Source organism: Onychostoma macrolepis, chromosome 03, assembly GCF_012432095.1.
Source record: "Onychostoma macrolepis isolate SWU-2019 chromosome 03, ASM1243209v1, whole genome shotgun sequence".
Lineage (NCBI taxonomy): Eukaryota > Metazoa > Chordata > Actinopteri > Cypriniformes > Cyprinidae > Onychostoma > Onychostoma macrolepis.
In genome coordinates this window covers 1-101,902 of record NC_081157.1, presented here as the reverse complement: position 1 = coordinate 101,902, position 101,902 = coordinate 1, and the positions used below count along the sequence as shown (strand labels likewise).

At 37.4% G+C, this 101,902-nt stretch overlaps 6 protein-coding genes, 4 long non-coding RNA genes and 2 pseudogenes across 13 annotated transcripts; 8 read left to right on the top strand and 4 right to left on the bottom strand.

Annotated features, from left to right (window-relative positions):
* Positions 1–2,897: 2,897 nt before the first annotated feature.
* On the bottom strand, positions 2,898–4,617 carry LOC131536931 (SCAN domain-containing protein 3-like). Its single transcript, XM_058770130.1, has 2 exons — positions 4,256–4,617; positions 2,898–4,137 (listed from the first exon to the last, which is right to left on the bottom strand). Exons 1-2 carry the CDS (start codon positions 4,615–4,617, stop codon positions 2,898–2,900), a joined length of 1,602 nt encoding a protein of 533 aa, XP_058626113.1.
* A 2,418-nt stretch (positions 4,618–7,035) lies between these two features.
* LOC131537007 (uncharacterized) lies at positions 7,036–13,342 on the top strand. 2 transcript variants are annotated; one of them, XM_058770214.1, is made up of 9 exons: positions 7,036–7,283; positions 7,458–7,778; positions 7,866–8,189; positions 8,468–8,500; positions 11,709–11,771; positions 11,923–11,951; positions 12,029–12,091; positions 12,229–12,284; positions 12,477–13,342. In XM_058770214.1, exons 1-8 carry the CDS (start codon positions 7,223–7,225, stop codon positions 12,271–12,273), a joined length of 939 nt encoding a protein of 312 aa, XP_058626197.1. In that variant the 5' UTR covers positions 7,036–7,222; the 3' UTR covers positions 12,274–12,284; positions 12,477–13,342. The 2 variants fall into 2 exon arrangements, with proteins under 2 accessions (XP_058626197.1, XP_058626196.1); XM_058770213.1 differs by lacking the exon at positions 12,229–12,284.
* LOC131536927 (uncharacterized) lies at positions 13,335–15,418 on the top strand. The gene is made up of 4 exons (XM_058770120.1): positions 13,335–13,350; positions 14,271–14,591; positions 14,679–15,002; positions 15,281–15,418. The coding sequence occupies exons 1-4, from the start codon at positions 13,335–13,337 to the stop codon at positions 15,319–15,321; spliced, it is 702 nt and encodes a 233-aa protein (XP_058626103.1). The 3' UTR covers positions 15,322–15,418.
* A 3,149-nt stretch (positions 15,419–18,567) lies between these two features.
* Positions 18,568–21,539, bottom strand: LOC131537432 (uncharacterized). The gene is made up of 5 exons (XR_009270276.1): positions 21,484–21,539; positions 21,130–21,234; positions 20,785–20,857; positions 19,998–20,091; positions 18,568–18,899 (listed from the first exon to the last, which is right to left on the bottom strand). It is a non-coding gene; the product is annotated as an uncharacterized LOC131537432 (long non-coding RNA).
* A 7,033-nt stretch (positions 21,540–28,572) lies between these two features.
* Positions 28,573–30,964, bottom strand: LOC131537470 (uncharacterized). The gene is made up of 4 exons (XR_009270287.1): positions 30,451–30,964; positions 30,096–30,200; positions 29,750–29,822; positions 28,573–29,061 (listed from the first exon to the last, which is right to left on the bottom strand). It is a non-coding gene; the product is annotated as an uncharacterized LOC131537470 (long non-coding RNA).
* A 2,067-nt stretch (positions 30,965–33,031) lies between these two features.
* LOC131536922 (uncharacterized) lies at positions 33,032–39,031 on the top strand (annotated as a pseudogene).
* Positions 39,032–39,112: 81 nt separating this feature from the next.
* Positions 39,113–40,102, top strand: LOC131537066 (uncharacterized). The gene is made up of 4 exons (XR_009270161.1): positions 39,113–39,142; positions 39,220–39,282; positions 39,420–39,475; positions 39,668–40,102. It is a non-coding gene; the product is annotated as an uncharacterized LOC131537066 (long non-coding RNA).
* An 847-nt stretch (positions 40,103–40,949) lies between these two features.
* On the top strand, positions 40,950–46,895 carry LOC131536919 (uncharacterized). Its single transcript, XM_058770114.1, has 8 exons — positions 40,950–40,962; positions 41,460–41,777; positions 41,865–42,206; positions 42,467–42,493; positions 45,714–45,776; positions 45,928–45,956; positions 46,034–46,096; positions 46,482–46,895. The coding sequence occupies exons 1-8, from the start codon at positions 40,950–40,952 to the stop codon at positions 46,527–46,529; spliced, it is 903 nt and encodes a 300-aa protein (XP_058626097.1). The 3' UTR covers positions 46,530–46,895.
* Positions 46,896–47,743: 848 nt separating this feature from the next.
* LOC131536918 (uncharacterized) lies at positions 47,744–53,700 on the top strand (annotated as a pseudogene).
* A 12,093-nt stretch (positions 53,701–65,793) lies between these two features.
* LOC131537803 (guanylate-binding protein 4-like) lies at positions 65,794–81,992 on the top strand. 3 transcript variants are annotated; one of them, XM_058771455.1, is made up of 11 exons: positions 65,794–66,209; positions 69,984–70,181; positions 70,724–70,903; positions 70,974–71,101; positions 71,361–71,470; positions 71,714–71,901; positions 72,161–72,403; positions 74,973–75,253; positions 76,919–77,131; positions 79,611–79,713; positions 80,002–81,992. In XM_058771455.1, exons 2-11 carry the CDS (start codon positions 70,112–70,114, stop codon positions 80,448–80,450), a joined length of 1,965 nt encoding a protein of 654 aa, XP_058627438.1. In that variant the 5' UTR covers positions 65,794–66,209; positions 69,984–70,111; the 3' UTR covers positions 80,451–81,992. The 3 variants fall into 3 exon arrangements, with proteins under 3 accessions (XP_058627438.1, XP_058627437.1, XP_058627439.1); XM_058771454.1 differs by lacking the exon at positions 65,794–66,209 and having other exon boundaries at positions 68,146–70,181; XM_058771456.1 differs by lacking the exon at positions 65,794–66,209 and having other exon boundaries at positions 68,147–70,181; positions 70,698–70,903.
* LOC131537805 (uncharacterized) lies at positions 75,218–76,885 on the bottom strand. Its single transcript, XR_009270391.1, has 4 exons — positions 76,246–76,885; positions 75,730–75,818; positions 75,501–75,604; positions 75,218–75,356 (listed from the first exon to the last, which is right to left on the bottom strand). It is a non-coding gene; the product is annotated as an uncharacterized LOC131537805 (long non-coding RNA).
* A 228-nt stretch (positions 81,993–82,220) lies between the features above and the next one.
* LOC131538035 (tripartite motif-containing protein 16-like) lies at positions 82,221–88,551 on the top strand. Its single transcript, XM_058771827.1, has 6 exons — positions 82,221–82,846; positions 85,797–85,892; positions 85,973–86,206; positions 87,100–87,259; positions 87,400–87,447; positions 87,673–88,551. The coding sequence occupies exons 1-6, from the start codon at positions 82,274–82,276 to the stop codon at positions 88,191–88,193; spliced, it is 1,632 nt and encodes a 543-aa protein (XP_058627810.1). The 5' UTR covers positions 82,221–82,273; the 3' UTR covers positions 88,194–88,551.
* Positions 88,552–101,902: the final 13,351 nt, after the last annotated feature.

The following is a 101,902-nucleotide window of genomic DNA, read 5'->3' as shown; positions in this document are numbered from 1 at the left end:
CTTCAAGATATTGTTGATAAAATTACACTTACCTTGCTAAGGATATCACATATGGAATTCATGACCTGAATATTTCAAGGGCAAATGTGAGATTAAAAAATAATAATAAATAAATAAAATTAAATGCTCTATTTTTTTAGTCACACAGAAATGTTGTGAATCATTTATCAACTTTCCTTTTTTAAATTTTCTTTTAACTATGTACAAACCTGGCAAGCAAATACATATTGTAAAAAATATTTGTGAAAACATGCAGAACTTTAAAGGCTAAATTCTAGAAGCAGGCCATGGTGGCTTGTTTTGGTGGTAAGATAGGTAGACAGGAAATAAGTGTAAGAATTTACATGGCTCACTATAAGGATAATAATTGACCTCGTCAGAAACCTGGTTGTCCCTCATTAAAGTGTTCAAACTGTTCACTTGAATGTCATATGGCCCCACACTTCCTAATGTGAATGTTGGGCTCTTGTTTTGGAGACACCTTAATGCCTGATCTACGTAGATGAATAATAATTCATAAATGACACATTTTGCAACCACATTGGTTTTCATTATATGAGAATATGAGGTCATCATATTCATACGTAACAATAAATCAGTGATGACTTGAGGTCATCATATTCATACGTAACAATAAATCAGTGATGACTTGAGGTCATCATATTCATACGTAACAATAAATAAGTGATGACTTGAGGTCATCATATTCATACGTAACAATAAATCAGTGATGACTTGAGGTCATCATATTCATACGTAACAATAAATCAGTGATGACTTGAGGTCATCATATTCATACGTAACAGAATAAATCAGTGATGACTTGAGGTCATCATATTCATACGTAACAATAAATCAGTGATGACTTGAGGTCATCATATTCATATGTAACAATAAATCAGTGATGACGAGGTCATCATATTCATACGTAACAATAAATCAGTGATGACTTGAGGTCATCATATTCATACGTAACAATAAATCAGTGATGACTTGAGGTCATCATATTCATATATAACAATAAATCAGTGATGACGAGGTCATCATATTCATACGTAACAATAAATCAGTGATGACTTGAGGTCATCATATTCATACGTAACAATAAATCAGTGATGACGAGGTCATCATATTCATATGTAACAATAAATCAGTGATGACGAGGTCATCATATTCATCGTAACAATAAATCAGTGATGACGAGGTCATCATATTCATATATAACAATAAATCAGTGATGACTTGAGGTCATCATATTCATACGTAACAATAAATCAGTGATGACGAGGTCATCATATTCATACGTAACAATAAATCAGTGATGACTTGAGGTCATCATATTCATACGTAACAATAAATCAGTGATGACTTGAGGTCATCATATTCATACGTAATAATAAATCAGTGATGACGAGGTCATCATATTCATATATAACAATAAATCAGTGATGACGAGGTCATCATATTCATATGTAACAATAAATCAGTGATGACGAGGTCATCATATTCATACGTAACAATAAATCAGTGATGACGAGGTCATCATATTCATACGTAACAATAAATCAGTGATGACTTGAGGTCATCATATTCATACGTAACAATAAATCAGTGATGACGAGGTCATCGTATTCATACGTAACAATAAATCAGTGATGACTTGAGGTCATCATATTCATACGTAACAATAAATCAGTGATGACTTGAGGTCATCATATTCATATGTAACAATAAATCAGTGATGACGAGGTCATCATATTCATACGTAACAATAAATCAGTGATGACTTGAGGTCATCATATTCATACGTAACAATAAATCAGTGATGACTTGAGGTCATCATATTCATACGTAACAATAAATCAGTGATGACTTGAGGTCATCATATTCATATGTAATAGAATAAATAATCTGATTCAATCGCTTCTACCTGGATCTCGCAGCGAATCACAGTAGCGTCTGTCTGTTGGTGGACCGAGCTGAATGGTCCGTGCGGCCCGCAAACTAGCGGTGTTTTGTTCCGTTGCGTTTGTTTGTCTTCGAATGTAACTGGACGCGACACAACAGATATTGGCAGTGGCACAGTATATGCTAACGACAGAAATATTACAAAAATTTGCGTGGCAACAGCGCGAGCGATAATAAACCGGAAGCTTGCAAAAGGCCACTATTTAATCGCAGCCCTTTAATAGTTAATTAGATTGTTTTAACTGGAGCCAGAAAGTTAACAGTCCATCAGCCAGGCTGATAACTTGCCAATGCAAACTAATGTTAAAATTGTCTTAAAACAATTAATCATTAATATACTGCTGTACATTGATAGGAGAAATAGAAAAAGCCATTGTCTTACCTTTTTACTTGCGCTCTTCACTGGTCACTTCACAGGTGCACTGTTTTTTTTTTTTTTTTTTTATTTGCCAGAGGGGCGTTACTGTTTTTTTGGCGGACTCTGCAGGGGGGCACACAGTGATGACGTCATATACTTTGATTGGCTGAGGCAGTTGCTGTCCCAAGGTCATCATAAAAAATATTGGTCTCAGGACAACTAGGACTTGGCAAAATCAGGATGTGCTCTTGCCTAGGCCTACCTAGGCTACATATCTGACCTATCTGATCACAAAGTGCATAAAACAAAATAGTGCACAGTAGTAGATAAGCAATAACATTAAGTTTCCTTTTGAAACAAAATAAACATCTTGCTCACATTTGACCCAAAGTGCATAAAATAAAAAGTGCACAGTATTCACGGCTATAACTAACACATGAATACAAGGTGGACTACTGCACATATTGCACATACTGAGGGAACATATTTTAAATCACCACATTTATAATTAGGCATGCCTTTGTTACACATCCAACATTATATTGATGTAGGCTACAGTTACCCAGCTGATTTAGTGGGAGAAGTGGCATTTTTTGTTTTGAACAAGAGCAGTGACTTTAGGCTCGTAAGTTGTCAATGCAATCCGAAGGCATTGGTGGAGAGTACAGTCAGTCAGGGAGCAACGATAGTTGCTCTTTATGGAGTTCATGTGTGAAAAACTTGACTCACATGTGTATGTTGATCCAAACATACTGAGCATGACGATCGCTACTTTCTTAATGTTAGGGAACTGATGTACGTTGACATCAGTCCAAAACATTGTAGGCCCGTTAGTGCAAAGCTCCTGTGCCATGGTTACAGATGACTGCATGTCAACAAGTTCGAGTGTGAATTTCCCCTCGTCAATGGAAGGAACCACTTGCTTTGCTCTGGCAGATAAGTCCCCTTCTAATGCAACAGTGAACGGGTCTCTGACAAAAAGGGCCACCTCTGAGGGCAGAACAAGTCCATCCAATCGACCAGCACAGTTCATTTTCAGCCTCGCAATGAAATCTGTCATCACATCCGTGATTTGTGCGGGGGATGAGATGAATTTGCGGAGTGTCGGAAAATGCAGCATTCGGCCTGTGCTCAAATCAGTTGCGAAAAGGTCCAGTTTAACTGGGAATGCGCGCATCTGTTCCACAAGGTCGATGACAGTTTTGTCTCTGCCTTGTAGTGCCAAATTGAGATCATTCAGGTGTTTGAATATGTCGCTCAGAAAGCTGGCATCGGCCATGAAGTTGTCGTCCAGTATGCGACTCAAGTGCGTTTCTGCCTTTTTATGCTTGCTGCTGCGGAGGAAAGTTATGATCTCCTCTCTGAGACCACAGAAACGCACCAGTGCTTTGCCTTTGGACAGCCACCTCACGTCATTATGCAAAAGCAGGTCGTGGTGCTCAGCAGACATTTCTGACAGCAGCATGCGGAACAAGCGGTGTTGGAGGCTTGATGTAGAGCGAATAAAATTAATTGTAGCCATCACGTTGTCCATTGTCGTTTTGAGCGCTCCGCTTAGTTTTGCGCACAACACCGCCTGATGCACAATGCAGTGTAAGGAGATCAACTGAGGTGCAACAGCGGACCAACGTGCTGCCAAACCATTCACTTTCCCTGTCATGGATGGAGCCCCATCCGTCACAAGCATGCACACACGCGTCATATCCAGACCATTGTCTTTAAAAAAAGCAGAAATTTTCCCAAAGACTATATCGCCCGTTGTGTGTCCTTCTAACGGCAGTAGGCAGAGCAGCTCCTCTCTGAAGCATATGCTGTCAAAAAAAATGGACATATATGCACAACTGAGCAGTATCAGTTTTGTCTGTGGACTCATCTACTGCTATAGACATAGTATCAGCTTTCACCAGGTCTCCTAACAGCGTTTCATACACAGCTGCAGCAAGAATTTCAACCCTACGAATGTTGGAAGTATCTGACAGGGGTACGTTTTTTATAGCAGATGCCACGCTCGTTTTAATTTTATCGTCATTTATCACCTCATCCACGACGGCCAGCATACAGTCCTTCACGGTTTCAGAGTCTGTGAATGGCCTTTTCTTTTTTGCCAATATCCAGGAAACACGAAGGGATGCTGCGGTAGCTCTCTCTTGGGCTGTGAATGACCGCACCATGGTAGTACTGCTCCGGTTGTAGGATGCAATCAAACTCTGCACTTTTGCTGCCCTCTCTTGAGATCCCTCTGGAAAATTGGTGTGGAAAGTCTGGTGTTTCTCAACGTGGTGCCTCCGCATATTGTAATCCTTAAGTACTGCAACGCACTCATTACAAATTAAACACATCGGTTTGGCGTTTGGATGTGGCGGTAAAATAAACAAGTATTTGTCAGTCCAGGCAGGGTTAAACTGACGGTTTTCATTGGCAATTTTACGTTTCAGTGTTGAGAAAGACATATTGATAGTAATCTAGGCTACCAGCACGCTCTGCATTGTTTGCGTGTTGCTAGGCTACGTGGTCTGTACTACTGTATGAATTTATGTAGGGATGTGCGTTTTTGGCGGGACCACGGGCTGGGCCATTTGGAGGTTGCTTCCGGGCCGCATGTGGCCCGCGGGCCGCCAATTGAATAGCCCTGCCATACACGCTCGCAGAAGCTGGTAAAAATAAGAACATACCGCTTCATGCCATGGTCTGTCTGAATACTGGATTCTGATTGGCTGGCAGGTGTTGATTAAATTCGTTTAACTGCAGGTAGTTCCAGGTCAGTTTAATCGCTTTCTATATTAATGCGCTTCCTATAAACATTGGTAACCATAGTAACATAGAATTACAGACGAAAATAACCGTCATTTTTATCGTTCCGGTCAAATATTGCAGCACAAATATTATTAACATCTTTAATATGTGAATGCTGGTAAATGACCATGGCATAAATGGGATAATCAACGGCTAGCTGTGCATTAAACGATCTGAATGCACTCCGCTGCGCGTCGGGTGGATCACCTCCACGTCCTGCATTCAGATCGTTTAATGCACAGCTAGCCGTTGATTATCCCTTACATATTTTCTAATTAATTTCATAATTCCCCCAAAACAATTTGAATTCTGCCATCACTCACCCTTAAGATACTCCAAACCATCTAAGACATTCGTTCATCTTCGAAAGAAAAGTGGAGATATTTTAATGAAATCTGAGATATGTATGTCCCTCCGATGAAAAGATTCATCAAAGATGTTCACGTTTCAAAAAGTTCATCGCAAAAAAACATCGCCAAAGTAATCCATATGAATTGCGTGGTTTCCTCCAAGCGCCCTAAAGAGACACCATTGCTCTATATAATATAATACTGTTTAAATTTAGACTTATATTCACATTCAAGGGACATTTGCACGCACATCATATCTGATTTACGAAGCTCTCTGCTGCGAGCTCATTATCATACGAACCAATCAGAGCCGTTCAATGGCTCTGGAACCAATCAGGGTTTAGTTTGTGTTGTTTGAATTTAAACATAAATTGTTGTTGTTTTTTTTCCGTTTTTTTTTTCTCAAATATGATGTTGAAATCCTTGTGGGAATTTCAGAAATGTATATTAGAAAATAAAGGCGTCAAGCTTGAATAAATTTATAAACAGCTAGCTTATTACAATTAATGTATCATGTAATGAACAACAGCCTAATCAACCAAAGTAGCATAACCCATATTAAACAACATATTTTAAATACTGCAATGGTTAATAATATTTGACAAAGGTTTGTACATTGTAAATGTTAAAAATGTTTTTCAAAATATTGTACTTTTCCAAATATTAAAATTATAAATAGGCTATTTAAAATATAACCATGTGTAGGCCTACTGCAATATAAAGTACATTAAAAACCTACTAAAAGTGTAATCATTTTGTTATGTTCTTACACAAAGTACACATAAAATATACTTTAAGTAAGGGTAACATAGCCTGTTTTCTGTAAATACACTAAAACATCACTAAAAGTATGCTTGTGTTTAGTATATTCCTTAAAAGTGTAACTAAGAATATATTTATTACCAACGTATTTCTACTATACTTTTTAGAAATATAATAATAGTGTGCTTGTGTTTAGCATATTCCTTAAAAGTGTAATTAAGCATATATTTATTACCAAAGTATTTCTAGTATACTTTTTATAAACACATTAAAAGTATGCTTCTGTTTAGCATATTCCTTAAAAGTGTAATTAAGCATATATTTAATACAAAAGTACTTCTAGTATACTTTTTAGAAATATATTAAAATGCAATTCAGTATATTTTTAATGCACTTCAAATAAGCATGTTGGGAATACAAATGTATTATAAACATACTACTTGAATTTCAAGTATATTTTTAATACATTTAATACTACGTCTTTTTCACCTGGGACACAACTGTGGATATCGGGACGGCCAAAAGTTTGCTGTCAATATATGAAAGCACTGCAGAGATGAACTCATTTTGGCATCAAGCCATCAAATTTGTTAGTGTGTTAGAAAGTTTTGAAAAAGTCTAAACAATGATTCAGGAGGAAAGAGTTGAAAAATGGCAGACAGCAAGTTTAATAATTTGGTATTATTGTTCTTGGTATGACTCAAGTCAGTCAGTCATTGACAGTGGAAACCTTTTTCAGTAATAAACCAGTTTTATCACTAATAATTTACAGTCTGTAAGAAATATAGAAGAAACTGAGTTCAACACAACACCGGTAGCATTCAGCGCTCGGCTCTGGAGGAAGTCTAACCTGTTGACCGCAGCTTAAAATGGTTCAAACACTCAGTTGGTCAGAGGATCAGAGGAAGTGAACAAACACAGGAAGAGCTGATCGTATCTAAAGAAAGAGCTGTGTGCAGATGATGAAGAGGAAGACTGACAGAAAGAGAAGATGGCTGATGAGTGTGATCTGTGTCTGCTGGGACTGATCTTTCTCTCTTCACTTCTCTCAGGTAAAGAAATCTGTCTTCTCTCTACAAGACATTCAGTTTAATTAGTCTGAGAAAGAGTTCACTTCAACATGATCAATTTATTCTTGTTTCATACCGGATTATTCCAGAATGCACTAAAGCTAGACGATGATTAATATATAACATAATGATCACTCAGATGTTCTTGTGCTTCAGGTTCCAGTGAAGTGGATGATGCTCATGTGTTCATCAGTTCTGGTCAAAATGTCCGTCTGTCCTGTAATAATGCTCTTCATGACTGCACCTCGACTACATGGAACTATAACAGATTCAGTCATTCAGCAACAGTTGAACTGATTGGTTTAGGGATAAAGAAGAAAGACACAGAGAGACATGAGAGACTGAGTCTGGGGTCTGACTGCTCTCTGAACATCAACAACATCACAGAAGAGGATTATGGATCTTACACCTGCAGACAATATGTGAATAAACAACAACAAGGAACTGATGCTCGTGTGTTTCTGCATGTTCTTCATGGTAAGTTTATGAACGTGGTCAAGTTGTTCATTTAAACTCTGATGATGATTGAAGAGTGTGTGATGTGTGTGTTATTTTGTGTTTCAGTCTCTTCATCTTCATCATCCTCACAGACTGAGATCAGCGCAGGCCGCTCTGTGACTCTCTTCTGTCAGCTGTATTCATATTCAGATGCTGGAGTCTCTTGTGATGGTTCAGGTCGTTCTGAGGGAATTGAGCTGTTCTGGGTGAATCAGGCTGGTGTTAAACTGGAGATATCAGACTCCAGATATCAGATATCAGCATCAGATCACTGTAACATCACTCTGACTACAACACTCCTGAATGAAGATCACAACAGAGAGTGGAGATGCAGTGTTACTCACAGAGATCGAGTCCAGAGCTCAGTCACATATACTGTCAAGAGTTCAGGTGAGGAAACAATCTCATCAGACCGTTGTAGACCCTCATAATGTCAGTAACACTATAAGAACTATTAATATCATTGAAGCAGAACAAACCGAGGAACAAAAGCTTTTTTCAGTCTGACAGAAGAGAAAGTCAAAGCACTGCTGCAAACCAGTGAAGTTTAACGGTCCAAAAAGTGAACTGTGTCCAAAACCTTTGTATTTATTTTGATGATCAACGTTTAAATATGATTGTGATAATCTACAGTTTGATGCATCTGAACTAACATTCATCCTTTACAGCTCAAGCTGATTCAACGACAGCAGTGATTACAGGTACATGATGCTTCTTTTAAGCCATAATTACACAGAAAATTTGAATTTTGCCATAAAACGTTATTGGAACACAACGTGTCCAATAAAATGTTAATGAAATATGACTTGTTCCCTTTGTTGGCTGGCTAATTAAAATGACACCCAGTGTGTTGATATCTGGTACAGATTTATTTTTATTATTAAATCCAGTACAATCATTTCTTGTTTTGGTTATAAATATGCATTGCATCCCATGTTAGAATGAAAGCACACAACATTCAGATCTAAAGCATAATGCTTTGAATTTCAACGGCGTAAAGAGTAATAAACAACTACATATGTACATTTTCTAAAGAAAATGGGAGAGTTTCTTAAAGTGGCAAAACTCTGCATTAGGCCATTGCTGGGAGAATGCATGTGATTGCAAGAAACTCAACCTTTAAATCAGTGCGATGTTGTCGGGCTGAGATATTGTTTCTTTGCATCGTTATTCAGAATGCTCTAAATGTAGCAAGTTTCTATGATAAAATGTCACAAAGTTCTGTCCAATGCTAATCTTATCACCCGATTGCTTAAAGACATAGTACACCTCTCCTTCGAGCCAATGCTGCTGGATGAGCTAGGCGGCAAAATTCGTATGGAATTTTTAATAAGTACATATGTCCATTTTCTGAAGAAACTCGACACTAGGCACTCACTCTAAGCCTAGTCGTGTTACCGTCATGTTAACTAATGGTGTTAGCACGATGCTAGCAACATGGTTGACATGTAGTCAGTGGTGGATGAAGTACACAAATCAAGTACTTGAGTAAAAAGTACAGATACGTGTAATAAAACATTACTCCTGTAAATGTGAAAGTACAAAAGTACTCGATTTTTTTTTTTTAATGTACTTAAGTAAAAAGTAAGTTTAGCAATTTTATATAGGCTACTTAATTTTATATTTGCATATATTTTTATATAATCCTACTGCTTAAAATACCTGGGATTTTCCCAAATGAACCACTTTATGGAGTCAAGATATATTTGTGTTGTTGATATCGTTGATGAGAGTGATGTAGTAATGTTCACTGTGAAGCTTACACTGCGATGTACCTGAGAGGAAACTCATTTTCACCAGCAAGAAAAAAAGTCTTGTAAAGCTTGTTGTTTTGCAGAACGTCAAAGTTAAATATGAGAATAAGGCCTGAAGTTAGGAAGAACATTTTAAGGAAAATGTAATTATTTTCATAATGGGGCTTCATAAGTCTAGTTTGAATAAAAATAAATGACTTTATATATAAAATTTACCTCAAGCTTGTGAGCTAGACAGCTAGCATCAGCCAACAATATTGACTTATTTTCAGTGTGGTTATGAATAAAAGTGTTATTTTAATGTTTTTGACCTAAAACATAGTTGATGTGTGATCACCCTTTACAGCAGATTTAGTTCACAAACAACTGACAGTTTTGACCTAAATATGATTTTCAGTTACAATAATTAATCCTAAAATTCGACATTAGTAACTTACTTTTCGCAGCATCACTCGCGCGCTCACAAGATGTGAGTTCAGTTCATGGATCATTTGAATCAGTGAGTTGTCGACTCGAGAACAGCTGCAATCGGATCTTTCCAATTCGTGAATGAATCGTTAGTTGCGATTTGCGAACCGATTCAACAGGTTCATTGAAAAGAATCAGTTTGTTCATGAATCAGACACTGCTTCTGCGTCTTGGAGCATGTGATATATTTTAAGGAGTAAGTAACGATATGTTTTACGAAATGTAGTGAAGTAAAAGTACGATCTTATGCTTTGCAATGTAGTAAAGTAAAATTTACTCAAAATAAAACTACTCCAGTAAATCGCGAAAAGTGCCTGCTGAACTTACAATTAAATCACATATTTCAAATCAGCAGCAAAATCTGAAATGAACTGCCCCATCGATGTTGTTCCTTATGCTTAAATAGCGTTAAAAAGGCTGATTTTTCAGGCTAGACCAGCCAATGCGCATGTGCAGTCATAAGTGTGAGTCTCAGGTTTTTGCCAGTTGAGCGAACATCTTACGCCCGATCACTTAAAGTCACAGCACGCTACTCCTCAATAAGCTACATGATTTGACGCCTTTCATGATGAGTGTACGATAAATGGTGCGGGGCAAGTTATGTGCCAAAGTTTTGTCCGAGTATAACAATAATCTAATTCACTCATTTTATCCAGTGTCTGATCTTTGATTATATGGGTGATGTGTTATTAATTTCAGTCCTGTGATTCTACAGCATGAGATCCAGGAGTGTTGTGACAATGTGTTATTATGAAGGATTTTAAAACTTGTTGTGCATAAAGCATTTTGTTACTGGATCATTCAGACACACACAGACATCAATAATCATCTCAACAATAGTGGCAATCAACACAAAGCCCAATCCCGTTTCTACCCCTTAGCCCTTCCCCTTTCCCCTCCATTTCGTGCGTTCACGTGAAGGGGTAGGGGTGTCTCGATTCTCTTTTCATTGGAGGGTAGGGCCAGATAGCCCTGGTTTTCTGGACCACACTTCAAATGAAGGGGTATGAGAATTATCTCAGCATAAACCGGCAACATGGCTGCCCGAGCGAACAAAAAGACACGTAAATGTAAGCATTATTGACATTAATAAAGATTTTAATGAAAAGTAATCATTTGTTTTATGTTACATTCTATCGTGTGTTCATATTTACGGTCATGTTATTCAAAGAAATGTTTGCAAAAAAATTGTTAAAGTTTGCTAACGTTAAACCATTACTGACTGCACGATAGTGTCCCCAATAATTAGAAATCCCTAAACTTTTTTCTCAAATATGGCCAATTAGAGATGCACGTCTGTGTGTGAGTGAGTTTACTTCAAAACAGCGATTTTATCCTCTTGTTGCTCGAAAACATAATGTAGCGAGTATTTAAACTATGCTATTAATAAAAGTCGTGGGGCAGCATTGACAAGTTTCTTTGTTCCTGGATGTGTGAGCTGTGCGATCTCCGATCTCCTTACTGTTTTCTTTATTTGCTTTTATTATTGGCTGTAGTTTTTGTTGTGACTTTATAAAAGCCACTCGAGAGACAGAGGGTGCTAAAGAGAGTCAGAGGTAAAGGCATAATGATATGAAATCACATTCCCCATCTGTCGACATTGCTTGATGGCTTTTGGCTTTGACTTTGACTATAATAGTGATCGATTGGCCCGTCCCGTCCCTCACTATGACTGTCTCTTCTTTAGTGACTTCTGTTGTGGCTGCTTTCCTTGCTGCTGTTCTCTGCCTGATCTGCAGAAAAAGAGCTGGTGAGTTTTCACATTTCAGATCTCACTGTAATGATTAGCAAACCAGCACATCATGTTCAGATTGCATGAATCATAGAAACCTGGACGCCATTAGCATTGTTAAGGTTCAGTGTGTTTCATCATTAATACTCATATGATGCACTTCTTTCAGATAATAAAAGAGGGACTGCTGAAACAGCGGTGAGTTCAGTCATGCCAGTGATTTCTCAGCTCAATAAAGTGTCATTCATGCAGTTTTGACTCTTTGTTGTCTGAAGGTCAAAGATGAGAATGAAGATGACGGGACGTATGAAACAATCGACGTGTCCATTCCTGCTGCTGTGAGTCGACTAATCATTCAACATTCAGTTCGCTGTCTGTTTTATAACGTGATTTACTGAAAGCTGTCGTAGTACTGTACATATTATAGTGCCAGATATGTCTGTTTTGTGTATTAAACATTTGCACTGATGTTTAGGAGCAGACAGATGATATGATTTATTCTGAAGTCTCCTTCCACTAAAATCACTCAATGTGAGTAAATAGCAGCTCATTCCTGTGTTCTTCATCACTGACTGCTGTTCACTCCTATTCTGAGAAAATCACAGCAGCTTCTCTCATCTGTATGCTGCTGAAATTAAGTTTGACTCTCAGATAAATGATAATTAATAATTATAATCGCTGCAGTTCAAACACTGATGGACAGAGTCTGTGTTGTTCTTTCAGGATCATAATGATACAGTGACTTACACTGCCATCAGAGGAACAGAATAGAAGAAGAACAGATTAAAGCGTCCTCACAAGCCCCTTCCTGGAGTTTGTTTATCCACTGGATTTCTGTCTGAAGACCTTTAATCTTCATTCACAATGCTGAACGCATGCTGCACATGCTGAAACGATCATCTGGCGGCGGTTTCTTCTAGAAAAAGATGTCAGTCTGAGAATTATGTCAGTGTTTGATCAAATCACATCAAAATTTGACTTTGCAGTGTGTTACAAACTTTAATGTCAGACAGAACTGAATTTGATCTCGTTATCTGAAAAGTTTCAGAATTAGAATTACGTTTTAAATGAATACTTGTATGAACATATTAAGGTAGAAAAATTCATTCTGTGTTTTTCTGAATGTGTTTTCTTCATCTATTTGCACACACTGTTTTGAACAACAGCATTCAAACAAAAACCATTTAATTGCAAAAAAGTTCGTTATTTTACATAAAAAGTGAATAATTGTCTTTAATTGATGAAATATTACAGTTTGTCTAAAGTATCTGATTTCATGTTTGTGTTGACACGAGCTCTTCTGTTCTTGAACAATTATAACAATTAATTGGATTTTACATGGTTCAAGTAAAATATGAGGATTATTAATGTGTTTTTAAAAGCAAAACACCAGCTATATAGGAGATGAACTGAATGACGTTCTTTAATCTAGAATTTATATATTTTTTAAAATAAAAATAAAGGCACTGTGCATTTACATTGCAAATCAAGTGTTGTAGAGCAGATCTGATGCTTCAGTCATTGATGGTGCTATGATGATATTTTTAGCAAGATATTTCTAGTGAAATATACTGCGTCACCATGGTAAACATGCCCCGTCTCAACTTTTTGAGACCTGTAGCAGGCATCAAATTTGAAATGAGCTCATTTAGTGGATAAAATTTGTAAAAATTTCTCTGTTTAAACATTTATGTTATCTATGTTCTATTGTGAATAAAATATTGGCTCATGTGATTTGAAATTATTTTAGTTTTCATTTTATTCAAAAATAAAAACGTCCCAACATTTCCGAATTTGGGTTGTAAAATCAGTTTGAATAAGGAAAGCGATAACTTTGCCATAGTATCCTTTTAAATGTTAAAGTGGCCACAGTCATTGCATGCTTTGCTTGTGCTGCACTTTATTTGTACCATTTTGTTTTATTAGTTTATTTATTAGAATTTGAAAGATAAAAAATATTGTTTGATAAGTGAGATCTCTGATTTTAGTCCTTGAAAACCAACAAAATGTGCTTGGAAAGTCCTTGAATTTCATTTTGCAGTATCTGTACGAGAAGACTCGAGACTCTCCTCTTGAGTTTAACTTTCTGGCATTTTTTTCAAGAAACTTTGTCGATTTGCTGTGGACTCTCTGATCTCCAGAAGCAGACAAAGGCCTCCAGCTCATTTCTAATGAACTCATCAAGAACCTCCGTCTTCTACCGCATCCGGACTCTTGTCGCAGCAACAATGCCAATGCATCAAATCAAATTAAAGTTTATTTATAGAGCACTTTTTTTTAAACAACAATTGTTTAACAAAGTGCTGTACAAGCATAATCAAAATAAAACAATCTTACACATAACAAAAATAACAGACATTAAAGGCACACTATGTAATTTTTAATTAGTCTGAGAAAGAGTTCACTTCAACATGATCAATTTATTCTTGTTTCATACCGGATTATTCCAGAATGCACTAAAGCTAGACGATGATTAATATATAACATAATGATCACTCAGATGTTCTTGTGCTTCAGGTTCCAGTGAAGTGGATGTGACTCATGTGTTCATCAGTTCTGGTCAAAATGTCCGTCTGTCCTGTAATAATGCTCTTCCTGACTGCAAATCAACTACATGGATCTATAACAGATTCAGTCAGTCAGCAGCAGTTGAACTGATTGGTTTAGGGATAAAGAAGAAAGACACAGAGAGACATGAGAGACTGAGTCTGGGGTCTGACTGCTCTCTGAACATCAACAACATCACAGAAGAGGATTATGGATCTTACACCTGCAGACAATATGTGAATAAACAACAACAAGGAACTGATGCTCATGTGTATCTGCATGTTCTTCATGGTAAGTTTATGAACGTGGTCAAGTTGTTCATTTAAACTCTGATGATGATTGAAGAGTGTGTGATGTGTGTGTTATTTTGTGTTTCAGTCTCTTCATCTTCATCATCCTCACAGACTGAGATCAGTGCAGGCCGCTCTGTGACTCTCTTCTGTCAGCTGTATTCATATTCAGATGCTGGAGTCTCTTGTGATGGTTCAGGTCGTTCTGAGGGAATTGAGCTGTTCTGGGTGAATCAGGCTGGTGTTAAACTGGAGATATCAGACTCCAGATATCAGATATCAGCATCAGATCACTGTAACATCACTCTGACTACAACACTCCTGAATGAAGATCACAACAGAGAGTGGAGATGCAGTGTTACTCACAGAGATCGAGTCCAGAGCTCAGTCACATATACTGTCAAGAGTTCAGGTGAGGAAACAATCTCATCAGACCGTTGTAGACCCTCATAATGTCAGTAACACTATAAGAACTATTAATATCATTGAAGCAGAACAAACCGAGGAACAAAAGCTTTTTTCAGTCTGACAGAAGAGAAAGTCAAAGCACTGCTGCAAACCAGTGAAGTTTAACGGTCCAAAAAGTGAACTGTGTCCAAAACCTTTGTATTTATTTTGATGATCAACGTTTAAATATGATTGTGATAATCTACAGTTTGATGCATCTGAACTAACATTCATCCTTTACAGCTCAAGCTGATTCAACGACAGCAGTGATTACAGGTACATGATGCTTCTTTTAAGCCATAATTACACAGAAAATTTGAATTTTGCCATAAAAAAAAAAAAACGTTATTGGAACACAACGTGTCCAATAAAATGTTAATGAAATATGACTTGTTCCCTTTGTTGGCTGGCTAATTAAAATGACACCCAGTGTGTTGATATCTGGTACAGATTTATTTTTATTATTAAATCCAGTACAATCATTTCTTGTTTTGGTTATAAATATGCATTGCATCCCATGTTAGAATGAAAGCACACAACATTCAGATCTAAAGCATAATGCTTTGAATTTCAACGGCGTAAAGAGTAATAAACAACTACATATGTACATTTTCTAAAGAAAATGGGAGAGTTTCTTAAAGTGGCAAAACTCTGCATTAGGCCATTGCTGGGAGAATGCATGTGATTGCAAGAAACTCAACCTTTAAATCAGTGCGATGTTGTCGGGCTGAGATATTGTTTCTTTGCATCGTTATTCAGAATGCTCTAAATGTAGCAAGTTTCTATGATAAAATGTCACAAAGTTCTGTCCAATGCTAATCTTATCACCCGATTGCTTAAAGACATAGTACACCTCTCCTTGAGCCAATGCTGCTGGATGAGCTAGGCGGCAAAATTGTATGGAATTTTTAATAAGTACATATGTCCATTTTCTGAAGAAACTCGACACTAGGCACTCACTCTAAGCCTAGTCGTGTTACCGTCATGTTAACTAATGGTGTTAGCACGATGCTAGCAACATGGTTGACATGTAGTCAGTGGTGGATGAAGTACACAAATCAAGTACTTGAGTAAAAAGTACAGATACGTGTAATAAAACATTACTCCTGTAAATGTGAAAGTACAAAAGTACTCGATTTTTTTTTTTATGTACTTAAGTAAAAGTAAGTTTAGCAATTTTATATAGGCTACTTAATTTTATATTTGCATATATTTTTATAATCCTACTGCTTAAAATACCTGGGATTTTCCCAAATGAACCACTTTATGGAGTCAAGATATATTTGTGTTGTTGATATCGTTGATGAGAGTGATGTAGTAATGTTCACTGTGAAGCTTACACTGCGATGTACCTGAGAGGAAACTCATTTTCACCAGCAAGAAAAAAAAAGTCTTGTAAAGCTTGTTGTTTTGCAGAACGTCAAAGTTAAATATGAGAATAAGGCCTGAAGTTAGGAAGAACATTTTAAGGAAAATGTAATTATTTTCATAATGGGGCTTCATAAGTCTAGTTTGAATAAAAATAAATGACTTTATATCTAAAATTTACCTCAAGCTTGTGAGCTAGACAGCTAGCATCAGCCAACAATATTGACTTATTTTCAGTATGGTTATGAATAAAAGTGTTATTTTAATGTTTTTTGACCTAAAACATAGTTGATGTGTGATCACCCTTTACAGCAGATTTAGTTCACAAACAACTGACAGTTTTGACCTAAATATGATTTTCAGTTACAATAATTAATCCTAAAATTCGACATTAGTAACTTACTTTTCGCAGCATCACTCGCGCGCTCACAAGATGTGAGTTCAGTTCATGGATCATTTGAATCAGTGAGTTGTCGACTCGAGAACAGCTGCAATCGGATCTTTCCAATTCGTGAATGAATCGTTTGTTGCGATTTGCGAACCGATTCAACAGGTTCATTGAAAAGAATCAGTTTGTTCATGAATCAGACACTGCTTCTGCGTCTTGGAGCATGCGATATATTTTAAGGAGTAAGTAACGATATGTTTTACGAAATGTAGTGAAGTAAAAAGTACGATCTTATGCTTTGCAATGTAGTAAAGTAAAATTTACTCAAAATAAAACTACTCCAGTAAATCGCGAAAAGTGCCTGCTGAACTTACAATTAAATCACATATTTCAAATCAGCAGCAAAATCTGAAATGAACTGCCCCATCGATGTTGTTCCTTATGCTTAAATAGCGTTAAAAAGGCAGATTTTTCAGGCTAGACCAGCCAATGCGCATGTGCAGTCATAAGTGTGAGTCTCAGGTTTTTTTGCCAGTTGAGCGAACATCTTACGCCCGATCACTTAAAGTCACCCCAGCTAACAAATTTATGTTCTGAGAACGTTTTTGTAACGTTCTGTTTTGGTTGTGGGAACGTTATTTGGAATGTTCCAAAAATGTGGAAATGTCCAGTTTGTTTAACGTTGCTAGAACGTTATTTGATGGTTAGCATAACGTTCCTACAACGTTCTTGCAACCTAAATTTCACAAAAATATAACGTTCTATGAGCGTTTATTTGGAACATTCAAGAACGTTAAAATGTCCAGTTTGCTTAACGTTCCTACAACGTTATTTTTTGTTAGCATAATGTTCCTACAACGTTCTTGCAACCTAAATTTCACTAAAAATATAACGTTCTATGAACGCGTTTATTTGGAACATTCAAAGAACGTTAAAATGTCCAGTTTGCTTAACGTTCCTAGGCGTTATTTTATGGTTAGCATAACGTTCCTACAACGTTCTTGCAACCTAAATTTCACAAAAAATATAACATTCTATGAATGTTTATTTGGAACATTCCAAGAACGTTAAAATGTCCAGTTTGCTTAACGTTCCTACAACGTTATTTTTTTGTTAGCATAATGTTCCTACAACGTTCTTGCAACCTAAATTTCACTAAAAATATAACGTTCTATGAACGTTTATTTGGAACATTCAAAGAACGTTAAAATGTCCAGTTTGCTTAACGTTCCTAGAGCGTTATTTTATGGTTGGCATAACGTTCCTGCAACGTTCTTGCAACCTACATTTCATTTAAAAATATAACGTTCTATGAACGTTTATTTGGAACATTCCAAAAACGTTAAAATGTCCAGTTTGCTTAACGTTCTTAGAACATTTTATGGTTAGCATAACGTTCCTGCAACCTAAATTTAATTTAAAAATATAACGTTCTATGAACTTTTATTTGAAACATTCCAAAAACGTTAAAATGTCCAGTTTGCTTAACGTTGCTAGAACGTTATTTTATGGTTAGCATAACTTTCCTGCAATGTTCTTGCAACCTAATTTTCATTAAAAATATGTTCTATTAACGTTTATTTGGAACATTCCAAGAACGTCAAAATGTCTAGTTTGCCTAACGTTGCTAGAACATTATTTTATGGTTAGCATAATGTTCCTACAACTTTATTTCCACCTACATTTTCTTAAAAATACAACACCCTAAAACATTTGGAACATTACAAAGTTTAGTTTAATAAAATGTTATTTTAAGATTAGCAGTATTGCAACATTCGCTTTCAACATCATTTTTATTAACACAACCTTCCAGATACGAGCAAGTATATAATTACATGTGCATTTCAACAGGTATCTGAATTATTAAAGATAATCAATTTCAAAAAGTTAATTAACACATTAAACAAATTGGTGAAATTTGCATATCATGTAAAATAATAATAATAATAATATGTAGTTTAATATTTATGACAATGAACTATAACTTCACAGCTAAATATAAACTATGAAATTAACATTTAATAATTGAGAACTTCTATATGAATTTGAGTGTGGGGTGTGGGTGCTGAAAAACTGTGGTCCATGTCCCGTCTCTCCACGCTCCATCTATAAAGTAAACAGATTGGCTGATGTTACAAAGTGATATTACAAAATGCCTATAAAATAATTAGTGTGGCTATGCCAAAAAAATTATTAGGATCTGTGCTGCGAGTTCTACAAATATTACATTACTCAAGAGTCAAAGGTAGTTTCATTTGACTTGGCATATGTTACTTTCAATGACAAGCTACTAGCAGCATTAAGAAAAACGTCTTCTGAAGCATCATTAGATTAAGAAAAATATAAACATTCAAATAATACATTTTCATCATGTCACTTCCGAAAAACAATTTTTAGGTCAACATAAATTGACCTAATTTATTCATCTTGATAGGTATACACATGCACACTACTGGAAATACATCATAATAGGGTAGTTAAGTCAACTGCAATTTCCATTTTATACCAATTTGAAACAGGAAAAATCCCTTCAAATATAGTTAACATTTAGAAGTCATCAATAAAGTTATTAAATGGCAAAAGTTGCCTTGTTACATGTTATTAGCTGATAAACTGTTACATGAACTCAGTTAAGGAAGGAAACTCAGAGATAAAACAGGTAAGATTAATAGGTTCTAGTAGGTGTTTCTGGGTAGGGATGCTAGCATTGACCCATTAACTGACAGTAAGAATTTTCGCTATTAACACATCAGTTAAATTGTTAAGGAATAATTTGTAATGTTTTCCTTTAAAAAAAAATGCTGCATGGATTAAAAAAACTGCATTGTCAAAATGGCATTGAGAGCAAAAAAACAAGTTACACTCAAGTTGTTAGTTAATCCTTTAAATTTTACAGGTATTCAGAAACAAGATAAATAACAGAAGGTATAAGTAGCTTTTTTTATTATGTCTCAAAGCCTAAACTATAAACTTTTAGAAGCTTGAAAATAAAGACTTCCAATGGAAAGACAAAAATGATGAATGAATATCAAAAATAAAAACATTTGTTTGAAGATGAATGAAATTCATTCAAAATGAATTTGGAACAACATGAGGGTGAGCAAACCATGACAGATTATTATTATTTTTTTAACTATGCTGATCTCAGCTAAAATTTTAAAATGTTGCCAAGTAAATATAAAGTTGTCCTGACATGTGTCCTACCTTGTGTATCTTGAAACAATCTGCAGAGACTACTTTTCAGATAGTAGTAGATCTGCCAGGATCATAACTTGAATGGCTGATGCCATTATTGTCCCTGAAGACAAAACACAAAATTAGAGAAATTTAATTCACAATTAAGCAACATTTATGGACAGCTTATTTTTATGAATCATAAGACAATTTTTAACCACCACAAACTTAGCATTAGCAATTACCTGACATCTTTATAAGAAAACAAAGCAACTTTAGGATAAGGGAAAGTAGAAGTTTTTTTTCCCCCATCTATATTAGTTAAGTATATAAATGTATAACTATAATCAGAACTTAAGACTTCACTGGTATTCTTCTGAAGCAACACAAAATACCAAAAGACTTCGACGGAATGACAGACAAACTGAAATTTAAGATGTTATTCACTCTGCCAATTCAGTCTGCATCAAACTGGTGGCACCCTACATTACATCAAACATGACTGGTCTTTAGATGTCATTCTTGTGGGATGTTAGTTTGTTATTTTTCATCTGTATTGTGTAACGTTATTCACAATTTGATCTTTAGGTTTAAATTTCAATCTAATATTCACAAAACAAAAGTATACTATTGCTTCAGAAGACTTAACATTTGTGCTGCTGGTCATTTCTGGTCATCATTACATCTGCATTAATAGCAATTCATCAAAATATAAAAACTGAAGAACGATGAATTTAAATAACTGTTTATAAGGTGACAAATTACATCTTGTACAACACTAAAGCCCATCAATTTGTTTAATGTGAATTCTACTTACTTTATTTTAGGCTCATATTAGTATCAGCCGTCTTGTTGCAAATGACATCACACCACCCCTCGCTGCCTTTGCACTGAAAAGATTGATTTCAAAAGCATGACAACAATTTGTTAGTATGAATTTTAAGAAAGACAGTGAGGAGCAAATAACAGTGTAAAATGTTAACTAAAGTTAACAAAACAGTCATTATAAATGCTCCTCAGCCCCTTTGTTCACTGCGTTCATGGATTTAGAAAACTTGATCAGCATCACATGGATATTCTAGATCAAACTGACAAAGCGGATAATAATGATTAACTAAAAGTTTAAAGGCATTGTAATACAGAGAATATGTCTTTGCTTTACCTCTCTTGAGAACTGTGGCGAGTGACGGTTACAGATGACGACATCCTGTCAGCTGTCTCTCCAGTTTAAAAATACAATTCGCGGGACTCGTTTGTCTGTGTCCAGCTGTGAGAAACCACACACACACACACACACACACACACACACACACACCTTAATTTATCACTGACAAACTGTTGTGTATAACACTGCATATTTAACACTTGCCGTTGATAACTTTGATGTGGTTGTCCTTGCTTCTTTGCTAGCTAACATTACAATGATAACTGAGCTGGTTAATCTTCAGATAAAATTGACAAAACACAAAATAACGTTCAAAAGTGCTTTAAATAGGAATAAAAAGTGAATGCTTACCTGTTATTTTCCGTGACGGCGTCGCGAGCCGTCCGGCTGTGATCCCGTGGCTGTGAGCTGTGGGGAGGGGCGGATGTGACTGACTGAAAAATGCGCGCGGTTTTGAAAAACACCGGATAATATTTTGTCTCGAGTAAAATTAATTTCTTTAAAAGGATTGATCTATGCTTAATATGAAACAGATTTATGTATTTATTGTATTATCTTTAGTTATGAAGGCTATTTAATTAATATTGAAAGAGATAAAGCAAAGCGTGATTTCTAGAAAAACAATGTTAGAAATCATGAATTAAGCAAATTTTCTTTAAAATATTTTGTGGTCAGCCATTTAGACATAATAACCATATGGTAGATTAAATTAATTTATACTTATTTAGATTGAGTTCCCTTAACCTAATTAGATTTTGAGTTCACATCACATATATATTGAGTTGAAATAACTTTTTGTTAAATTAACTAATTTAATTTAGCAAATGCCACTGATTTACAGTGTATGACATTTCACTATAGGCCTATGACTTCAAAAAGTTATAAAAGATATATAATTAATAATGATAAAGTATATAATTATAAAAGATTCAGTGACTTTGCCACATCCTAATCGAGGTTGTAGTTTCATATTTAAATACATTTTATTTTTCTATCATATTCTGTTCTATTCTTGTTTTATATAGCCTATAAGTGTTTTTTTTTCTAAAGATGTTTCTCCCAACATTATGGTAATGTTAATAAAGTAGCCTGAAATCATAAGGACATGAATACTGTTCTCAGAATGTTTTGATAACAACATAATAACATTTAGCAATTAATTATTAATTTAGAAATTATATTACATTACAATAACGTTCTAAGAATGTTGTTCTAAAAATGTTTTCTCTCAACATTATGAGAACGTTCATTAAGTACAAATAACGTCTAAACACGTTCCAAGAACGTTGTTCTAAGAACGTTTTCTATCAGAGTTATAAGAACATTCATCAAGTAAAAATGGCGTCCTAAAGGCGTTCCAAGAACGTTGTTCTAAGAACGTTTTCTATCAACACTATAAGAACATTCATCAAGTACAAATGGCGTCCTAAAGGCGTTCCAAGAACGTTGTTCTAAGAACGTTTTCTATCAGAGTTATAAGAACATTCATCAAGTACAAATAACGTCCTAAACACGTTCCAAGAACGTTGTTCTAAGAACGTTTTCTATCAGAGTTATAAGAACATTCATCAAGTACAAATAACGTCTAAACACGTTCCAAGAACATTGTTCTAAGAACGTTTTCTATCAGAGTTATAAGAACATTCATCAAGTACAAATGACGTCTAAAGGCGTTCCAAGAACGTTGTTCTAAGAACGTTTTCTATCAGAGTTATAAGAACATTCATCAAGTACAAATAACGTCCTAAACACGTTCCAAGAACGTTTTCTATCAGAGTTATAAGAACATTCATCAAGTACAAATAACGTCCTAAAGGCGTTCCAAGAACGCTGATTTTAGAACGTTTTCTATCAACATTATGAGAACGTTCATTAAGTACAAATAACGTCCTAAACACGTTCCAAGAACATTGTTCTAAGAACGTTTTCTATCAGAGTTATAAGAACATTCATCAAGTACAAATAACGTCCTAAAGACGTTCCAAGAACGCTGATTTTAGAACGTTTTCTATCAACATTATGAGAACGTTCATTAAGTACAAATAACGTCCTAAACACGTTCCAAGAACATTGTTCTAAGAACGTTTTCTATCAGCGTCATAAGAACATTCATCAAGTACAAATCACATCCTAAAGGCGTTCCAAGAACGTTGTTCTAGAACGTTTTCTATCAGAGTTATAAGAACATTCATCAAGTACAAATGGCGTCTAAAGGCGTTCCAAGAACGTTGTTCTAAGAACGTTTTCTATCAGAGTTATAAGAACATTCATCAAGTACAAATAACGTCCTAAAGACGTTCCAAGAACGCTGATTTTAGAACGTTTTCTATCAACATTATGAGAACGTTCATTAAGTACAAATAACGTCCTAAACACGTTCCAAGAACATTGTTCTAAGAACGTTTTCTATCAGCGTCATAAGAACATTCATCAAGTACAAATCACATCCTAAAGGCGTTCCAAGAACGTTGTTCTAAACGTTTTCTATCAGAGTTATAAGAACATTCATCAAGTACAAATAACGTCCTAAAGACGTTCCAAGAACGCTGATTTTAGAACGTTTTCTATCAACCTTTTGTGATGGTTCAGGTCGTTCTGAGGGAATTGAGCTGTTCTGGGTGAATCAGGCTGGTGTTAAACTGAAGATATCAGACTCCAGATATCAGATATCAGCATCAGATCACTGTATCATCACTCTGACTACAACACTCCTGAATGAAGATCACAACAGAGTGGAGATGCAATGTTACTCACAGAGATCGAGTCCAGAGCTCAGTCACATATACTGTCAAGAGTTCAGGTGAGGAAACAATCTCATCAGACCGTTGTAGACCCTCATAATGTCAGTAACACTATAAGAACTATTAATATCATTGAAGCAGAACAAACCGAGGAACAAAAGCTTTTTTCAGTCTGACAGAAGAGAAAGTCAAAGCACTGCTGCAAACCAGTGAAGTTTAACGGTCCAAAAAGTGAACTGTGTCCAAAACCTTTGTATTTATTTTGATGATCAACGTTTAAATATGATTGTGATAATCTACAGTTTGATGCATCTGAACTAACATTCATACTTTACAGCTCAAGCTGATTCAACGACAGCAGTGATTACAGGTACATGATGCTTCTTTTAAGCCATAATTACACAGAAAATTTGAATTTTGCCATAAAAAAAAAAAAAAAAAACGTTATTGGAACACAACGTGTCCAATAAAATGTTAATGAAATATGACTTGTTCCCTTTGTTGGCTGGCTAATTAAAATGACACCCAGTGTGTTGATATCTGGTACAGATTTATTTTTATTATTAAATCCAGTACAATCATTTCTTGTTTTGGTTATAAATATGCATTGCATCCCATGTTAGAATGAAAGCACACAACATTCAGATCTAAAGCATAATGCTTTGAATTTCAACGGCGTAAAGAGTAATAAACAACTACATATGTACATTTTCTAAAGAAAATGGGAGAGTTTCTTAAAGTGGCAAAACTCTGCATTAGGCCATTGCTGGGAGAATGCATGTGATTGCAAGAAACTCAACCTTTAAATCAGTGCGATGTTGTCGGGCTGAGATATTGTTTCTTTGCATCGTTATTCAGAATGCTCTAAATGTAGCAAGTTTCTATGATAAAATGTCACAAAGTTCTGTCCAATGCTAATCTTATCACCCGATTGCTTAAAGACATAGTACACCTCTCCTTAACAAACCACATGATTTAACACCTCATTCATGGGTCTACGACCAATGCTGCTGGATGAGCTAGGCGGCAAAATTCGTATGGAATTTTTAATAAGTACATATGTCCATTTTCTGAAGAAACTCGACACTAGGCACTCACTCTAAGCCTAGTCGTGTTACCGTCATGTTAACTAATGGTGTTAGCACGATGCTAGCAACATGGTTGACATGTAGTCAGTGGTGGATGAAGTACACAAATCAAGTACTTGAGTAAAAAGTACAGATACGTGTAATAAAACATTACTCCTGTAAATGTGAAAGTACAAAAGTACTCGATTTTTTTTTTTTATGTACTTAAGTAAAAGTAAGTTTAGCAATTTTATATAGGCTACTTAATTTTATATTTGCATATATTTTTTTATATAATCCTACTGCTTAAAATACCTGGGATTTTCCCAAATGAACCACTTTATGGAGTCAAGATATATTTGTGTTGTTGATATCGTTGATGAGAGTGATGTAGTAATGTTCACTGTGAAGCTTACACTGCGATGTACCTGAGAGGAAACTCATTTTCACCAGCAAGAAAAAAAGTCTTGTAAAGCTTGTTGTTTTGCAGAATGTCAAAGTTAAATATGAGAATAAGGCCTGAAGTTAGGAAGAACATTTTAAGGAAAATGTAATTATTTTCATAATGGGGCTTCATAAGTCTAGTTTGAATAAAAATAAATGACTTTATATATAAAATTTACCTCAAGCTTGTGAGCTAGACAGCTAGCATCAGCCAACAATATTGACTTATTTTCAGTGTGGTTATGAATAAAAGTGTTATTTTAATGTTTTTGACCTAAAACATAGTTGATGTGTGATCACCCTTTACAGCAGATTTAGTTCACAAACAACTGACAGTTTTGACCTAAATATGATTTTCAGTTACAATAATTAATCCTAAAATTCGACATTAGTAACTTACTTTTCGCAGCATCACTCGCGCGCTCACAAGATGTGAGTTCAGTTCATGGATCATTTGAATCAGTGAGTTGTCGACTCGAGAACAGCTGCAATCGGATCTTTCCAATTCGTGAATGAATCGTTTGTTGCGATTTGCGAACCGATTCAACAGGTTCATTGAAAAGAATCAGTTTGTTCATGAATCAGACACTGCTTCTGCGTCTTGGAGCATGTGATATATTTTAAGGAGTAAGTAACGATATGTTTTACGAAATGTAGTGAAGTAAAAAGTACGATCTTATGCTTTGCAATGTAGTAAAGTAAAATTTACTCAAAATAAAACTACTCCAGTAAATCGCGAAAAGTGCCTGCTGAACTTACAATTAAATCACATATTTCAAATCAGCAGCAAAATCTGAAATGAACTGCCCCATCGATGTTGTTCCTTATGCTTAAATAGCGTTAAAAAGGCAGATTTTTCAGGCTAGACCAGCCAATGCGCATGTGCAGTCATAAGTGTGAGTCTCAGGTTTTTTTGCCAGTTGAGCGAACATCTTACGCCCGATCACTTAAAGTCACCCCAGCTAACAAATTTATGTTCTGAGAACGTTTTTGTAACGTTCTGTTTTGGTTAATGGGAACGTTATTTGGAATGTTCCAAAAATGTGGAAATGTCCAGTTTGTTTAACGTTGCTAGAACGTTATTTGATGGTTAGCATAACGTTCCTACAACGTTCTTGCAACCTAAATTTCACTAAAAATATAACGTTCTATGAACGTTTATTTGGAACATTCCAAGAACGTTAAAATGTCCAGTTTGCTTAACGTTCCTACAACGTTATTTTTTTGTTAGCATAATGTTCCTACAACGTTCTTGCAACCTAAATTTCACTAAAAATATAACGTTCTATGAACGCGTTTATTTGGAACATTCAAGAACGTTAAAATGTCCAGTTTGCTTAACGTTCCTACAACGTTATTTTTGGTTAGCATAACGTTCCTACAACGTTCTTGCAACCTAAATTTCACAAAAATATAACATTCTATGAATGTTTATTTGGAACATTCAAGAACGTTAAAATGTCCAGTTTGCTTAACGTTCCTACAACGTTATTTTTTGTTAGCATAATGTTCCTACAACGTTCTTGCAACCTAAATTTCACTAAAAATATAACGTTCTATGAACGTTATTTGGAACATTCAAGAACGTTAAAATGTCCAGTTTGTAACGTTCCTAGGCGTTATTTTATGGTTGGCATAACGTTCCTGCAACGTTCTTGCAACCTACATTTCATTAAAAATATAACGTTCTATGAGCGTTTATTTGGAACATTCCAAGAACGTTAAAATGTCCAGTTTGCTTAACGTTCTTAGAACATTTTATGGTTAGCATAACGTTCCTGCAACCTAAATTTAATTTAAAAATATAACGTTCTATGAACTTTTATTTGAAACATTCCAAAAACAATAAAATGTCCAGTTTGCTTAACGTTGCTAGAACGTTATTTTATGGTTAGCATAACTTTCCTGCAATGTTCTTGCAACCTAATTTTCATTAAAATATGTTCTATTAACGTTTATTTGGAACATTCCAAGAACGTCAAAATGTCTAGTTTGCCTAACGTTGCTAGAACATTATTTTATGGTTAGCATAATGTTCCTACAACTTTATTTCCACCTACATTTTCTTAAAAATACAACACCCTAAAAACATTTGGAACATTACAAAGTTTAGTTTAATAAAATGTTATTTTAAGATTAGCAGTATTGCAACATTCGCTTTCAACATCATTTTTATTAACACAACCTTCCAGATACGAGCAAGTATATAATTACATGTGCATTTCAACAGGTATCTGAATTATTAAAGATAATCAATTTCAAAAAGTTAATTAACACATTAAACAAATTGGTGAAATTTGCATATCATGTAAAATAATAATAATAATAATAATATGTAGTTTAATATTTATGACAATGAACTATAACTTCACAGCTAAATATAAACTATGAAATTAACATTTAATAATTGAGAACTTCTATATGAATTTGAGTGTGGGGTGTGGGTGCTGAAAAACTGTGGTCCATGTCCCGTCTCTCACGCTCCATCTATAAAGTAAACAGATTGGCTGATGTTACAAAGTGATATTACAAAATGCCTATAAAATAATTAGTGTGGCTATGCCAAAAAAATTATTAGGATCTGTGCTGCGAGTTCTACAAATATTACATTACTCAAGAGTCAAAGGTAGTTTCATTTGACTTGGCATATGTTACTTTCAATGACAAGCTACTAGCAGCATTAAGAAAAACGTCTTCTGAAGCATCATTAGATTAAGAAAAATATAAACATTCAAATAATACATTTTCATCATGTCACTTCCGAAAAACAATTTTTAGGTCAACATAAATTGACCTAATTTATTCATCTTGATAGGTATACACATGCACACTACTGGAAATACATCATAATAGGGTAGTTAAGTCAACTGCAATTTCCATTTTATACCAATTTGAAACAGGAAAAATCCCTTCAAATATAGTTAACATTTAGAAGTCATCAATAAAGTTATTAAATGGCAAAAGTTGCCTTGTTACATGTTATTAGCTAATAAACTGTTACATGAACTCAGTTAAGGAAGGAAACTCAGAGATAAAACAGGTAAGATTAATAGGTTCTAGTAGGTGTTTCTGGGTAGGGATGCTAGCATTGACCCATTAACTGACAGTAAGAATTTTCGCTATTAACACATCAGTTAAATTGTTAAGGAATAATTTGTAATGTTTTCCTTTAAAAAAATGCTGCATGGATTAAAAAAACTGCATTGTCAAAATGGCATTGAGAGCAAAAAAACAAGTTACACTCAAGTTGTTAGTTAATCCTTTAAATTTTACAGGTATTCAGAAACAAGATAAATAACAGAAGGTATAAGTAGCTTTTTTTATTATGTGTCAAAGCCTAAACTATAAACTTTTAGAAGCTTGAAAATAAAGACTTCCAATGGAAAGACAAAAATGATGAATGAAAATCAAAAATAAAAACATTTGTTTGAAGATGAATGAAATTCATTCAAAATGAATTTGGAACAACATGAGGGTGAGCAAACCATGACAGATTATTATTATTTTTTTAACTATGCTGATCTCAGCTAAAATTTTAAAATGTTGCCAAGTAAATATAAAGTTGTCCTGACATGTGTCCTACCTTGTGTATCTTGAAACAATCTGCAGAGACTACTTTTCAGATAGTAGTAGATCTGCCAGGATCATAACTTGAATGGCTGATGCCATTATTGTCCCTGAAGACAAAACACAAAATTAGAGAAATTTAACTCACAATTAAGCAACATTTATGGACAGCTTATTTTTATGAATCATAAGACAATTTTTAACCACTACAAACTTAGCATTAGCAATTACCTGACATCTTTATAAGAAAACAAAGCAACTTTAGGATAAGGGAAAGTAGAAGTTTTTTTTCCCCCATCTATATTAGTTAAGTATATAAATGTATAACTATAATCAGAACTTAAGACTTCACTGGTATTCTTCTGAAGCAACACAAAATACCAAAAGACTTGACGGAATGACAAACTGAAATTTAAGATGTTATTCACTCTGCCAATTCACTCTGCATCAAACTGGTGGCACCCTACATTACATCAAACATGACTGGTCTTTAGATGTCATTCTTGTGGGATGTTAGTTTGTTATTTTTCATCTGTATTGTGTAACGTTATTCACAATTTGATCTTTAGGTTTAAATTTCAATCTAATATTCACAAAACAAAAGTATACTATTGCTTCAGAAGACTTAACATTTGTGCTGCTGGTCATTTCTGGTCATCATTACATCTGCATTAATAGCAATTCATCAAAATATAAAAACTGAAGAACGATGAATTTAAATAACTGTTTATAAGGTGACAAATTACATCTTGTACAACACTAAAGCCCATCAATTTGTTTAATGTGAATTCTACTTACTTTATTTTAGGCTCATATTAGTATCAGCCGTCTTGTTGCAAATGACATCACACCACCCCTCGCTGCCTTTGCACTGAAAAGATTGATTTCAAAAGCATGACAACAATTTGTTAGTATGAATTTTAAGAAAGACAGTGAGGAGCAAATAACAGTGTAAAATGTTAACTAAAGTTAACAAAACAGTCATTATAAATGCTCCTCAGCCCCTTTGTTCACTGCGTTCGGCGGATTTAGAAAACTTGATCAGCATCACATGGATATTCTAGATCAAACTGACAAAGCGGATAATAATGATTAACTAAAAGTTTAAAGGCATTGTAATACAGAGAATATGTCTTTGCTTTACCTCTCTTGAGAACTGTGGCGAGTGACGGTTACAGATGACGACATCCTGTCAGCTGTCTCTCCAGTTTAAAAATACAATTCGCGGGACTCGTTTGTCTGTGTCCAGCTGTGAGAAACCACACACACACACACACACACACACACACACACACACCTTAATTTATCACTGACAAACTGTTGTGTATAACACTGCATATTTAACACTTGCCGTTGATAACTTTGATGTGGTTGTCCTTGCTTCTTTGCTAGCTAACATTACAATGATAACTGAGCTGGTTAATCTTCAGATAAAATTGACAAAACACAAAATAACGTTCAAAAGTGCTTTAAATAGGAATAAAAAAGTGAATGCTTACCTGTTATTTTCCGTGACGGCGTCGCGAGCCGTCCGGCTGTGATCCCGTGGCTGTGAGCTGTGGGGGAGGGGCGGATGTGACTGACTGAAAAATGCGCGCGGTTTTTGAAAAACACCCGGATAATATTTTGTCTCGAGTAAAATTAATTTCTTTAAAAGGATTGATCTATGCTTAATATGAAACAGATTTATGTATTTATTGTATTATCTTTAGTTATGAAGGCTATTTAATTAATATTGAAAGAGATAAAGCAAACGTGATTTCTAGAAAAACAATGTTAGAAATCATGAATTAAGCAAATTTTTCTTTAAAATATTTTGTGGTCAGCCATTTAGACATAATAACCATATGGTAGATTAAATTAATTTATACTTATTTAGATTGAGTTCCCCTTAACCTAATTAGATTTTGAGTTCACATCACATATATATTGAGTTGAAATAACTTTTTTTGTTAAATTAACTAATTTAATTTAGCAAATGCCACTGATTTACAGTGTATGACATTTCACTATAGGCCTATGACTTCAAAAGTTATAAAAGATATATAATTAATAATGATAAAGTATATAATTATAAAAGATTCAGTGACTTTGCCACATCCTAATCGAGGTTGTAGTTTCATATTTAAATACATTTTATTTTTCTATCATATTCTGTTCTATTCTTGTTTTATATAGCCTATAAGTGTTTTTTTTTTCTAAAGATGTTTCTCCCAACATTATGGTAATGTTAATAAAGTAGCCTGAAATCATAAGGACATGAATACTGTTCTCAGAATGTTTTGATAACAACATAATAACATTTAGCAATTAATTATTAATTTAGAAATTATATTACATTACAATAACGTTCTAAGAATGTTGTTCTAAAAATGTTTTCTCTCAACATTATGAGAACGTTCATTAAGTACAAATGACGTCTAAAGACGTTCCAAGAACGTTGTTCTAAGAACGTTTTCTATCAACACTATAAGAACATTCATCAAGTACAAATGACGTCCTAAAGGCGTTCCAAGAACGTTGTTCTAAGAACGTTTTCTATCAGAGTTATAAGAACATTCATCAAGTACAAATAACGTCTAAACACGTTCCAAGAACGTTGTTCTAAGAACGTTTTCTATCAGAGTTATAAGAACATTCATCAAGTACAAATAACGTCTAAACACGTTCCAAGAACGTTGTTCTAAGAACGTTTTCTATCAGAGTTATAAGAACATTCATCAAGTACAAATAACGTCCTAAACACGTTCCAAGAACATTGTTCTAAGAACGTTTTCTATCAGAGTTATAAGAACATTCATCAAGTACAAATGACGTCCTAAAGGCGTTCCAAGAACGTTGTTCTAAACGTTTTCTATCAGAGTTATAAGAACATTCATCAAGTACAAATAACGTCTAAACACGTTCCAAGAACGTTGTTCTAAGAACGTTTTCTATCAGAGTTATAAGAACATTCATCAAGTACAAATAACGTCCTAAAGGCGTTCCAAGAACGCTGATTTTAGAACGTTTTCTATCAACATTATGAGAACGTTCATTAAGTACAAATAACGTCCTAAACACGTTCCAAGAACATTGTTCTAAGAACGTTTTCTATCAGAGTTATAAGAACATTCATCAAGTACAAATAACGTCCTAAAGACGTTCCAAGAACGCTGATTTTAGAACGTTTTCTATCAACATTATGAGAACGTTCATTAAGTACAAATAACGTCCTAAACACGTTCCAAGAACATTGTTCTAAGAACGTTTTCTATCAGCGTCATAAGAACATTCATCAAGTACAAATCACATCCTAAACACGTTCCAAGAACGTTGTTCTAAGAACGTTTTCTATCAGAGTTATAAGAACATTCATCAAGTACAAATGACGTCCTAAAGACGTTCCAAGAACGTTGTTCTAAGAACGTTTTCTATCAGAGTTATAAGAACATTCATCAAGTACAAATAACGTCCTAAACACGTTCCAAGAACGTTGTTCTAAGAACGTTTTCTATCAGCGTCATAAGAACATTCATCAAGTACAAATGACGTCCTAAAGACGTTCCAAGAACGTTGTTCTAAGAACGTTTTCTATCAGAGTTATAAGAACATTCATCAAGTACAAATAACGTCCTAAAGACGTTCCAAGAACGCTGATTTTAGAACGTTTTCTATCAACATTATGAGAACGTTCATTAAGTACAAATAACGTCCTAAACACGTTCCAAGAACATTGTTCTAAGAACGTTTTCTATCAGCGTCATAAGAACATTCATCAAGTACAAATCACATCCTAAAGACGTTCCAAGAACGTTGTTCTAAGAACGTTTTCTATCAACGTTACAAGAACGTTCATCAAGTACAAATGACGTCCTAAAGACGTTCCAAGAACGTTTTCTATCAACGTTACAAGAACGTTAACAACGTTATAAGAACGTTCCAAAAACATTATTTTAATAACGTTTTGTACTAACATTAACACAACTTTTAAAGAACGTTAGTGAATGTTCTGGGAACGTTCCCTGTTAGCTGGGACAGCACGCTACTCCTCAATAAGCTACATGATTTGACGCCCCTTTCATGATGAGTGTACGATAAATGGTGCGGGGCAAGTTATGTGCCAAAGTTTTGTCCGGAGTATAACAATAATCTAATTCACTCATTTTATCCAGTGTCTGATCTTTGATTATATGGGTGATGTGTTATTAATTTCAGTCCTGTGATTCTACAGCATGAGATCCAGGAGTGTTGTGACAATGTGTTATTATGAAGGATTTTAAAAACATATTAAGGTAGAAAAATTCATTCTGTGTTTTTCTGAATGTGTTTTCTTCATCTATTTGCACACATTGTTTTGAACAACAGCATTCAAACAAAAACCATTTAATTGCAAAAAAGTTCGTTATTTTACATAAAAAGTGAATAATTGTCTTTAATTGATGAAATATTACAGTTTGTCTAAAGTATCTGATTTCATGTTTGTGTTGACACGAGCTCTTCTGTTCTTGAACAATTATAACAATTAATTGGATTTTACATGGTTCAAGTAAAATATGAGGATTATTAATGTGTTTTTAAAAGCAAAACACCAGCTATATAGGAGATGAACTGAATGACGTTCTTTAATCTAGAATTTATATATTTTTTAAAATAAAAATAAAGGCACTGTGCATTTACATTGCAAATCAAGTGTTGTAGAGCAGATCTGATGCTTCAGTCATTGATGGTGCTATGATTATATTTTTAGCAAGATATTTCTAGTGAAATATACTGCGTCACCATGGTAAACATGCCCCCATCTCAACTTTTTTGAGACCTGTAGCAGGCATCAAATTTGAAATGAGCTCATTTAGTGGATAAAAGTGTAACATTTCTGTTATCTATGTTCTATTGTGAATAAAATATTGGCTCATGTGATTTGAAATTATTTTAGTTTTCATTTTATTCAAAAATAAAAAACGTCCCAACATTTCCGGAATTTGGGTTGTAAAATCAGTTTGAATAAGGAAAGCGATAACTTTGCCATAGTATCCTTTTAAATGTTAAAGTGGCCACAGTCATTGCATGCTTTGCTTGTGCTGCACTTTATTTGTACCATTTTGTTTTATTAGTTTATTTATTAGAATTTGAAAGATAAAAAATATTGTTTGATAAGTGAGATCTCTGATTTTAGTCCTTGAAAACCAACAAAATGTGCTTGGAAAGTCCTTGAATTTCATTTTGCAGTATCTGTACGAGAAGACTCGAGACTCTCCTCTTGAGTTTAACTTTCTGGCATTTTTTTCAAGAAACTTTGTCGATTTGCTGTGGACTCTCTGATCTCCAGAAGCAGACAAAGGCCTCCAGCTCATTTCTAATGAACTCATCAAGAACCTCCGTCTTCTACCGCATCCGGACTCTTGTCGCAGCAACAATGCCAATGCATCAAATCAAATTAAAGTTTATTTATAGAGCACTTTTTTTTAAACAACAATTGTTTAACAAAGTGCTGTACAAGCATAATCAAAATAAAACATTCTTACACATAACAAAAATAACAGACATTAAAGGCACACTATGTAATTTTAATTAGTCTGAGAAAGAGTTCACTTCAACATGATCAATTTATTCTTGTTTCATACCGGATTATTCCAGAATGCACTAAAGCTAGACGATGATTAATATATAACATAATGATCACTCAGATGTTCTTGTGCTTCAGGTTCCAGTGAAGTGGATGATGCTCATGTGTTCATCAGTTCTGGTCAAAATGTCCGTCTGTCCTGTAATAATGCTCTTCCTGACTGCAAATCAACTACATGGATCTATAACAGATTCAGTCATTCAGCAACAGTTGAACTGATTGGTTTAGGGATAAAGAAAGACACAGAGAGACATGAGAGACTGAGTCTGGGGTCTGACTGCTCTCTGAACATCAACAACATCACAGAAGAGGATTATGGATCTTACACCTGCAGACAATATGTGAATAAACAACAACAAGGAACTGATGCTCGTGTGTTTCTGCATGTTCTTCATGGTAAGTTTATGAACGTGGTCAAGTTGTTCATTTAAACTCTGATGATGATTGAAGAGTGTGTGATGTGTGTGTTATTTTGTGTTTCAGTCTCTTCATCTTCATCATCCTCACAGACTGAGATCAGTGCAGGCCGCTCTGTGACTCTCTTCTGTCAGCTGTATTCATATGCTGGAGTCTTTGTGATGGTTCAGGTCGTTCTGAGGGAATTGAGCTGTTCTGGGTGAATCAGGCTGGTGTTAAACTGAAGATATCAGACTCCAGATATCAGATATCAGCATCAGATCACTGTAACATCACTCTGACTACAACACTCCTGAATGAAGATCACAACAGAGAGTGGAGATGCAGTGTTACTCACAGAGATCGAGTCCAGAGCTCAGTCACATATACTGTCAAGAGTTCAGGTGAGGAAACAATCTCATCAGACCGTTGTAGACCCTCATAATGTCAGTAACACTATAAGAACTATTAATATCATTGAAGCAGAACAAACCGAGGAACAAAAGCTTTTTTCAGTCTGACAGAAGAGAAAGTCAAAGCACTGCTGCAAACCAGTGAAGTTTAACGGTCCAAAAAGTGAACTGTGTCCAAAACCTTTGTATTTATTTTGATGATCAACGTTTAAATATGATTGTGATAATCTACAGTTTGATGCATCTGAACTAACATTCATCCTTTACAGCTCAAGCTGATTCAACGACAGCAGTGATTACAGGTACATGATGCTTCTTTTAAGCCATAATTACACAGAAAATTTGAATTTTGCCATAAAAAAAAAAAAACGTTATTGGAACACAACGTGTCCAATAAAATGTTAATGAAATATGACTTGTTCCCTTTGTTGGCTGGCTAATTAAAATGACACCCAGTGTGTTGATATCTGGTACAGATTTATTTTTATTATTAAATCCAGTACAATCATTTCTTGTTTTGGTTATAAATATGCATTGCATCCCATGTTAGAATGAAAGCACACAACATTCAGATCTAAAGCATAATGCTTTGAATTTCAACGCGTAAGAGTAATAAACAACTACATATGTACATTTTCTAAAGAAAATGGGAGAGTTTCTTAAAGTGGCAAAACTCTGCATTAGGCCATTGCTGGGAGAATGCATGTGATTGCAAGAAACTCAACCTTTAAATCAGTGCGATGTTGTCGGGCTGAGATATTGTTTCTTTGCATCGTTATTCAGAATGCTCTAAATGTAGCAAGTTTCTATGATAAAATGTCACAAAGTTCTGTCCAATGCTAATCTTATCACCCGATTGCTTAAAGACATAGTACACCTCTCCTTCGAGCCAATGCTGCTGGATGAGCTAGGCGGCAAAATTCGTATGGAATTTTTAATAAGTACATATGTCCATTTTCTGAAGAAACTCGACACTAGGCACTCACTCTAAGCCTAGTCGTGTTACCGTCATGTTAACTAATGGTGTTAGCACGATGCTAGCAACATGGTTGACATGTAGTCAGTGGTGGATGAAGTACACAAATCAAGTACTTGAGTAAAAAGTACAGATACGTGTAATAAAACATTACTCCTGTAAATGTGAAAGTACAAAAGTACTCGATTTTTTTTTTTTTTAATGTACTTAAGTAAAAAGTAAGTTTAGCAATTTTATATAGGCTACTTAATTTTATATTTGCATATATTTTTTTATATAATCCTACTGCTTAAAATACCTGGGATTTTCCCAAATGAACCACTTTATGGAGTCAAGATATATTTGTGTTGTTGATATCGTTGATGAGAGTGATGTAGTAATGTTCACTGTGAAGCTTACACTGCGATGTACCTGAGAGGAAACTCATTTTCACCAGCAAGAAAAAAAGTCTTGTAAAGCTTGTTGTTTTGCAGAACGTCAAAGTTAAATATGAGAATAAGGCCTGAAGTTAGGAAGAACATTTTAAGGAAAATGTAATTATTTTCATAATGGGGCTTCATAAGTCTAGTTTGAATAAAAATAAATGACTTTATATATAAAATTTACCTCAAGCTTGTGAGCTAGACAGCTAGCATCAGCCAACAATATTGACTTATTTTCAGTGTGGTTATGAATAAAAGTGTTATTTTAATGTTTTTGACCTAAAACATAGTTGATGTGTGATCACCCTTTACAGCAGATTTAGTTCACAAACAACTGACAGTTTTGACCTAAATATGATTTTCAGTTACAATAATTAATCCTAAAATTCGACATTAGTAACTTACTTTTCGCAGCATCACTCGCGCGCTCACAAGATGTGAGTTCAGTTCATGGATCATTTGAATCAGTGAGTTGTCGACTCGAGAACAGCTGCAATCGGATCTTTCCAATTCGTGAATGAATCGTTTGTTGCGATTTGCGAACCGATTCAACAGGTTCATTGAAAAGAATCAGTTTGTTCATGAATCAGACACTGCTTCTGCGTCTTGGAGCATGTGATATATTTTAAGGAGTAAGTAACGATATGTTTTACGAAATGTAGTGAAGTAAAAAGTACGATCTTATGCTTTGCAATGTAGTAAAGTAAAATTTACTCAAAATAAAACTACTCCAGTAAATCGCGAAAAGTGCCTGCTGAACTTACAATTAAATCACATATTTCAAATCAGCAGCAAAATCTGAAATGAACTGCCCCATCGATGTTGTTCCTTATGCTTAAATAGCGTTAAAAAGGCTGATTTTTCAGGCTAGACCAGCCAATGCGCATGTGCAGTCATAAGTGTGAGTCTCAGGTTTTTGCCAGTTGAGCGAACATCTTACGCCCGATCACTTAAAGTCACAGCACGCTACTCCTCAATAAGCTACATGATTTGACGCCCCTTTCATGATGAGTGTACGATAAATGGTGCGGGGCAAGTTATGTGCCAAAGTTTTGTCCGGAGTATAACAATAATCTAATTCACTCATTTTATCCAGTGTCTGATCTTTGATTATATGGGTGATGTGTTATTAATTTCAGTCCTGTGATTCTACAGCATGAGATCCAGGAGTGTTGTGACAATGTGTTATTATGAAGGATTTTAAAACTTGTTGTGCATAAAGCATTTTGTTACTGGATCATTCAGACACACACTGCCACTATTGTTGAGATGATTATTGATGTCTATCAACAATAGTGGCAATCAACACAAAGCCCAATCCGTTTCTACCCTTAGCCCTTCCCCTTTCCCTCCATTTCGTGCGTTCACGTGAAGGGGTAGGGGTGTCTCGATTCTCTTTTCATTGGAGGTAGGGCCAGATAGCCCTGGTTTTCTGGACCACACTTCAAATGAAGGGGTATGAGAATTATCTCAGCATAAACCGGCAACATGGCTGCCCGAGCGAACAAAAAGACACGTAAATGTAAGCATTATTGACATTAATAAAGATTTTAATGAAAAGTAATCATTTGTTTTATGTTACATTCTATCGTGTGTTCATATTTACGGTCATGTTATTCAAAGAAATGTTTGCAAAAAATTGTTAAAGTTTGCTAACGTTAAACCATTACTGACTGCACGATAGTGTCCCCAATAATTAGAAATCCCTAAACTTTTTTCTCAAATATGGCCAATTAGAGATGCACGTCTGTGTGTGAGTGAGTTTACTTCAAAAACAGCGATTTTATCCTCTTGTTGCTGGAAAACATAATGTAGCGAGTATTTAAACTATGCTATTAATAAAAGTCGTGGGGCAGCATTGACAAGTTTCTTTGTTCCTGGATGTGTGAGCTGTGCGATCTCCGATCTCCTTACTGTTTTCTTTATTTGCTTTTATTATTGGCTGTAGTTTTGTTGTGACTTTATAAAAGCCACTCGAGAGACAGAGGGTGCTAAAGAGAGTCAGAGGTAAAGGCATAATGATATGAAATCACATTCCCCATCTGTCGACATTGCTTGATGGCTTTTGGCTTTGACTTTGACTATAATAGTGATCGATTGGCCCGTCCGTCCCTCACTATGACTGTCTCTTCTTTAGTGACTTCTGTTGTGGCTGCTTTCCTTGCTGCTGTTCTCTGCCTGATCTGCAGAAAAGAGCTGGTGAGTTTTCACATTTCAGATCTCACTGTAATGATTAGCAAACCAGCACATCATGTTCAGATTGCATGAATCATAGAAACCTGGACGCCATTAGCATTGTTAAGGTTCAGTGTGTTTCATCATTAATACTCATATGATGCACTTCTTTCAGATAATAAAAGAGGGACTGCTGAAACAGCGGTGAGTTCAGTCATGCCAGTGATTTCTCAGCTCAATAAAGTGTCATTCATGCAGTTTTGACTCTTTGTTGTCTGAAGGTCAAAGATGAGAATGAAGATGACGGGACGTATGAAACAATCGACGTGTCCATTCCTGCTGCTGTGAGTCGACTAATCATTCAACATTCAGTTCGCTGTCTGTTTTATAACGTGATTTACTGAAAGCTGTCGTAGTACTGTACATATTATAGTGCCAGATATGTCTGTTTTGTGTATTAAACATTTGCACTGATGTTTAGGAGCAGACAGATGATATGATTTATTCTGAAGTCTCCTTCCACTAAAATCACTCAATGTGAGTAAATAGCAGCTCATTCCTGTGTTCTTCATCACTGACTGCTGTTCACTCCTATTCTGAGAAAATCACAGCAGCTTCTCTCATCTGTATGCTGCTGAAATTAAGTTTGACTCTCAGATAAATGATAATTAATAATTATAATCGCTGCAGTTCAAACACTGATGGACAGAGTCTGTGTTGTTCTTTCAGGATCATAATGATACAGTGACTTACACTGCCATCAGAGGAACAGAATAGAAGAAGAACAGATTAAAGCGTCCTCACAAGCCCCTTCCTGGAGTTTGTTTATCCACTGGATTTCTGTCTGAAGACCTTTAATCTTCATTCACAATGCTGAACGCATGCTGCACATGCTGAAACGATCATCTGGCGGCGGTTTCTTCTAGAAAAAGATGTCAGTCTGAGAATTATGTCAGTGTTTGATCAAATCACATCAAAATTTGACTTTGCAGTGTGTTACAAACTTTAATGTCAGACAGAACTGAATTTGATCTCGTTATCTGAAAAGTTTCAGAATTAGAATTACGTTTTAAATGAATACTTGTATGAACATATTAAGGTAGAAAAATTCATTCTGTGTTTTTCTGAATGTGTTTTCTTCATCTATTTGCACACACTGTTTTGAACAACAGCATTCAAACAAAACCATTTAATTGCAAAAAGTTCGTTATTTTACATAAAAAGTGAATAATTGTCTTTAATTGATGAAATATTACAGTTTGTCTAAAGTATCTGATTTCATGTTTGTGTTGACATGAGCTCTTCTGTTCTTGAACAATTATAACAATTAATTGGATTTTACATGGTTCAAGTAAAATATGAGGATTATTAATGTATTTTTAAAAGCAAAACACCAGCTATATAGGAGATGAACTGAATGACGTTCTTTAATCTAGAATTTATATATTTTTTAAAATAAAAATAAAGGCACTGTGCATTTACATTGCAAATCAAGTATTGTAGAGCAGATCTGATGCTTCAGTCATTGATGGTGCTATGATGATATTTTTAGCAAGATATTTCTAGTGAAATATACTGCGTCACCATGGTAAACATGCCCCCGTCTCAACTTTTTTGAGACCTGTAGCAGGCATCAAATTTGAAATGAGCTCATTTAGTGGATAAAATTTGTAAAAATTTCTCTGTTTAAACATTTATGTTATCTATGTTCTATTGTGAATAAAATATTGGCTCATGTGATTTGAAATTATTTTAGTTTTCATTTTATTCAAAAATAAAAACGTCCCAACATTTCGAATTTGGGTTGTAAAATCAGTTTGAATAAGGAAAGCGATAACTTTGCCATAGTATCCTTTTAAATGTTAAAGTGGCCACAGTCATTGCATGCTTTGCTTGTGCTGCACTTTATTTGTACCATTTTGTTTTATTAGTTTATTTATTAGAATTTGAAAGATAAAAAATATTGTTTGATAAGTGAGATCTCTGATTTTAGTCCTTGAAAACCAACAAAATGTGCTTGGAAAGTCCTTGAATTTCATTTTGCAGTATCTGTACGAGAAGACTCAAGACTCTCCTCTTGAGTTCAACTTTCTGGCATTTTTTTCAAGAAACTTTGTCGATTTGCTGTGGACTCTCTGATCTCCAGAAGCAGACAAAGGCCTCCAGCTCATTTCTAATGAACTCATCAAGAACCTCCGTCTTCTACCGCATCCGGACTCTTGTCGCAGCAACAATGCCAATGCATCAAATCAAATTAAAGTTTATTTATAGAGCACTTTTTTTTAAACAACAATTGTTTAACAAAGTGCTGTACAAGCATAATCAAAATAAAACAATCTTACACATAACAAAAATAACAGACATTAAAGGCACACTATGTAATTTTAATTAGTCTGAGAAAGAGTTCACTTCAACATGATCAATTTATTCTTGTTTCATACCGGATTATTCCAGAATGCACTAAAGCTAGACGATGATTAATATATAACATAATGATCACTCAGATGTTCTTGTGCTTCAGGTTCCAGTGAAGTGGATGAGACTCATGTGTTCATCAGTTCTGGTCAAAATGTCCGTCTGTCCTGTAATAATGCTCTTCCTGACTGCAAATCAACTACATGGATCTATAACAGATTCAGTCATTCAGCAACAGTTGAACTGATTGGTTTAGGGATAAAGAAAGACACAGAGAGACATGAGAGACTGAGTCTGGGGTCTGACTGCTCTCTGAACATCAACAACATCACAGAAGAAGATTATGGACTTTACACCTGCAGACAATATGTGAATAAACAACAACAAGGAACTGATGCTCGTGTGTTTCTGCATGTTCTTCATGGTAAGTTTATGAACGTGGTCAAGTTGTTCATTTAAACTCTGATGATGATTGAAGAGTGTGTGATGTGTGTGTTATTCTGTGTTTCAGTCTCTTCATCTTCATCATCCTCACAGACTGAGATCAGTGCAGGCCGCTCTGTGACTCTCTTCTGTCAGCTGTATTCATATGCTGGAGTCTTTTGTGATGGTTCAGGTCGTTCTGAGGGAATTGAGCTGTTCTGGGTGAATCAGGCTGGTGTTAAACTGAAGATATCAGACTCCAGATATCAGATATCAGCATCAGATCGCTGTAACATCACTCTGACTACAACACTCCTGAATGAAGATCACAACAGAGAGTGGAGATGCAATGTTACTCACAGAGATCGAGTCCAGAGCTCAGTCACATATACTGTCAAGAGTTCAGGTGAGGAAACAATCTCATCAGACCGTTGTAGACCCTCATAATGTCAGTAACACTATAAGAACTATTAATATCATTGAAGCAGAACAAACCGAGGAACAAAAGCTTTTTTCAGTCTGACAGAAGAGAAAGTCAAAGCACTGCTGCAAACCAGTGAAGTTTAACGGTCCAAAAAGTGAACTGTGTCCAAAACCTTTGTATTTATTTTGATGATCAACGTTTAAATATGATTGTGATAATCTACAGTTTGATGCATCTGAACTAACATTCATCCTTTACAGCTCAAGCTGATTCAACGACAGCAGTGATTACAGGTACATGATGCTTCTTTTAAGCCATAATTACACAGAAAATTTGAATTTTGCCATAAAAAAAAAAACGTTATTGGAACACAACGTGTCCAATAAAATGTTAATGAAATATGACTTGTTCCCTTTGTTGGCTGGCTAATTAAAATGACACCCAGTGTGTTGATATCTGGTACAGATTTATTTTTATTATTAAATCCAGTACAATCATTTCTTGTTTTGGTTATAAATATGCATTGCATCCCATGTTAGAATGAAAGCACACAACATTCAGATCTAAAGCATAATGCTTTGAATTTCAACGCGTAAAGAGTAATAAACAACTACATATGTACATTTTCTAAAGAAAATGGGAGAGTTTCTTAAAGTGGCAAAACTCTGCATTAGGCCATTGCTGGGAGAATGCATGTGATTGCAAGAAACTCAACCTTTAAATCAGTGCGATGTTGTCGGGCTGAGATATTGTTTCTTTGCATCGTTATTCAGAATGCTCTAAATGTAGCAAGTTTCTATGATAAAATGTCACAAAGTTCTGTCCAATGCTAATCTTATCACCCGATTGCTTAAAGACATAGTACACCTCTCCTTCGAGCCAATGCTGCTGGATGAGCTAGGCGGCAAAATTGTATGGAATTTTTAATAAGTACATATGTCCATTTTCTGAAGAAACTCGACACTAGGCACTCACTCTAAGCCTAGTCGTGTTACCGTCATGTTAACTAATGGTGTTAGCACGATGCTAGCAACATGGTTGACATGTAGTCAGTGGTGGATGAAGTACACAAATCAAGTACTTGAGTAAAAAGTACAGATACGTGTAATAAAACATTACTCCTGTAAATGTGAAAGTACAAAAGTACTCGATTTTTTTTTTTTTTTATGTACTTAAGTAAAAAGTAAGTTTAGCAATTTTATATAGGCTACTTAATTTTATATTTGCATATATTTTTATAATCCTACTGCTTAAAATACCTGGGATTTTCCCAAATGAACCACTTTATGGAGTCAAGATATATTTGTGTTGTTGATATCGTTGATGAGAGTGATGTAGTAATGTTCACTGTGAAGCTTACACTGCGATGTACCTGAGAGGAAACTCATTTTCACCAGCAAGAAAAAAAAAGTCTTGTAAAGCTTGTTGTTTTGCAGAATGTCAAAGTTAAATATGAGAATAAGGCCTGAAGTTAGGAAGAACATTTTAAGGAAAATGTAATTATTTTCATAATGGGGCTTCATAAGTCTAGTTTGAATAAAAATAAATGACTTTATATATAAAATTTACCTCAAGCTTGTGAGCTAGACAGCTAGCATCAGCCAACAATATTGACTTATTTTCAGTGTGGTTATGAATAAAAGTGTTATTTTAATGTTTTTTGACCTAAAACATAGTTGATGTGTGATCACCCTTTACAGCAGATTTAGTTCACAAACAACTGACAGTTTTGACCTAAATATGATTTTCAGTTACAATAATTAATCCTAAAATTCGACATTAGTAACTTACTTTTCGCAGCATCACTGCGCTCACAAGATGTGAGTTCAGTTCATGGATCATTTGAATCAGTGAGTTGTCGACTCGAGAACAGCTGCAATCGGATCTTTCCAATTCGTGAATGAATCGTTTGTTGCGATTTGCGAACCGATTCAACAGGTTCATTGAAAAGAATCAGTTTGTTCATGAATCAGACACTGCTTCTGCGTCTTGGAGCATGTGATATATTTTAAGGAGTAAGTAACGATATGTTTTACGAAATGTAGTGAAGTAAAAAGTACGATCTTATGCTTTGCAATGTAGTAAAGTAAAATTTACTCAAAATAAAACTACTCCAGTAAATCGCGAAAAGTGCCTGCTGAACTTACAATTAAATCACATATTTCAAATCAGCAGCAAAATCTGAAATGAACTGCCCCATCGATGTTGTTCCTTATGCTTAAATAGCGTTAAAAAGGCTGATTTTTCAGGCTAGACCAGCCAATGCGCATGTGCAGTCATAAGTGTGAGTCTCAGGTTTTTTTGCCAGTTGAGCGAACATCTTACGCCCGATCACTTAAAGTCACAGCACGCTACTCCTCAATAAGCTACATGATTTGACGCCTTTCATGATGAGTGTACGATAAATGGTGCGGGCAAGTTATGTGCCAAAGTTTTGTCCGGAGTATAACAATAATCTAATTCACTCATTTTATCCAGTGTCTGATCTTTGATTATATGGGTGATGTGTTATTAATTTCAGTCCTGTGATTCTACAGCATGAGATCCAGGAGTGTTGTGACAATGTGTTATTATGAAGGATTTTAAAAACTTGTTGTGCATAAAGCATTTTGTTACTGGATCATTCAGACACACACTGCCACTATTGTTGAGATGATTATTGATGTCTATCAACACAAAGCCCAATCCCGTTTCTACCCCTTAGCCCTTCCCCTTTCCCCTCCATTTCGTGCGTTCACGTGAAGGGGTAGGGGTGTCTCGATTCTCTTTTCATTGGAGGGGTAGGGCCAGATAGCCCTGGTTTTTCTGGACCACACTTCAAATGAAGGGGTATGAGAATTATCTCAGCATAAACCGGCAACATGGCTGCCCGAGCGAACAAAAAGACACGTAAATGTAAGCATTATTGACATTAATAAAGATTTTAATGAAAAGTAATCATTTGTTTTATGTTACATTCTATCGTGTGTTCATATTTACGGTCATGTTATTCAAAGAAATGTTTGCAAAAAAATTGTTAAAGTTTGCTAACGTTAAACCATTACTGACTGCACGATAGTGTCCCCAATAATTAGAAATCCCTAAACTTTTTTTCTCAAATATGGCCAATTAGAGATGCACGTCTGTGTGTGAGTGAGTTTACTTCAAAAACAGCGATTTTATCCTCTTGTTGCTGGAAAACATAATGTAGCAGTATTTAAACTATGCTATTAATAAAAGTCGTGGGGCAGCATTGACAAGTTTCTTTGTTCCTGGATGTGTGAGCTGTGCGATCTCCGATCTCCTTACTGTTTTCTTTATTTGCTTTTATTATTGGCTGTAGTTTTAGTTGTGACTTTATAAAAGCCACTCGAGAGACAGAGGGTGCTAAAGAGAGTCAGAGGTAAAGGCATAATGATATGAAATCACATTCCCCATCTGTCGACATTGCTTGATGGCTTTTGGCTTTGACTTTGACTATAATAGTGATCGATTGGCCCGTCCCGTCCCTCACTATGACTGTCTCTTCTTTAGTGACTTCTGTTGTGGCTGCTTTCCTTGCTGCTGTTCTCTGCCTGATCTGCAGAAAAAGAGCTGGTGAGTTTTCACATTTCAGATCTCACTGTAATGATTAGCAAACCAGCACATCATGTTCAGATTGCATGAATCATAGAAACCTGGACGCCATTAGCATTGTTAAGGTTCAGTGTGTTTCATCATTAATACTCATATGATGCACTTCTTTCAGATAATAAAAGAGGGACTGCTGAAACAGCGGTGAGTTCAGTCATGCCAGTGATTTCTCAGCTCAATAAAGTGTCATTCATGCAGTTTTGACTCTTTGTTGTCTGAAGGTCAAAGATGAGAATGAAGATGACGGGACGTATGAAACAATCGACGTGTCCATTCCTGCTGCTGTGAGTCGACTAATCATTCAACATTCAGTTCGCTGTCTGTTTTATAACGTGATTTACTGAAAGCTGTCGTAGTACTGTACATATTATAGTGCCAGATATGTCTGTTTTGTGTATTAAACATTTGCACTGATGTTTAGGAGCAGACAGATGATATGATTTATTCTGAAGTCTCCTTCCACTAAAATCACTCAATGTGAGTAAATAGCAGCTCATTCCTGTGTTCTTCATCACTGACTGCTGTTCACTCCTATTCTGAGAAAATCACAGCAGCTTCTCTCATCTGTATGCTGCTGAAATTAAGTTTGACTCTCAGATAAATGATAATTAATAATTATAATCGCTGCAGTTCAAACACTGATGGACAGAGTCTGTGTTGTTCTTTCAGGATCATAATGATACAGTGACTTACACTGCCATCAGAGGAACAGAATAGAAGAAGAACAGATTAAAGCGTCCTCACAAGCCCCTTCCTGGAGTTTGTTTATCCACTGGATTTCTGTCTGAAGACCTTTAATCTTCATTCACAATGCTGAACGCATGCTGCACATGCTGAAACGATCATCTGGCGGCGGTTTCTTCTAGAAAAAGATGTCAGTCTGAGAATTATGTCAGTGTTTGATCAAATCACATCAAAATTTGACTTTGCAGTGTGTTACAAACTTTAATGTCAGACAGAACTGAATTTGATCTCGTTATCTGAAAAGTTTCAGAATTAGAATTACGTTTTAAATGAATACTTGTATGAACATATTAAGGTAGAAAAATTCATTCTGTGTTTTTCTGAATGTGTTTTCTTCATCTATTTGCACACATTGTTTTGAACAACAGCATTCAAACAAAACCATTTAATTGCAAAAAGTTCGTTATTTTACATAAAAAGTGAATAATTGTCTTTAATTGATGAAATATTACAGTTTGTCTAAAGTATCTGATTTCATGTTTGTGTTGACACGAGCTCTTCTGTTCTTGAACAATTATAACAATTAATTGGATTTTACATGGTTCAAGTAAAATATGAGGATTATTAATGTGTTTTTAAAAGCAAAACACCAGCTATATAGGAGATGAACTGAATGACGTTCTTTAATCTAGAATTTATATATTTTTAAAATAAAAATAAAGGCACTGTGCATTTACATTGCAAATCAAGTGTTGTAGAGCAGATCTGATGCTTCAGTCATTGATGGTGCTATGATTATATTTTTAGCAAGATATTTCTAGTGAAATATACTGCGTCACCATGGTAAACATGCCCCCATCTCAACTTTTTGAGACCTGTAGCAGGCATCAAATTTGAAATGAGCTCATTTAGTGGATAAAAGTGTAACATTTCTGTTATCTATGTTCTATTGTGAATAAAATATTGGCTCATGTGATTTGAAATTATTTTAGTTTTCATTTTATTCAAAAATAAAAACGTCCCAACATTTCCGAATTTGGGTTGTAAAATCAGTTTGAATAAGGAAAGCGATAACTTTGCCATAGTATCCTTTTAAATGTTAAAGTGGCCACAGTCATTGCATGCTTTGCTTGTGCTGCACTTTATTTGTACCATTTTGTTTTATTAGTTTATTTATTAGAATTTGAAAGATAAAAATATTGTTTGATAAGTGAGATCTCTGATTTTAGTCCTTGAAAACCAACAAAATGTGCTTGGAAAGTCCTTGAATTTCATTTTGCAGTATCTGTACGAGAAGACTCGAGACTCTCCTCTTGAGTTCAACTTTCTGGCATTTTTTCAAGAAACTTTGTCGATTTGCTGTGGACTCTCTGATCTCCAGAAGCAGACAAAGGCCTCCAGCTCATTTCTAATGAACTCATCAAGAACCTCCGTCTTCTACCGCATCCGGACTCTTGTCGCAGCAACAATGCCAATGCATCAAATCAAATTAAAGTTTATTTATAGAGCACTTTTTTAAACAACAATTGTTTAACAAAGTGCTGTACAAGCATAATCAAAATAAAACATTCTTACACATAACAAAAATAACAGACATTAAAGGCACACTATGTAATTTTAATTAGTCTGAGAAAGAGTTCACTTCAACATGATCAATTTATTCTTGTTTCATACCGGATTATTCCAGAATGCACTAAAGCTAGACGATGATTAATATATAACATAATGATCACTCAGATGTTCTTGTGCTTCAGGTTCCAGTGAAGTGGATGATGCTCATGTGTTCATCAGTTCTGGTCAAAATGTCCGTCTGTCCTGTAATAATGCTCTTCATGACTGCAAATCAACTACATGGAACTATAACAGATTCAGTCATTCAGCAACAGTTGAACTGATTGGTTTAGGGATAAAGAAAGACACAGAGAGACATGAGAGACTGAGTCTGGGGTCTGACTGCTCTCTGAACATCAACAACATCACAGAAGAGGATTATGGATCTTACATCTGCAGGCAATATGTGAATAAACAAGAAACTGATGCTTGTGTGTTTCTGCATGTTCTTCATGGTAAGTTTAAAAAGGGTAAGTTGTTCATTTAAACTCTGATGATGATTGAAGAGTGTGTGATGTGTGTGTTATTCTGTGTTTCAGTCTCTTCATCTTCATCATCCTCACAGACTGAGATCAGTGCAGGCCGCTCTGTGACTCTCTTCTGTCAGCTGTATTCATATTCAGATGCTGGAGTCTCTTGTGATGGTTCAGGTCGTTCTGAGGGAATTGAGCTGTTCTGGGTGAATCAGGCTGGTGTTAAACTGAAGATATCAGACTCCAGATATCAGATATCAGCATCAGATCACTGTAACATCACTCTGACTACAACACTCCTGAATGAAGATCACAACAGAGAGTGGAGATGCAGTGTTACTCACAGAGATCGAGTCCAGAGCTCAGTCACATATACTGTCAAGAGTTCAGGTGAGGAAACAATCTCATCAGACCGTTGTAGACCCTCATAATGTCAGTAACACTATAAGAACTATTAATATCATTGAAGCAGAACAAACCGAGGAACAAAAGCTTTTTCAGTCTGACAGAAGAGAAAGTCAAAGCACTGCTGCAAACCAGTGAAGTTTAACGGTCCAAAAAGTGAACTGTGTCCAAAACCTTTGTATTTATTTTGATGATCAACGTTTAAATATGATTGTGATAATCTACAGTTTGATGCATCTGAACTAACATTCATCCTTTACAGCTCAAGCTGATTCAACGACAGCAGTGATTACAGGTACATGATGCTTCTTTTAAGCCATAATTACACAGAAAATTTGAATTTTGCCATAAAACGTTATTGGAACACAACGTGTCCAATAAAATGTTAATGAAATATGACTTGTTCCCTTTGTTGGCTGGCTAATTAAAATGACACCCAGTGTGTTGATATCTGGTACAGATTTATTTTTATTATTAAATCCAGTACAATCATTTCTTGTTTTGGTTATAAATATGCATTGCATCCCATGTTAGAATGAAAGCACACAACATTCAGATCTAAAGCATAATGCTTTGAATTTCAACGCGTAAAGAGTAATAAACAACTACATATGTACATTTTCTAAAGAAAATGGGAGAGTTTCTTAAAGTGGCAAAACTCTGCATTAGGCCATTGCTGGGAGAATGCATGTGATTGCAAGAAACTCAACCTTTAAATCAGTGCGATGTTGTCGGGCTGAGATATTGTTTCTTTGCATCGTTATTCAGAATGCTCTAAATGTAGCAAGTTTCTATGATAAAATGTCACAAAGTTCTGTCCAATGCTAATCTTATCACCCGATTGCTTAAAGACATAGTACACCTCTCCTTCGAGCCAATGCTGCTGGATGAGCTAGGCGGCAAAATTGTATGGAATTTTTAATAAGTACATATGTCCATTTTCTGAAGAAACTCGACACTAGGCACTCACTCTAAGCCTAGTCGTGTTACCGTCATGTTAACTAATGGTGTTAGCACGATGCTAGCAACATGGTTGACATGTAGTCAGTGGTGGATGAAGTACACAAATCAAGTACTTGAGTAAAAAGTACAGATACGTGTAATAAAACATTACTCCTGTAAATGTGAAAGTACAAAAGTACTCGATTTTTTTTTTTTTTTATGTACTTAAGTAAAAAGTAAGTTTAGCAATTTTATATAGGCTACTTAATTTTATATTTGCATATATTTTTTATAATCCTACTGCTTAAAATACCTGGGATTTTCCCAAATGAACCACTTTATGGAGTCAAGATATATTTGTGTTGTTGATATCGTTGATGAGAGTGATGTAGTAATGTTCACTGTGAAGCTTACACTGCGATGTACCTGAGAGGAAACTCATTTTCACCAGCAAGAAAAAAAAAGTCTTGTAAAGCTTGTTGTTTTGCAGAACGTCAAAGTTAAATATGAGAATAAGGCCTGAAGTTAGGAAGAACATTTTAAGGAAAATGTAATTATTTTCATAATGGGGCTTCATAAGTCTAGTTTGAATAAAAATAAATGACTTTATATATAAAATTTACCTCAAGCTTGTGAGCTAGACAGCTAGCATCAGCCAACAATATTGACTTATTTTCAGTGTGGTTATGAATAAAAGTGTTATTTTAATGTTTTTTGACCTAAAACATAGTTGATGTGTGATCACCCTTTACAGCAGATTTAGTTCACAAACAACTGACAGTTTTGACCTAAATATGATTTTCAGTTACAATAATTAATCCTAAAATTCGACATTAGTAACTTACTTTTCGCAGCATCACTCGCGCGCTCACAAGATGTGAGTTCAGTTCATGGATCATTTGAATCAGTGAGTTGTCGACTCGAGAACAGCTGCAATCGGATCTTTCCAATTCGTGAATGAATCGTTAGTTGCGATTTGCGAACCGATTCAACAGGTTCATTGAAAAGAATCAGTTTGTTCATGAATCAGACACTGCTTCTGCGTCTTGGAGCATGTGATATATTTTAAGGAGTAAGTAACGATATGTTTTACGAAATGTAGTGAAGTAAAAAGTACGATCTTATGCTTTGCAATGTAGTAAAGTAAAATTTACTCAAAATAAAACTACTCCAGTAAATCGCGAAAAGTGCCTGCTGAACTTACAATTAAATCACATATTTCAAATCAGCAGCAAAATCTGAAATGAACTGCCCCATCGATGTTGTTCCTTATGCTTAAATAGCGTTAAAAAGGCTGATTTTTCAGGCTAGACCAGCCAATGCGCATGTGCAGTCATAAGTGTGAGTCTCAGGTTTTTTTGCCAGTTGAGCGAACATCTTACGCCCGATCACTTAAAGTCACAGCACGCTACTCCTCAATAAGCTACATGATTTGACGCCCCTTTCATGATGAGTGTACGATAAATGGTGCGGGGCAAGTTATGTGCCAAAGTTTTGTCCGGAGTATAACAATAATCTAATTCACTCATTTTATCCAGTGTCTGATCTTTGATTATATGGGTGATGTGTTATTAATTTCAGTCCTGTGATTCTACAGCATGAGATCCAGGAGTGTTGTGACAATGTGTTATTATGAAGGATTTTAAAAACTTGTTGTGCATAAAGCATTTTGTTACTGGATCATTCAGACACACACAGACATCAATAATCATCTCAACAATAGTGGCAATCAACACAAAGCCCAATCCCGTTTCTACCCCTTAGCCCTTCCCTTTCCTCCATTTCGTGCGTTCACGTGAAGGGGTAGGGGTGTCTCGATTCTCTTTTCATTGGAGGGGTAGGGCCAGATAGCCCTGGTTTTTCTGGACCACACTTCAAATGAAGGGGTATGAGAATTATCTCAGCATAAACCGGCAACATGGCTGCCCGAGCGAACAAAAAGACACGTAAATGTAAGCATTATTGACATTAATAAAGATTTTAATGAAAAGTAATCATTTGTTTTATGTTACATTCTATCGTGTGTTCATATTTACGGTCATGTTATTCAAAGAAATGTTTGCAAAAAAATTGTTAAAGTTTGCTAACGTTAAACCATTACTGACTGCACGATAGTGTCCCCAATAATTAGAAATCCCTAAACTTTTTTTCTCAAATATGGCCAATTAGAGATGCACGTCTGTGTGTGAGTGAGTTTACTTCAAAAACAGCGATTTTATCCTCTTGTTGCTCGAAAACATAATGTAGCGAGTATTTAAACTATGCTATTAATAAAAGTCGTGGGGCAGCATTGACAAGTTTCTTTGTTCCTGGATGTGTGAGCTGTGCGATCTCCGATCTCCTTACTGTTTTCTTTATTTGCTTTTATTATTGGCTGTAGTTTTTGTTGTGACTTTATAAAAGCCACTCGAGAGACAGAGGGTGCTAAAGAGAGTCAGAGGTAAAGGCATAATGATATGAAATCACATTCCCCATCTGTCGACATTGCTTGATGGCTTTTGGCTTTGACTTTGACTATAATAGTGATCGATTGGCCCGTCCCGTCCCTCACTATGACTGTCTCTTCTTTAGTGACTTCTGTTGTGGCTGCTTTCCTTGCTGCTGTTCTCTGCCTGATCTGCAGAAAAAGAGCTGGTGAGTTTTCACATTTCAGATCTCACTGTAATGATTAGCAAACCAGCACATCATGTTCAGATTGCATGAATCATAGAAACCTGGACGCCATTAGCATTGTTAAGGTTCAGTGTGTTTCATCATTAATACTCATATGATGCACTTCTTTCAGATAATAAAAGAGGGACTGCTGAAACAGCGGTGAGTTCAGTCATGCCAGTGATTTCTCAGCTCAATAAAGTGTCATTCATGCAGTTTTGACTCTTTGTTGTCTGAAGGTCAAAGATGAGAATGAAGATGACGGACGTATGAAACAATCGACGTGTCCATTCCTGCTGCTGTGAGTCGACTAATCATTCAACATTCAGTTCGCTGTCTGTTTTATAACGTGATTTACTGAAAGCTGTCGTAGTACTGTACATATTATAGTGCCAGATATGTCTGTTTTGTGTATTAAACATTTGCACTGATGTTTAGGAGCAGACAGATGATATGATTTATTCTGAAGTCTCCTTCCACTAAAATCACTCAATGTGAGTAAATAGCAGCTCATTCCTGTGTTCTTCATCACTGACTGCTGTTCACTCCTATTCTGAGAAAATCACAGCAGCTTCTCTCATCTGTATGCTGCTGAAATTAAGTTTGACTCTCAGATAAATGATAATTAATAATTATAATCGCTGCAGTTCAAACACTGATGGACAGAGTCTGTGTTGTTCTTTCAGGATCATAATGATACAGTGACTTACACTGCCATCAGAGGAACAGAATAGAAGAAGAACAGATTAAAGCGTCCTCACAAGCCCCTTCCTGGAGTTTGTTTATCCACTGGATTTCTGTCTGAAGACCTTTAATCTTCATTCACAATGCTGAACGCATGCTGCACATGCTGAAACGATCATCTGGCGGCGGTTTCTTCTAGAAAAAGATGTCAGTCTGAGAATTATGTCAGTGTTTGATCAAATCACATCAAAATTTGACTTTGCAGTGTGTTACAAACTTTAATGTCAGACAGAACTGAATTTGATCTCGTTATCTGAAAAGTTTCAGAATTAGAATTACGTTTTAAATGAATACTTGTATGAACATATTAAGGTAGAAAAATTCATTCTGTGTTTTTCTGAATGTGTTTTCTTCATCTATTTGCACACACTGTTTTGAACAACAGCATTCAAACAAAAACCATTTAATTGCAAAAAAGTTCGTTATTTTACATAAAAAGTGAATAATTGTCTTTAATTGATGAAATATTACAGTTTGTCTAAAGTATCTGATTTCATGTTTGTGTTGACATGAGCTCTTCTGTTCTTGAACAATTATAACAATTAATTGGATTTTACATGGTTCAAGTAAAATATGAGGATTATTAATGTGTTTTTAAAAGCAAAACACCAGCTATATAGGAGATGAACTGAATGACGTTCTTTAATCTAGAATTTATATATTTTTAAAATAAAAATAAAGGCACTGTGCATTTACATTGCCATCAGAGGAACAGAATAGAAGAAGAACAGATTAAAGCGTCCTCACAAGCCCCTTCCTGGAGTTTGTTTATCCACTGGATTTCTGTCTGAAGACCTTTAATCTTCATTCACAATGCTGAACGCATGCTGCACATGCTGAAACGATCATCTGGCGGCGGTTTCTTCTAGAAAAAGATGTCAGTCTGAGAATTATGTCAGTGTTTGATCAAATCACATCAAAATTTGACTTTGCAGTGTGTTACAAACTTTAATGTCAGACAGAACTGAATTTGATCTCGTTATCTGAAAAGTTTCAGAATTAGAATTACGTTTTAAATGAATACTTGTATGAACATATTAAGGTAGAAAAATTCATTCTGTGTTTTTCTGAATGTGTTTTCTTCATCTATTTGCACACACTGTTTTGAACAACAGCATTCAAACAAAAACCATTTAATTGCAAAAAGTTCGTTATTTTACATAAAAGTGAATAATTGTCTTTAATTGATGAAATATTACAGTTTGTCTAAAGTATCTGATTTCATGTTTGTGTTGACATGAGCTCTTCTGTTCTTGAACAATTATAACAATTAATTGGATTTTACATGGTTCAAGTAAAATATGAGGATTATTAATGTGTTTTTAAAAGCAAAACACCAGCTATATAGGAGATGAACTGAATGACGTTCTTTAATCTAGAATTTATATATTTTTTAAAATAAAAATAAAGGCACTGTGCATTTACATTGCAAATCAAGTGTTGTAGAGCAGATCTGATGCTTCAGTCATTGATGGTGCTATGATGATATTTTTAGCAAGATATTTCTAGTGAAATATACTGCGTCACCATGGTAAACATGCCCCCATCTCAACTTTTTTGAGACCTGTAGCAGGCATCAAATTTGAAATGAGCTCATTTAGTGGATAAAATTTGTAAAAATTTCTCTGTTTAAACATTTATGTTATCTATGTTCTATTGTGAATAAAATATTGGCTCATGTGATTTGAAATTATTTTAGTTTTCATTTTATTCAAAAATAAAAAACGTCCCAACATTTCCGGAATTTGGGTTGTAAAATCAGTTTGAATAAGGAAAGCGATAACTTTGCCATAGTATCCTTTTAAATGTTAAAGTGGCCACAGTCATTGCATGCTTTGCTTGTGCTGCACTTTATTTGTACCATTTTGTTTTATTAGTTTATTTATTAGAATTTGAAAGATAAAAAATATTGTTTGATAAGTGAGATCTCTGATTTTAGTCCTTGAAAACCAACAAAATGTGCTTGGAAAGTCCTTGAATTTCATTTTGCAGTATCTGTACGAGAAGACTCAAGACTCTCCTCTTGAGTTCAACTTTCTGGCAGTTTTTTCAAGAAACTTTGTCGATTTGCTGTGGACTCTCTGATCTCCAGAAGCAGACAAAGGCCTCCAGCTCATTTCTAATGAACTCATCAAGAACCTCCGTCTTCTACCGCATCCGGACTCTTGTCGCAGCAACAATGCCAATGCATCAAATCAAATTAAAGTTTATTTATAGAGCACTTTTTTTTAAACAACAATTGTTTAACAAAGTGCTGTACAAGCATAATCAAAATAAAACAATCTTACACATAACAAAAATAACAGACATTAAAGGCACACTATGTAATTTTCGCTGCTAGAGGGCACGTATTCAAAAGAAACGAACATCGTAGTATGAAGCAGGGTGAGGCTGAAAGCCGTCGAAGCGAAACGAGGCTGCTGAACGAGCGTGACACACGGCTCGAAAGCAGCGGAGCTTTTATTATGCCACAGTCGACCGCTTCCGCTCCTTCCAGTCGTGCTTATGTGAGGTAAAGCAGCGCTGTTTTATCATACTAGATACATTTGAAAGTTTTTGGATATTTTAATTAAAAAAAAAAACTTACATATTGTGCCTTTAACATTAACCAAATACATAAAACAGCTCTCACACTGAGGTAAATGCCAGCGTATAAAAATAAGTTTTAAGACTGGATTTAAAAACAGCAAGTGTTTGGGACTGCCTTTGGCAAGTTAATCCAAAGTTTTGGGGCTGCGACAGCAAAAGCCCGGTCACCCCTGCTTTTCAGCCTTGTTCGAGGTACAACCAAGTGTAAACGGTCAGCGGACCTAAGTGCTCTTGATGGATCATGTGGCTGTATTAAATCAGAAAGTTAACTTGGTGCCAGTCCATTTAATGACTTGTAAACTAAAACCTTCGATTCTAAAACGAACAGGAAGCCAATGAAGAGAGGCCAGTATGGGTGCAATTAGTTCGCGCTTGCTATCCCTGTTAACAGATGATCAGCAGCATGTACCATCTGTAAACATCTGAGGGAGGCCTCATTGATACCTACACACAGGCCATTACAATAGTAAAGACGGGTCGAGATAAAAGCATGTATCAAAATCATTAAAAGACAAAAAAGACTTGACTTTGGATAACTGCCTCAACTGAAAAAAAAAAACCAACAACTAGATTTAATTACTGAATTCATTTATCCAATTTAAAATCACTGTCCATTATAACACCCAGGTTTTTAACATTTGGCTTTACATATGATTTTATAACACTCGAATCTAAATCAGGGGGCGTTGCCAGGTCTAAATATTATGACTTCTGTTTTTTCATCATTGAACTTTAGAATATTTGAAGCCATCCAGGCCCTAACCTCCTCAAGCCAGTCCAACAACGGTGCTATAGAGTTTGCTTCTTTACATTTCAAAGGGAGATAAAGTTATGTATCATCTGCATAACAATGAAACGAGATGCTGTATTTCCTAAAAATGAACCATAACGGAAGTAGATATAATGAAAATAAAACAGGTCCAAGAATGGAACCCTGAGGGACACCACACGAGAGAGATGCAGAGGATGTTACCCCGGCATCCTGGCCAAATTTCCCCATTGACCTCTGACCATCATGGCCTCCTAATCATCCCCATACACTGATTGGCTTCATCACTCTGTCTCCTCTCCACCAGTAAGCTGGTGTGTGGTGGGTGTTCTGGCGCAATATGGCTGCTGTCGCATCATCCAGGTTGATGCTGCACATTGGTGGTTGTTGAGGAGATTTCCCCCCACCTTCTATGTAAAGCGCTTTGAGTGCCCAGAAAAGCACTATATAAATATAACAAATTATTTTATTATTATTATTAGAGGATGACACTAGAGCTGCAGCAACGCGTCGACATCATCGAGTTGCCCGTCAATGTGTCACATTTTTTACGCTGATTTAGAATAATGGTGGCTGCTGCTCACAGACAAAGTGAAAATTTATCGCAAAAATCCAGACCACGAACATCAACTTCAACATCAACCACGAACTTCAGACAGAGGCCTTGTTAGATGTAATGTTTAAATATACATTCGATTTAATCATGGAGTTAATTTAATTTTTCAGGAAGAGGCAAAGCCATGAGCAAGATTTCTGTCATAAAAAGAATGCCACCGTCTGCACACCCCACATGGCTGCTGCACTTACCGATAGTATTCTGAACATGATTGCGAAGGATTTGAGACCAATTTCTATTGTGGAAGGTCAAGGCCTTCGTGAGATGATCAACATGTTTTACCCAGGATACACACTTCCTTCCAGTTTCCACTTCACTGATCTAATGGAGAAGAAATATGAGGAGAGAGCGAAAGCTTCACTCAAAGAGGTCAAAACAAAAATTAGTCTCACCGCAGATGCTTGGACAAGTATTGCCACAGAGGCATACTTAGGTGTCACCTGCCACTTCATTAATGAAGACTGGGAGCTTACTTCATACAATCTGACCGCTATGCCACTGGAAGATCGGCATACTGCTGAAAATATTGCAACCTGGGTGGAAAAAGCAGCTGAGAAGTTTGAGATATCCATGACTAATGTAATTGGTGTTGTGCATGATAATGCTGCTAATGTTGTCGCTGCTCTGCGAATTTTGGGAGAAAAGCATGCCATTAATTCTCTCAGGTGTGCTGGTCATTCATTACAGTTAGTTGTCAACCATGTTCTAAAGGATCCCCAGATCAGCAGGTGCCTGGTGGAGCATTTCAAAAAAAGCGAGCTGGCCACCACAAAGCTAAAAGCAAAGCAGCAACAAATGGGTACCCTTGATCATACACTAATACAACATGTGTCCGTAAGATGGAACAGTACTTTGCACATGATCAGCCGACTGCTTGAACGGAGGTGGCCTGTGACAGCGACACTTTCAGATCCGGATGTCACACCACGAGGGAAGCACATTTGAGTGAGCCACTGTCTTCCTGAGCGGAGAGTCCTATGTGACTGTTTCCGCTCTACCTCCGCTGCTGAAGAGCCTCCAGAAGTCCATAAAGAGCACATTATTTGAGACTGCAGCTGTCAAGGCTTTCCAAGTTGTTGATGCACAGGAGATGACTTCAAGATGGGAGCAGGAAACTATATTCAGTGATGATGGAGAAAAGGTTTGCATCATTGCAGCAGCGCTTGACCCCAGATTTCACAAACTTATATTCCTCCCAGCAGAGGAAATTTCAAAAGTTCACTTCAAGGTTCAAGCTCTTGCCCTACAAGAGAAAAGAAGAGAGAGGGAGCACACACTTCAGCAATCTGAGGAACAGGAAGACAGTGTCTCTTGATTCAGATTCAGATGAGCCCAGTAACAGTGAAAAAGACACTGCTCACTTGAGTCACTTCCAAGATCAAGATACTACCAGAGAAGCTGTGAGGAATGAGATATTCATGTACTTTGGTGAGCAGGCTGTCCCAAAGGATGAAAATCTGCTGAAATGGTGGAAAGAAAATAAGGCAAGGTTTCCCACCTTAGCCATGCTTGCAAAGTGTTACTTGTGTGTGCCTGCGACGTCAACCCCATCTGAACACTTGTTCTCAGTTGCCAGCAACATCGTGAATAAATAAAGAGCAAGCCTGACTCCAGAGCATGTAGACATGCTTTCATTCATCCTTTCTGAGGTACAATACTGACAGTGATATGCAGACTTAGATTACCTGCCTCTTTATTTTTTAACTGAATGAAGTTACTGAAATTAGTAACACGGGCCCCCAACCTTTTGTGCACTTTTTATGTTGGGCAGTATTTATGTTGGACTTTTTTAAATAACATGTTACCTTTCAGGTATTCTTTGCACTCTGTTATGCAGTATTTGTTGGACTTGGCTCCTTTAAATACATAATGCCTTCATCATTTATTTTTATGCTAGGCAGAATTTATGTGGAATTAATGGTAAATGATGCCCAAGAGTCTTGTTTGTGTTTTAATTATTGCACTTTATTTTCATACTGGGAAATTTGAAGTATTTTATAAGAAAATAATTTAATAAAAGTGAATCGATAAAATTAAAAATGAATCTATAGATTCATCGACAGATAAAATAACCGTTCGCTGCAGCTCTAGATGACACAAAATTTCTGTCAGACAAATAAGATGTAAACCACTTCAACACAATGCTCCAACCAAGAAATCAGGATGTTACGGTCTACAGGGTTGAGTGCAGCCGTAAGATCCAGGAGCGTGATCACCTGAGTCAGTGGATAGTAACAGGTCCTTAAAAACTTTCAACAGGGCCGTTTCTGTGCTGTGGAGTGATTTAAAACCAGACTGAGACACTTCCTGCAAACCATGTCGACTTGAAAATGATTGCAACTGTGTAAAAACAACCTTCTCTGATATTCTGGAAAGGAACAGAAGTTTTGAGATAGGTGTAAAATGATCAAGAATCGAAGTATCCAAATTTGATTTCTTAATCAATGGTTCCACTATTGCATGTTTAAAACTTAGAGGTACAACTCCTGAGGCAAGACTACTATTTATAATTTCCTGAATTTCAGGTCCAAGGGTTTCAAAAACATTCTTTAAGAAATGAAAAGGAATGATATCTATGCAGCAGGCAGATGGTTTCATTTTAGCTACGATGTCTCTCAGGAAAGAAAGAGACACAGACTGGTTAAAAACAGCAGATCAACAGAAGGAGGTGAAATGTGTGCTCTAACAGCTGCAATCTTGTCAACAAAACAATGTAAAAAGTTTTCACACATCTTGTCTTACAGCACGAGTGGTGTCATTCAGCCAAGGTTCAACTTCTGGTTTAGCACGAGTAATCTTAAATGGAGCAACTATCATACTAAAACAGTGCATTACCGCCATCTATTGCTCATCTCTGAGTCGCTTATAATGTGCATCTGAAAAAGCAGCACGCTCCAAACTAAATGAGAAGTGTTTATAAACCTGACGTCCAACAAAAGAGAACATTTAATTGCTTCACATGCTGAAACGATCATTTCTTCTAGAAAATATGATGTCAGTGTTTGATCAAATGACATAAAAATTTGACTTTGCAGTGTGTTACAAACTTTAATGTCAGACAGAACTGAATTTGATCTCGTTATCTGAAAAGTTTCAGAATTAGAATTACGTTTTAAATGAATACTTGTATGAACATATTAAGGTAGCAAAATTCATTCTGTGTTTTTCTGAATGTTTTCTTCATCTATTTGCACACATTGTGTTACAGTTTCGTCGGTCACCCCAGTGCTAGAACACACACGCCGCACTTTAACAGACGCTGACGATGACACACAGCTAAGCAGAAAAATGAACCTCTTAAGACCCTGCGGCCTCATATGAGGACATCATATTTCAGTGAATTTCTCTGAGACTATACATGCCACCGTTTTAAGTCTGTACGGAGCACATTCAGGGCTCTTCAGAGATACCAAACGATTGGATGTTTCACCGTGACCACTCCCTCTCCTTGGTCTTCAAAATGTCTGAAATTAATTTAGTGACACTCTTATGGAAACATGATAACATTTTGTAATTATCATTTAAATCTGTCTAATTTTTTTTAAACTGTGTGTCATCAATCAACATCTCAGGAAAATGTTATGGGGTTTAAAATCAAAATTTGACTTTCTGTTACGAAACAGGACTTTGATTTCATACATGTCCTCACATGAGGACACCGGGACTAAAAGCATGTTTATTACGCATTTTGGGAGACATAACAAATGAATAGGGAAAGAAATTATATTTCAATATTCTATATTATTATGAAAATATTGTCAATTATTACTCCCATTATTACACTTCTTTTTTCATTACATGTTGCCCCAAAAACACATTAATATGTCAATTAGATTTTGTTTATAGACACATTGTATATAATGAGAAAACCCGTTTATGGCCATTTTACACACATTATGCATAAAGAAAAAAGGTATATCGAATCATTCTGTTATAACATAGTTGAGAATCATCTTTATACAAAAAAAAAAAAAAAAAATCTTAAACTAAAAATGTATTGGTGATTTAAAACATCTGTTGTTTTTGCCTATGCATGTTCATTCGTGTCTTTTTATTTTTTTTATAGAAATTGAGTCCCGATGTCCATAGCATAACTTATGAATGAAATATCGTTAAACTTCTAAATGTTCTAAACAATTTAAAATAAAAAAAACTAAACAAATTTTTTCCTAAAACTTTTGTCTCGGGTCTTAAGACTGGCATTTTAGAGGAATTAGACGCTAAGGGTGGGGGGGGATCGATACAGCATAGTATCGCGATATTTTCCATGGCAATACTGTATCGATACACGGAGACCAAGTATTGATCTTTTATTATACTATTTGGTAGAATAATAAAATCAATTTCTTTACAGTCCACTAGATGGTAGTGTTGAGTTCAGCTGGGTCACCTTCAGCATGCAGCAAGTGAGGAAAATAAAGATGGCGGCATCACATTTACATTTACATTTAGTCATTTAGCAGACGCTTTTATCCAAAGCGACTTACAATTGGGGAATACATCGAGCGATTAATCTTGAAGAGGCAATCAGACATACGAAGTGCTTGCAACACCAAGTCTCAGACATTGTTCAAATAAATACAAACTACCAAAGGAAGGAATAAGTAAAGATAATTTTTTTTTTTTTTTTTTTTTTTTAAGTTTAGGATGAAGTCAAGTGCTGTCGAAAGAGATGAGTTTTCAGTTGTTGCTTGAAGATTGACAGGGATCCAGCATTCCGGATAGAGGTGGGAAGATCGTTCCACCAGCCAGGAATGGTGAATGAGAATGATCTAGAGTGATTTTGCGCCTCTGTGATGGTATCACGAGGCGCCGCTCACTAGCAGATCTCAGATTTCTGGAGGGATGTAGTTTGTTAATAGAGAGTGCAAGTAAACGGGTGCTGAGCCAGTGGTTGTTCTATATGCAAGCATCAGTGTCTTGAACTTGATGCGAGCCGTGATTGGTAGCCAGTGCAGGGAGATAAAGAGAGGTGTAACATGGGCTCTTTTGGGCTCGTTGAAGACCAGTCGTGCCGCTGCATTCTGAATCATTTGTAGAGGTTTGACTGTATTAGACGGAAGTCCAGCCAGAAGAGCATTGCAATAGTCCAGCCTAGAAATGACAAGGGCCTGGACAAGAAGTTGTGCAGCATGCTCTGTCAGAAAGGGCCTGATCTTTCTGATGTTATATAGTGCAAACCTGCAAGATCGAGCAGTTTTGTAATGTGGTCTTTGAAGGTCAGCTGATCATCAAAGATTACACCAAGATTTCTGACCGAAGTTGATGGGGTTATTGTTGATGAACCTAACTGGATCGTGAAGTCATGCTGTAGAGTCGGAGTGGCAGGGAGGACAAGAAGCTCAGTCTTTGCCAGGTTGAGCTGCAGGTGATGTTCTTTCATCCATGCCGAGATGTCCGCCAGGCAACCTGAGATCCTTGCAGTTACCGTTGGATCATCTGGTTGAAAAGAGAGGTAGAGCTGTGTGTCATCAGCGTAGCAATGGTATGAGAATCCATGTGCCTGTATGATGGGACCCAGTGATGTAGTGTATGTGGAGAAGAGGAGGGTCCAAGAACTGATCCCTGAGGAACCCCAGTGACCAGTGTATGTGCTTTGGATACCTCACCTCCCAGGCCACCCTGAAAGACCTACCAGTGAGATAGGATTCAAACCAGCGAAGTGGAATGCCAGAGATGCCCAGTGATGAGAGGGTGGACAGGAGTATCTGATGATTGACAGTGTCAAAAGCGGCAGATAGGTCCAGCAGAATGAGGACTGATGATTTGGAATGGGCTTTTGCAATTCGCAGGGCTTCAGTGACCGAGAGAAGCGCAGTCTCAGTTGAATGGCCCCTCCTGAAACCTGACTGTTTAGCATCCAGTTTGTCGTTCTGTGAAAGAAACAGTGAGACTTGGTTGAAGACAACTCGTTCAAGTGTTTTCGCTATGAACGGAAGGAGAGAGACAGGTCTGTAGTTTTCTATAAGAGAAGTGTTTAATGTAGGTTTTTTGAGCAGTGGGGTTACCCGAGCCTGCTTGAACGCAATGGGGAAGTTACCTGTGAGTAGGGATGTGTTGATGATGTGTGTGAGTGCAGGTAAGAGTGTGGGTGAGATTGCTTGGAGAAGGTGTGAGGGGATTGGGTCAAGAGGACATGTTGTAGGATGGTTGGAGAGGAGAAGCTTGGATACTTCAGCTTCAGTGAGTGGACAGAAAGAAAAGATGGGAGTTTTAGCAGTGGATGTGGTAGGGTGAGGGTCCTGTGTGCGTGGAGGTGAAAACTGACCACTGATTGATCTAGTTTTGTCTGTAAAGAAAGTGGCAAAGTCATCAGCTGTAATAGAGGTGGAGGGAGGAGGTGGAGGGGACAGAGGAGGGAATTAAATGTTCTGAAGAGATTACGCATGTCTGGAGCGCTGTCGATCTTGTTGCGGAAATGTGAGGATTTGGCAGTGTGGACTTTAGCAGAGAAGGATGTGAGCATAGACTGGTACCTACTGAGGTCCGACAGATCGTTTGATTTGCGCCATTTTCTCTCTGCCGCTTGAGTGTAGTCCGATGTTCACGAAGAACCTCGGATAACCAGGGGTTGGAAGGAGCAGCCCGTGCGGGCCTAGAGGAGAGAGGACAAATGTCGTCTAGACAAGAGGTTAAGGTAGAGCATAAAGTCTCAGTAGCTGCGTTTACATCCAGAGATGAGAAATGGGTGGGTGAAGGAAGAGAGGAGGATACCACAGAGGAAAGATGGGAAGGAGAAAGGGAGCGAGGTTTCGTCTAAAAGTAACTGGTAGGGGGGTTGGTGGCACAGGAGAAGCAAAGTGTAATGTAAATGTAATGAAGAAATGGTCCGAAGTATGTAGCGGTTGTACCAGAATGTTATCTGCAGTACAATTGCGTGTGTAAATTAAGTCAAGTTGGTTGCCTGATTTGTGCGTGCTAGTAGTGGTAAGGCGTTTGAGATCAAACGAAGCTAGGAGTGCATGGAAGTCTGTAGCATAAGGCTTGTCTAGGTGAATGTTGAAATCACCAAAGACTAGGAGTGGAGTGCCATCCTCCACGAAAGAGGACAGCAGCCCGTCCAGCTCCTCTAGGAAGGTGGCTAGAATTTGGCTAGGGGGACGGTAAATGACCACGATCTGGAGTTTTATCGAGCTGATACAGTAATGGCATGAGATTCAAATGAGTTGTAATTGCATAGGGAAGAGCGGGTTGAGTATTTCCAATTGTTAGAAATGAGCAGACCAGTGCCTCCACCCCGCCAACTTGCCGGGGTGTGAGAGAAAGAGAGATTAGTAGAGAGAGCAGCTGGGGTTGCTGAGTCTTCTGGACGAATCCAGGTCTCAGTCAAGCCCAAGATGCTGAGCGTGATTTTAAAGAAAAAGCAGAAATGAAGTCAGCTTTGTTGACAGCTGACTGACAATTCCAGAGACCCACAGAGAAGGAAAGAGGTGTAGTGAAGGAGGTAGAGATAAGGCGCAGGTTAGCAGGATTACGTTGCCGTCTGCGTGGGACGTTAGAGCGTGGTTGAGAGAGAACCGGAATAGTTTGGAAACACATGATAGAGGTGGCAGGAAAGAGGATGGAAACGGAGAGTGTGTAAGGGAAGGGGAAAAAGAAAAGATACTTAAGTGTGTCGCCGGAGTCGTTGCTCGGTTAAAGTCGCGCAGGAAAAGTCGATGGTCTTTACCCTCGTCTGTCTTCACACGAGGAGGCTGAACGCTTCGCTGATGCTTCCGCGTCAGCGCCGGACCTCTGATAAATACAGCCTAACACACTACCGTGAAAACAGCTGTGGCCGGCTTCTGATTGGCCCAGCCAATAGCCTTGTGCAAATAACTCAAGACGAAACTAACACTTCGCTAGCAAGGAGCACTGAAAATGATCCAGGTTCCTTCTTAGCCGAGGTGCAAATTATTATAATTAACAGAAAGTGCAATCAAACAACGAAACCTCAACGAAAATGCAGAATAGAAATAGAAGGAAACGAAAGTATTCCTTCCCAACAGCAGGTAAATAATTTAAACAACAGATCTATGACTAAGTATCGCAACACTTACGAGCTGCCGTCCGTCTCTTCTGGTGAATATTCGCTTCTCCCGACTTGTAATAGCGAACAGGCAGTTTAAATACTTTTACAGTCGCTGTGGTCGGCTTCTGATTGGCCCAGCCAATAGCCTTGTGCAAATAACTCAAGACGAAACTAACACTTCGCTAGCAAGGAGCACTGAAAATGATCCAGGTTCCTTCTTAGCCGAGGTGCAAATTATTATAATTAACAGAAAGTGCAATCAAACAACGAAACCTCAACGAAAATGCAGAATAGAAATAGAAGGGAAACGAAAGTATTCCTTCCCAACAGCAGGTAAATAATTTAAACAACAGATCTATGACTAAGTATCGCAACACTTACGAGCTGCCGTCCGTCTCTTCTGGTGAATATTCGGCTTCTCCGCATTTAAATCATTTAAATCACGGTAAGTTATCAGGAAAGCCCCGTCCGCATTTAAATCGAATGTAAGACTGTTTTATTTATTTTAAATTTAACAGTAATTTACTTTCAAAAGCCCCAATTGCTGAAGGGTCTGCACAACTTTTTTGTACAAGTTCAAATGACATTGTTCAAAATACCTGTAGTAGTGTGACAGGCCTGTTTGCATTTAATTAAGGTGGACTAGACTAGACTGTAATACAAATAATTGAGTTTGCCAGGTGCACACAACATTTATGACAGATTTTCATGAAAGTGTTGGTCAGTTTGTCTGCTTGACAATCCCATTTTGCACTGCAGCAATAAAATTGAAGTGAGATAAACAAACTGAGAAATGTTTCTTTTTAGTTTAAAGAACAAAAATCACATTGAGTGGTCTCCTTGGAAAGGCTGGGAAAAACCCCCACAAGCTCCATTCCGTAATGCTTTAACCCCGGAGAAGGTGAATATGCTGCTTTTCCTGTCTAGAAATCTGTGGTAGTTTAACTCAATTTTAGGTTCAAGACAACCTCATGGTGTTTTTTTGTTTTATTTTTAAGCAGTATATTGAGCTCTAAAATCAAAATCATATTTGTTTTAATTTAGACAGTGATTTCCATACGCAGTTGATTATTGTTTTTTTTGACGCACCGTAATTTGTTTTCAAAAGAAAATTTGTTGAATAATCTACATGGGTTACTGATCAATGCAGTTTGTCAATAAACTGAATAACTAAATATACCTGAACAAACCATGGGGTCCGCAGTCAAGTTATTTTATTTTTGGCGTTAGACATTTGATTTGCTTTTCTGTGTTTCATTTGCTTAATAATAATATTTCTATTATTTCTGGTCTGTTAATTATATGTGACCCTGGAGCACAAAAGCATTGTATGGGTCAAAATTATAGATTTTTCTTTTATGCCAAAAATCATTAGGATATTAAGTAAAGATCATGTTCCATGAAGATATTTTGTCAATTTCTTACTGTAAACAATATATCAAAACTTAATTCCTCCCAGCAGCTCTTTGCTCTCTCCGGTCAGGCAAGCGTTTTAACGGAGAAATATCTGAGGGGTTGTCCTTTAACTTTTCTAAAAAATCATCAGAATAGTGGTGGATTGATTGATTAAGCAGGGCTTGACATTAACTCTTTTTGCTCACCAGCCACTGCGGCTAGTGGTTTTCCAAAATTACTAGCCACTCAGCATTTTCACCGGCCAAAATTTAGTTGCTGGGAAATTACATGACTAAAGTTACTGCATACTAAAATGTATTTAAATTGATTTCCAGGTCATATTTTGTCTATTTAAAGGGCATTGTTCCCTAACCGTATTAAATGCATGCATCATCTTTCATATCAAATTCTTACATTTTATTAATAATTTCACTTAATATAATAAGACACTATAGCGCTGTTACCAATCAGGATTAACAAAATTGATCTTTCCACAGCAGAAGAAACAGCAGCTGCTGAAGTGGCATTTAGATCCATTCACACAGACAGTTTAATGAAGCTGAAATGTAGCACTTCCACTAATGCCAACAAAGTTTTGTAGTCTATTCAAAAGAATGTTGTGGTCGATAGTGTCGAACGCAGCGCTAAGATCCAGTAGAACTAATAAAGAGATACAACCACGATCAGATGATAGAAGCAGGTCATTTGTAACTCTAATGAGAGCAGTCTCAGTACTATGATACGATCTAAATCCTGACTGGAATTCCTCACAGATATCATTTTTCTCTAGGAAGGAATATAATTGTGAGGATACTACCTTTTCTAGTATCTTTGACAGAAAAGGGAGATTTGAGATCGGTCTGTAATTAACTAGATCTTTGGGGTCAAGTTGTGTTTTTTTAATGAGAGGCTTAATAACAGCCAATTTGAAGGTTTTGGGGACATATCCTAATGACAATGATGAATTAATAATAGCCAAAAGAGGATCTATGACTTCTGGAAGCATAACAGTGAAAGCTAACATCATGTCTCCTGATAATATCTCCCAAGGGTAACATATAAAGCGTGAAAAGTAACGGCCCTAGTACTGAGCCTTGAGGTACTCCATACTGCACTTGTGATCGATATGATACCTCTTCATTCACTGCTACGAACTGATGGCGGTCAGATAAGTACGATTTGAACCATGCTAAGGCACTTCCACTAATGCCAACAAAGTTTTCTAGTCTATTCAAAAGAATGTTGTGGTCGATAGTGTCGAACGCAGCGTTAAGATCCAGTAGAACTAATAAAGAGATACAACCACGATCAGATGATAGAAGCAGGTCATTTGTAACTCTAATGAGAGCAGTCTCAGTACTATGATACGATCTAAACCCTGACTGAAATTCCTCACAGATATCATTTTTCTCTAGGAAGGAATATAATTGTGAGGATACTACCTTTTCTAGTATCTTTGACAGAAAAGGGAGATTTGAGATCGGTCTGTAATTAACTAGATCTTTGGGGTCAAGTTGTCCCAAAATTGAACAGCAGCTGCTTCAAATAATGATGCACTCTGGACCTATAGTATGTGCATTAATATATCGACCTCCCAAACCAAACAAGGACTTTATTCAGCAATTAGCTGACTTTGTGAGTGGACTTTTACCCATGTATAATGGAGTTTTAATTTTGGAGGAATTTAACATCCATGTCTGTTGCCCATCTGATACTTTGGCAAAAGATTGTTTAAATCTTGTTGATTCTTTTCATTTATTGCAACATGTACATGTGGACCAGACATGTTCACAAGTCTCTGAGGTCCAAGTCCAAGTCACGTCTCAAGTCTTTGTTCTATTTATTAGTAACAGTTCTTTCCGCTAGGAATTGAGGCTTTGAAATACTGATTTCACAATATGATTTTCTCAGAAAAAAACTTTAAGATAAATTGGAAATGAAAAGGTGTCAATTTATTGTCAGACAAAATGCTGCACATTTCTTTGTAAAATTGAAATGTGTCAAACAACAAAACTAAATTGAAATTTTAAAACAAACCCCAATCAAATAAATAACACCAATAAAAGAAATCTCATATAAACAAACTAAGGCTTTGTCTGTGCTCTTTTTCAATTTAAAATTAGAAGCAACCGCTGTATTTTAAACACAACACAATCCAAACAGAGGTTGCATACAATTTCGAAATTTGAAGCAAAAACAAAATGGTCTGACTTTATTTTTGTGAAACTATTCTACGTAAAACATCTGCACGAAGCGAAACAGCAGACGAGCTGAATTAGAAAGCAAATGCACTCTCTGTCAGCAGTTGGCGCTTGAACATCAATTAAACATTGTTTCCTTGGTTGTAAACAAAGCAGCGCTGCGGTTATGAACACTACTTTAATATGCAGTATACAGAGGCAAGATGAGAAGAAAATACCATCTACGCTTTTCTAAAGACAGCCAGTCCCCCTCAGAGATACATTCATATAAACTCCCAAACCAAATGACTTGCATTTTTTACGAGTCTCACGAGTCAACGCTCTGTTTTAATAGTGCTTAATAAATAAATAAACTGAAACTAAAGTGAACTGTTTTGAATTGTCCTCACCATGCACTTCACCCCAGTCAGTGACGTCTTTTGACAACACATTTCTGGAACGTTAGGCAAGACTCTAAAAAATGGATCTTTACCACCATAAAGTAATGTCACGCTGAGCAAAGGATGACTAACTGGCAACATCGTAACAACATACTTTTTTACACAACATGTTTGCTGGGTTATAGCTAAAGACATCTGTTTCCAGGTGAGGAATTTTATCAAATAAATTCACATGAAGTCATGAGAAAATGTTTTTTTTTTTTAGAAAGATGGTTAATAACAGGTGGATAAACAATATATATTAAGGGGTGTGGCCGAGAAAGACTGCGTGAAATGGGCAGAAAGCTGAACAGAGCAGCTGATTATGCTGTTCCATGTGCAAATGTCTATGAAAACAGATCGGTACAGTAAAATACAGTCATATTTTAAAAATCTTTAGGCCATTGCAGTGTCACCAGACGCTATCATATTTAAAGCCCCCTTAAATCACAGCTTAATACTGTATATGGTTTAAAAAATTCTGTTCTGACATTGAGGTTTATATATATATATATATATATATATTTTTTTTTTTTTTTTTTACTTTCATAATATTTGGTGGAGATGGGGCACCACCAGCAGCAGCCTGGTCACATGTTTTCCAGTATGCGGTTGCTGATTTTGAAAGTGAAACTAAGAGTGAAACTGCACATTGCTCAGTCAACAGGAGGAGCTCAAATCAGCCACAGAGAATAACCAGAGACATACTGAGAGCCCAGGAACGTCCCCTAACTCACTCTAGACCAATCAGCATCGAGAGTCTGGACCTGAAGGTGTGTTTAAGAAACATGGGTAGAATATCAGGAAGCTGTAGACAACTCAGACTGAAGTTAGACTGGAGTGAACTAAAGCAAACAGGTACGGGACGTTCCTTCATTCAGATCATTATAGCACTTGTGCTGCTCTTATAACTGCAAACAATACAATGTCCAGTGTTTTACACTCAGTCTTCATGCTTGTTTTTGCTCCAGCAGATGATAATGTGTGACTGTGTGTAGTTGAGATTTCATGTTGGTGATTTCATTTTAGCACTCAATGAGTGTGTGTGTGTGTGTGTGTCTACAGCCTGACTTGTCTTGATAGATGTTCTGGCCATGTTTTGTTAGAGCACAAAGGACTTTGTTTATGTGACATGATTAACTTGTAGAAACCAGCATCAAGTAAACCCAGTCTGGTTATAGACTGCAGCCGGACACAAAGAAATCCGACAGCAGTTATCTTGCTCAGCCTGCTTGTGTAGTTTGCTGTGAAAGTGAAAGGCAATATTTTACACAAAGTTCCCCGAACAGAAAGAGGAAATGCTCCTCATGTGGGGGGTTACCGTACTGTGTAATGCAGGATTATTGGAGCGTTTCTCAATGCGGTTGATTAAAGGAAGTGAAATGTGCTCGGGTCTCCAGTGGCCATGGACAAACCAGTGTGCTTGATTGACACGGCGTCTGATGGGAAGCTGTGTGTCCAGCAGTCAGCGTTGCAGGTTCTGGAGCAGATCCAGCAGCCCGTGGTGGTGGTGGCCGTGGTGGGTCTCTACCGCACCGGGAAGTCCTACCTGATGAACCGACTGGCAGGGCAGCAAACAGGTCAGCAGCATCCAAACGCTCGTGCCCTTCAAATGAACGCATGTTAGTCATTCTGGTGTGTGATTATCAGGGTTTGCACTGGGCAGCACAATCGAGTCCAAGACGAAGGGCATCTGGATGTGGTGCGTGCCTCACCCCACTAAAGCAGAAACCACTCTGGTGCTGCTGGACACCGAGGGACTCGGGGACGTGGACAAGGTGACAAACTAAAGATAATTTATTTCCATAATATATTATCTGTGTGTCTTTCTGTCTGACGGTTGGTCAGTCGTTCAGGCCTAGTGGCCTGTTTGAATGGACAAAGTTCTGTATGCTTGTTTACTTTTTGTAGTGACCGACCCAAACCGAACAAATATCACACTGTACACCAATCTTGCAGTCACTGATCATGCAGTATCAGGAATTGTGTGTCTGTTATGGACTGTGGTCTCATGTCGTTGTATCTTGTCTGTCTCAGGGCGACTCAAAGCATGACACCAGGATCTTCTCTTTGGCTGTCCTTCTGAGCAGCACTCTAGTCCTGAACAGTCGAGGAACTATTGACAACAGGGCTATAGAGGAACTGCAGTATCCTTCTGATCAGAATTTATATTTCATTTTTAGTTTGAAGTTTGTTTAATATGAGAGCTTGCAGAGTATTTAAATGACAAAGACTCCATGTAAAGCAACCTCCAAATTATAGATGTCTTTTGTCCATTTGGGAAATTAGCCGTTAGCTAGAATTGCTCTGGTACAGCTCTTCTCAGGTTACATTACTGCTTTTATGCGTTGCGGTGAATGTTCAACAATCCTTTGACTCACACTGAACAGATATGTGACTGAGCTGACAGAGTACATCAAGATCAAGTCACCTGATGAAGTTGTAGATGACGGAGAGTTTGTCAAGTTCTTCCCCAGTTTCATCTGGGCTGTGAGGGACTTCACTCTGCAGCTAAACATCGATGGGAAAGACACAACAGAGGATGAATACCTAGAGTTTGCTCTGAAGCTCAAACTAGGTCATTTTTTATTACCAGCTTTGTCAAACTGCGCGGCTGGATTATCAACATGTGCTTTGTCATTCTGTTAGCAAACAAAAGCTTTCTAGCCACTTCCAGCCAATGATTTTAGCTTTCTGTGTTTATCTACAATGACAGCCAAGATCATTTATCATTAACATGTTAACAAGCTAGCAGTTTATTTGATGTTAAAGTTTTCAGTATGTGCACTGTGAAGGCTATTTTGACTGAAGGACAGCTTTCTGTTTTTCTTTTGAAGGTAACTCGATTCATGTGAACAATTACAACCTTCCAAGAGAGTGCATTCGCAAATACTTCCCATCTCGGAAATGTTTCACCTTCCCATTCCCAACCAATCCAGACAATGTCTCTTATCTGGAGACATTGGACCCAGCTGAGATTTCAAAACGATTCTTGGAGGTCACGGATCGTTTCTGCCAGTTTATCTTTGACCAGAGCCAAGTGAAGAATCTGAAAGATGGGTACACGGTCACCGGTAGAGGTAACTCATAGGTTCATGTAGACAGTGGCTAATCCAAGTGATCAAATTAATTTTCATAGCCCTTCTCACAATACACATAATTGTTTCAAAACCGCTGTATAGAAAGTAATATTGGCATGTCTGTAATGCCTTAATGCTTTAACTTTGAGCAGTTTTACAGCTGGACGATATGATTTATGTTGATTATATAAATGGTCCACCATTTAAAATTTGGCCATACTGTATTTCTTACTTTGTCTGGCATATAAATCAGTGCCAGGACTAAATGAAAATACTGATATCAGAGAAAAATAGAGAGAAGCTTTAATTGTGAGTTATATATGGCTTATATATATATATATATATGTGTGTGTGTGTGTGTGTGTGAGTTATATATGGCTTTAAGTAACGTCTTGGTAAAGAAAGAAAACTAATTTCAGGCATTACTGTGATGGGAAATTACTTCATGGTGTCATGGTGTAAGATTTTGGTCATATCGCCCAAATCTATGTAGCATATTTGCTTTATGAGATGAACATAATTAATCATAACGGGTTATCAATTATATATCCATCTTCAGGAATTAGCTGTAGTATTAATAGTACAATAAAATGATTAGTTCGTCCTCAGTACGGACCCTTCTATTGACTCTAAGGAAAATTATTCCTCTGGTCACGACAAATAATTTCCTTACTGAAACATTGCTCCGAGCATTGTAGCAAGACCGGACGTTAAAGTGACCTCGTTCTGAGAGCAGCAGACACAGACAACCAAGTGTGAATACATATGGATGTTTATTAAACTACACTACAGGGGAACATGTAACATAGAACTAGACACAGACATACACACGTTAAACATGGATGCCAACGCAAGGAAGGCATGGAGAGAGACAGAGAGAAGAGAGAGAGGGAGAGAGATTGAGGGAGCGCTCGCGCGCAAGAGAGAGTATGGCAGGATTTTAACATCAGCTGACTACAACCTGTTACAAACCATCAGATAATCACATCACCTTAATTAAAAGGGGTCGAAGCCTAGAAGCGCATCTAGATAGTTAACAAGCGGTTACTTGCATGGGTTTTGTGGGAGCTGAGTAAAGCATCCTGGTGCGTAGATTCCTGATGGATTCCTTTAGGAGTGAAAGCTTCGTCATTCCAGCCATGGGTTGGTTAGTCCGAAGTGAGTTGACAAAGTTACTGAGTTTAAAACTTCCAGAAGATCGGACTCCCCCCGGAAGGGGAGTCGTGAGGTTTCCAAGGTGATAAGTGTGTCTCCAGGGCACCGAAAGTAAAAAGAAGACCTTGCCTTTTCGGTGTGGGAGAAGTTTTATCTGTTTTCCCTGTAACACCCATTTTGGTTAGTTTGACCAATAACAAGGCTCATAGTTTCAGCGGGAAAATGTTCTTTGTCCCACTTGACACCTCATTTGCATGTTTTACGACTGATCTGGAGACTGGTGTAATTTTCCCCACAGTACTGTAAAAATAGTGTGATGCATTTCACGATCACATAGTGTACATCATTGTGTGAGGAATAAAGAGCAGATCATTTTGATATCAAGAAAGAGACATCTGAAAGGTATTAAACCAGAGATACCTTCATACCTCTGAATATGAGTGTTTAGAGCTTACTAATACGAATAACGAGTGGTAACTAGGCTAATATAATAAGGAAACATACAAACAACACATGCATACACCAGATACATTTATAACTGCTTAATTATGGCCTAAATAGAGAAAATGTCTTTAGGTGTGTGTGTGATGTGTATTTGAAATCGTGGAGACAGACTAGTCTGGTCCGGGGGGTCACTCCCCCTTCTGTGGAATGTGTTTGAAGCTTGATAAGGACACTTAGTCGATCCTTTTGCATCCTTTTGATAGTGATAAAGACCATCTGCAATTTAGTACCCATATAAATGTAAACGCTGAGGCCAGGTCAGTAATTTATATGCAAAAGTCAAAAGGCTAAAAGGGTCCCTTAAGACATAAAGTCCCAACGACCATCAAGGATCATAAGCAGATGTTACATCTAAATGGTTTAATTGGGGAGATACTAGAAATTCACTTTATGTGATGTGTTGGTGGTTAAACATACTGCATGGCTGGCTAATGCATTCAATATTGATAGTAACCACAGTTCAGGTACCACAAGCTTTTCAACAACTACTGTATTGGTCACCATTTAATTTTAGTAATGTTTCTGTAGCCACAACACTAGCAAGACAGTCTCTTAAAGTTCACCAGAAAATGAAAGTTCAGTCATCATTTACACACCCTCATTTCATTCCAATCCTGTCATTCTTTCTTTCGTGGAAAACAGAAGAATTTATTCTGAGAACTGTCTGTAGTTTTTTGAACATACAAATGGAAGTCAATACAGTAACCAAAATGGTTTAACCCAAAACAGTCATCGTTTTTCGAGTGAATTATGCTCTTAATGTTTTCTGTCTTTGCATCTTTATTCATCAACAACTTAATGACATAAAGCTTGAAAAGCACCGTTTCAAAACTGAAGCTGATAGGACTGCCTGTCGTAGCATCCATTTCTTTTTACCTTACTTGTGTTTGACTCCTCTGCTTTCCTACAGTTCTGGGTCATCTTGTAAAAACATACGTAGACACGATCTCTAGTGGAGCCGTGCCGTGTCTGGAGAATGCTGTGATCGCCATGGCAACGATTGAGAACGAGGCTGCATTTCAGGAGGGGCTTGAGGTGTACCAGAGTGGAATGGAGAAGCTGAAGAACTCCTTTCCTCTGGAACTGAATGAAATCACCTCAGAACACCAATGCTTCAGTCTCATGGCAACACAGACCTTCATGAAACGCTCCTTCAAGGACAGTGATGGGAAGTACTTGACATCTTTAGAGGTAGGTGGGAGTGGACGTGCCAGATTACAACAATAGATGGTTTTAACTCACTTTTTGGAAAACGACATGAAACTCACAGCTAGGACTCCAATAACAACTTGGGCTACAAAGTTAATTCAAAGACAGATTGTTTAATAACAATCCAATGAACTTTAATTAACAAATGCATACAATGGTTTTAAATGTCATGTGAGAAGTTAAAGGGATAGTTCACTCAAAAATTAAGATTTGATGTTTATCTGCTTACCCCCGGGGCATCCACGATGTAGGTGACTTTGTTTCTTCAGTAGAACACAAACAAAGATTTTTTAACTCAAACCGTTGCAGTCTGTCAGTCAATGGGACTCACGGCTTTGAGAGAAAAAAAAAAACATACACAGACAAAACCAAATTAAACCCTGCGGCTCATGACGATACATTGAGGTCCTAAGACACAAAATAATCGTTATATAAACAGTATTTATATAATTATTTACCTCTGATCCGGCGCCTGGTCCAACTTTCCTGAGCACGTTCACTCAACAGCCAGCGTGCAGTGTTGCCAACTAATTTTCAGGGGAAGTTGCTAAGGAAGATTGAGGTATTGCTAAATGACGTTGTGATGTCATTGCATGATGCGTAATTACGACGCAAAAATGTGTCACTACATCAAATCTCAGGAAAAATATTATTTAGATTTGTTTGTAAAATAATATAAATACATTATATAATATTAAAATATAAATAACTGTTACACTTACACAGTTTTGAACATTACAATTATTTTGTAATTACACATAATACATTATTTTTTTATTAGCTAATAAACTAGTAAAACTACACATTCTGAACAATTATAGTTTTGAGCAGTCTATTAGTAGGCTAGTTAGTTAGTGTGCTACACAATCTAGGACACAATCTACTTTGTTAATATTAAGGAATTTTCCTTATTGATTTTTCACCTGCATTTTTAATTACGCATATGACATTTACAAATGAAAAATATACAGTACCTGTGATTTGTCAGTTGACAGTCTCAAATGCATTAAACAGCACGGATATATTCGCTGGATCGATTTGATCCGTGATCGACATTAAGGACTTTAATCTCCGCTTTTCTTCGGGTCTCTGTGTTCTTGTGATGCGTCATATTCACACAGCAGCAGTGATGAGAGAAGGCGCTTGAGAAACAGTTTAGAGAGGAGAACTCAATCTACATATAAAATATTGGTCACAGATTATTGGTCACTCCCTAAACAATAAAAGTATAGCGAATCAACTAGTAATTATATATAAATAAATAGTTTTTTGCAGATGCAAATATGTTAGAAATGATGCATCGCAATACAAATGCCAACTTGCATCTGATCATAACATCTTATCATATTATTTTAATTTATTATTGTAATGGTTTATAGCACAGATAAATGCACTTTGGTATTCTTGTAGAGGGACAGTGGCTCAGGGGTAGAGAAATGGTCTGAGAGTCAAAAGATTGCTGGTGTATTCTGGCTATATGTCAAAGTGACCTCAAGCAAGACACTCAGTCCCTTATTCTCAATGGTTGGGATTGGATTGCTTTGAAAAAAAGCATCTGCTAAATAACTAGATGGATTGAAATAAAGTGTACAGAAAACTGGAAAAATGAGCATTAAGAATCCTTCCTGTTTTGTTGTGCTGTTTTAGGAAGCCATCAGTCATCAGTTTGACCGGTATCTCTGGGACAATGAGAAGGCCTCCGAGGCAAAATGTGAAAGTCTTCTATCAGTTCTCTCTGAACCAATGACAGAGAGGATCAATCAAGGATTTTATGCCAAAGCTGGTGGGTACGATCTCTTCTGCCAGGACCTGGAGGACATTGTGAATCAGTACAATACACTGGCCTGTCAAGAAGTCAAGGTGATAAATGTTACATTATTAACATAGAACAATGCTATTATTATTAATATTATTATGATATGAGCAATATCACACTCCTAGCCGTGAGATATGGCTGTATATCGGCACAGCTGTGATTCGGCCATAGGTAATCACTGCGTGCTGATATACAGCTGATATCTCAAGTCTACTTGTGTGATGTTGCGTTTATACAGCAGTTCAATGGCACGAGTGTGTAAATACATAATGCCGAGTTCACACTGCACGATTTTAGCCCGATTTTTCACTCGCCGACAGGTTTTGATAAATCGCTGACAAATGCCCGACATCGGAGGCAAATCGGAGCTTGTTCACGCGAGTGACAATCGCGCAGTGTGAATTACCAAAGACGCGATCTGAGAGAATCGCCGACACGTCGCCGACGCCCGTGAGATATATGGCATGCTAAATATCTGGAGCTGTCGGCGATTCACAATCCTGCTGTGTTCAATGATTTCTGACTGAAAACTACATCACGATGGCCTTCAGCCAATGAGAGACAAAGATACAGGGCAGAGGGAAGTTCAGTGAGAAGTTATAGACCAGTATTTTAATATGTACAATTATATCATACAGAAACGAGCACAAATGCTTGACCAGCTGCAACATCAGCATAACAGTTACTGCATTAATTATTATTTACCACTCTTTGCAGAACACAATCCCTTCCCTGCATCTCCCTCCTGCAATCTGTTTTTGTTTTTGTAGCTGGAAATCAGCGCACAGACAATTTGCAGGCTATATTTTTTTAATACTTCCAGTCTCGCTCGAGAACAACGCACACAGCTTCTCGCATTATTTCCTTATCACTTCTCGCGTGTGTTTTGTTGTGAAACATAGTTTGTGGATCAGACAGAGTTGTCGGCGATTCTTCCTATTGTTAAGTCCTGCAGTGTGAAAGCCCCTGTCGCCGATCCATCGTGCAATGTGAACACAGCAGCGACTGAATGCTACCCCAGATAGTCACGCAGTGTGAAAACAACAGCGATCCGACGAGTTTGAAAATCATGCAGTGTGAACTCGGCATAAGAAACAACAACAGGGTGTCTTTAAAAGCCCTCTTTTGTGCAGAACGACTTCCTTCCGCCACGGATTCAAATCAAGTTGACAGTTAAACAGCTGATGCCAAGCCTCTGTTACTAATTCCAAAACGTCACTTTAGAACTAGTAACGAAGGAAGGTTGAGTTGCTTCATTGAAAGCTCATTGTATTACTGTAAAAGCAGTGTATTATGTGTAATAGAGTATTATGAGAGAGAGTGAGTGAGTGTGATTAACTGAATCTGATACAGCATTCATTCTTCAGATTAATCTCATATTCACAAAAAAGCATTAGTTTGCATGTCCGCTGAGGAAAGAGATATCTTTGTTGTACTATACTTTCATCTGTTAAGGGTAATTTTCCGATGACCATGTTGCTCAGTGAATTTGTTGCCTGTGTCTTACATGCTGTTGTGTAAAAGTGAAAAGAACTTCCTTGGTTACAACCGCGTTTCAGTCTCATTCAATATAAAAGTCTACTGACTCGTAAGAACATTCTCTTGTTGCCATCTAATGGCAGAACAATGTCATTAAAATCACCGTCACAGAGATGCACTGTTTCCCAATACTAAATACTATTATGTATATGAAATATTATTTATTGAATAATAATGTTTAATAAACACAACAACAACAACAATCATAAAAGTTCCTAGGCAATTCAGTCAAAAGTACAAAGGCAGCGCTCTTAAATACAGAATTTAAGTTACATAAAATGGAATGTGATGAGATTTTGCCCTCAGCCAAAACCATTTGCTCTGGAACAAATAATAGATTAATGAGACCCGTTAGATTTACCCAAAATGGATTATATCTCATGTTCAACCACTATAGTAGAGATATCAAAGCCAATGGCAAATTCTAGAAGATCTGGCTGAGGTGAGGCGCTCTCTCTGCGGGTTCATGAGCGCAGAACAGCCGCAGACCATCTGGAGCTCACAGCTCCGAAAACATCGAAGCAAATTTTCAAATAGACGTTATTAACGTGGTTTATTAACAAACCACATATTTGAAGTCTAAACAACTACATTCTCGCCTAAAAAAAACTCTTAAAACTACCTTCCATAAACTTACAGTGGATTTGGGCATCCGTCATGACACTCTCTGTGAGAAGTACTGCAAGCGGAATGATACAACCAGTGAAACGTTTGGAGTTACAATATTGGAAAGAACTGTTGTGTGTGTGCATATGAAGACTTCAGATGCAAAAGCCTAAGTGCCATCTGAAATTCTTCTAAAATTAGCATTTTTATCAGTCTCCTAGGTTCAGTAATTTCACTTTTCCCTTTAATGGCAATGAATAGGTTTTTTCATTGCCATTAAAGTGAAATAACTGAAGAAATATTGAAGCAATAGCACTAAGCTTCTTCAGATATAAAAAATTTTACCATCAGGTTTACTCTTTCTGTGTTTCTTCATAGATTGCCGAGGTGTTGGAGAAATTTCTACAGCAAAAGGTTGCAGTTACCACAGCCATTCTGCAGGCTGATGACAAACTAACCGAAAATGAAAGAAGGATTTGTGGTAAGAGCTGTGTTTTCAACAAAGTAGACACAGTTAGCCCTAAACATGATAATATGAATAGAATCAACCCAGTTGTACAGTAAGGGGTAGGGTAAATGAAACGGTGGTGTAAGGGAATTTAGAGTAAGGGATGGATGCAATCTCATTCACATCTACACATCTACAGCCATTTTGAATGCTTATGTTTTCAGTGTGTCAAACAAGAAGGGAGGATGTTGTTAGATTTGTCTCCTTCATTGAACTTCCAGTATGTCTGTTTCTTTAACCGATTCTTTTTTGGCTGACCAGAGGAGAGAGAGAGGGCAGTCCTTCTGGAACAGGAGATTAAGGCCCAGGAAGAGAGGCAGCGTCAGCTGGAGGAGAAGATGAAGATTGAAGAACAGAATAATGAGGAGAGGGTGAGACAGGTCATACAGATGATGGAAAAGGATATGTTCGTCCAGCAGCAGGAGACGGAGCGCGCCATGGACAGTAAGCTGAGGGAACAGACTGCCCTGCTGGATAAGGGCTTTCAAGAGAAAGCTAACAAAATGGCCAGCGAGATAGAGGAGTTAAAGAGGAAGAATAAAGAGGTAGAGGATAGGAAGTCCAGAGAGTTCGCAAAGATGATAGCAGATCAGGAGCAAAGAAATGCACAGAACATGGAAGTGCTGAGGCAACAGCACAGACAGCAGATGGATGCAATTAACAGCAGACCGAGACCGAGGCCTGCATCTCGATCCTGTTCTATACAGTGAAATGTGTTGACAGTCGTAGTGCACTGCTTTTACAGAACTCTGAATTCATAACTACTATAATCTCACTGAAAACAATGTGTATTTCATTGTTTTTACAGAAAATCCTCACATGTAACCCCCTTTGCAATCGTTTTCACAAACATTTTCATAACTAATTTACTTACACATTACCGATTTGACAGATTTGATCACTGGTCATTGTTAAGGGAGGAAGGTGGGAATGATTCCTAGGGCACCTAGTGAACATCACATAATGATTAATAGATCATTAATTAACATAAAATGCTTACAAATGTTAATAAGCTTTCAAATTATACAGTATATGATCATGCACTTTATAACAATATACAAATGATTTTAACAGATGTTATACACCGATTAACAGCTTATTTATTAGTGTGCATTTGAATGCTTGCAAATGTAATTAAACTGGTTGCTTAAACTGATTAAAATAAATTACAGATATTCTAATGCACTTTTTACATTTGCAAATATTCTATCAATGTCAGTAAATTTAAGCTCTTTTCAACACTATTCATGTTGACATGTGATTAATTAACTCATAACCACAGTCTGTAAAGTCATGTCAATGACGTACAAATCGCATGAAATGCGACATGGCCGTTCAGACTGAAGTCGCATTGCGAAACATCAGATATGTATCTGATTTAGGACCACATATGAAAGTGGCCTGGGCCTGATTCGAAAAAATCGGGATTTGTGCTGTTCAGACTGTCATAAGAAAATCAGATATGGGTCACATTTGGGCAAAAAGTCAGATATGGGCCACTTTAGCCTGCAGTGTGAACCTAGTCTTAGTATCATTAAGTATTCTTTATAGTGCTCAATTGTTATGCTTTTTAACCTTGCTCTTTTTATATCACTGTAAAGTAACTGCTCAAACGTTACATTATTTTGATAAATGAACAAGTACTGTCTTTCTTTTTTGGATTTTTTTCTTTATGTTGATGTGTGATGAAAGGAATATCCTCTGTTTAAGGATATTGTCTACTATGAGTATTAAGGCAATAAAACATGTTTTGCACCAAAATGACTTTTATGTGGGCTTAGTTGTTGTTGTTTTTATGTCTTTAGCAAGAATATACTGTAAATACTCTTTGATCAAACTTTACTCAAATTTTGCTACAGTCGCTAAAAGTCCAGCTCTCATAAAGGTCCTTAAGCTAACACTTATTTTAAGGGTAGTTAAGCATTAACACAGCGTTTCTTACAGTTTCCTATTTAGCTCCCAAACTCTGGAACAGTCTACCTAACACTGTTCGGGAGGCAGACACACTCTGTCAGTTTAAATCTAGATTAAAGACACATCTCTTTAGCCTGGCTTACACATAACACACTAATACGCTTCTATTATTCAAATCTGTTAAAGGATTGTTAGGCTGCATTAATTAGATCAACCGGAACCGGGAACATAATGCTTTTGCATTATTGACAAACTATTTTCCTATTTAATACTGTAAAGCTGCTTTGACACAATCTTGTTAAAGCACTATATAAATAAAGGTGACTTGACTAAACAGCTGGCAGTGGAGGATTCCTGGGAAGTGGTCTACCTGTGTTTCCCAGAATTGACTCCAGATCAGCTGGATCACCTGGAAACGGAGTCTCCATTCTCCCTGCAGTGTAAGCTGTCATGAGCGGACGTCGTTCTTTACCTGCTTCACAGACTCACAGACACACCTGTTTTACACACGGCACTCAAACACAGAACCAGGAAACAGGAATCACGTGAGTTCAAGGAAACAGAAACTGAAGTGTGGTTGAGCTGTCGTGTGTTTGTGTCTCTGTATTCATGCAGTAAAATGGCAGAAGCCAGAGTTTCTCAGGATGAGTTCATGTGTTCAGTGTGTCTGGATCTCATGAAGGATCCGGTGACTACTTCATGTGGACACAGTTACTGTAAGAGCTGTATTACAGGCTTCTGGGATCAGGAGGATCAGAAGAGAGTCTACAGCTGCCCTCAGTGCAGACAGACCTTCAGTCCAAGACCTGCTTTAGCTAGAAACACCATGCTGGCTGAAGTGGTGGAGAAACTGAAGAAGAGGAAACGTCCTGCTGACTGTGACTCTGGAGCTGGAGATGTGCAGTGTGACGTCTGTACTGGAAGAAAATCCAAAGCCGTCAAGTCCTGTCTGGTGTGTCTGGAGTCTTACTGTCAAACTCATTTTGAGCGGCACGAGGAGTTTCGCTCAGGAAAACGACACAAAGTGACTGATGCCACTGGACGACTGCAGCAGATGATCTGCCAGAAACATGAGAAGCTCCTTGAGGTTTTCTGTCGCACTGACCAGAAATGTATATGTGTGCTGTGTACGATGGATGAACATAAAAACCACGACACTGTATCAGCTGCAGCACAGAGGACAGAGAAACAGGTATTTAACACTAGACACTGATGAAATATTGCTGACACTCGTTTCATATGTGTTTATATCAGCACCATATTAACAGCTTACAGCATTCACACAGCAGCAGAAATGAACAGCAGCTGCAAGAAGAGTTTCACTGTTCATTGAAGATACACTGTAAACCTTTATCAACACAAGCTTTCATGAAATAGCCTTTGATTAAGCAACATAAAATAATGGAGTGAACTGTTCAAAATGCAAGCTCTGCTACACAGCAGAAACTCTGTCAGTGTGAAGTCAGTTTCACTTTTATAATTCTTGCATTCAATTGCTTGATCCTTATGATAATTCATGTATGCTGATTATAACAGATAGCCATTGTTTATCAGTTCCATTATTACTGGATTCATCTGTTCACATGATGATTTGTGACACTGGACCACAAAACCAGTCATAAGTGTCAATTTTTCAAAATTGAGATTTCTACATCATCTGAAAGCTGAATATAAATAATCTTTCCATTGATGTATGGTTTGTTAGGATCGGACAATATTTGGCTGAGATACAACTGGGTCATTCTATAATTAAGGGTACATTTCAAGTCCATTGGTTGTATTTATCATTTTTACTGAATATTCACTTCAAGCAATGATCACTTTTATATTTGGGCACATTCCTCTTTATTTCATGCATAAAAGTCAACCAGTTCCAAAAGTTAATTAGGAGAAAATGCATATGCTGTACTGGAAATAACAGTTTTTGTGCTGTCCGATTTGCTAAAAGTCAAGTTTTGCCTTTCAAATTAACACTACAATACATGTTTTTGTATATTATTTTCATCATTATTTGTTAAAAATAATCATTAAAACAAGGCAAATGTATTTTAAAAACTAATTCACTTGTTTATATCTATTAAATTATTAACTTTGTGTGTGTCCGAGAAATCTTTGTCAACTGTGTTACCCATTGACAAAACCCCTATAAATCAGCAATGGTTTGTTCCAAAGTCACATGTCCAACATCATGTGATGTCACGACCTTCAGTGGCGGGAATTTTAAATACAGTGTGGTAAGTTTCTACTCCTCCTCTTCAATTTTTAATCATTATTATTGTCTACACATAGAGTAGATGAATTGCTCATCAACTGTGTTATCAACATGGTCGTGTGTACTTACTTTAGATATTATATTTACAAAAATGTAGATAAAATGTATAAAAACACTAGTTGATCAAGGTAATGTGGGGACATGTTCAAGGTCTACAGTTAGCACAAGGCCCTAAAATGGAAGAAATGTCAACTGTGTTACTTGTCAACTGTGTTACCCATCAAGTGTAACACAGTTGACAGGGATTAACACGGTTGACAATGTTGGCTGGGTTTCTTGTCATAGTTTATGCCTATATTGAGTATTGTTGATAAAAACATACATTAACTATTGTTATAACACAGGAATGACATGGTAAAATATGAACAAGTGTAATTACATAGTAATAGTTATTTTATAAAAACATGTGATTCACATTAAGGGATTAATTTAACTAATCTTAACACTATAATATTATCTATATATTGCACTGAATAAATCATTACACTCGATTAAAGGAGCATTCCATAGCTTTTCAGCAAAATCTATATTATCTCCAGAAATATACATATATCAACAAACAAGGATTTCATGAAGTATGCTTCATTTTTATATGATTTCGTGGTTTGGAATGGTGGGTTTCTGCTGACATTTATTTAATGTGATCCCTATCAAGCAAGGTTGAAAAACTATAAAGTGCTCTTAATCTTGTTTTAGGGAAATTATGTTATCTGCTGCAGAGAAGCAGCGCCAGTACAGGGCTCGGCGTGATGCTGATCCTGAGAGAAGGGCTGCGTATTTACAAAAACATAGACTGTTTTGTGAATGAGACTAATGTAGTATTAACAGCATTTTTTAAAGTTTTTGTTTGTTTTCTCCATTGTTTCAAGAGAGTTGATTAATTACTTGTTGCTGACACTTGTCAAAATAAAAAGGTTTTATTTTAAAGAAAGGTTTCTCTTTTTCTCCTAATGCATCCTGTCAACCGTGTTACTTCAGTCAACTGTGTTACTTTATCTGTCAATTGTGTTACGTGTGATTTTTGTGTCATAAATCTTTAATTGTAGGCAACATTTTTATAAAAATTATAAAAAGGACATCTCTAGAGTGAACAGTATTACATAAAGACGTTGAATAACTCTAGATTCAGTGTAATGGAGAATTATGTTGAAAAATATCCATCCTTGATGATAGTATACCAAAGAATATCCGTTATTCAGTTTAAAATTCATATTTTTTAAATCAGTTAGACATACAACCTCAAAACCCCTGGTGAATAGACTCAATAACTTTCAAACAAATGTTTTATCATATGTGTAGTACTTCATTTATTTCTTCTATGACACCACTTTTGTCTGTAACACAGTTGACAAAACAATGAATCAAATATTTATTTTCATTTAAATATTTAAAAAGTAATTTGAGCTTAAGCTTGGCAACTAATGAATTTAGAACAATATGGGGGTATATTATGGAAACAACTAGATTATTTTGCAGAAAAGCACACTGATTTCTTCACTTTTTTGTTGACCTGAAATGTACCCCTAATTATAGAATAACCCAACTATTTGAAAATCTGGAATCTGAGGGTGCAAAAAAATCTAAATATTGAGAAAATCACCTTTAAAGTTGTTCAAATGAAGTTCTTAGCAATGCATATTACTAATCAAAAATTAAGCTTTTATATATTTGCTGTAGGAAATTCACTAAATATCTTTTAATTGTTATCCTAATGAAATAAAATAAAAATGGATCATTTTGACCCATACAATGTATTTTTGGCTATTGCTACAAATATACCCCAGCGACTTAAGACTGGTTTTGTGCTCCAGGGTCACATTTAGTGCCAGTAGTTTTCTGTGAGATTCACTATCATCTGTTTGTCCTGCAGAAGGAGCTGGAGGAGACGCAGAAGACGCTCCAGCAGAGAATCCAGCAGAGAGAGAAAGATCTCCAGCAGCTGAGAGAGGCTGTGGAGTCTCAGAAGGTGAGTCTGGAGAAGAAGAGAAGTTTGTCTCAGTCTCAGTTCAGACTCACTGAAGCCTGAATCACTGTGTGTCCTAACAGCGCTCTGCACAGACAGCAGTGGAGGACAGTGAGAGGATCTTTATTGAGCTCATCTGCTCGATTCAGAGAAGCCGCTCTGAGCTGATACGGCTGATCAGAGATCGGGAAAATACTGCAGTGAGCCGAGCTGAAGGACGACTGGAGCGACTGGAGCAGGAGATCAATGATCTGAGGAGGAGAGACGCTGAGCTGGAGCAGCTTTCACACACACAGGATCACATCCAGTTCCTGCAGGTAACACAGATCTAGAAGAACAGGGTCATAGTGGACTTGAGCAGATCCTGCTGTGACACCAGACTCACAGAGAAACATTTCATGAGTGTCTTATTATATAATCATCAGTCAGACTCTCATCTGATCATCTTCTTCTGAAAGAGACACCGCTTACAAATGGCTTTCAGCTCTGGAAATCTCTTAGGAATCATTTCTCTGAGCTCTTTCTTCTGGAAGATATATTTAGCCGTCAAACACCACTAGCGCCACCGACAGTTCAAAACTTCACTAACATTTCAGCTTTTTACTTCATGTTTCCTTCTGATTTATTACACAATGGTGAAATCAGTGAACTCGATAGTGCAGATTCTGAGAAACATTCATCAAAATTGGATCAGGTGATCTTGATTTTTATTGGCCTGGAACACATTGATCAATTTGACCATGAAGACCCCAAACATGAAGTGAGCCTGTATATCATCAATGCTTCATTTTATTAAAACCAAACCAAACCTGAGCATGTCTTAAGAGTCCTTGTGAACTTTCAGTATCTCTAAAGTTATAAACAATGGTCGATCTAACCGTAGCCTTTGAGCTGCTTTTCCTGAGCAAATCTACTCAACCCTACGAGACTCCATTGATGTGCTTGAGCTGTTAGATGAATATTTATGTTCTTAGCAGATGTTTTATCATCCAAACTATTTCCTAGAAAGTTCTCATATAGTGTAATTGTCAGATACTAATGTGTAGCTAAGCTCTAATGTGATATAATGAATATGAGAAGAAAGAAGCTGATGCTGTGGAAGTGCTGGATTGAGGTGAGTTACTAAAGATCAGTCGAGTCAGATCTGATGTTGGAGCAGGTTATTGGATGAAGTGTGGAGCTGATGAGTTTTGATTTGTGTTTTCTGTAGAGTTTCCAGTCTCTCTCAGCTCCTCCTGAATCTACAGACGTAAATGATGATCTCTTCAGTTCTCTCGTCTCTTTCGATGATCTGAGAGAATCTGTCCATCAGCTGAGAGACAAACTGAAGGATTTCTGCAAAGAGGAACTCAAGAAGATCTCAGACAGAGGTAAAGTCCTGGAGATTCATCTGCTCTCAGAAACCAGTCCATCATCATCTCATATCATGGAGAACATCATATTAGAAATGTGTTAGGAATGGATGCAGGATCATGAGAATCACACTGTTCATGTCTGTTGATTTCCACAGTCGCATTCACCAACACTGTTCCCAGGACCAGGAACCACTTCCTACAATGTAAGTCAGTAAGAAAACCAGCAGAAAAACTCACTGAGTGTGTTCATGTTCTTCTGTAGAAGCTGAAAGAAGAGTTTATAATTGATGATGTAAATGATGATTTGCACAGATATGTGGTCATCTGTACTGAGACACTGATGATACACTGAACATGAAGAGTTCAGATACATAAAAAGATCAAACAGATTCATAATTCCTGATTCTGATGTGTTTTATCTCCATCAGATTCCCATCAGCTCACTCTGGATCTGAACACAGTGAATAAACGCCTCCGTCTGTCTGAGAACAACAGAGTGATTACATACGCTAAAACAGTCCAGTCGTATCCTGATCATCCAGACAGATTTGATTATTATTCTCAGGTGTTGTGTAGAGAGAGTGTGTGTGGACGCTGTTACTGGGAGCTGGAGTGGAATAGAGATAAAGGTTTGCATATATCAGTGTCATATAAGAGCATCAGCAGGAAGGGACGGGGTAAAGGGTGTTGGTTTGGATCTAATGATCAGTCCTGGAGTTTGCGCTGCACTCCCTCCAGTTACTCATTCTGGCACAATAACATAGAGACTGATCTCCCTGTGGAGTCCATGATCAGGAGAATAGGAGTGTTTGTGGATCACGGTGCAGGAACTCTGTCCTTTTACAGCGTCTCTGACACAATGAGCCTCATCCACACAGTCCAGACCACATTCACTCAGCCGCTCTATCCTGGGGTTTATGTTTATGGATCATCAGTGAAACTGTGTTGATGAATCGGAATAGATTGATGAGAGATTCTACCCATAATGCTGCATGATAAATCAGTAACAGTGAGATGTTATAGAGTCTCTTCTTTTCTCTTCATGACATTAATACTGCAGCTGAACTTCTGTCAGTAGAATAACGTCAGAATAAATCTGTGTAATAAATCCTCGTATAGACAGTAAGATCAGTGTGTGTGTGAGTCCTGCTGAGTGACCATGTGTTTCTGTGATTTTCTCTGTTTGTGTGGATTGAAATCAGTCATTTAATTTTGAATGTAGTATTACATCATTTTTATTATTATCAAAACTACCTTTCAGTTCAAATTATCACACTGTCAATAAATAATTTTCATTATTCACCTTATGGAGCTCCAGTCCTTTTCAGTGTTTGTATTTTTTTGTCTTGGCTCTTTTTTATTGTCATGCATTTAATTGTTAAACATTTAGGTAGCGCTTTAGATTACAGCCCGCAATGTACCGCGTAATTAAACAGAATTTACAGCATACCTATTTGCAACTATAGAGTACCTCCACAGTACCTACTTGTAGGTATAAGGGAACAATATGCAACGTTTGGGGAATAAGGGGGTAATAACCTGCGAAATTATAAAGCATTTATACTGTAAGTATTTTATAACTACAGGGCACCTATTCTGAAATTATGTGGCATGCATGACACACAGATCGAAATTTAGACTTTTAGACTGAGGATGAAGGTGGAGCCGGAGGAGCCTGACAGAGCCAGAGGGATGGAGTGACGAGGTGAAGCTGGAGGAGTGGAGTGGTGGATGGTCGACGACTGACCAAGGTGGAGCCGGAGGGACGAGGGAGCCCGGCGGAGATGGTTGGATGATGGGCCACGGTGGAGATGAGGGAGCTAGGAGCCAAGGCGGAGCCGATGGGTCATAGGACCAAGGTGGTGGATCAGAGCGCCCAGCTGGCGCTGACTGAGGGCGAGCTGAGGGACTGACAGGAACCAGCGGAGACAGAAATGAGGAACTGGCTGGATTTAGGAGAGGAGGTAGGAGAGGGAGGCTGGGAGGGAACACAGGAGCACAGGAGCTGGGCGGAACCAGTGGAGACGCAGGAGATTCAGAAACACCGGGAATCACCTCCCCAACCCAGTCGATCAAATCCATATCAAAGATGTCCATAAGTTCCTCAATGTATAGTCCGGTGGTCAGCTGCAACTCACCCTCAGTCACGGGAGTGTGGGCGGGCCTTCCCTTCAAGCCCTCGATCTCCACTAAAACTCCCTCAGGAACGGACGATGTTGCCGGCTCACGCACTTGGTCAGAACATTTTTGAGGCTCAGGCCTCAGGTGAAGATCGGAGGTGACGTTTCTGCACTGGCTCACGTGTCACGGCAGGCTCAGGCTCTCCGTCTGCAGTGGACTCAAGCGATACCCCTGTGCAGCGGGATTGCGGCTGGCTGGTCACTGGTTTGGGAGTGGGAGTGGGGCTGGAGATGTCCTCATCAGCGGGGCAGACGGAGAAGTATAGTCCATTATTCTCCAGCACCCACTCCACACATGCGGCGAAATTGTCCAGAGGGACCGCTCCCTAGAGACTCACACCATTGATTTTTTTGGAGTTAGCCTAACGCACTATCCAGACCGCTCGCTTTGTGTGTTTTACATCTCAAGCCTCAGCGAGCGGTCTGGATAGTGCGTTAGGCTAACTCCAAAAAAATCAATGGTGTGAGTCTCTTGGGAGTGGTCCCTCTGCTCCAGGCATAGCAGGGCAACGTTAGGATTGTCCATTGTGACAAAGAATTGGGGAAAAAAAGGAAACAAAAATGCCGCAAAAAAACTGTAGGCAGTTCGTTCTTCTGTCACGGGTTGGTGAGGTACAAACACACGAGGACGAAGGAGATCAACAAAAAGGTATTTTAATTAGAAAATCCAGGAGACAGGCAAGTAAACCAACTTAACATAGACGTAGAACGGTCGAAGATAAAAGGAGAACTGAGGGCTTATAAGCAGGGACCAAACAAAGGGAACTAATGGGATAATTAACAAGACACCAGGTGAATAGAATGACTAATTAAAGAGACTGGGGAAAACTAGGTCACAGGGAAGACAGAAAACAGACATGTGACAGTGATACGGTAAAGCAATAAATAATAAAATAACAAAGGACTACAAAACTTACACAGGTAACTGGAAAATAACAAACAAGAACTTAATAGTAAAACAAAATAGAGAATATGCAGCCGTCAGTAGGTGACAGTCAACTCCACTCTGATGGGATCCAACTCACCTTAACCCCTGGGTATGCCCTGCACCTTATGAAAATTAAACATGTTTATACCTTAGTTTAAAAAAAGAAACATTGTTACTATAGTTAAACCATGGGTACCACAAAACAGCCATTATTGTGCTACAAAAACTGTGGTTAAAACCTTTTTAGCCCTGTTGCATATTTTGCATTTTTACAGAATTAGCCATACCTGAATTTAAAAGAGTGCCCTACCCACAAACATTAGTAAATTTATAAAAATAGTCTCTATGTAATGAAAACCCTCAAAATTTTAACACATGGTGTTGTTTTATTGTATTTGTTCATAATATTATGACAAATACAAATGAAAAAATTTCCTGACAAGTTACTCACCCCTATGTCATCCAAGATGTTCATGTCTTTCTTTCTTCAGTCGCAAAGAAATTAGGTTTTTTGAGGAAAACATTCCAGGATTTTTCTTTATACAGTGGACTTTTCTAGTAGCCAGCAGATTGAAGATTAAAAACGCAGTTTCAATGAAGCTTCAAAGGGCTCTACTCGATCACATGGTCTTATCTAGCAAAACGATCGATCATTTTCTTAAAAAAAAAAAAAATATATATATATATATATATATATATATATATACAGTGGGGGAAAAAATTAATTGATCCCCTGCTGATTTTGTACGTTTGCCCACTGACAAAGAAATGATCAGTCTATAATTTGAATGGTCAGTTTATTTGAACAGTGATAGACAGAATAACAACAAAAGAATCCAGGAAAACGCATTGAAGTAAAGTATAAAGTATTTGACCCCTTCGCAAAACATGACTTGGTCTGTTACAGGGCTGACGAGACGTGAGACGTGCGGATCCATATCCAAGCTTTTATTGACAAGAGACGTGGTCATAACAGGCAGGGTCGATCAATGGCAGACAGGTATATAATAGGCAATGCACAGAGTTATCAAAAACAGGCGTGGGTCATACGACAGCGAACAGTATCAAAAGGGGCTTGACAAGAGAGGTAATCCAAAACGTAAGCAAGAGTCCAGGCAGGGGGGAACACAATCCGAAACAGGCAAGACTAGGGAAACTAATTAGAGAAAAATCCATTGCAAAACAAAAAACCGTTAATACATGTCAAGTTTGCATGATGTAAAGAAGTGCTGCACAAAGCTTATATTTAACCAAATATTTTAAAAAAAGGACTTCTGTGAGGACTCTGTGTCAGAGCAATGTTTCAAGGCAAATCTGTAGGAGTTGCCAACACTGTGATTGTCACGGGTTGGTGAGGTACAAACACAAGAGGACGAAGGAGATCAACAAAAAGGTATTTTAATTAGAAAATTCATGAGACAGGCAAGTAAACCAACTTAACATAGACGTAGAACGGACGAAGATAAAAGGAGATAGACATCCTGTCAATTTCCAAACACACTTTCCAAATGTAACGCCCTGAGAAATACAGGGAGAAATAATCACGAGTGATGATGTGATGTTTCCTCAGTGAGAACATTTACTCGTATCAACACTTTACAACTCATATTCGCAATCAATTGGTTACAGTAGTGTATATACTCCTTTTGTTTTGCAAATATATTAACCTATAACCATATGCAACATTTCCCTGAAACGTTTCTTATTATCAGTCTATAAAATATTAATTCGGTTAAGTATACTCTCCCAAAACTCATAACAGTTACAAAATAAACAATACGAAATAAAATACAAAATAGTTCAGTTTTACAGCATGGGGGTCACATTGCACGGCCATGTGTTAGGCCCGCCACCATGTGCTTCACTCATATATACGCATTAACACACTTAGTAAAACTTTACCCTTTCTCGTTCAGCGATTGCATACATATACTCTTAACATTCAAACCCATTTTAGAAATGCATTATAATCATTCTAGTGATCTGATACCTGAGAAATACAGGGAGAAATAATCACGAGTGATGCTGTGATGTTTCCTCAGTGAGAACATTTACTCGTATGAGAAAACTCTCGTGATCCCGCCTGAGAAAGTGAATCGAGACATGAGCAGTCGATCCCAGACTAATGGATCAGGTCTCATTTGCCGATCACCGCCTATTTGAATTTCCTTGTAATAAGCACAACCAAATAAAACAATTAATGTTAAACGAGATTACTTTGTACCTTGAACAGAATTACGACTATATTTACTTTGTACATTGAACAGAATTATGACTATATTAACTTTGTCTTAATGATAATGTCTGCTGGATCCTGTAATTAATACAATGAATACTACCCGTTACATACTCCCCTTCAAAACAGATGTTGTCCCCAACATCCCAATAATTGACTCTTAGTACAAAATTTATGCTACATATTATTAATGAAGATCTTAACCTTATAACATTTCAGACACTTATGCAACATAATGTCTTATAGTTTACAAACTGGAACTCTTTTCATACATTCTTTTTCACATGGACAAATACACATTGCCCTTCAATGTCCATATCCTTTTTTTTTTTTTTTTTTTTGAATGTCCATGTTATCTCACACTTATATAACTTGTATCCTTCTTATTAGTCCCCTCTAGGGGGCATGTGAATTGTACTTCCAGTCTGTAAGTATAGTTCATGTTCAACAGTCTTTTGGAATGTAAGCTCTGTGTTGAACAGTCCATTGTGTACTGAATGCATGTGCATCTGTTCAGTTCAGGGGGGGGGTTTACTATTACAGACCTTTAAACTCTGTGTCCATAGGGATGGAAAAAGGGGTATGGAAACACCGTGGGTGTCCATAGCATTTCACGGTTTGTATGATATGGTAGTGCACTCATATTATAACATGTGGGTGAGCCCAGTCTATCATATGTGAAAACCCTTGGTCGCTTACGTGGTCGTTGAGGTCGCTGAAATTCTCCCTCACTGGAGTTCCTTGGAGCAGGTGAGTGGATGATGTTTTCTGCAGATTGGTCCTCAGTAAAACTGTCCTCCCTTTCTGGAAAGTGCTCCACTTGGTCTTGCACTTGGGGAGTATCAATACACACAGGGTTTTCCTTTTCAGGTGGGCAAGAGTCGGATTGCTGCTGGACCAGCACTGGATAATACTCATCATCGTCGTCCTCTTCCTCTAGCTGTTCCGGTTCTTCATTTTTTATTTTGCTGCTTTTCTTTGTCCGAGTGTGCACTGGCATTTCTACAGGTAGGTGGTCACAGGGGAGGAGGAGGTTGCGATGTAAGATTCTTGATCTCTTTCTCCCTTCCTCAGGTCTGAGCTCATAGACTGGGACGTCTTTACTTACTTGACGAACAACTGTGTGGATAGTATCCTCCCAGTGATTTCTCAGTTTTCCTGGGCCACCACGAGGTGTCAAGTTTCTGATTAAAACACGATCACCCGGCTGTAGTACTGAACTTCTCACCTTACCGTCATAATGACGTTTGTTTTTCAATGCAGCCTTCTGAGCATTTTCTCTCGTGATCTCATATGCTTCTTCCATGCCCTGCTTCCACTTTTCCATGTAGGTATGATGATTGCTGTCTCCCTGCTCTGGAGTCAACCCGAACAACATGTCAACTGGCAAGCGTGGGGAGCGTCCATACAACAGATAAAAAGGTGAAAAACCAGTCACTTCACTGCGAGTGCAGTTATATGCATAGATCAGTTTGTTTAATGAGTCTTTCCAGCTAATTTTTTGTCTCTCAGTGAGGGTCCTCAACATTTGGAGCAGTGTACGGTTAAACCGCTCGACCTGTCCGTTCCCTTGAGGGTGGTAGGGAGTGGTCCTCGACCCGCAACCCCACAGTATGTTTTCAGTTGTTTGAACAGTTGGTTTTCGAATTCACCTCCTGATCATGATGGATCCTGGTTGGGAACCCGAATCTCAGTGTATAGTCATTGAAAATCTTTTCTGCAACAGTTTTGCCTGATTTGGACGTCGTAGCATAAGCTTGTGCAAAGCGTGTGAAATGGTCAATAATTACGAGAATATACTCGTAACCACCCCTACATTTATCGAGGTGCAGGAAATCAATCGACACAAGTTCAAACGGTTGAGTGGTGACAATGTTTGTTAGTGGTGCTCTTACTTCATGGTGGGGTTTTTTGTGTTTAAGGCACACACATCTCCTCATAACATAATCCTCTATCTCTTTTTGCATATATGGCCAGTAAAATCGGTCCCGTATCAATGATGTAGTCCTGTCTACACCTTGATGGCCCATTTCATCATGGAGTTCTTTTAACACTGTATTTATATGCTGTCCTGGAAGAACCAGTTGTTTTCTGCTTGCCGTTTTCTGTACAGAATTCCATCCTCATCAATTTCCAGCTTGTCCCACTCTTTAAGTAGGCATGTCACCTGTGGACTGAGTTGTTTAAGTTGCGACCCTGATGGTTTTTTTTCTGTCAGTTTGCACTGAATGACTGGTCCCACAGTGGGGTCGTTCCTTTGGTCATGTCTGATTTGTTCTGTTGTTAATGGAATAATAGATGTCTCTGGAGATATTGCTGCGGGTGTGGCTGACACACCCATGGACCATGACACACTGAATTCATTCTGATTTTCCACCGCTTGTGTAGCTGCCCCGATCACATCATATGCCATCTCCTCTGAACACTCTTTCATGAATGTTTCCATATCTAGCGGCATTCTGGACAGGCTGTCCGCATCAACATTTTCCCTTCCAGGGCGGTATTTGACCGTGAAGTGAAAATCCGCCAGTTCCGCTACCCACCGACACCCTGTTGCGTTCAATTTGGCAGTGGAGAGGATATAGGTAAGTGGGTTATTGTCACTATATACCGTGAAGAACGGGGCATAATACAAATAATCCCTAAATTTTTCTGTAATTGCCCATTTGAGGGCTAAGAACTCCAATTTGCCTGAATGGAAATTATAGTTTTTCTCTGCTGCGGTTAAGGTACGGGAGCCATAGGCAATCACACGCAGTTTTCCATCCTGGCTTTGGTACAATACAGCACCTAGTCCCTTATTAGAAGCGTCGGTATGCAAGATAAATGGTTGTGAAAACTCAGCGAAGCCGAGAACAGGAGGCTGGACTAGGCAGTCAATCAACTGTTCCAGGGTTGACTGGTGTGTGTCGGTCCAGTCAATGGGTGTGGTGGACGGGACCCCTCCACTCGTTTGTTTTGTTTGCCTTTTTTTCTTTTGGCTTGTTCCTACTTCTGTACCTCTGGGCGTTTTCAGCAAATCATATAGAGGGCTGGCTATACGTGAAAAATCTTTAACATACTGCCGATAATAACTTAAAAGCCCCAAAACTGCTCTCAACTCACCAACATTACCTGGCTTTTTGTGTTTCAGGGCCCTTACTGCAGCTGTATCGGCAGGGTCAATTCTGTTTCCTTCCGCTGACACTATCCGTCCAAGGTACCGCACTTCAGCTTTGAACATGTCGCATTTTTTTGGTTTTAATTTTATCCCCTGCTCCCTCAGCCGCTGCAACACCTTTCTGACATGGTTAACATGGTCCTCAAACGTCCTACTGAACACAAGAACATCATCAAGGTACGGCACACATATTTCATCCCTTAAGCCCTCTAAACAACCCTCCATGCAGCGCTGGAATGCTGCAGGTGCATTCATAAGCCCAAATGGGATACGCACCCATTCATATAGGCCCCAGGGAGTCACAAAAGCTGTTAGATGCCTACTATCTTTTGCCATAAATCCCTGGTGATATGCCTTACCCTGGTCCAGCAGTGAAAATAGGGTGTTTCCCCCCAGATTATCCATTACATCTTGGACCCTGGGGATCGGGTGGCGATCCGGATGAGTCTTTCTATTAAGTTCTCTGTAGTCAATACATAAACGAAGGGTACTGTCTTTTTTTCTCACACAGACAATAGGAGAGGAATAAGAAGACATAGATTTTTCAACCCATCCCTGTGCTATTAAGTCCTGCAAATAGTTTTTCATCTCCTTATATAAGGGCTTTGGCACAGAAAGATATGTTTTGTTACTGGTGCGTTGTCTTTTAGTGAAATGTTCATTTGCAGATTTGATGCAACCAATATCATCATCAGTCTTGGAGAATGATCCTGATTCCTCCCTTAACATATGAGCGACTATTTGTCTCTGTTGCTCATTTAGGTGTGAGAGATCAATAGGAGGGTCCCATTGTTCGTGCATGGGCGTGCTTTCACTGGATGCTTGAGCGTTGATGTGATGGACGGATGGAGCAGGTAGGTGACTGTTGTTAAATATGTTAACTGGATACTCTGACTTCACTGACTGTACAGATCCAAGAACAGTTCTCCCTGGGAGTATGATTTCGTGATTCGTGGGATTCTGTACACTGACAATGATTTTTGGGGCCACTCCTGCCTTTACTGACACCAAGGTATCGCAGAATTCCAGTCCTTCAGGCCACTGCGGGTTCTCGTTGGGCTCAAAGATCAGAGTCGTATTCTCTTTGAAATGTGGGGCCTGTACTCGACACTCGATCTGAATGGAGGTACGTTTAGGCACACTGATTCGCTCTTTTACTGTTCTCACTTTATGCTCACGTGTTTGTTCTAGGCTCACTGCATTGATAAAGATTTTTGCCTTGTTTTTTCTCAGATGAGGAAATGCCACTTTTACTGCCTTGACCAACTCATCTTTGTCTCTTTGTTCTGCCTGGTCTCCTCGGCTGTGTAGCACAATGTTTTCAATAACGTTAATTCCAATAATAGGACATTGCTGCTGTTTGCCTTTTAACACTAGAACAGGTATCAGCCACTCATCATCAATAGCAGTAAGTTGAAAGAATACTTCCAGCCAACCAACATATGGCATTGCTGTCCCATTGGCTGCTTCAAGTTGCAAAGGGTCGTGTGGGTCAATTAGCTCTGTTATCTCTCGTAGCGGCACATCTGGTAAGTGGTTATGTTTCCAGGCCTCATCTATAGCACAAACTTGTGAACCTGTGTCCCACAGCGCCTGTGTCTTTTGGCCGTGGAGGAGACATCGGATAAGACACTTCTTCCCTACTAACTCCCTTACTGTATTTGTATTTCCGGCAACAAAGCCATCCTTTTTCCCAGATTTTCCACGTGATTGTATAACTTGTTTCTTAACACTTGAAGCAGCATGTGACCCACAATCCCTTTTGTGCACAGGCCAGTGGGCTCCCTGGCATTCTTTCGAGCAGTATAATGTAGTTTTACACCCTGAACAACCTTTTAATTTTTGTCTTTCCTTCTTTTTCTTACAACTTGTACAAGACTGGGACTTATTTATGCACTTGGTTACCCCGTGTCCCTTGGGAGCAACCCTTCCTAGTTTAAATGACCTCGGTCCCCAGTTTTTGCCCACCTCTCTGCTCTACAGCCCGCCTTGAAATGCTCAGTGCTCCCACATCTAAAACAATGCTGGCAATATTCTTCACCAGCTTGGATACATGCAAAGCACCTAGGCTGAGGGCGGGATGCTGGATAATACCGCTGTGGTGCAAATCGCTGTTGGAACTGGGCTGTCTCCCCCATCCGTCCTGGGCCAACTGCTGGTCGATACTCCCGCATCGCCGTCGCTTGTTGCTGGTGGTAGTATGGCATGACATGGGATTCAGTCCTATAGGGAAGGGATTGTGGAGTTGAAAACATTGGACATGGGGCAGGCAGTTGTTGTGATTCTGTGCTTGGTGGGGGATACTGTGGGGAGGTGGTCTTTTGTATAGTTTCCATAATCTGGGAAATCTCAGCTTTCAGGTCTTTCAGCAGTACCATGTCAGAACGGATTTCTTTGATTTCACATAACAAATCAGGGGGTAGAGGGGGTGTGCTTTGCTGGACGGTGCGTTTCTTTTCCACCGCAACCTCGCTGGACTGGACTGTACTCACATTAGTGACTCGTGATGGGGCATTGTTTTTCTTTTTGTCCTGTCTCTCTTTTTCGTTGGCGCAGGCAGTATTAACTCTCTCCAGCAGGAGCTCATCTGAGGTGTTAGTCTGCAAGAGGTAAGGCTGTAGGTCACTTTTAATATTGTCATTCTGAAGGCCGGTTAGGACAGTATGCATAAATAGACTTTGAACCAGGGCTGGGTCATACTTTAGACTTGACTCAGCTTCCTGAGAAGCAAACAGTATTTTCTGCCTCAGGTCCATTGCCCTTATCAGAAAGTTTTGAGGGGACTCTTTACTGCTCTGAACCTCAGAAGTGAGTTGTTTGTATAAATCTGTGGCACCTCTCTCCTGGTAGTGGGACCTGAGGATTCTGCGAAGGGCAGGCAATGTAAGATTCTCTTTCCCTTCCAGGTAGCTCCGTAACTGTAGGCCTGGTGTGATTGCGCGAATTACAGCATCAACAATATCAGGTTCTGGGTAACCTCTGCTAAGCCCACCTTCAATCTGCCTGGCCAGGCTAGAAAAGGTTAGCTTATCCTTCTGGAATGGTTCACCTATTTGGCCTGCTATTTTAAAATCTTTGCGCCACATGGAACCATCGGGTGGTGCTAGAGTCATATTCTTTCCAGGAGTACTGACACCTGAAGAGGGGTTCTTGTTTTTGTTTATTAAGTCCCGCATTGCATTCTCTTTCTCTTCTAAGGACAGCCTGAGTGCCTCCACCTCTTTCTGCATTTTTTCCTGTTCATCAGTTTGATTTGGGATTTCATTTTGTATTTTATCTATTATGTCCTGAACATTGAGGAGTTGTGACATGCCCTCATCCTCTAGGTCAATTAGTTCTTCCCGTTCAAGGTGCTTTATGATATGGGAAATCAGCTGACTGCTACTTTTATCAGCCACATTTTTTTCCCCAGGCCCCGAGATCTGAAGGGCAGTGCATACTCTAATTAACTGTTCTACAGTCAATCTGTATAACGCTCCTTTAATTTCCAACTGAAGCTTTTCCAATTCAGACTCCATTTTATCAGAGGCCGTGAAAGTAGCAGCGAGTGCAGATTTATCTGACTTAACTGGCTTTTGTTGCCCCCTAGTGGTGGCTTGGCTCACTTCAGGATGCAAATTACCAGCGGCTGTCTGAAAACCACGGTATCCACTTCTTTTGCTGCTAGACTTCCTCTGATGCCTGAGTAATTTTGGGGGGGATGATTGACAAATGGGGTTCCACCTACAGGCTAGGGGTAGTCTGCCAGTCAAACATCCCAGCGGTGCCTCCAAATGTAACGCCCTGAGAAATACAGGGAGAAATAATCACGAGTGATGCTGTGATGTTTCCTCAGTGAGAACATTTACTCGTATCAACACTTTACAACTCATATTCGCAATCAATTGGTTACAGTAGTGTATATACTCCTTTTGTTTTGCAAATATATTAACCTATAACCATATGCAACATTTCCCTGAAACGTTTCTTATTATCAGTCTATAAAATATTAATTCGGTTAAGTATACTCTCCCAAAACTCATAACAGTTACAAAATAAACAATACGAAATAAAATACAAAATAGTTCAGTTTTACAGCATGGGGGGGAATCACATTGCACGGCCATGTGTTAGGCCCGGCCACCATGTGCTTCACTCATATATACGCATTAACACACTTAGTAAAACTTTACCCTTTCTCGTTCAGCGATTGCATACATATACTCTTAACATTCAAACCCATTTTAGAAATGCATTATAATCATTCTAGTGATCTGATACCTGAGAAATACAGGGAGAAATAATCACGAGTGATGCTGTGATGTTTCCTCAGTGAGAACATTTACTCGTATGAGAAAACTCTCGTGATCCCGCCTGAGAAAGTGAATCGAGACATGAGCAGTCGATCCCAGACTAATGGATCAGGTCTCATTTGCCGATCACCGCCTATTTGAATTTCCTTGTAATAAGCACAACCAAATAAAACAATTAATGTTAAACGAGATTACTTTGTACCTTGAACAGAATTACGACTATATTTACTTTGTACATTGAACAGAATTATGACTATATTAACTTTGTCTTAATGATAATGTCTGCTGGATCCTGTAATTAATACAATGAATACTATCCGTTACACAAACGTATGGGATTAAGGTCTGGAGACTGGCTAGGACACTCCAGGACCTTAAATGGTATACATTCACCAAGTTACTGGATGTCTATTTTTATGTTTACTAAACACAAATAATATGATTTGGTACAACTTAATAATTTTACATGCAAAAGTAATTAAAAACATGAATTATTAATTGTTAATTGTTGATGTCATCAGTTTTCACTATATATGCTTACACTGGGTTCTGTCTTTAGGAAACATGGGGTTTCTTTTCATTGCTACGCTGACGAAAATGTACCTACCCATAGCTCAGAATAATCAAACAGCTTTAAATTCTCTGTTTGCCTGTTTGTACGAGGTTAAATGCTGGCTTTCTAAAAACGTCCTTTTTTTGAATGCAGATAAAACAGGTTGTTGTTTTTGACCCCTCTGTTTCTTCGGGAATTAACATGATTGATCTTGGATATCTATAAACTTTTTTCTTCTCATGTACAGAATTTAGGTGTGGAGTTTGGCAACTCTCTGAAGTTTGATAAACATGTTTGCTCTGTGATTGGATCTAGTTTGTTTCACTTCTGCTTGCTTGCTTGCTAAAATTAAGCCGTTTCTATCTGAGAAGACTTTGGAAGTTGCTATGCTTTTATTAAGACTAGGCGAGTCTGCAACTCTCTGTATTACGGTATTTCAAAGTCTCAAATTCCCGCATGTCACACCTCTTCTGAATGACCTTAGAATTGAGTTCAAAATCCTATTACATTTCTACATAATCAAACACACACTGTCATTACATAATTTACTCCACTCCTAAAAACCCTCACAAAGCCTAAGATCGAAAGATCAAAACTTACTCCAAATTCCAAGAAATCGCTTTAGAGCTTTTTCTGTGGCTGGTCCCACTTTATGGAACAGTCCTCCAAACTATATTAGGGTTGCTTCTACTTTATCTGCATTCAAACCTAGTCTTAAAACATACCTCTTTTCATTGGCTTTTAATAAACTGGAATGTCTTGCTTGCTTCTGTTTACTTTTTTTATTTGTTATCCTGTGCTCTTTTATTTTTGTGTTGTACAGCCTTGTTGCTGTTTTAAATGTTCTTCAGAAATAAACCGAACTGAACTTATTATGAAAAACTGAACAATAAATGAGTAATAAATTAAAGTAAAATGAGAATCAAACAACAAGAAGTCAAAAAAACATAATACTGAAAAAGATGTTTACAAGAAATAAAAACAAATGCAATAAATTGCAATGAGCAAAAACAAATGGTGACACCCAAGCATATCTCAAATCTGTTGTCTGCAGACGTCTGCCAACTCTGAAGGAAAGGCATCTGTAGTATGTGTACCTAACACATTCAATGAAGAAAACACAACACACACTAGGATAAGATACACACTATCTAACACCACAGACGTGGCACTAACATATAGCACCTGAAACATACAGGTCACACAAACAAAGCATATAATCATGTCTTAAGCAAAAGTACTAGTCAAACCTAAGAAAGATTAGATAAATGAAGCGCTATTGAGGAATGTGAGCAGGGATAGATATATC

Coding starts and splice junctions, on each gene's coding strand:
- LOC131536931 (XM_058770130.1), bottom strand. CDS start 4,617: ATGCGGAGGCACCACGTTGAGAAACACCAGACTTTCCACACCAATTTT. Junction 4,138..4,255: donor GAAATTCTTGCTGCAGCTGT/GTATGAAACGCT, acceptor TTTTTTTGACAG/CATATGCTTCAGAGAGGAGC.
- LOC131537007 (XM_058770213.1), top strand. CDS start 7,223: ATGGCTGATGAGTGTGATCTGTGTCTGCTGGGACTGATCTTTCTCTCT. Junction 7,779..7,865: donor GTTTCTGCATGTTCTTCATG/GTAAGTTTATGA, acceptor TTTGTGTTTCAG/TCTCTTCATCTTCATCATCC. Junction 8,190..8,467: donor ATATACTGTCAAGAGTTCAG/GTGAGGAAACAA, acceptor CATCCTTTACAG/CTCAAGCTGATTCAACGACA.
- LOC131536927 (XM_058770120.1), top strand. Junction 14,592..14,678: donor GTATCTGCATGTTCTTCATG/GTAAGTTTATGA, acceptor TTTGTGTTTCAG/TCTCTTCATCTTCATCATCC. Junction 15,003..15,280: donor ATATACTGTCAAGAGTTCAG/GTGAGGAAACAA, acceptor CATCCTTTACAG/CTCAAGCTGATTCAACGACA.
- LOC131536919 (XM_058770114.1), top strand. Junction 42,494..45,713: donor AACGACAGCAGTGATTACAG/GTACATGATGCT, acceptor TCTCTTCTTTAG/TGACTTCTGTTGTGGCTGCT. Junction 45,777..45,927: donor GATCTGCAGAAAAAGAGCTG/GTGAGTTTTCAC, acceptor CACTTCTTTCAG/ATAATAAAAGAGGGACTGCT.
- LOC131537803 (XM_058771455.1), top strand. CDS start 70,112: ATGGGTAGAATATCAGGAAGCTGTAGACAACTCAGACTGAAGTTAGAC. Junction 71,471..71,713: donor AGGGCTATAGAGGAACTGCA/GTATCCTTCTGA, acceptor CACACTGAACAG/ATATGTGACTGAGCTGACAG. Junction 72,404..74,972: donor GTACACGGTCACCGGTAGAG/GTAACTCATAGG, acceptor GCTTTCCTACAG/TTCTGGGTCATCTTGTAAAA.
- LOC131538035 (XM_058771827.1), top strand. CDS start 82,274: ATGGCAGAAGCCAGAGTTTCTCAGGATGAGTTCATGTGTTCAGTGTGT. Junction 85,893..85,972: donor AGGCTGTGGAGTCTCAGAAG/GTGAGTCTGGAG, acceptor GTGTCCTAACAG/CGCTCTGCACAGACAGCAGT. Junction 87,260..87,399: donor CAAGAAGATCTCAGACAGAG/GTAAAGTCCTGG, acceptor TGATTTCCACAG/TCGCATTCACCAACACTGTT.